The sequence below is a fragment of the Quercus lobata genome, chromosome 8 (assembly GCF_001633185.2).
Source record: "Quercus lobata isolate SW786 chromosome 8, ValleyOak3.0 Primary Assembly, whole genome shotgun sequence".
Lineage (NCBI taxonomy): Eukaryota > Viridiplantae > Streptophyta > Magnoliopsida > Fagales > Fagaceae > Quercus > Quercus lobata.
The window spans coordinates 42,389,468-42,533,646 of NC_044911.1; the positions used below are offsets into that span (position 1 = coordinate 42,389,468).

The 144,179-nt window shown below is 34.0% G+C and overlaps 11 protein-coding genes and 2 pseudogenes across 12 annotated transcripts; 2 read left to right on the forward strand and 11 right to left on the reverse strand.

The window, feature by feature from the left end:
- Positions 1–10,833: 10,833 nt before the first annotated feature.
- On the reverse strand, positions 10,834–17,636 carry LOC115958072 (GDSL esterase/lipase 1-like). Its single transcript, XM_031076435.1, has 5 exons — positions 17,381–17,636; positions 16,450–16,571; positions 11,887–12,111; positions 11,529–11,780; positions 10,834–11,076 (listed from the first exon to the last, which is right to left on the reverse strand). Exons 1-5 carry the CDS (start codon positions 17,634–17,636, stop codon positions 10,834–10,836), a joined length of 1,098 nt encoding a protein of 365 aa, XP_030932295.1.
- A 3,437-nt stretch (positions 17,637–21,073) lies between these two features.
- On the reverse strand, positions 21,074–25,765 carry LOC115954816 (GDSL esterase/lipase 1-like). Its single transcript, XM_031072762.1, has 5 exons — positions 25,362–25,765; positions 25,152–25,273; positions 23,917–24,141; positions 23,556–23,811; positions 21,074–21,431 (listed from the first exon to the last, which is right to left on the reverse strand). The coding sequence occupies exons 1-5, from the start codon at positions 25,618–25,620 to the stop codon at positions 21,193–21,195; spliced, it is 1,101 nt and encodes a 366-aa protein (XP_030928622.1). The 5' UTR covers positions 25,621–25,765; the 3' UTR covers positions 21,074–21,192.
- Positions 25,766–33,179: 7,414 nt separating this feature from the next.
- Positions 33,180–33,934, forward strand: LOC115956899 (annotated as a pseudogene).
- Positions 33,935–44,429: 10,495 nt separating this feature from the next.
- Positions 44,430–46,099, reverse strand: LOC115956900 (annotated as a pseudogene).
- Positions 46,100–52,557: 6,458 nt separating this feature from the next.
- On the reverse strand, positions 52,558–56,312 carry LOC115957694 (GDSL esterase/lipase 1-like). Its single transcript, XM_031076004.1, has 5 exons — positions 56,048–56,312; positions 55,836–55,957; positions 55,007–55,237; positions 54,647–54,902; positions 52,558–52,793 (listed from the first exon to the last, which is right to left on the reverse strand). The coding sequence occupies exons 1-5, from the start codon at positions 56,310–56,312 to the stop codon at positions 52,558–52,560; spliced, it is 1,110 nt and encodes a 369-aa protein (XP_030931864.1).
- A 5,868-nt stretch (positions 56,313–62,180) lies between these two features.
- LOC115957695 (GDSL esterase/lipase 1-like) lies at positions 62,181–65,991 on the reverse strand. The gene is made up of 5 exons (XM_031076005.1): positions 65,718–65,991; positions 65,509–65,630; positions 64,723–64,953; positions 64,075–64,330; positions 62,181–62,416 (listed from the first exon to the last, which is right to left on the reverse strand). The coding sequence occupies exons 1-5, from the start codon at positions 65,974–65,976 to the stop codon at positions 62,181–62,183; spliced, it is 1,104 nt and encodes a 367-aa protein (XP_030931865.1). The 5' UTR covers positions 65,977–65,991.
- Positions 65,992–67,943: 1,952 nt separating this feature from the next.
- On the reverse strand, positions 67,944–69,857 carry LOC115958051 (GDSL esterase/lipase 1-like). The gene is made up of 5 exons (XM_031076413.1): positions 69,596–69,857; positions 69,380–69,501; positions 68,718–68,948; positions 68,334–68,589; positions 67,944–68,226 (listed from the first exon to the last, which is right to left on the reverse strand). The coding sequence occupies exons 1-5, from the start codon at positions 69,855–69,857 to the stop codon at positions 67,988–67,990; spliced, it is 1,110 nt and encodes a 369-aa protein (XP_030932273.1). The 3' UTR covers positions 67,944–67,987.
- A 4,709-nt stretch (positions 69,858–74,566) lies between these two features.
- On the reverse strand, positions 74,567–76,932 carry LOC115958233 (GDSL esterase/lipase 1-like). The gene is made up of 5 exons (XM_031076629.1): positions 76,656–76,932; positions 76,395–76,516; positions 75,263–75,493; positions 74,887–75,142; positions 74,567–74,802 (listed from the first exon to the last, which is right to left on the reverse strand). Exons 1-5 carry the CDS (start codon positions 76,915–76,917, stop codon positions 74,567–74,569), a joined length of 1,107 nt encoding a protein of 368 aa, XP_030932489.1. The 5' UTR covers positions 76,918–76,932.
- Positions 76,933–92,772: 15,840 nt separating this feature from the next.
- On the reverse strand, positions 92,773–94,919 carry LOC115957783 (GDSL esterase/lipase 1-like). The gene is made up of 5 exons (XM_031076105.1): positions 94,652–94,919; positions 94,444–94,565; positions 93,769–93,999; positions 93,404–93,659; positions 92,773–93,293 (listed from the first exon to the last, which is right to left on the reverse strand). The coding sequence occupies exons 1-5, from the start codon at positions 94,911–94,913 to the stop codon at positions 93,049–93,051; spliced, it is 1,116 nt and encodes a 371-aa protein (XP_030931965.1). The 5' UTR covers positions 94,914–94,919; the 3' UTR covers positions 92,773–93,048.
- Positions 94,920–114,592: 19,673 nt separating this feature from the next.
- LOC115958470 (pentatricopeptide repeat-containing protein At2g41080) lies at positions 114,593–116,889 on the reverse strand. The gene has a single exon (XM_031076882.1). The coding sequence runs from the start codon at positions 116,703–116,705 to the stop codon at positions 114,693–114,695; it is 2,013 nt and encodes a 670-aa protein (XP_030932742.1). The 5' UTR covers positions 116,706–116,889; the 3' UTR covers positions 114,593–114,692.
- Positions 116,890–117,921: 1,032 nt separating this feature from the next.
- Positions 117,922–123,564, reverse strand: LOC115958469 (ATP-dependent zinc metalloprotease FTSH 2, chloroplastic). Of its 2 annotated transcripts, none has more exons than XM_031076880.1 (5): positions 123,317–123,564; positions 120,097–121,286; positions 119,711–120,024; positions 118,804–119,044; positions 117,922–118,545 (listed from the first exon to the last, which is right to left on the reverse strand). In XM_031076880.1, the coding sequence occupies exons 2-5, from the start codon at positions 121,282–121,284 to the stop codon at positions 118,204–118,206; spliced, it is 2,085 nt and encodes a 694-aa protein (XP_030932740.1). In that variant the 5' UTR covers positions 121,285–121,286; positions 123,317–123,564; the 3' UTR covers positions 117,922–118,203. The 2 variants fall into 2 exon arrangements, with proteins under 2 accessions (XP_030932740.1, XP_030932741.1); XM_031076881.1 differs by having other exon boundaries at positions 118,035–118,545; positions 120,097–121,307; positions 123,317–123,452.
- Positions 123,565–132,245: 8,681 nt separating this feature from the next.
- LOC115957652 (E3 ubiquitin-protein ligase RNF6) lies at positions 132,246–134,967 on the reverse strand. The gene is made up of 3 exons (XM_031075948.1): positions 134,701–134,967; positions 134,465–134,541; positions 132,246–133,432 (listed from the first exon to the last, which is right to left on the reverse strand). The coding sequence occupies exons 1-3, from the start codon at positions 134,842–134,844 to the stop codon at positions 132,856–132,858; spliced, it is 798 nt and encodes a 265-aa protein (XP_030931808.1). The 5' UTR covers positions 134,845–134,967; the 3' UTR covers positions 132,246–132,855.
- Positions 134,968–137,218: 2,251 nt separating this feature from the next.
- Positions 137,219–141,759, forward strand: LOC115955970 (pheophytinase, chloroplastic). The gene is made up of 6 exons (XM_031074398.1): positions 137,219–137,670; positions 140,359–140,470; positions 140,651–140,744; positions 140,866–141,043; positions 141,121–141,190; positions 141,275–141,759. The coding sequence occupies exons 1-6, from the start codon at positions 137,258–137,260 to the stop codon at positions 141,584–141,586; spliced, it is 1,179 nt and encodes a 392-aa protein (XP_030930258.1). The 5' UTR covers positions 137,219–137,257; the 3' UTR covers positions 141,587–141,759.
- The last annotated feature ends 2,420 nt before the right edge of the window (positions 141,760–144,179 follow it).

Below are 144,179 nucleotides of genomic sequence, written 5' to 3' on the forward strand. Positions count from 1 at the left end.
CAAACACAATAGTTCATAAAAAAAAAAAAAAAAAATGCAGAGGGCAGAGGGCTAATCGACTAAAAAAAAAAAAAAAACAAAAAAACAAAAATATGAACTTGAGAGAGGAGAGAAATTTCTTAGATTTACCAAACTCGTGTGTGACTATGATCAAGGATTTAAGGAGGAGTAGCAGCAGCAGCAACACCAAATCCGATTGGAGGAAAAGAGCAGCAGCATCAGTAGCAACACCCAAATCTGATCTGAGGAAAAGAACAACAGCAGTAGTGATGGAGGCGTTGATGAGGTTGAGTGGAGGAAGAGTGAGGTTAGGGTAAAAATTTAAGAATTGTAATTTAGGTTTAGTCCATATTTATTTTTTAATTTGTCAGTTATTATTATTATTATTATTTTGGATGAGTTAGTCGGTTATTTTTTCATATTGCATTTGTATACCAGTTTTTTTTTTGGGAGGGAAGGGGGGGGGGGGGGGCTATTAGGACGAAAATAAAAAATTTCAACACACACACACACACACACACACACATATTGTAGGTCCATCCCTGCGGTCAAGTATGACCGAATACAACCAGGAATATAATTCCTAGTAATTGCCGACCTATAACATATATATATATTAGGTTTGTGATAAACGACATATAATAGAGAATTTGAGAATTCTATTAATCTCGTAAGTGCAGCCGCATAAGAGAAAAAAAAAAAAAAAAAAAGAGATAGTCAGCTTCTATTCTTATTATTTCTGTGAGAGAGTGTTAGGGTGTAATTGAGATTTGGGTTTCTTGAGAGTGTTCTTGTACACTATTGTATCTCCCTATTTTATAGTGAAATTTTTCCATCGTCACCGTGGAGGTAGGCAGTTTGCCGAACCATATAAATTCTTGTGTTCTTTATGTATGCTTGTTATTTAATTTCCGCTTATTTACTGTTATAGATTTGAGTCTTGGGATGCTATCTACACAACAAGTGGTATTAGAGCTAGGTTAGGATTCAATCTTTTAATTGAATACAGTAAAGATGTCAAGCACAAAGTATGATGTAGAGAAGTTTTGTGGTAAGGGAAATTTTTCACTTTGGCAAAGGTGGATGAAGGATCTCCTAATTCAACAAGGAGTTCATAAAGCCTTACTTGGGATGGAGAAGAAACCGGAAATGATGAAGGATGTAGAATGGGTAGAGATGGATGAGGAAATGATGAAGGATGTAGAATGGGTAGAGATGGATGAGGAAGTAACTAGCACTATTCGTCTCAACCTAGGTGATGAGGTCATTCATAACATCCTAGGAGCAAAGACCGCAAAGGAGGTTTGGGAAAAACTAGAAGGTCTTTATATGAGAAAGAATCTGACGAACAAGTTGTACGTGAAGAAGCAATTGTATAGTTTGCATATGAAGGAAGGTTTAGATCTGTTGGAGCATCTTAACACATTTAACATGTTGAATACCCAATTGTCAAGTTTTGGGATGAATTATGAGGACGAAGATAAAGCGTTACTCTTATTAGCATCGCTTCCTACGTCTTTTGATCATTTAGTGACTACGTTGATGTATGGGAAAGAGACTATAGTACTCGAGGAGGTAACTAGTGCTCTCTTGTCACATATAAAGATGAAGCAAGATGGTGATGGTTCTCAGGTTGATGGACTTATTGTAAAGTTTGAGTCAAGTAATAGGAGTTGAAGTAGATCAAGAGGATGGATCTCCAATGGGAACAGATCACAGTTTAAGTCACGTGCAAAGAAAGATGTAGAGTGCTTTTATTGTCACAAGAATGGGCGCTACAAGAATCAGTGTAAAGAGTTGAAAGAGCATTTAGAGGAGAAGAAGAATGGAAAGAAGCCCTAAGAACAAGCTAGTGTTGCTGAAGAAACATTAGATGATGGTGAAGTTGGTGTGGATTTACTTTCAGTTTCATCAGGTAACAGTGTTCTATTGGAATCTTGGGTTTTAGATTCAGCATGCTCATATCATACGACTCCAAAGAAAGATTGGTTTGACATGTATAAGCCTTACAACGGTGGTTTGCTTGGCTTGGTCTCGTCGCCTCGAGTCCTCGCCTCGACGTGTTGCTGTGGCGCAGCCCCTCAGGCCTCAAGGTATTTCAGTTCTTTACTTCTCTCTCTTTTTCTCTATCTCTCATCTTACATCTTTGGCTTCGCTGTCCTCTGAGAGTGAGAGCAGAGCTCTCTCTCTCTTTCTCTTTGAATTGAAATGAGATTCTCTCTCTGTTTCTTTGTTTCTCTATGTCTAATTGCCTTTACTTTATAACTTTATTTGACATTTTGACTTTATTGGTTTGTGAGTTTGTTGTTTTGTGTATTGTAAATTTTGTGTGTTGTGAATGTTTTACATGTTTAATGTTTTGTGGAATGTTGATTGGCTCTTGTGACTCTTGTCTGTTGAGTGGGGGGTGGATGGGGGCCATGGGGTTGTGGGGTGGGATATTTGAATTGGGGAAGTGGACAAGTAGAGGCAATAAAGGCTAACTGACCAATACATTATAAAAGACAAAAAAAATTAAATTATGTTAGGCATTAGGCAATGGGTTGAGCTGTGGATAATGCACATGGGGTGTGTGCCACTGCACAGTGGGGTGTGTGCTAGATTGCTAGTAGTCAGTAAAGAAAAATAATGAAGCAACTAAACAACAATTATTAATAATTTAATTAACCAATACACTATAAAAGACAAACAAATTAAATTATGTTAGGCAGTGGGTTGAGCTGTGGATAATGCACAGTAGGATGTGTGTTAGATTGTTATTAGTCAGTAAAGAAAAATAATGAAACAACTAAACAATAATAATTAATAATTTTATTAATATTTCAAATGAACTTATAGTTTATTTTTTATTCTTTTGCTAGAATTATGGATAAATATTTGATAAGAAAACCATGTACCCAAGATTCATCTCCTGTGCAAGATTCATTTCCAGTGCAAGATTTATCTTTATCTTCTAAGTGAATTTGTGTTGACTTTAACTTAGAAAATCTTCCTTAAGATCATGGACTACGAGAAAAGATATCATCTTATCATCCTAATAATCATGATGAAATAAGAAGATTTTATTTACAAAAAGGCCCATATCAACCTGTTCTCCAAAACCATGATTATCCTCTAACAGATTTTTTTTGGAAATCCCCGATCAATTTAGATCCGAATGGTATGTAACTAGAAACTGGTTGGAATATAGTATAGACAAAGATGCAGTATTTTGTTTATATTGCTACCTATTTGGGCAAGATGTTGGTAAGCAGGGAGGAGGAGAGATTTTTGTAACGAATGGATTCAAACTTTGGAATCAAAAAGAGAAGTTATTATCCCATGTTGGAGGAGTTAATAGTGCTCATAACCAAGCTATCAAGAAGAGTGAAGATCTAATAAAGGAAAAGCAACACATTCAAAGTGTTTTGGTTAAGCAATCGAATCAAGATAAAATTGAATATTAGGTTTAATTAAATGCAATAGTTGATTGCATAAGATTCCTTTTATGTTGGGGATTAGCTTTTCGTGGCCATGATGAATCTCAAGTGATAAAGAAAATTTCCTTGAGCTTCTATAATTTCTAGTGGATCGCAATGAATCTATCAATGAAGTGTTGCAAAAAACTTCGAAAAATTGCAAGCTTACCCACCATGAAATTCAAAAAGACATTGTGAATGCAATTGCACGTGAAACATCCAAAGCCATAATCAAGGATCTTGACAATGGTTTCTTTTCAATATTAGTTGATGAGTCACGTGATATCTTTGTTAAAGAGAAAATGGCCCTCGTTCTTTGTTATGTGAACGAAAAAGGAATTATTAAAGAGCGGTTCCTTGGTATTGTACATGTAGCAAGTACAACCGCTTTGTCACTTAAATATGCTATTGAATGTTTACTTTGTAAACATAATTTGAGTTTATCAAAACTACGTGGGCAAGGTTATGACGGGACTAATCATATGCAATGTGATATCAATGGTTTCAACACTTCAATTTTGAAAGAGAATAAGTTAGCATTTTATGTTCATTGTTTTGCTCATCAATTTCAATTGACTCTTGTTGCCGTTGCTAAAAATCACATTAACATTGCTGATTTTTTTTTTTTATATAGTTAGTAATTTATTAACTGTTTTTGGAGGCTCTTGTAAGAGACAAGATGCTCTTTGAGATGCACAATTTACCAAAATTAAAGAAGAATTAGAGAATGGTGTACATAGAAGTGGGCAAGGTTTGAATCAAGAGACAAATGTTAAACGTCCTGGTGATACACGTTGGGGATTATATTATGGGACTATTCTCAACTTGATTTTGATGTTTTTTACTGTTGTTGATGTACTGAGATTATTGAAGAAGATGGCCTCTCCCACCAAAAAGTTGAGGCTCAATCTATTATGAGGTCAATTCTATCTTTTGAATTTGTCTTTACTCTACACTTGATGAAAAACATTTTAGGGATCACAAATGAGTCGTCAATAGCATTGCAAAAAAAAAAAAAAAAAAAAAAAAAAAGATAGAGTAAATGCTATAGATCTTGTTAAAGTGCCTAAGCAACAATTGTAAGTGATGAGAGATGATGAATAGATATCTTTATTGACTGAAGTGTCTTCATTTTGTATCACACATGATATTCTTATTTCGAATATGGATGAAATATTTCTAATTAGTGGGAGGCCGTGATGCAACACCCAACAAAATACAAATTTACATCATTATCGTGTTGAGCTATTCTACACAGTCATAGATTGCAACTTCAAGAGCTTAACAACCGTTTTTCAGAGGCGAATATCGATTTGTTACTTTGTATTTCGTTTTTCCGCAATGAAATATATAAAGAATGAACTACACAATCGAATGGGAGATCAGTGGATGAATGATTACTTGGTTGTGTACATTGAAAGAGATGTAACTTGTACCATTGATAATGAGACTATTATGCAACGATTTCAAAATATGAAAACTCGTAGAAGACAATTGTAAACTTTATATATTTGCGTGTTTTTTTTATTGTTGTTGTTGTCAATATATGAATTTTTATTTTTATTAGATTGTGTCATTTATGCTTCTTAAGGAACACCCTGAGAAAAATTCTTAGAACTGCCATTGATTATCTCGTTAGTTTGTAAGTTTTTATTTTTTTTTAGAGTTTCAACTTATGGTGTCTGTTTCTGATGATAACTCTTTATCATCAAACTAAAACACTAATATGTTTTTGGTGTAGACGGAGATTGAACCCCAGATCTCTTATTTAACTATCAGAGATTTTATTAGTTGAGCTATCTGTAACCCACTAATTTATAAGTTTTATATAGGAGAAACGTTAATGGATGCCATAATAAACTTTCAAAAAATAGTTTATTAATAATTGCCTCAAGAGCACTTATTAATAAGAATCTTTATTTAGTAAAATTCTTTAATTGCATGCCCTTCCTAAATGTGAATCCCAGTAATCATCGCAAACACAAATGGAAAGTTTTTTTTTTTTTTTTTTTTTTTTTTTTTTTTTTTCTCAAAAACCTTTAGGCTTCACCTGGGAGAAGGGAATGGAATGGAATGGAAAGAAATGAAAAGAATCATTTTAGAATATTCCTCCCTTCCCTTGTTTGGGAGTTTTAATGGAGGGAATGGAAAGTCCATTCCCTTGTTTGGGAGTTTAAGTAGGAGGGAATGAAATGGGCAGAAGGGAATACTCATTCCTCTCTATTCCCTTAAAACCTCAAATTTTCATTCCCCCTAAAATTGGGAGGAATTGGAGGGAATGGAATTAGATTTAATGATTTTTTTACTAAAACTCCCAAAATACCCCTATATATTCATCTCTTTATTTTAAAATAGGGGTCAAATAGTAATATTATCATAAAATGATTCTGTTCCATTCCCTCCATGTTGTTCCCACACAAGATTACTTACATTCCATTCATTTTCATTCATTTCCATTCCTTTATTTTAAAACATCCAATCAAGGTTACTTAATTCTATTCCATTCCATTCTTTTCCATTACTTTCCCTTACTTAAATACATTCCATTCCACTTCATTCCTTTCCATTCCCTTATTATTATTATTTCATTCCCTTCCCTGATGAACTCTCAAGCGAAGCCTTAAATTCTTTGGAAAATGCATTGGTACGTATTCTTGATGACACCAGCAATGAGGTGATGTTAAGGCAATATTGATTGCCACAAGAGTGACTTTCCGGTTCGCATTTCTTCTAGCACGTGGGAAATGAGAACAAATGAAGTCAACGAATGTTCATAAAGTTTGAGGAGATATTTAGGTATTATTGACTACTACAAGAGTGACTTTCCAATTCCCATTTCTCATAGCAAGTGGGAAGTGGGAACACATGAAGTCAATGAATGTTCATAAAGTTTCAGGACCAACTTACTGAATGAAGGTTGAAAAACTTACATACATAGAAGTATAGAACCCCCATGTGACTCCACATTTTGTGAAATAAAAATGGTTGGTATTTGGTACCACCAATATTTGTTTTGGGTGAAATGGACATACGCTGTCACGCATACACATACACACATGATAAAACTTAGATACAATTTCTTAAGTTTGGTTGTGAGTTATATCATTAGAATAAAACTTTAGGATTGAAAGTTCAAAAACGTGTAAAAACACCTTTGAACGTTTAGACCCCCAAATTACAACTTAACCAATTCAAGCAATATGTCAAACAACTAGTGTGCGGAAACTTAACATATGCAATAATATGAAATTGGTTAAAAACTATCTAAGCCATAACAAAATAAAATCCACAGTAGATAATAAAAAGAGAGGAAGGAAGATGCAAACACAAAGACAACACGCGATGTGTTATCGAAGAGGAAACCGAAGCCCTCGGCGTAAAACCTCTCCGCCGCCCTCCAAGCGGTAAACAATCCACTAGAAAATACAGTTGGGATACAAGGACAGCAATAGACCCTCCAAGCCTAATCTACCCAGTGCACCTAAGCCCTCCAAGCTTCTTGCTCCAACGAGGTTGCGTCGAACCTTTTTCTTTTCTAGATTCCCGGATTCCGCTACTAGACCGTAGCATCAACCAATGAAGATTGGTTCCTTCCTAACTGCTTCCCAGAAATCCAAACAACTGTCTCACAGTGATGATGATGGTGAGAACCAGGTTTGGTATAATGCCTCTCAAGGATTTGACAATGGAGAGGAAGAGAGTTGAGGAATTGAAGAGACTCTAAGGTATAGATTGTGGGTGAATCAATCTTGTTTTTCTTTAGGATTTCTCTCTCAAAATTCTCTCTGGAAGCTCTCTTTCAATCGTGGGTAAAAGGGGTATTTATACTGGAGTGGGAGAGGAATGTGAAACGTCATGTTTTACAAAACAGGGGTGGCTCGCGGCTTGACCTCGCGGCTTGACCAAGTCGCGAGATCCAGTCGCGAGTTAACCGTATGGCCAGTTGTCCTGTTTTGTCCTGTAGTGCTCTAGCTAGCATGACTGTTCATCTTCCAGCATGCTTGGCACGTGTGCTGCGTCTGGCGGCTTGCAGCCGCGAGTCACCCGCGAGTCCCAGCCACGAGTCTCTGTTTTCTTGCACACTCTTGAGCAATCTTCACTCTATCTCACTCACTACCCTTACATCAAACTCACCTAAATACAGGGTTACTAAATGCTGAATTACAAGAAAATTTGGTACGGAATAAAGCCAATTAGATGGTTGAATAAATTCAACCTTACAAGGATATAATTTAGAAAATATCGTACTTATACAATTATATTTCCTTAAAAACAATATTTTTGAAAGAAATTAAATTCAATAAAGATGTAGTGTAAAACCTAAGTTTTACCCCTCCAATCCTAACATGCCATATCATCATATTACATATTAAAGAATAAGCACAACCACATTCAATCAATTTTAATCTCCATTTGAAAATCCAACTTAACTATGAGTTTATTGAGATGTTATTATATGTGGTAGGATGTATTGAGTTTTAAGTAAAAAGCTAATGTGACAACCTTTTATTAGATATTATAAAACATAAATTTAAAATCCCGTCCTTACCAAATTCAGACTCTTTTTGAAATTTGAAAGAGAAAGATTAGTTATTTTGATGAATTTTCATTCTCATAATTGTTATGTACTTATAAAAAGTTTGTTTATTTAGAAATATATCAATTTTAGAAATTATTATACATACTAAGAAATAACTATTACGTACAACCATTCTTAAAATTTGTAATTATTCTTTATTTTAAAGAATAGCTATTCATAAGTAATGACTATCTATTGTAATAAAAATATAACTAAACTACTTAATAGATAAACCATGGTAATAACTATTACATTACATTGTCTATTATGGTCTACCAAATATACTCTTATGTGAAACTAGTGAATACTTTTATATCCAAGCAATCGAATACTGAACATATTTGAATCAAGAAAAGCAAGTGCATTGAATCAATAGTTTTGCCAATACTTTCAATGCAGGAATTGTATTATATAAATACCCAAAAAAAAAAAATGCAAAGAATCATGTCTTTGTGGGGTTCATTTGCATGTTTTCTCATGGTGTGGGGGAGTGAAGCAAAGATCACCTAGGATTTCCTTGTTGGATCTATCTATACTATTAATAAGAGAATTTTTTGCTTGGGTTTTAATATTTTGTGCACTAAAATACCCTCACACAAATTCTTAAACTCTCTAAAATAACCTTATCTTTTAGTTAAATAATTTTAAATTTGAAAACACAAATCTGTTAAAAGTGTAATTTATTATTTTTAAAAAAGTTCATAAGTTTTAGGCTTTTAAACTTTTATCAACTCTCACGAACAAAAATATCCTAAAAATTAGGACACTATCTCTATCTCACTTTTAAACATTATTTCGCTAAATTCAAAAAAAAATATAATAAAAAAGAGCCTCATCTCATTTTTAAACATTATTTCATCAAACCCAAAATAAAAAATAAAAAAAGCCTCATTGCACTTGTAAAATGCGTGTGATGAGTCTAGTACAGTTATAATGTTCTTACCAATGAATTAAAATTAAATTGATATTTTTCATGACTATAATGTCATATTGCCATCCAAATTCTGTACACATCAAGGGAAGGAAAAAAAAAATATTAGGGAAAAAAAACTTAATTCATAATTTATTTAATGACTTGTTAAAGGTGTAAGGTATGATTAAACATCAATTTTTTTTGGAAATTCTACTCTAACCTAATTATAGTGTATTAAAACATCATTTTGATATGGGTGCATCCCTAATACTGCTTTTATTGTGTATTAATTAAAAAGGAAATGTTAACAGATTCCCCAAGGGCAATGGTTTAGAAGCTATTTTTAGAAACATTTTATAGGAATTTATAAAATAATTAATTGTTTTGATAGTTTTTTTTTTTATATTTTTCATGAAAATGATGTCAATTTTTTTTTAATATGGTTTATTAACCATTGCCCTAAGGACACTCATTAACAAGACCCTAATTATAATAAGTCATGTCAACAATTGTGAAAAAAAAAAGAGAAAGAAAAAATTGTGTCCAAACTTATTGGAAAAAAGATAAAAATGAGTCAAAATTCCGAAGTAACTTTATGTTTCTTTCTCATTGCAAGATATATCGATGGAATTAATAACAACAAAATAGCCTTTTGCTTATTGTACATGTGGGGGCCTGAGGACCGAAGAAGGGATCGTTGAGCTGTTATCATTATTATTAAGGTATTATGAGCTCGAGGAGGGAATCCACCCGAGGAGAAGAGGAGAAGAGATAAGAGACTTCTGGGAGATCCAATTGGGTAGGACTGGGTGTGGAGAGAGAATCGTAGAGGGTAGGGGAAGTTTCCAGGGAGAAGTAGCATACTACCTCTGCATTAAATGTCTGACAATAACTTTATCAGCTGCATTGATGAGGAAATGACCTGAACAGTGGAGTTCACAGTTAAGCAGCTCCTTCTACTATCTTTAGCAGAAGTTTAAGGAGACAGGCGTCATGATGAGAATTTGGGTAGGTGGAGATGAGGGGCCAGGATGTGAAGTGCTAAGAAATATATAAGGGAAGGGAACATCTTGATGAGGGGGATCTAGAAAAATGGTATAAAAAAGATGGGGATTAGAACAAGAAAATTGAGAGAAGAACGTGAACAGTGTATAATTTTATGTCTCACTAGCCTCCTCGGGCAAGCTTGTAATAAGCCATATATATACATAATCTATGATCCTTAGTCTTTTTCCCTTGTTTTTGTCCTCAAGCTAAGCCCTCCTTTTTGTTTGATCCACTTTTTTACAAATATATATTGATTTGGGCCTAGTTGAACTGCACAAACCTCACTATTCTAAGTGGGTTTAGGCTGTTTGTTTTTTGAGTCTTTACAGTACATATTGATTTTGTAAAAGAAATAAATTTTGATAACATCTCCATGGATGTTCTGCCAATAGCCTTTATGTTTTCACTTGATGTTGCACTTATTCATATTGATTTAATTAAAAAAAAACTTTGATGGAACATCTAGGTTAGTTAAAATATTTTGCTGAGGACATTTGCCATAAATGACAATAGCTAAGAGGATTCATAATGGTTTATCCATGATTGATAAGAAGATTGAAAATTGCTCAGGCGCAAACTTATGATTATGAGAAAATTACTAGTTTATAAAATGTGGACATATTTAACATATTAAATATGAAGACAATTATATGATATATGGTCAAGCATTAGAAAATGAAATACCAACACATTTCCCCTATTTTTGGCTCTGCAATAGAAATGCAAATATTATTAAAAAGGTATGGTTTACATCTACAAGTGACGGTGTCAACTCCAAAAACATAACAAGAAAGCTAGACATGCATATGATAATTAACTGGTCATAAGAGATCCAATTACGCTTGTTCAAATAGTTGATTCACATTGTAAGGGCCTGTGACATTTGGTTCTCCACTCCATATCAGCTCAGCTAATTGCCTGTTCGCTGCTTCAGTAGTATGGCCACCATCAAACCACACATATGCACCAGGATCACTGCATACCTTAAATGGTTCTTTTCCATTTCTCCCTCCTCCACAATTCATTGCCCTATATGGTCCACTGCCACAACATGCATCCTTACCATTCTCGAAGCCATAAAAACATAGGAAAAGAGTTACAACAAAGATAGAGGTAAGAGCAATGGTAGGGAGTAGGGACAACTTTGTTCACCATTTTTTTTTCCTTCTTAAAAGTTTTGATTGAAGCAATATCACTTTCACATAGCACCATTTTTACTATGTACTAACTACAACAAACTATTATGAACAGTTGTGAAAATTATTATGACAATAAATCTAAGAACACAACAATTTTCATAATTTTGTCACAACTGCTATAGTGGTATGTGTTATGCTTGGTGCTAATAAGAGTGATCTTAGTAGTGGGTTCATATGAAAGTAATATTGCTGGAATTACAATTTACCATGTCAATAATTGTAAAAAAGATAGTGAAAATTGTTGTGTTCCTGTCATTAATGTATTGTTATTGTAAAGGTAAATCCAACTTGTTTGAAGCATAATATGCAGATTGTGGTCACAGCCTACCATATTTTGGAGCGTTGTTCACTTTGTCTAGAAGCGCATTGTAATAGTCGAAGATTGAATACTTGAAACCTGGTAACTTGCTCTCTAACTTTTTAAGGGCGTTGGCTAGAGCTCTGTTGTGTAGTCTTGCAAGAGCTGAGGGTTCTTTAGCACACTTGCCACCAAGTTGGGGATTCATTGCTTTCATGGCTGGTAGGCAACCCAAAGGCCCTGCATTCTGAAATGCAATTTTCCTTTCTCCTAAACCATATAAGTCCTGAAAAAAAAAAGATTTTGAAATAAAAAATAGACGAACTTATTGAACACTGTCTTTGTACTAAAATTGTTCCTCAAATTAATTTTTTTCAAAGTGATTAACTTACTTTCAGCACACTAGTCAAGTTGGCTATGACAATCTCCACGTATTTTATTCTTTCAGACTGAGAAGCATTGGGGTACTGTGAGGAAAAGCTGAAGTAATCGTTGCCTCCAATGCTAAACAAGTACACAGCTTTCTTCACCACCTTCTTGGCTTTTACATCACCTAATTTCTGCCTTAGTGACTTCACTACAGCCTTAAAATAGCTTAGCTGCGCTGGGAGATTTATCTGGAGAGAAAAGGAAAATTAAGCTAATTAAGAGTAAAATGTCCTTGCATTACTATATTTTATCATTGATTCTTAAGCATGACTACCCACTTCCAAGAGCGCTTTTATTTCCGTGATTTTCAGTTGTAGCACAAAGTTTCCATCCAGCAAGTAGGCCAACCGCCAAATATATATATATATATATAAATATATATATATATATATATATAGAGAGAGAGAGAGAGAGAGAGAGAGAGAGAGAGAGAGAGAGAGAGATGTTATGTCCACAACATTTTCACAAAATTTTCACAACAAATCTTAAGTGACAGGTTATTATTGGATATTACCAGTAAAAAATAATTTAAGTAATTAAAACTAGTAATAACTTACTATATAAGATTTTATTGTTAAAGTGTTGTAGAAGTAACACTTTTCATATATATAAAAGAATAAAACATACATTTTAGAGACATATGTCAACTTATCAAGGCAAGGTAAAGATGAATTAAAAAATAGGAAAAGATGCACTAATGCCTTGTTGTTTCCCCTAAAACACCAAACCCCCTTGAGATTTTGAGTGTTATGCAGGACCACATATGATGTTGGTTTATGTGAAGATGCAGCTCTAAATACAGATATATGTTATCACATGAACAATTCATCGTTTATTTTAATGGATATTCAATAGTTTACAAATAAAACAAGTGTTTTAACAAGGGGTTTTGTGTACTTAAAAAGTACTTTTTTCTATTTAATTTTATGTTATTGATGTGACATCAATTACATTCATTATCATATTTATAAGCAGTTTATAGTACAATTAATAATGACTTTATTGAATAAGTATAATTGAACCTAAACTCATAGGCTTAACCTTTATAGTTAAGTAGTGTCCTAAATTAATTCTGTTAGGATCATATTATATTAGCATATTTTATGACAAAACACACTTTACTTGTAATTTGGTAGATCAAAGTGGGTTCAAGATTATCATTACAAGTAGTTTCATTGAAGACATGAAGATTACTCAAGAAAAGTTAAATCTGCAGGTCCTAATACCTATCTTGATACTTGTCGATCTATTGAGATTTAATGAAGCTCGATACCTATCTCGATACCTCTTGATCTATCGAGTTTATGGGATTTTTAATATAGCTTGCAATGTTTGAATTCTATTGGCTATTTGTTTATGGGTTTGTGTAAACCTAATACGTTTAGGAGAGAAAACCTTATTGGAATAGGAGAGCTCATTAAAATGCCCATTAAGCTCCTATATAAATAAGGAGGTAGAGAGAAAGAAAACCCTAATCCTAGAGAGCTAACCCTAGAAAGTTTCATAAGGTTTTCATTTTGAAACCCTAGCCTCCTCCTACAAAAGAAAGAGATCTTGTTGCGTTTCCTATGCGTCTTTGGGTTCTATAACCAAGCAAAGTCTCTAGCACTTAAAATTGAAGATTTTATTGGTGTTTCTATGTAAAGTTGTTGCAAATCAATTACAACAATCAAAGGGTTGTTGTACATGAGGAGTTAGTCATGTACTTGGAATCAAGCAAAGGAGTTAGTCACGTATTGGGATCCATGTAAAGGGAATAAGTCATTACAAGATCAAGTCCAATTGGGGATTAAAGTGAAGGTTCAATTGTAGGTTGGTACTTTAGTCCAAGTTAGTTGTAAGATTCATTGTATTTGTAACCGCTTGATTCTTGATTAGTGATTAATGGGAGTGGTGACTTGAAAATTACTTGGTGAGGTTTTGCCTTGTGAGAGATTTCCTCATTAGTCAACAAATTACCATGTCAAGTTATTTTCTGTTGCACTCTAGTTTATTTGGTTATTTGTTTGTGTCTTCACGATTTGCATGTAATTTAACTTAATTAATCAACTTGGATAATTGAATTAATTAACCGGGGTCAATTTATAACCCAGCAAATTCCTCCATTATAATTTCCCAAACAAACTTTGGGCATGTTTGATATATTGAATGATGATTGCAGTAGGAATTATAATCTTTATTACTGAAAATAAATAGTGTTGTAATGTATAACTAAACATTTTTTTGTTATGGCAACTAAACTTATTCATATATTTGGTTGTAAGTTGTAATATTAAGATAAGGCTAAATTACAACTACATTCTTAAAGTTTGGGGGTATTCGGATTTTACATTTTGAAATTTTAGAATTTGGATTTTATACCATGAAGTTCTATTTCGTTTGCATTAGTAACCCATACATCCATATTTTCTATTAAGTACCATATAAGTTTGTCATGTGTGTTTAGTTCATCTAATAAAATGATGCCAAGTTATTTTATTATGTCATGTCATTTTTAATTATTTCATTATTTAATTATTTCATTATTTAATTTTTTTTAGGCTACAAAAATGATGGGGCATCATTTTATTGGAAAAACTAAACACGCATGGCAAGTTTATGTGGCACTTAATGGAAAATATGGATGGAGGGGCTATTGATGCAAAAGGAATAAAATTTTATGGGATGAAATCCAAACTCTGAAAGACTGAAATTTTAGGGTGTAAAATCCAAACACCCTCAAACTTTTGGGGTATAGTTTGCACTTTACAATTAAGATAAAGTTTAAACTATCTTATTTATATAATTATCTTTCCTAAAAAAAGAATATTTATAATTTTTTTTAATAAAAAAAAGTATAAATGTTTTGTTTGTATGAAAAGTTTGTATATTTGGAAATATATTAAGAGTTGTGCTAGGACCACCAAATATTGCACAACTTTGTGCCACAACTCGCCATGTGGCGAGTTGTGACTGGTGAATGAGTGTTTGTAGGCCATGTGGGGATACATCTTCACTAGTCACAAATATTAACCTACTAAATAATAGTTATTATAACACTTTTAAAGAGGAATAATTATACTTAAGAATAAATGTTTATAAATAATGACTATTCCATGTAATAAAAACATTACCAAACTATAAAATAGCTAAACCATAGAAATAAAAATAACTATTATTACAATCCTTTTTTTTTAATATAAAAAAATATTAGGTTCTATACTTATGTAGTTTTGTTGGCTAACACGTGAACACAAACTTGTCTAAATATAGCTCATAAAGTCTATAGGATTGATTAGACAATGCTCAATATATTGGTATTTAGTGTGCAAGGACAGGAAAATAGTTGATTCAAGGAACCAGATTTTTAACAGTTTCGATTAATCGAAACTGAAGTTCGACCAATCGAAATTCGTGAATTAGATTAGTTTGCATATTTTAAAGCCTAGCTCATTGTCTAATCTACTAGGGTTTCATGCCATTTATTCTACACTATAAAAGAGACTCTATAGGACGAAATAAATAGAGAGAGAGAGAGAGAGAGAGAGAGAGAGGTGCTTCTTATGCCTCCTATTTTGTATATTGGGTTTCTGTACCAAAAACTCTTTCATATCTTATACCAGTGATATTCTTTGAATGAAATCAAGATCCAGTGTTGTGAAAGTTGTTGCCTCATTCTTATAATCAAAGGTGCTAAATGGGATTTTGAAGTGCGTGGATTGGAGGTTCACATTATTGCAGTTCATTGTAAAGGAAGTTTGTGGGATTCAGATCTCAATTTGGTAACTAAAGTTAGATTTACTATGAATAAGATTATTCTTGATTGTAAATCTCCATTTTATAGTGAAACTGTTACCTTGGGATTGATTAGATAAACTCCCCCAAGGTTTTTCCTTTGGAACAGTTTATTTCTTAAGGTTTTCTGGGTCAAATAAATTTTCTATTGTGCATAATATTGATGCTTGTTTGTTTAACCTAAAACTTTCATAATAAATCTAATTAACAACCTGGCCTTGAAATTGGTTAAACACAGTGTTTGATAGGGGTCTAAGTCTTTAAAAAAAAAAAAAAAAATTATTATGTTACAATGCCTTTTACAGTTTGTCAAACATGCCCTTTGGCATTTTTCAAAACAGAAGGAAAGTTACCTACATGGGTAAATACCATTTAATGCCATTTCCCCACTTATATGAAGTGGCATCATCATACATTCTTTGAATGTGAGTAATTATAGAATACTTTCGGAGTATCATAAATGCATATTCTCTCATTTTACATAATTGTGAATTCTACTAATTAAATTCATGATAAAATCCACAATTCTTTTGAGAATGAGGAGTGTATTTATGGTACTTTCAGAGTATTCCAATAATTCTCCTTTGAACATGCCCTTATTCTATTATAATATCTTTTACTTCCAATAATAAACATTACTATTCCTAATGTACCAAATGTGCCGTAAGTTCCATTGTTTTTTCTTGAACAAAAAAATGGGTGATGCTGACTCCACCCATGACTAATTCTTAAATGGAAAATGATCTACATACCGTTCCAGGGTGAGTTTGAACAAGAACACCTGCTCCAGCTGAAGCAAAGTTAGCCCCATAAGTGAAACGATGTGCAATTGGTTGTAGGTATGGTGGAAGTATAGGCAACATGGCAATCTGGGCTGCAACCATTGTAAGAGAAAAGTGTTAACAATTAAGTACAAAAACTAATCTGCATCATGTTATAGTAACATATATGATGTGTTGCTTACTGTAGGGACACGATAATTTAACGACCCAAGAATGACATTGGGCTCGTATGTAAAGGGCCCTAACAATATGATTTGTAGAGAAGTGGGCTTGAAGGGCAGGACCTTGGTCACCGGTCAGCAGTTTAGTCGTGATTTTTATGGGAGCTTTTACATGGGTGGACTTGGCTTGACTGGCTAAGCATTCCATTGGTATGGGTTGTAGGATTTAGGTCCTCGGATTACGTCCGAGGAGCATAGTATCCTTCCCTTTCTCCCTTTTGTAGGATTTTTATCCTTCTTCCGGGACCCCTTTTCCCTTGGCTCTCTCTCCCTTTTATACTAATGTTCACTTCCCTTTCAGTGTCCACGTGTAAGTTTCGCTTTCTGGGGTGCAGATAAGTTTCGCTTTCTGGGGTGCAGACCTGTCCTATCAATCCATACCTGGAGTGGTTGGAGGTGGTTGGAAAAGTTAAATAGCATGGTTTGGAGAATGGGCCTGTCAGATGCAGGGTTCTGTACTACAATGTTGGCAGCTTTCTCCCTTGTCCTGCCCCTGTACTGAGTTTGTCATTTTCTTCAGGCGTTTTGTGAGGTACTGAGCATAAGGTCGTCCTCGGCCGTATCCTTGGGCCTTTTTTGGGCTTTCATTATGCATCCTCGGCAATAGCTCTCCTCGGCTTAGACCTTGGGCCCTAATGTAGAGTGGGCCTGGGCCACGAATTCTCTGGCCCCACACTTACCAATAAAGTCTGGGACTAAACGGCCATCAGAGAGTCTCCCAGTGGAATGGTTGAAGTAGGTTTCTCCATATGGCCAAGAAATTGATCCACCTTCCACACTACTACCATTGAGGTACTGATTGTTGCCTGGATCAAAGAGTGAGTCCCCAAATACGAACAAGGTCTTATGTTCTCCATTTGGCTTGGACTGAACATGGCAGCTGATTAGGTTGAGAAGGCTCACAAACACACAAAAAAAGTAGCTTAGACTCGCCATTAGCTAATATGTCTCAGCTTTTATGCAAAGCCTCACTGTGTGGTGGATTCCTCTTAACACTCCCACCTTTTATATATCCAAAATTCTAGCACGGCGACAATGACTTCAATGCAGATTCTTTTTTTTCTTATTCTTTTTTGGGTAACCATTCACAATTAATGACATAATTTATTATGATTATAGCAACATTATTTTTACTTGAATACGTTATTAACATCACTTTTATTACATGACTATTTATAGTTTTTATTTCACAATTATTATTATTTATTTTTTTGGAGAAATTTTCACGATTAATTAATGGCATGATTTATCATGAACATTATCTTCATTTTTTTTTTTTGAGTAAAACATTATCTTCATTTGAATTCACTAATATATAACATAACTTTTATTATATGACCATTTATAGGTTTTTTTTTTTTCATAATTAATTAATGACATGATTTATTGTGAATATTATTTTCACTTGAATTTGCTATTAGCATCACTTTAGAACTATTAGTAGGCAACATGAAAACGAGTTTAACCTTAGGTGGATTTATTATAACTACCCATTTGTTTTTTTATAATTGTATACAATTTTTTTTAATAATAAAAATAAGCTTAATAATGACTTCAAGTGAAAACAAAATATTGCTATAATCCCAATAAAAGAGGTATGATAAAAATAATGTTAATAGTGAATTTAAGTAAAATAATGTTAATAGCAAATTTGTTATTAATATTATTCTGTCCACTTGAGATCACTTCCGTTATACTTCAGCAACACACTTCATCGTTTCTACCGGCAAAAGCACAAAAAATATAGCAAAAACAGATCAATAAAGATCTAAAAGTATATTTGTAAAAATTACGAAGTTATGGTTCAAGAATACTCTTCCTCTTCGTAAGAATGTTCTTGAGCTAATCAAATCCAGACAAAATTGTCATATTCACACATATCCCGAGAAAGAAGGAAAAGAGACTTGACCACCACCAGTCCAAACATGGAGAACGCTCTTCAAACACGTATTCAGTGGATAAGACAAATAAAAAATTATACTGAACATATTTGAATGTAGTTTACTGCTATTTCATTGGCTTACTAAAGAAATTAATACTGAACATATTTGAGTCAAGAAAAGTATGCGCATAAAATTCATAGTTTTTCCAATAATTTTAATGCATAATTTTTTTATATAAATATAAATTTATGCAAGGGAAATTTTAATGCATAATTTTTTTTTTTTTTTTTTTTTTTTTTATATATGAATATAAAAATATGCGAAGAATTATGTCTATACAGTTATGATGTGCTTACCAATTAAATTAAAATAAAATTATTCAGCAAAAATTTTTTTTTTTTGATATTCTTCATGACTATTATGTCATATTACCACCCAAATTCTTTACACATCAAGAGAAGGAAACAAAAATAGAGCACTAATTTTTGATAATGAAGCAATATTAAGGACAAAACTTTATTCGTGATTATTTTATATCTTGTTAAAGGTGGTAAGTTATAATTAAAATAACATCATTTTTATATGGATCCATCACTTGTACTACTTTTATTATCTATCAATTATAACATGTCATATCAACAGTCAGGATGCACGAACACTTCATTTAGGATACCGTACTCGTGTTATATTTGTCTCGTACACTAGTGTCATATTGGTGTCATACTTGCCATTTTATGTTATAATTTTTCAAAATTACTCGTGTCACTGTGTTGTAACTGTGTTTGTGTTCGTGCATCCTAGATCAGTAGTCGTGAAAAAATTTGTGTCTAAACTTTTTGGAAAAAAGAAGAAGACGAGTCTAAATATCAATGTAACTTTATGCTGCTTTCTCATTGCAGGACATTTCCCTGGAATTTATAGGAATAAAATAACCTTTTTCCTATTGTACATATTGATTCTGTAATAAAAAAAAAAAAAAAAAAAAAAAAATTGATAACATTTCCATAGATGTTCTGCCAATAGCCTTTATGTTTCACTTGATGTAGTACATGTTGATTATGTAAAAAAGGAAAAAGAAAAACTTTGATGGAACATCCAGCTTAGTTACAACATTTTATTGAGGACATTTGCTACAAATGACAATTGCCAAGGGGATTCATGATGGTTTGTCCATGATTTACAAGAAGATTGAAAATTGCTCAGGCATATAATTATGATTTTTAGAAAATCACTTGTTATTAAATGAAGATAAAGAAATTTATGTATATATGGTCAAGCATAAGAAAATGAAATACCAACAAATTCCTCCTTTTTTTTTTGCTCAGCAATAGAAATGCCTGTATTATTAAAAGGGAGCGATTTACATCTACAAGTGACCATGTTTCCTCCAAAAGGCCAAAACATCTCAAGAAAGATAGATATGATATTAATTGTTCATAAGAGTTATATTCAGCAAAATTATGCATGTCCAAATAGTTGTTGCACATTGTAATTTTTGGGACACGTATTTTTTTTTTTTTTGAGTGAGTTTTAACTTATGGCGTCCGCTTCTACTAGAGTTTCAACTTTTGGGACATGTATTAATTTATAACTAATTGATAAATAGTCAGTTGTATGGTCTCCCTTTATTTTTTTGTGTTGGACTTGGCTTAAGCTATCTAGTGTCTACTGTCACGCCTAATTGAGCTTTTTGTTTTTGGAATTCAATTAGTTCTAGCATCCATTTGGATTGATATTGGTTTAATTCACTTTATTTAGATGTTTTTAAAGAAGGGAACAAGGAAATGATTTGAGATTCACTTGACAAATCGAGATTCACTTGAGATTGATTGCAATCTTGACATCATTCGATTGATCGAGTCTCAAAATTTTTAAATTCTAGATTCAGGCACATGATCGACTTAAGCATTGGCATTTGTGCCATACATTTCTAAAGTATATAAGGGAACTCTAAGTGTGAAATGTGAATTAATTAAGCTTTTGAGGGAGAGAGTTGCATTAGATATGCACTTCGGTCTCAGGGTTTTTTGTCAAGTGAATATCTCCATCACCAACAACATTGAAGAATTAGAAGATTGGTGAAAGATTGAAGTTGCTACAACATATACAAATATATACATATACACATGAGAAATTTCAAGTAGGTACTTGAAATCACGGACTAGATTGTTCGTGTGAAGAGATCCATTGTGGAAGAGTTCTAGTGGAGGTAGCAAATTGGAATTAGGGTTAATTCTACTAGTACAACTTTGATTTCACTAGTGCATTCTTTCATTGAGAGTAGACTTTGAACCCTCAAGTGTTCTCCCTGTCAGAATTTCCCTCTGTAACCATATTGTTATTTTATTTGATTTTCAACACCTCAATTACTGCAATTTGCTATAAAATGTCAACATATTTATCATGTTAAAATAAAAAAAAGTTAAGTGAAATATGGTCAAGCATAAGAAATTGAAATACTAACAAATTTCTCCTTTTTTTTGGCTCTGCAATAGAAATGAGTATATTATTCAAATGGAGTGGTTTACATCTACAAGTGACGGTGTTACCTCCAAAAACATAACAAGAAAGCTAGATATGATTTTAACTGGTCACAAATAGATATACTATTATGCATGTCCAAATAGTTGTTGCACATTGTAAGGGCCTGTGACATTTGGTGCTCCACTCCAAATCAGCTCAGCTAACTGGCGGTTGGCTGTTTCAGTAGTATGGCCACCATCAAACCACACATACTCACTAGGATTACTGCATAAATCATATGGTTCTGTTCCATTTCTTCCTCCTCCACAATTCATTCCCCTATATGCCCCACTGCCACAGCATGCAGCTTTACCATTCTTGAAGCCTAAAAAGGCAAAGGAAAAAAGTTACAACAAAGATAAAGGTAGGAGCAATGTAAGGGACAACTTTTTTCCCAATTGTTTTCCCCCTTAACTTGTTAAGGTGCATATGATGATTGGAGCAACATCACTTTCACATTGTAGCATTTTTATTAAGTACCAATCACAATACACTATTTTGAATGGTTATGAAATTTTTTGTGTCCTTAGATTTATTATAATAAGAATAAGTTTAGGAACAATGATTTCACAATTTTTTCAGAACTGCTATAGTGGAATGTTATGATTGGTGTTAATAAAAATGATGTCCATAGTGAGTTCATATGAAAGTGATAGTTTGAATTACAATTTGCCACATCAATGATTGTAAAAAAGTGCTAGCAATATGGATCAGAGTAATATTGAAGATAAAGTTCCAAGTGAAGATAAAGATAAATCTCCAAGTAACAATAGATAGCAGATGGTTTAGTTTCAAATATGTTTGCCTTGGCTATATAGATATGGATAAGTTGTAAGTAGATAAGCTTGTTCTGTTTTCTATATAGCCTATAGTGTCAATCAACTATGTCAATTCCTTCATGCTCCAACTACAGTGCATCTAATAGCCAAGCGTGTCCTACACTATCTAAAGGGAACTGTTGATTATGGATTGCACTATACTAAGGCTCACTAAAATTGAATGGTTGTTGTGACTCAGATTGGGCTGGTAGTCCTGATGACAGAAAATCTACTACTGGTTATGCCATTTATGTTGGTCCTTGTCTTATATCTTGGACAGCTAAAAAGCAACCAGTTGTTGCACGTTCAAGGACTGAGGCTGAGTATGGTTCAATGGCATTTGCCATTGCTAAAATATATTGGATTAGAATGCTATTTAAGGAACTAAGAATTCCTATTTTTACAATGCCATGCTTATGGGTGGACAGCATTGGGGCACTGTCTCTATCCTCTAATCTTGTGTTCCATGCTAGAGCGAAGCACATTGAAGTGGATTATCATTTCATCAGAGAAAAAGTTTTTAATAAGGATATTGCTGCCCATTATATTTCTTCATATAACCAGCCAGCAGATATTTTTACCAAGGGCTTATCTTCTTCTCGATTTTTATCTTTGAGGATCAAGCTGATGGTTCATTCCCTCCCCATCAGCTTGCGGGGGACTGTTTGCAATATGGATCAGAGTAAAACAAATTCTATTGAAGATAAAGTTCCAAGTGAAGATAAAGATAAAGCTCCAAGTAACAATAGATAGCAGATGGTTTAGTTTCAAATATGATTGCCTTAGCTATATAGATATGGATAAGTTGTATAGTAGATAAGCTTGTTCTGTTTTCTATCGTGATCTCCTTTGCAAATATCTTGCTTGTAATTATATATAAATGAAATACACATAGAAAGTCTGGCTGTTGATTTGAGCCAGCTTCCGTTCACTCTATGTTAAACATCAAGCACCGTCTCTCTCTCTTTCTCTGGAAATCCCTAGATATCACTTTGTAGAGCCACAATTTGACTAGTGTTCTAGAAGTTGATTTGGACAAGAAATAAATAAGCTAGAGCGTATAAGATTGTAGAACTGAAGCTAAAGAGACAAAGAAAAAAGGATACTCTAGAAGCTGTCATGGGTTAGAAATTAAAAAATTAAAAAGCTATGGCCTAGGAACTACTAGAACTCTAGTGGCAGAAATTAAATGAAGCAAGAAGCTTCAATGTCAGTTACTTAACCGACCTCCAACTTATATAAATAGGGACTTTGGTTTCCACTTGTGATAAGTGAAGTGGTATGAGGTGAAGTGAGATGATGTGAAGCTAGTGAGGTGAAGTGTGTCAACACTGTAAAGTAAAGAAGTAGTTGTGTCATTGTGTTAGTAGCTAGGTGTATCGAAGTAAGGTGTAAGGTCAAGTGTGTGTGAATGTAAAAGTGCTGTGTGTGCACTGGTGCAATAATAGTGCTTGTAAAAAGTGTTGTAATTAAAGATAAAAGTGTATTTGTTCACGTATTTTACTCAACACACTACTCTTTCAAACTAAAAGATGGTGAAAATTTGTTGTCCCTAGCACTAATGCATGGTTGCTCTAAAGGTAAATCTAACAAGGCAGAAGCATGATATGCAGGTTGTGGTCACAGCCTACCATATTTTGAAGGGTTGTTCACTCTGTCTCCAAGCGCGTTGTAGTAATCAAAGATTGAATATTTGAATCCTGGTAACTTGCTCTCTAATTTTTTAAGCACATTGGCTAGAGCTCTGTTGTGTAGTCTTGCCAAAGCTGAGGGTTCTTCAGCACACCCACTACCAAGTTGGGGACTCCTTGCTTTCATGGCTGGTAGGCAACCCAAAGGCCCTGCATTCTGAAATGCAATTTTCCTTCCTCCTAAATCATATATTTCCTGAAAAAGAAAAATGTTAAAAATAAAAAACAGACCAACTTATTGAATACTGTCTTTGAAGTAAAATACTTCCAAAATATAATTTATTCACAGTGATTTTCTTACTTTGAGCACACCAGTCAAGTTGCCTATGACCATCCCCACGTATTGTCTTTGGTAGGACTGAGAAGCATTGGGGTTCTCCGAGTAAAAGCTGAAGTAATCGTTTCCTCCAATGCTAAACAAGTACACAGCTCTCATCAGCACCTTCTTGGCTTCTACATCGCCTAGTTTCTGCTTTAGTGACTTCACTACAGCCTTAAAATAGCTTAGCTGCGCTGGGAGATTTATCTGGAGAGAAAAGGACAATTATGCTATTAAGAGTAACATTTCCTTGCATTACTAACTATGTTTATCAGTGATTTTTCAGTAAAACTGCCCACTTCAAAGAGTGCTTTTATTTCCATGATTTTCAGATGTAGCACAAAGTTTCCATCCAGCTAGTAGGCCAAACCATCAAAGACAATAGGCTTTCCTTCAATTTTTTGATGTAAGAACAAAGCATACATTTTACAGACTAATGTGTCAACTTATCAACTACAACAAAAATGTAATTTAAAAATTGAGAAAAATAGACAAAATCCCCTGTTGTTTTCTCAATAACAAGGAGCCTCCTTGAGGTTTTGTGTGTAATACATAATCTCCAACGCTATTGTTTTATGTAAAAATGCAACTCTAAATTTAGACATGCCATCAAATGAGGAACTCATTGTTCATTTGAATGGATGTTTAACGGGTTTACAGATAAAAGAGGTGTTTTATTGATAAACCACATAGGAGGTTTTGTGTTCTTTTTCCTACATTATATTATGTTATTGATGAGGCACTAATTCTTTAGGATGTGCGGACACTTCATTTGAGATGCTGTACCTGTGTCGTAACAATGTCCTAATTGCTGTATCATGTTATAATTTTTCAAAAATTTCTCATGTAGTTGTATCGTACTCATACTCGTGCATCCTACATAATTGTATTCATTGTCATAATTGTAAGCCTTTTATACTAAAATTAGTAATGAATTTGTTGGTTATAACATAAATTGGACCCAAATTCATAAGTTAAGCTTTTGGATTATGTGCTATCCTATATTAATTCCTCCCATGGAATCTCACAAACAAACTTCAGCATTTTTCAAAACAGGAAAAAGGTCACAAACCCATTTAATGTCATTTCCCCACTTATCTTTAGCAGCATCATCAGACATGCTTTGAGCTTAGTTCTACTTTTTTTTTCTTGAACAAAAAAGGTGGGAAGCTGAATCCACCCATAACTAAGTCTTAAATAGAAAATGATCTACATACCGTTCCAGGGTGAGTTTGAACAAGAACACCTCCTCCAGCCGAAGCAAAGTTAGTCCCATCAGTGAAATGATGTGCAATTGGTTGTAAGTATGGAGGAAGTATAGGCAATTCGGCAAACTGGGCTGCAGCCATTGAAAGAAAAAAGTGTCACAATTTAAGTACACAAACCAATCTACATGTTATAGTGAGGCAATATGAAGTGTTAGTTACCAACAAAGTCAGGGACTATACGGCCATCAGAGAGTCTCCCAGTGGAATGGTTGAAGAAAGTTTCCCCATATGGCCATGAAATTGATCCACCTTCCACACTAGAATTGAGGTACTTGTTGTTGCCTGGATCAAAGAGTGAGTCCCCAAATACAAACAAGGTCTTATGTTCTCCCTCTGGCTTGGACTGAACATGGCAGCTGACTGGGTCATCATCAAGAAGGCTCACAAACACACAGAACAAGTAGCTTAGACTCACCATGAGCTAATATGTATCAGCTTTATGCGAAGCCTCACTGTTGGTCCTCCTGTATTGCTGGGTTCCCCTAAATCACTCCCACTTTTTATATATCCAAAATTCTAGTACTGCGACATTGACCTGAAAAAGATTCTTTTTTCTCTGTTCTTTTCTTTTCTCGGTAAGGGTGTATATGATGTTATGTTTTATATTATATTTATTAGTGTTTTTATAGTATAATACAAGGCTTTGAGTAATACAAAGCAACAATTACGGTATTCATTAAAAAAAAAAAAAAAAGTTAGAGGTAAAAGATATTTTATAAATTTTTTTACAAATTATTAATATGATAAATAATTATTAGTAAATAAAAAAATAATATTAATGATGAGTCTAAATAGAAATTAATATGAAATTAATTATATTAATATTTTGTAAAAAATATTACAAAATAGTTTGTATATATAATATTGTTTATAATTTTTTTATTTTGTGGAGCATTTTTTTTTGTTATGATTTATTCTAATGGTAGCTTTTTTATTTTTTATATAAAAAAATTCAGCATGCAATTATAAAGATTTTTTGTGTTTTCAAATTTATGAAATAAAATAATCGTTGCTTTGCACTTTGCAGTCATCCGCCCAATGTGATTGGTGGTCAGAAAGCATGTGAATAAATGGGGAGATTTATTGTTGTGGTCGCCATTGTAAGTAAAAGCTTAAAGTGCTCATTTGGTTCGGCTCTATTTGGGCCCAAAAACTACGTTCCCTAGCCCAAAATGTGATCAGTGGACCCGTTTCCCTTTTTTTTTTTGTTGGGGGGGGGGGGGGGGGGGGTTTGATTTTCTATTAGTAGTTGGTGCTGCTCATTTCTTCACATGTGTGGATTTTTGAAACAATAAAGAGATGAAAATAATTAGGGCAGTGGCGGGATGATCATGGAAACATTTGGCCATGGCTAGGGGCTTCGGTAAGTGAACAAGAAGGAAGTAAAACAAGAGAGATAACCTGTTGGGAATTGGGAAGAGATAAAAAGTTGAAAAAAGTGGAGAGTTATAAGAGCACTCACAGTAGTGGTGCTAAAAAGTTATATTGGTATATTTTAGCTCCTCACACACAAAAGACAAGCTCCAGCAGTGGAGCTATAGTTATAGTTTTTTAGTTGATTTGCTACAGTGCACATCTATAAATAGATGTGCACTGTAGCTGAGAGCTAAAAAAAAAAAAAAATTCTACCATTGATTAAAATAATAAAAAGACTTTCTCTCTCTTAGACTCTTAGTCACTCTGTGCCTCTCTCTCTCTCTCTCTCTCTCTCTCTCAACGTCTCCTACCCACGCTCCGCCAACCTCAACGTCATCGGCCCAAGCCACCGATCACCAACGTCACTGACCCAGACGAGATCTGTGGGTTTCTAGTGGTCGTGGGCGATGCGATGGTGGTGGCGTGGGGATTGTGGGTCGGATGGGCTGTGAGTTTTGGTGGATCTTGGTAGGCATGAGATGGGCTGTGGGTTGGTGTTTAGGTGGCCGAATTGGTGTTGGTATGGTGATTGGGTGGTCGGATTAGTGGTTTTGGTGTTTGGTGGGCATGGGATGATCTGTGGATTGCTGGTTTGTTGGTGGTTTCTACAATTGGTGGTTTCAGCAATTGGTGGTTACGACAATCGATATTTGTTGGTGGTTTCTCCTATTGGTGTTGTGCTTGGTTTGGTGTTTGTTGGTGATCGGTGGTTTTTTTATTTTTTTATGTTTTGTTGGTGGTTTCTGCCTTGGTGGGGTGTGTGTGATGGTGGGGTGGTGGTGGTTGCTACCTTGCTGCGGTGTGTGGTAGTGGTGGTTGCTACCTTGCTGGGTATGTGTGGTTGTGGCTGTGGCAGATGGTAGAGATGATTGTGGATTTTTTTTGGATAGTGGGATATATTATTTTATTGTAGTGGTTATATTATTTTATTGTGATGTTTATATTATTTTATTGTGTTGAAAGCTAAAATAGATCCACCGCTGCAGCATGTGTGTAGGTAAAATAGATAAAGTAAGTTTTGGTAGTGCTAAATAGCTAAAATTATAGATCCACTGTTGTGGATGCTCTGAAGCATGAAACTTAATTGTTTGGAGTGAAGTGTCACCTGCCTATTGGTGGAGTAGATTTTTCTGAATAAAATTTGTGAGTTTAATCTTATAAAAATTTTTGAATAAAAATATTATGGACATATCATTATTCTAATTAGAATAATGATATGTCCATAATATTTTTATAATAACAAATTCTAGGTGGCAAAATGTTATTGGTTATCATTTGAACTATGCCACTTTTTACTTACCATAAATAACTTGTTATCTAAAATTTATTGTGAAAATATTATATATGTAACATTATTTAATTTTATTTTTAAATCTAATTTTATTAGATTTTATCAACTACTAAAGCTGATGAAATATAAATGCACTATGAACTGAATTAGTATGTATTTTATCATATTTGCACTATCATTTTTGAATTTGTGCTCATGAAAAATTAAGGAATTAACTACTATTGATAAAAATTCATTGATAGTAATAAAAAATAATTATGAAATTAAAAAAAATAACTAAAGCAAAAAAAAAAATTTAAGTAGGTGAATCCATAAAAATAAATGAAATTCTCTTTATATATATATATATATATATATATATATATGTATGTATGTATGTATATTTGTCATTTTTGGTAATTTACACTTCAAACCAAAATTTTGATAAGTGCTAGCCAAAGTGCCCAACACTTAGGCTCCGTTTGGGAGTTCATAAAGAAATGGAATGGAATGTATGTATATTTGTCATTTTTGGTAATTTACACTTCAAACCAAAATTTTGATAAGTGCTAGCCAAAGTGCCCAACACTTAGGCTCCGTTTGCGAGTTCATAAAGAAATGGAATGGAATGAAATGATCATAAGGGAATGAAAATGAATGGAATGGAATAGAATGTATTTAAGTAAATGAAATGAATGGAAAATAATGAAATGGAATGGAATTAAGTAATCTTGATTGGATGTTTTAAAATAAAGGAATGGAAATGAATGAAAATGAATGGAATGTAAATAATCTTGTTTGGAAACAACATGGAAGGAATGGAATGAAATCATTTTATGACAATATTCCTATTAGACCCCTATTTTTAAATAAAGTGTTGACTATATAGGGGTATTTTGAGAGTTTTAGTAAAAAAATCATTAAACCTAATTCCATTCCCTCCAATTCCTCCAAATTTTGAGGGGAATGAAAATTTGAGGTTTTAAGGGAATAGAGAGGAATGAGTGTTCCCTCCTACCCATTACATTCCCTCTCACTTAAACTCCCAAACAAGAGAATGAGCTTTATATTCCCTCTATTAAAACTCCCACATAAGGGAAGGGAATAATATTCTAAAATTATTCTTTTCATTCCATTCCATTCCCTTCTCCCAAATGAGGATTTAGTTTTTTTCAAAAAGCACCTTTTGATAGCTTTTATCAAACATTCAAGTATTCAACTATTTCAAAAATCATATCTTCATATTGGCACTTTTTAAAATCACCACTTTTTCAAAAATCACAATTTCAAAAAGCCGAACCAAACTCACAAAAAACTGAGGCATGGTAAATAGATCTGCTTTCCTTCAAATACTTAGGTCACATTTGGTACTTTTACATAAAGTATTTATAATTATTTTTGAGTAATTTGTAGTTAAATTTGATGTTAAAACTTAAACTTAACATAGTTACTTTTAGCTCCCTTGGCCCAAAGAGATCTAAAAAATTGGAAATGACCAACCAAATATGGCTTCTCCTAAAGTTGAAAAAATAAAAAGAAGAAGAAGAAGAAGAAAGAATAACTTTTTAATTAATAAATACCTAAACTCAACTATTGCAATCGTGAGGGTTAGAGGATTTTAATGCTAGATGTCTCATGTAGAAATATCATAATGTGTCAGTTCAACTACATGACTCTTGAGGGTGCTATCATATTAACAATTATATTTTCTTAACAAGAAAATGCTTAAACTTTGAGATTGAAAAATATATAATTAAATTTTTTACCAATTTAAAGACTAATTTCAGTTATAAAAAAATTACAGAAATTGGAGGTTAATTATGTTATGTTGGGTGCTATAATAACTAAGAGAACTAGGAAAAAATATGTTCTGAAAATAATCTTTTATTTATTATTTTTATAGTTTTGGTGAGTAAAATATAATATTTAGTAATTTTGATAAAGTTGAATGTAAAGCATTATATGTGTCAAATTATTTATGATTCTTTCATTTTTTTTAAAGGTTTATATATATATATATATATATATATAACCGAAGCCTCTAACCTCTCCACAATTTTCCACATCAGCATTACTTAAATAAATAGAACAAAAATTCTGATTTTATTATAAAACCGGTTTTAATTTTCCACATCAACATTACTTAAATAAATAAATAAATAACAAAAATTCATGAGATGTTGATGGTTAATACATATATATTTCAGGAACCAAGAGTAATATTCTTTTTTAGTATTTGAAGCATTCACTCTAACTGGTAAGGCTTTGTTAATGTCACTTTGTCTTGAATCTTCAAGGTGGCTGTGTGTAAAACTCTATGTAATTTTTATTTTTTGTGGTCTTATATATATGAATTTTTATTTTATTTTTTGTTCAGGCCGGTTGATAAAGCAAGACTTGGAGGAGTGGATCATCTTCATCAATAAGACAAATTACAAGGAGGGTGGAAAGTCATGTTCATGTTTAAACATTCAAGGTTCAATTTGATGATGGATTTTCAATTTTAGGATTATTGCATGTGTTGCAAATCTATATTTAAAGTGAGAAAATTTTACATAGAAAGATGTTTAGAATGATGATTAATTTTCTATGGTTAAAATGAATCTTTGTATATAGAAGTTTGATAAATTATTTTGTTTTAATGGCTACTTAAAATGGTTTAATTGATCTGTTACGTGGTTGACCATTGCTACAAAGTACAAATATATACAAAATAAACCGTTTTAGATCTAAAATTATTTGCTAACCAGTAATGTTGGCCTGTTATAGTTTATTATTTGCATATGTGTAGAGTTTAAATATAGTAATTGTCATTGTATATTTAAAGCTTTTATGATTGACCTCTTATAGTATGGTTTTCATGTCAAATTATTTATGAACCCAGTACAAACAATCATAATGTTCATCAACATGTCTCTTATATTTTAGCTTCTTTGTGCTCATGTAGAATATAAGTATCATCTAATATTCTAGATTACAGAGTATAAGAAATATATATATTAAATAAAAAATAATATATTTGCCTATCAGGTTTTGAATAGAGGAAGCATTCATTTATTGCAATTTTTTTTTTCATCTACATATTTTGCAGTAATTGTATACAATTGTTTAATTTTCCTTTAATGTTTGATTAAATTTCAAATGTAATTATACTTTTGTAGCATGCTTAAAGTAAATATATATAATTTTTGAAAAACTATCCCGTGCATCGCACGGGTTAGCGACTAGTTTTATATATATATATATATATATATAATTTATTTTCCTTATCATCATAGTGATCAGTTCATCAAATTTTTTGTTCTTAAAATTAGGTGGTAGATAAGATATGAAAACGTAATTTTGTTTTTATAAGAAAATTTAAAGTATGTATTGTCTAACTCTAAAGTTGGTAAAAAAATTTAGTGCAAAATTAGTCATATTTAATTATTGAGATTTAAAAGAATGTCAAGTTACATTTTGATACATAATTAAGTTGAAATATATTTTTAAAATAATATTGTCTTTATTTATATTTAGTTCAATTTTTTATTTTTTTTAATACAAGATAGAATTTATACTCTTATCTTCAATACCTCACAAACACTTATATTTGTAAAGTAATCACTGCACCGGTGCGCGAAGGTTTTATATTTAGTTAACAATGAATAAAGGCTAGTTTTATTTTCATGTATTTAATTAGTCTTAAAACTTCGAATAACTCTCATTTGTAATTAAATGGTAATTGTTTTTTTTTTTTTTTTCTTTTCATCTTGATTAGACCTTTCCCCCGTTATCTACAAATTAGGAGTGGCATATCTCTCTCTCTCTCTCTCTCACACACACACACACATATATATATATATATATAGAGAGAGAGAGAGAGAGAGAGAGAGAGAGAGAGAATCTCTCACAGGGACATATCATTAATATAACTTGTTTTCTTTGGTCGAGGAATAAACGTTTTGGGCTATATATAGATGCTTCATGTACTGCATATACATTCTATTGCAATAGTATTTATCTCTTACCAATAAAAGCTTAGATTATTATATATATATATCCTGGGAATTCAGCTCCTCCGTATTGTTATTTGTTAGGAAGATTTTTCTTAAAGCAGTATGCCATTGCGAAAACAATAATTCCATAGTCTTTCCATATTTGTCGAGGACTCAAAGTGGTAAATTGTTAATGGTAAGTTAGAAAATGACGTGAATAATAGGTTTGGATAAGAACAATTACAAACTTGTCACTCCATTTTTATTTCATCTTTATTTCGTTCAGAGTAATGCTATAGATACAAACTATTTTATAATATTTTTATAAATTACTAATGTGGTTTTAGCATTTTTCAAATAGTTATTGTAAGTAAAAATATGATGTTAGTGATGGGCCTATATTAGAACTAGTAAGAATTTGCCACATCAGCAGTTTATAAAAATATTGTAAAATAGTTTGTGCATATAGTATTACTATTTCATTAATGTCAAAATCACCAAATTAGAAAAAAAAAATATATATATATATATATATATATTTATATATATACATTCAACCAGTCTTTTAGTCTTGAAGAGGAGAATGGGAATGATTCAAGGCATTCCTAACCCAACCCACTCGTCCCATTGCCATATATCCCTACTCATTTGGACCCATTACGGATATTATTATTTTTTATTTACTACTAACAACTTGCTATATATTATTATTATCTTAAACTAAAAATTTTTGGAGGAACTAAATTCCCAAGATTAAGAGTCTGTTTAGATTGAACTTATTTTTGCTGAAATTAAAAACTGAAAATATTGTAGCAAAATAATTTTTAAATGTGTGAATAGTATTGTGGGACCCATTTTTAATATTTTTAAGTGCATGCACAATGCGTGAACAATGCATGTATTGTTCATAAACAGTAAATTTTGTCTCTAGAGTCAATCTAAGCGGCTTAAAAAAATAAAAAAAATAAAAAAATAAAAGAAGAGAAAAATGCGGAATGGAAATGCAAAAAACGTGAAATCCAAACCGCACCTAAACGTAAGTTTTTATTGATAGAAAAGAGAAGAAAACATGCATCGTACACCTTCATATCAAAAGAAGCTATTGAATAGACCTTTCAACATGAGTTATTTTTTATGATTTTTATTTTTATTTTTATAATTATTTAGTGCATATAAAAAATTTATTTATTTAAAAATATATTAATTTAAAAAATTATTCCAATGAATAAATATTACAACAATGAATATTTATATAAAATAATTATTACAGTCTACCACATATATCTACTATCTCTCTTTCTCTCTCACACAGTTATGACAAAACTTCCAAACTCACAACCCAAACTTCTCCCAATTCTCATCTTCCTGTCCTTGTTCTCACTCCACCATTCCTCCGCCACCACATTGTCCATCGGCGTCAACTTTGGAACAGCAGCCAACAACCTCCTACCACTTTCCAAAGTCGCCCACTTCGTCGAAACCCAAACCATCATCGACTGCATCAAGATCTTGGACGCCAACCCTGACATCCGCAAAGCCTTTGCTAACACCAACATCTCCGTCACCTTCACCGTCGTAAACAGCGACGTTCCAGCCATAGTTGAACTCCCTGCTGCCAAGTCCTGGGTAGCCAATAACATCCTCCCATTTCACCCACAAACCAAAATCGATCTCATTGCCGTCGGTCACGAAATCCTCGCCACAGAAAATGACACCTTGATCGATCACCTTTTGCCCGCCATGAAAGCTTTGAAGTCAGCCTTGGACTCAGCAAATGTGACTGATATTCATGTCTCCACGCCACACTCACTTGGGATTTTAGCAAAGTCAGAGCCACCGAGTTCCACAGGAAAACCAAGTCACCCTTCATGATCAACTCGTACTCGTTCTTTGAATACACAGATAAAACTCTGGACTACGCGTTGTTCAAAGCAAACGACGACGTTCTGGATAGAGTCACGGGCTTGACCTACACCAACATGTTCGATGTGCAGCTCGACGCTGTTCACTCGGCGATGGAAGAGATCGGATACAGCGACGTGGACACAGGGCCGGCTCAACAACTTTAAGGGCCTTAAGAAAAAATTTTAAGCAGGCTTTTTTATATTTAAATATTAATCAAATAATATATATTGAATTTTTTTATTTAATGAGAAAATATTTATAGATAAATAAAACAAAATTTATAATTAAAAATAATAATTTAACTAAAAATAAAATTTAAAGGATAGAACAATAGAACCTGGTTATTGAATTTTTTTAAAGCCGTGACCACTTTAAAGTTTAAATCTACACAAATAAAAATTAATTTAATATATGGTTCAATAAATTAGTGTCACTATAATACAAATGAGTTGATATGATACATATCAAATTATTAAGTGAGAACAGAATCTATGGACTCAAGAACAATAACAATGAGTGGTGCACTTCAGATAGCCAAGTTGAGGAGATAGTAGTTAGGTTCTATGAGTCTTTATTTACTTCCTCGCAACCTTCAGATATGCATGTAGTATTGGAGACAATTGAACCCAAGGTGTCAGCAGACATGAATTAGGAGCTCATTAAAGACTTCACTAGGGAGGAGGTTGAAGTTGCCTTAAAACATATGGAACCATTGAAGGCACCGGGCCCGGATGGTATGCCTCCAATCTTTTTCCAATCCTTTTGGTCTGTGGTGGGTGATGATGTCTCTTATGATGTGCTTGACTGTCTTAATAATTGCTATATCCCACATGATCTTAATCATACTTATGTTACTCTCATCCCTAAAGTTAAAAGCCCTGAATTTATCTCTGAATTTAGACTGATTAGTTTGTGTAATGTTATCTACAAATTGATGTCTAAAGTTCTAGCTAATTGCTTGAAAAAGGTGCTACCTTATCTTGTTTCTGAAAATCAAAGTGCTTTCCAAGCAGGAAAGGTTATTACGGATAATATTTTGATGGCTTTTGAAACTCTCTATTATATGAAACATCACCAATCAGGCAAAACAGGTTTTATGGCTTTGAAACTCGACATGAGCAAGGCTTATGACCGAGTGGAGTGGGGTTTCTTAGAAGGGCTATTACAGAAGATGGGATTTCATGAGAAATGGGTTGCTCTGATGATGATGTGCATTACAACTGTTTCTTACTCAATTTTAATCTATGGTGAGCCTACAGGTACCATCTATCCTAGCAGAGGTATAAGACAAGGTAACCCTCTCTCACCTTATCTTTTTCTCCTTTGCACCGAAGGACTCCATGGCTTGATCAATCGAGCTGTAACAGCAGGGCAGATAAGGGGTATCTCCATTTGCAGGAATGGTCCAAGACTTACCCATTTATTTTTTGCAGACGACAGTCTATTGTTTTGCAGGGCCACTAGCCAAGAGTGCTAACATGTTCTGAACATCCTTATGGCATATGAGAGAGCTTCCGGTAAGCAGCTTAATAGAGATAAAACAACTCTATTCTTTAGCAAGGCGGTTTCCCAAGAGATGCAAGACACAATTATTTCTATGATAGGTGTGCCTGAAATCAAGCAATATGAGAAGTATTTGGGTCTCCCTTCCTTTGTGGGTCGAAGCAAAAAAGCTAGCCTTCTCTATATAAAAGAACGTGTGTGGTCTAAAATTAGGGGATGGAAGGAGAAGCTCCTATCTCAAGTTGGTAAGGAAATTCTTTTGAAGGCGGTGGTACAAGCCATTCCCGCATATTCTATGAGTTGCTTTAAGCTTCCAACCTCATTATGTAATGAGATTGAATCCATGACTCAGAGATTTTGGTAGGGACAAAGAGGTAATAGAAGGAAGGTTCATTGGGTGAAATGGTCCAAACTTTGTAAGCCTAAGAGTGAAGGTGGCATGGGCTTTCGTGAGTTGGAAAATTTTAATGAGGCTTTGTTGGCCAAGCAAATTTGGAGATTGGCATCTAACCAAGACTCCCTATTTTATAGGTTTTTTAAAGCAAAATTTTTTCCTAATGGATCAATATTTGATGCTAAGGAAAAAAATGGTTCCTATGCTTGGCGAAGTATACTCAAAGGGCAGGAAGTCATTATGAGGGGTATGAGATGGAGGATTGGAGACGGTTCTACAGTCAGGATATATCATGATAGATGGCTACCAGGTGTTGATAGTGGTAGGGTCATTTCTCCCTTTTCGGACTCCAACTCAGAAGCTTTGGTGTCCACTTTGATTGATCATGAATTGTTCAGTTGGAAAGAGGCAGAGGTTAATAGAATATTTTTGCCCATGGAAGCTTCAACTATTAAAGCTATTCCCTTGAGTTTCTCTAACAGATGTGATAAAATTATCTGGCCGAGGAACCATGATGGGGTCTATTCCGTCAAGTCCGAATACAAGCTGCTCATGGAGATGGAGTGTGAAAATGGTGCTGATGCTAGTTCGTCTACTATGGGTACAATGAAGAGCATTTGGAACGGAATCTGGAAGTTGGAGGTCCCAAACCGTATTCGACTGCTATTATGGCGTGTTGGGAATGACTCATTACCTACAAGAGTCAATCTGGCCCGCCGTAAACTGTTAACAGAGACCACATGCTCACTGTGTAAGCTGGAACCTGAAGATACATTACATGCCCTATGGAAGTGTCTACTTCTCTCAACGGTTTGGCAAGTGTCTTTTGCTGACTTGGTGGTTGGAACTAATGTTGTCTCAAATTTTTTGGATGTGATTCAGCTTGCCCAGCAGGACAGATTACGTTTTGCTCTGTTTGCTTAGACGACTTCTCTTATCTGGATGTGTAGAAACAAGCTTCGGGCAGAAGAGGTGACTTTCCCATTGGCTAAGATTAGCTCCTTGGCTAGCGAAGGCCTACAGGAATATCAACAGCTACGTCCTATTCACACAAAGATCCCACACACGGCGAGGTCTGTGAGACGGCGCCCTCCACCAACAGGTTTACTCAAAGTTAATTTTGATGGAGCTTACTTTGCAGAAGACAACAAGGCTGGCCTTGGCATTATAATTCGTAACGATGTCGGATTAGTTATGGCTGCTTTGACACAGCAGATTCCATTACTTGCTTCGGCGGAGATGGTGGAAGTGTTAGCAGCGCACCGAGCTTTCTGGTTTGCTATGGAGTTGGGATTTAACAGATTGGTAGTTAAAGGTGATTCCGAAGTGATTATTAATTCAATCAAGGATGGCAATATGTCTCATTCTGCGTTTGGGCATATTTTGCAAGACATTACTTCTCTTTGTTCTTTATTTAGTTATGTATCTTTTCAGCATATTAAGAGACAAGGTAATTGCGTAGCTCATGAACTTGCTAGACGAGCTATTACAAATCCCTTGGACGTTTGGATGGAGTTTGTTCCTCCAGACACGAACGATGCTTACAATTTTGATCTTCATTTTATTAATCAATAACAATCCCCATTGTTAGGGGCTTCTCAAAAAAAAAAGAAAAAAAAAGTGAGAAACTGTGTTAAAAAAAAAGGGTGAGAAACTGTGTTGTATAACTATGGGTTGCATTGCACAATTGCGCACTGTGCAACCTTTGCTGCTGTGCACCTGTGCAGCAGTGTAGATCAACAGATGTCCAGCATCCAGCCTGGACTCTATCATCCTATGGCTAAGTTTTAAAGGAAAAATCATGCCCTATCATAGCAGAAAAAGGCCCATCTAAGAGAGGGGCAGAAAAGGGTCCTATCATAGCAAAAAACGTGTCTCATGATGGGACTTCCACCAAATTGTGCAGTGAAATAAACTAAAAATATATATAACTTAAGTTAAATAAATAGAAGAGTCATCATCTTCATTTTCGGAAAGGCAGAGAGGAGAAGAAGATTACCTCTGGTAGCTCTGAATTGAAGGGAATCAACAAAGAAAAATTTTAAGCTAGACTGACTAAGTGAGTTTATGAAAAAAAGATCAAGAATCAAGATGAAGATGGAGAAAAGAAAGGTAAGAAGATGGATAGAGAGGCAGAGAGATAGAGAGATGAGAGATTTTTTTTTTTTTTTTTGAAATTTATAATCTCTATTTTAGCATATTTCAAGACAATTACGTTGTATTATTAATGAATTTGTCTAGTATTAATTTTGATTTTAGCATATTTCAAGAATGAGTTAATAAATTTGTCTCATAAAATTTAAATTTGTTAGCTAAAATTTGACTATTTTTGTTTTTTTCTTTTTTAATCTTTTGCATTTTAGGAAACAATGGGGCATTTTTAATGCATTTTATTGACCAATAAAAGTGCTTAAAATTTTTTTAATTAAAATATATAGATAAATAGATTATATATATAATTTCTTTTACAAGCGGGGACCTTCTTTTATTTGGGGGTCTTAGGCGATTGCATCAATTGCATCACCTATTGAGTCGGCCCTACGGGGCAAGGAACTCTGTTGATGCCAAACAGGACCTTTCCGACTTACATTTACGGTTTGTTTAATGAGAACCTTAAACCAAACACCTCAGAGTAGAATTTCGGGCTGTTCAACCCGGACTTGACTTCAGTTTACAATGCAAGCATTTTACAAAACAAGCTGGTAATTTCTTTTTAATTATTAAATAATTAATATTCTTCGGAAATCTTGCGATTCATTAGTATATTTTTAATAAGGGCATGCATTAACCATTTATTTTTGAAAACTATTTTATGGAGATTTGAAAAAGTTGTCACAAAGTTAATAACTTTTACATTTTTTTATAAAAAGTTTCCTTAAATGGTTTCCTAATATATGGAAAATTATTAGGTACTCCCAGAGTATAATTAATGCGTACTCCATCCTCTCACATAAATAGTAGGTCCTACCATGAATTTAATTAGTGGGACCTACCATTCATGTGAGAGGAGGGAGTACGAATTTATGGTACTCCGGGAGTACATAATAATTTCTCCTAATATATACCCTAAGCGCATAGGTTAGTAAAATCCTTTTTTTTTTTTTTAATAAAAAAAATCCATTGTTATTGCACTTTAAATTTCTTTAAAGGCTTGCCCTCTACCATTTTCGGTAAGCTGGTGAGTCTGTTTTGTATAAGAGTGGCAAAATTTGACATGACCTGTGAATCTGACACAACTAATCTATTTATAAAGTATAAACAAGTCATAGGTTAAGATTAAATGGGTTCGAGTCATATTTAGCTTGATACAGCTAACCCATTCAATAAGTGAGTCGTGTTTGTATTCAACATACGAACCTGTCTAATCCGTTTTGTAAGGGTAAAATTCTCAAGTCAAACAATGGGCCTTGGGCCCTATACGGAGTACAACTACGACCAAAGGGAGAAATGGGCCGCCAAAACAAGTGCTAGCCCAACTCTACTAAGTCCAAACTTATTTAAAGGAGACGTCCGAGGAGGAGTGTCTCCTCGGACACGCCAAATACAAGCCCAGCGTGCACCCTATCCATAATAAGGAGTCATTCCAAACAAATATTGGTAATAAGGATAAGTCCCAAAAAGCAGGAAGGAGGAAGAAAAGATAAGACGTCCAGGGGGCAGCCATAACTGCCGCATTAAATGCAAGGAAACTACTTTTCCAGCCACATTAATGTGGAGAAGACAGGCGAACAGTGTTACATTGGCCAATGCAACTCACAGAAAGATAAGGTGAATGTCCGATGGGACAGGCACTCAAGTAAGGGTCCAGATGGTTAACAAGTGTAAGGTTCTTATCAATCTAAGGAGGCTATATAAGAGAAGGAAATCCCCATGAAAAAGGGATCGAAAGATTTAGAGGGAAAAAAGAGAGAGAGAGATTAAAGAATTCTGTAGTCTTTAATCAGAGCAAGAGGTGCACTCATACGTCTCCTCGGATTGGTATCCTATGGACATAAATGAAATATTTTTACGTTCAGATTGTTGCATGGCATACAACTAATTAACGTTCACTTCGTCCAGCCCTAGTTCTGTAACCCGCTCTCTACAAATTCATTGTCTAGGGTCTTTTGGGCCAGAACTACTTACTTGCTGGGCCTGGGCCCCAAAAACCGCACCTACACGTTTAGCTTATAAAGTTATTAGTTATTTTGATATTATTGCTTAATTTATAATTTTTTTAATATGTTTATTACTATATTTATAGTTATAATTGTATTTTAATTTTAGATATATGAGAATTGATAAAAATTATATTGGTTAGGTATGATCTATTCATCAAATAGATTATTAAACGGGTCATTTCTATTGACCTTTACAAGACTTGTTAATTAAGCAAGTTAAATGTGTCAGGTTAGGTCGACTTGTTTAATAAATATGTCGTATTTGATTCTCAAAGAAAAAGAAAAAAAAAGTCGTATTTGGGTTTGTTGAAGGCCAAAATTTCACAAGAATGCCCATTCCATGAAAAGAAGGCCCAATTCAAGCAGCAAGAAGAATCAACATTAAGGCCCTATTTATGTTCAGATTTTCAGCAAAAAGGTCATTAAAAAGTCCAGCAAAATTCAGTAAAAGAACTGGGCCGGGATACCCAGAGGCTGCCAGACGCCCGGGATCCTCAGGTAATGCAGGACAGCTACTGTAGGATTGAGACAACTCAAGAAAGGTACCACGAAATACAAGAAATGAAGAACGGAGATGTCCTTCTCAAGTACCCACTGGTGCAGCAAAGAATCAGAAAGTATAAAGCAAACATCCATGAACAAAGGAGCTGTACCACAAGGAACCAAGAATGAGAAAATCATACGTAGAAGCAACTGGAAGAGAACTTTCAACCCAGCAGTAAAAGATTCCAACTATTTGGGAATAATGACAAGAAGGAAATAACACCGACAGCCAATTCTGAAAAATGAGAAACCTTGAAAGAAGAAAGATTGAAGGCTAATTGCTGAGGACGCCCCGGAATGGAAAGTCAGCAAATGATTTTTAGAGAAACAGCAATGAAAGATGAAAACCATGAGAAAAAAGGGAAGAGACCAGCCCCTAAGAAAATGACACAGCACGAGCTCTGAGGGGCAAAAGAGAGAAATCACTAGTACCATGGAGCCCTAGAAAACACACTATAAAAGGAAGAGAAAACCCATGTTGAAGGAGAGGATTTTCAGTAGGAAGAATATCATAACAGAGTCATTAGAACTCTGTAAAATTTAAGAAAAACAGAGGAATGTCTCTCGGTATCCCAGAAACAGCCACTATAGCACATACTTGGATTCAAAAGGATTCAAACTTTGCAAGTCTTAGAGGCTTGAATAGCCATCAAAGTCTGTAATTTTTGAGCTTATTTGAACCTTGTATCACGTCTTAGTGAGCACATTTGTAATCCACAATCAAGAAAAATAATGAAATATCTCATATTGATTTGAGAATTTCTAACGATTACTTTGCATATTTCTTTACTACTTCTTGTTGCTCAATACATATATATTCTTGCTTGTAAAGCTGAGTCCCTGCCCAAGCAAAGCCACTCGGACTTGAGTTCCAAATCCCACAAGTCTTGTGCAAAAGCATAAGTCTGTGAGAATTGGGGCCAAGATCCTCGTGGCTGAATCATTCTCATAAAATTCACTTACATATATGTATGTGTATTAATATATATATATATATATATATATATATCCTAATAGTGCAGAGAACCAGAGATTCTGAGTTCTTACAGGCCTAATACGCCTCGGGATCCCACGACAGTACGCCCGGGGTACCAAGTGAAGGAATTCTTTAAAATGTTTATACGATAAAAGATAAGTCTTAAATATTCTATTTCAATCTTTTTCTCATTGTGAATATCATGAACATCTTTTACTTGTTTTGTAAGAGTAAATGATCCTTTTATGATACTAAAACACTTATAATGGTATTTTATTGTTTAGGAGGAATCGCATTTTTGCCTTGAGGAGATTTATGTGACTTGCGCACAACTTGGTTCGTAATCAGCCCATATTTAGCTACGGTGAACCAAGCCCAGTCCACCAAAAATACAACTATTTGGCCCAGGATCCTTGGGCCTGTGTGCTAAAGAAAAAAGCACTCTCACAGGGTTGAAGATTCCTGACATGTTTACTAAACATGTTAAGTTCAAGTTAATCCATACAGCCGAATACTCATATCTTGACACAACACAAATTTGACCCACGAACATGAATTACAACTTCTAGTTTTGTAAAGCATCAAAGGAGGGCAACTTTGATATTTTGAACAATATGGGCATGTTTATTGAATACTAGCTGTTTTATCTATAAAGACGGTATAGTACCTTCTTCATCTTCTTTTCTTTTCTTTTCTTTTTAAAATTTTCTTTTCTATATTTATTTTTTATTTTTTTAATTTGATAAAGCTAACTTTAAGCTAATCACATTGTGCCATATGGCCAAACTCATATTGTGTCACTTGGAAACAACTTATCTAATTTTTTGCTGAAATGTTTTTATTAAAAGTATGTTAAAGTAATTTTTTTTTTTTTTAAAAAAAAAAGCTATATATAAAAATTAAAAAGCTAAAAATTGAACTTATGAGTTGATATAAATTAAACATGCATTTAAAAAAAAAATTATTATTCTTAGCTTCCTGTTGGCTTTTACGTAAATGCATAGACATCTTTTGTGGAAAACATGATGTACTCAGCTTTACATTCCAGCTATTGACCAAACTAGCAGTAAATTGTTGCATATTTTAAATCTTTACCATGCTAAAATGTGATATTTTTGAAGGGGTATTTCGGTCATAGAAAATGTTTTTGACACCCCCTAGAATAATCAAATCATATAGTACGAATAATTCTTAGACACTTTCGGAGTACGGAAAATGATATTCTTTAGCTCCTTTCACATTCATGGTGAGGTCCACTCATTAAATTCATGGTGGGGTCCTATGAATGTGAAAGGAGGGGGCAAAATTTATTTGTGCTTCAAAAGTATCTAAGAATTTTTTGTATAGTATACAATATACATGATGCTATCATAATTTAATGCTATTACATCTTCATCTTTGAACTAAATATAGTAATTTAATCATGATCATCAATTGGTCATTGTGTACAGGCATTGCGTCCCCCTCCTCCACCTGGTATTGCAGATGGGAATGCTACATCTACAGGGTGTGTGCCAAATCAGACGCGAGCGATGAGGTGCTCCAAGCAAACATAGACTACATGTGCAGCACAGGAGTGGATTGTAAGCCAATACAAGATGATGGTCCTGCTTTAATTCTAACATTGTGAGAATAAAATGTGTTGTAATGGAATAACTAAATTTATTTAACTTTTTTTTTTCCTTCTTATTAATCTATTGTTACACTTTCTCCTAGGGTGTGCATGGGTCGAGTTGGGTCAGGTTAAGGAGATTTTTTTACCCAACCCACCATGGTGGGTCAAAAAAAATTCAATCCAACCCAACCCAACCCACATAAGTCGAGTTGAACCCATGGGTTTGACAAATTTTTTATTATTATTATTATTAAATTGAGTAGAAAAAAATATAAATATTAATATATTAAAAAAACCTGAAGATTAGTATTAATGTAACTCCTTAAAAGCAAACAACACTAATGACTAAACAACAATAGTAATTTATTAGGGTTTGTGTGAACTAATTGACTTTTATATAGGATAGGAAGAACTGATTATTTTAAAAAATTTATTAATTATATATATATATAAAATTAGTATTAGTAGGAGGAACCGAGAAAGTGTTGCTCTACAGCTGTTTTTTTTTTTTTTAATTATTAAATATATAATATATATTTAAATATATATAAGTGCCCTATAGGCTACAGTTGATTTAAAAAAAAATTATTAAATATATAATATATTTTAAATATATATTAAATATGGGTGGGTTGGGTCAGGTTTGACGGTTTTGTAATTTTATGACCCAAACCCAATCCGATCCGTTATAAATTTTTTTTTTTGTAACCCAACCCAACAGGTTGGGTTGGGTCGGGTCAGGTTTGATGGGTTGGTGGGTTTTCTGCACACCCCTACTTTCTCTAATCCTTCCCCATCCCTTTTACATTTTCATCTCCCACTACTAACTACCTTAATATCAATCTTCCTTTATTATCTTATTTTCCTTTATTTTTGGTTCTTCTTATTCCCATCCTTTTACTATAATTTTCCAATTCTCTCTCTTATTCTATGCATAGTTTTCACACACACACACAAATGTTATTTCTCTCTCTTTCTCTCAATTTTTTTTTTTCCATTTTTGGTGGATTTTTTTTTTCTTGTATCTTAACTTTAGATTTATGATTTTTTTTGTTCTTTAGATATCTACTTTAGATTGATGTGATTTAGTTATATACAAGTTGAATACATAGCTTTAAACACTAAGTTGGGGGTATTACTGTCACTTAAAGAAAACAAAACTTTCCCAAGTATTGGAATGTGGATACCCACCTTTTGAGAAGGAAATCGACATTCCCTCAAAAGTAAGGTGTAGTAGGAATTTAGACGCCTAAAGGCATATGGACTCCTTTGAATTATTTGCAACCAAATATAAGAATGTTCAAAATCATAATGAATTCTAGGGATCCAAAAAGAGTATTTGGGACCAAATGACTAGTAAGTGATGAGAGTATGATCAAACAAATTTAAATACTGAATATATTTATTAATTTTGGTATGAAAATAACATTTTTATTTAGATTTTAATAATAACAGACCATGATTCACATTCACATTTTTATTCAAATCTACATTCACTTATTTTCAAAAAATTCTTTAAGACTGTAAGGTCCTGTGATATTGGGAGTTCCATTCCACATTAGCTCAACAAATTGTTGGGAGGCCTTTTCAGATGGATGAATAGAGTCAAAGAACACATATTCACTAACGTTTTCACATAATTTATATTCTTTGGTAGATCTCTTTCCTGCGCAACTAAACATTCCTCTATATGGACCAGTTCCACAACATGCAATCCTACTTTCCTTGAAACCTATGCAATATAACCCAAAAAAAAAAAAAAAAGCTATTAGTTTGTGATAAAAATAAAATACCAGATAATTACAATAATAGAATATAGTTTACATCATGAAAATTGCCATGACATACCATATTTTGAAGGGTTACGTATAATTTCACTTAGATAAGTGTAGGAATTGACTACGGAATATTTGAATCCGTTGAATTCACCCTCTAGCTCTTGTAGGACTTTAGAAAGTGCTTCATTGTGCAGTTTTACTATTGGATTAACTTCCTGCAAGCATGCACCTGTATTTTCCAAGGCCCTATTTAGTGCTCTTGCGAATGGCAGGCAACCAAATGGCCCCAAGTTCGGAATCACAAATTTTCTTCCTCCTTTTTTATATATTTCCTAGCACATCAAGATATGATTATAAAGTAAAGCAAACTTTACAAAAGGATAAACAAAGAGAATTAAGTAGAATAACAATTTATTTTGAATATTCAATTTAAATTTTTATTACTTTGATCACACTTGTCAAGTTGCCAATCACCATATCTACGTATTCTTCTTGAGGGTAGCTTTGAAGTGCGCTGGAATTTGTAGTGAAAAGGAGTACTCCATAATCATCAAATCCAATGTTAATTAAGTAAACTGCTCTTGCCAATAATGTCTTGGTGTCGGCATCTCCTAGTTTTTCCCTCAACAACTTTTCCAGTTTCTTGAAATATTGTAGTTGAGTTTTTAGGTCTATCACCTACCGAGACAATAAAAAGAAAAGAAAATATGACCTCAATATGTTGCAAGAATACTATTTAGACAAAAATCATTGCTATTTGTATGATAAGAAAGTGAAATCACAATTGGAATATTGTTCGTGTGTGAAATACTGAAATATGCATTAATATTTTACTTATTTAATGTTAAAGATACATACCAATCCTTGGTGAGTTTCAACCAGAGCACCAGCTCCCGCAGATGCAAAGTTTGCCCATCAGTATACTGATGATAGCCAGGATATAGATATGGAGTAATGAAAGGCAAGTTTGCAAACTCAGCTGTGTAATAAAGCATCCGCAATCAATTTAATTAGCAAGAATTTAGATCCTAAAGAAAGTAAGAGATATTAACATTTAATTACCAATAAAATCTGGAACTATACGTCCATTAGAAAATCTTCCAGTGGGGTACTTAAAGAAGGTCTCCCCATACGGTCCATAATTTGCTTGGGCCTCAGTGGTGGTGTTGATATAGTTGTTGTTTCCAGCATCAACTAATGAATCCCCGAAGATGAATAGAGCAACATGTTGTTTTGGCAGGCATGGGTGACCAAGACAATGGGTTGGGGTAATTAGAAAGACTACAAACAAAACCAAAAAACATAAATGGAACCACAAACTCATTATGTTGTAAACCTCGTTCACTTGTTGTGTTCTCATTAGTTGCAATTCCAATTTATAGAGAACTTAATTTGCGTTTACTTTTTTCATTTATTGTTATTTAGATTTTAGAATCAAGTTTTCGTTTACGTGAGCAAAAAGAAACATCACATTGCTTTGTTTAACTTAAGGAGGTGGTAAAGCTTCCTCATTCCAAGGTCAAAATTTTGAAGACATATATATATATATATATATATATATATAAAATGAGAGACTCAGTCTTTAATAATTATTGGCTGAATCAGGAAGTACAAGGAAGGAACTAAGAAGGCATACAAGGAATTTCTCGACTCCAATAAATGACAATTCTGATATATATTTATAGGCACTCTTTTTCCTAGAGATAAGAACAACATTTTTTTTTTAATGCTAGAACAGATATAAGTCAAAGATTAGTATTATTAATCTTTATCCTTTATATTAAATATTCAATAACTTATAAATTTTTTTATTTTATTATTATTATTTTTTATTTTTTGGAGATAATGTAAAATTTTATCTTGATTCTTGAATATTGTTGAAGGGTTCTTTAAGACATTCTTTAGTGTTTATTTTGACCTGCCTATTTGCATTTTCTACTTTCACTACTACAAAAAAAAAAAAGGACTATCCCAATATTTTTAAAGCGCTGGGATAGTCTAGAAAAGCGTTGATATAGACCAAAAAGGCCTATCACAGCTTCTCTCTCTCTCTCTCTCTCTCTCTCTCTTTCTCTCTCTTTTTTTTTTTTTTTTCAGCACTTTGTAGCACTGCGCAGCAAGTGTGGAAATAGGTCTGCCTGACCTACACTAGCGCTTTTAAAAGCATCGGTATAAGTGTTGATGGTTTCAAAACCCTATCTCGGCACTTTTAAACTGCCGCTATAGCCTACCCTATAGTAGCAGTTTAAAAAGCGCTGAAATAGGTCTTTTTTTAAATATAGCCTATAGCAGCATTTTTAAAAGCTCGCTATACACCTTTTTAAATACAGGCTTAAAAGGCCTATAGTGACACTTTTGAAACCGTCAGTATATGTCTTTTTTAAATGAAGGCTAAAAAGGCCTATAGCGGCAGTTTCAAAAGTGCCGCTATAGGTCCTTCTTAAAAAAAAAAAATTTGGGCAAAAATATTTTCCTCCCATTTTGTTTTCCCGACTTGTTTATAGCTAAAAAAAATTTAATATAAAATAAATGACTAGATCTAGTTGACACATGCCAATATAGACCCCACAATAATCAAACATATTCAAACTATCAAATTAATATATAATCTTTGGAATTTTGTACTCTTTACTTTGAGCTGCCCATTTTCATTTTCTACCCTTGGATGATAGATTATATTATGTTGAATCTTTGGAAACAGGTGGTTACCATGGACATTATGTATATACTAGCCTATAACTCATGATGTATTGTCTTTCATTTTTTATTTTTATTGGAAAGAATCTAATTCTATGATCACATTTGTGTATATAGGCACTAAAATCTCAATTCTATACATTTTATAATAACATAATTTGAACTTAATAAAAAAAATATAATGGTCAAGTTTTAGAGGTTGAAAAATTCCATGACTTGTAATCTTGTTTGAGTTTGAAAGCTCGAAAATGTGTGACAACACAAGAGCTATTTAGACCCCCAAATTAAAAATTACGACTCAGTTGATTTTACTCTAACTTAAACTAAGTGCGGAATAGAGTAAATGCGAGCGGATAAACAATATAACTATTCTAAGCCATATTCAACAAATCACAGTAGTAAAATGAAAGCTAATAAAGTAGGGAAGAAGAATGCAAATACAAGATAACATGTCGATGTGTTATCGAAGAGGAAACCAAAGAACTCGACGAAATACCTCTCCGCCGTCCTCCAAGCGGTAAAATCGATCCACTAGAGAATAAGTTGGAGTATACGAATAACAAAAGACTTTTCACACTTCAGTCATGTGCTGAGCACATGCTTCACTTTGTGGGAAGGCTACTCATGAGCTACCTGCAGAAACTTGTTTGGTCTTCAATTGCCTTGAGTCTTCACACACTCTCTCACACAACCTTTAAAATAAAATCTCTCATAAAATACAGGGTACAAAAGATTAAATATAATTACAATTAAATTTGGCACGAAATTAAAGCCAATACAAAATAATTGTAAATTACAACTTTACAAAGTTGTATTGTTTAATCATAAGATCAATATCAACTGTCCAAAATCTCACTTAAAAAAAAAGTAGATTCTATAATTTTGATTGCCCTTTGATCGATTGAAGCAAGTCTTTTGACACAATCTCAATTAACGCTCGATTGATTAAGACAGGTGAATCCAATTCTTTAACGTGTTCAGTTTTTATTTTTATTTTATCTAAGATATCTAAGTGTATATGTGTGTGAAGCTCCCACCTGAAGACTTGAACACCGACCCTTGCCTTTCACGTTCCGCAAGCATTTATACTTGTAGAGTGTTTAGTTAAGTTGGATACTAACTTGATAACTCCCTATGGCATCATAGTGGATTCATTTTTTCCAACTCCTATTTATATAATGAACATGGTAAGCAGTAAGCACCTGCTTCCAAAGATTGAACATAATTTTTTTTTTTTTTTTTGAGAAAAAGATTTAACATAATCTATATCCATATATTTTTGATAAAATCTATATCTATATATAATATATAATAATTGAAGACGTTTGATTTTTTTTTTTTTTTGGCTCTTCCATATTATACCACATAAGTTTTTGGTAGCCTCACAATTTTTCATATAATTTTTAATTTTATATTTATTTGACAAATATTTTTTTTTATCCTTTTCAATTCTTTATTTATTTGACAAAAACTAATCAAATTTCAACCATTCTTTTTAATATCCAATACATAGCTTGTATTTAGACTCCTATTAGGAATTGTTTTTCTTAGAGTGGCGTGCAAGTCTTTGACTTGCTTCCAAAGCATGTTTGTATGCAACACAAATTCCTTCACAATAAAGGACGCGTGACCGACTTACTCTCCTAAAAATCAAATACAATTAAAATAACTAGACTAAGCTCGACCCATACATCTATATAAGAAGCAAGAACTCTCATAAAAAAAATTAAACAACATTGAAGTTGAAGTTGTAGTTTCAACTTTCATGCCATGGGAAAACCTCCGTGGAAACATCAACAAGACATATAGAAGAAAAAACACACCATGACCAAGTATAGGAAAGTCATCCAATCTTCACATGCTAAATATGCTTAGAGCCCATGCAATCAAACCAGAAATTCAACTACAATAACAACTGTGTGCACCCTTTTTATGATACCAAATACATCGAAATTCAGTTTGACAAGGTGCCAAATATTGAATGTCTTATATTATTTTGAATGCATGAATTGCATATTTAAATAAGAATTAATAAACATAACTTAATATCATATATATATATATATATATATATATATATATTCTACATCTATATTTGCTTCCCCACTTTGAAGGCTTCACAACATCATTATTTTGTTCATTTGATTTTTAAACCGGATTTTACCGCTACAAATTTGTTTCTCTTGTATTTCAGTTGTGTACTTCAGTCCACTTTGGTTATGTTCAGTCCACGTTGGTCATATTCTGTCCACATTGGTCATATTCAATCCAATTCAGTCCATTCTACCAACTTCGGTCTATTCAATCCAAGTTGGTCCTATTCAGTCCACTTTGGTTCTATTTGGTCCATTCTATCCATTTTGGCACCGTTCTGTGCATTCGGTCTTATTTACTATTAATTCCACTATAAAATCAACCAAAGGGGTCTAAAGGTACTTTGCAATTGGTATCAAAACAAGGTTAACTTAGTTTAAGATTTATTTCCTAAGTGTGACCTTTGACTCCATTAATCTTTCCTTGACAACATGGGTGGCGCTAGCCATGTTCCTGGGGGTTCAAATGAACCCCCTAACTTGGCAAGAAAGAATATATAAAATATAAAATATAAAATATAAAATATTTATTTTGTTTTGACCCTCTAAAATAAAAATCGGAACACTTTGACCCTAATTTTTTTTAATCACAACTAAAATAACCTTAAATATAATCCTCTTACTAATATTTTGGCATTTTTAAATAAAAAAAAAAGTCCAACAACAAGCTAATATAATCTAAAACCCTGAAAATAAAAATTAGTTACTGAATCTGAAGTGCTTTTAATTTGTTATTTGTTGAGTAGGGATTAGGGGCGTGGGATAGGCCAAGAGTGATTGAATAAAGACAAAAGCAAATGTTAACACTACAAAAAATTTTCTTAGCATCTATTTGGGAACAGTTTATCTAACTTTTTGCTTAAAGTATAAAATAAGTAGGAAATCACATAAGACCTGCAAATAATAGAAAAAAGGTTGAAGTAATAAGTTAGCTTATAATCAAGATCAAACACACAATACAATTACAAAGAACAATAGTTGTCAAAGTTGAGTTGAATTGTTAAATACAAGAATTGTAAAGAGTTAAAACAAACTAATAGATAGAAGTATTTTGAGCAATGATAATTAAAGTTTACTTAGCAATAACGATTAATAATTTTATTTTATTTCAAAACTATGGATGATTTTCAAGATTTCATCTAAGCAATAATAATTACTATGTTCATTGTCTTATGAAACTATATGCCAAATGAACTAATAGTTTATATTTTATTTTCTTGCTAGTACTATGGAGAAATTTGTAATAAAGAAATATTGTAGACCACAATATTCATTTTCTATCTAAGATTTATCTTCTTATTGATCCTCCTAGAAAAAAATCATGGAGCCGCCGCTGCTTGACAATCTTGTTGCTCTTTGATAGCTGCAATAATGCCTACTCTACAATGTGCTTTCCTCAAATCCATTGATGATAAATTTTGGCTCTTTGTCAACAAAGGCAAAACTAGTACTACTCCTAGTGATCAGTGGTCCATTGAGTAACTAATTGCAACTAACATAAATAGCAAAGGTCTTAATACAATATTCATTGCTATCTCTCAAGAGGAGATTAGGAGAACCTCTAGTGTGGAGAGGGCGAGTAAAGCTTGGAACATACTGGATACAATGGAGAAAATGGGCATTTGCCCCTTTCACCAAAATTTATCAGCAAAATGCCCCATATTTGAAACTATCTAGGGAAATGCCCCTGTTTTGAAATTCAATTTTCTAAAAATTGAGTTTCAATTTAAAACTCAATTTTTAGACAATCGAATTATAGCGAATTGAAAATTAAAAAATAAAAAAAAAATTCTGGAACTCAAGTTCATGGAACTCGAGTTCCATTTGAAGTACTCGAGTTCATGGAAATCGATTTCCTTGAAAAAATTCAAGTGGAACTCGAGTTCCAAAAAAAAAAAAAAAAAATTTCTAAGTCCATGTTCGCTATAACTCGATGTTACAAAAATCGAGTTTTACATTTAAAACTCAATTTTGAGAAAACTGAGTTTCAAAATAGGAGCATTTCTCTAATTAGTTTCAGACATGGGGTACTTTGCTGGAAAGCTTGTGAGAAAGAGGTAAAAGCCCATTTTGGCCTAGATACAACAGATGAAGGTGCTAAAACAGTCAAAAACTCAAAATATCAAATGGCATTGAGAATTCTAGGTTTGAAGAGATTAGAATGGCTGAGGATGAAACTTTCAATGAATTCTATACAAACTAAATGATATTGAGAATTCAAGTTTCAACTTAGGAGATAAAATCGTTGAACCTAAGATTGCAGGGAAGACTATGAGATCCTTAAACAAGAGGTTTCGTCCTTAGGTAATGACCATAGAAGTGAGTAAGGACCTAGATTCTATAAAGGTTGAGGAATTATTACAAACATATGAGCTTACAAACCTCAGACAAGTAAAACAAGTCGATGGCCTTAAAAATTGTCAAAGAAGAGGATATTGATTCCTCTAGGGATGATCGTATGAGCAACAAATAACCTTCCTTGCTAAACAATTTAGGAGATTTATGAAGAATTCTAGGAATAGAGGCAAGAGAAAACTTCTAAAAAATTTGAACCTTCTAAGAATGAATCAAAATAGAAGTTAAATGCTAAAAAGGATAAGAATGTTCAATCTTTTGTTTCATGATATCAGGAGTTCCACTCCATAATAGCTTAGCAAATTATTGACACACATATTAGCTCAGCAAGTCCACTTAAAGAAAACAGAATTACCAAGTAATGGGAATATGGATACCCACATTTTGAGAAGGATGTCCACATAACCTAAAAATAAGGTTTAGTGAGAATCTCTATGCCCTTAAGTATAAGGATTCCTTTGAGTTATTTACAACAAAATACCTAAGTGGATTCCTAAAATCCAAAAAGACTATCCTGAAACTTGTAAGTGGAGTATGATCATACAACTTGAAATATTGAATATATTTATTACTTCGGCATAAAAATACAATTCTTATTTGGATTTTAATGATAATATAACATGATTCACTTATTTTTATTTTTTTAATAAAAAAAAAATCAAATTTACATTCATTAGTTTTCAAACAATGCTTTAAGATTGTAAGGTCCTGTGATATTAGGAGTTCCATTCCACATTAGCTCAGCAAATTGTTGGTTGGCCTTTTCGGAGGGATGAATGGAGTCAAAGAACACATATTCGCTAACATTATGACATAATTTGTATTCTTTGACAGATCTCTTGCCTCCACAACTAAGAATTCCTCTATATGGACCGGTTCCACAACATGCAATCTTGCTTATCTTGAAACCTTCACCAAAAAAATAAAAATAAAACAGAGATACTTTTAGTTTATAGAACTAAAATGCCAAACTATAAGAGCACTCATATCAGTGTGTGTATAATAGAAAAAGATGTGAAATCTACACAATTTTGTTCAAAAACTCCCCACATCAGTTCTTCCATAACACTATTGATTTACATTTTTGCTACTGTAATCGTGCAAATATGCACGGCTACTGTAGCTTTGTATCTGAATATTTTATCAATTCCTCATTTCATCTCTCTCCCTCTCTATTCTTCGCTTTACTGTCTCTCTCACATAAATGCATCCTCCACCACAACCCACCACCAACTAGCCCCCACCATCACCACAACTCACAACCCATTACAAAATTTGATCTTATCGCAAAATCAGATCTACCCATCAACTAGAAAACCCAAATCATCAAATCCAATGGCAGCTCAAACCCATCAACCCAAACCTAAAATCAAATCCAATTGGTAGCACAAAAAACCATACAATGGAAGAAGCAGCAGCGGTGGAAGAAAGAATAAGAAGAATAAGAAGCAGCAACAATGGAAGAAGAAGAAGAAGAAGCAGTAGCAGCAGCGCTGGAAGAAGAAGAAGAAGCATGGGTAGATGAAGAGGAAGAAGCGACAGAAGAGGAAGAAGTAGGGGTGGCAAGTGTTTGGGAAGAAGAAGTGGTGGCAAATGTTTGGGAAGAAGAAGAAGAAGAAGAAGAAGCAGCTACAATGGATTTGGGTTTGGGACGAGAGAGATCTGATGGAGGTGAGAGGTGAGACCCAAAGGATTCATTTGGTTGGACGGATGGAAAAGTGGGTAGATAAAAAATATTTTGATTTCCCTCCTTTTTGTTGGTTGGGAGTGGAAAAGTGAGAGTATGGAAAAAGTGAGTTTATATAAATTTACTCATATACCATTGATAAAAAATGACGCCCAAAAAGTGACAAGCAAAAAAAAGGAATTAACCAAATTTATTAAAAAATAAAAATCATGTCATGAAAATAAAAATCATGCCCAGTTAAACCAAAAAAAAAAAAAGAAGAAGAGAAGAAGAAGACAAACAAAACAAAGCACCACGCCACAGCCCAGAAAAAAAAAAAAGAAAAAAGAAAAAGAAGGCAATGTCCCAGGAAAGTTATTTAAAAAAAAAAAAAAAATTAGGGTGAAACCCATGTGCACTGCTTAGGTAAAGCAAAAGCTATTAAAAAGAAAAAAAGAAAAAAGAAAAAAGAAAAAGAAATGGGCAATGGGATGGCCATTTCGTCATTTAATCTCAAATTTCTCCCTACCTTGTAATCTCCCAATTTTGTGGAGAAAACTTTTTGGTAGGCCTAGGAAGAAAATACCCAAGCCATACCATTTTTTTCTCCCCCCCCCCCCCCCCAACCAAACAAACTTCAAAAAGTTTTCCCTCCTCATTTTCTCTCTCTAATCTCCCAATTTTGTGGAGAAAACTTTTTGGTAGGCCTAGGGAGAAAATACCCGAGCCATACCATTTTTTTTCCCCCCCCCCCCCCCTCTCCCAAACAAATTTCAAAAAGTTTTCCCTCCTCATTTTCTCTCTCTCTCTCTCTCTCTCTCTCTCCCTAAAATCCACTTTACCAAACACACCCAAAGAGTAGAAAGAGAGAGAAACAAGTTATTATAAATGAAAATAATAATAATAATAAATGATTATTTAAATAAAATATGGTGTATAATAAACAGTTTGATGTGGGTGTTTTGCAAGGTGATTGTGGAAAATAGAAAAAGTAGGCTCTTATGCTAAAATAAACAAGAAGGAAATTTTAGCTAGACTAATGCTAATGCTCAACAATAATAAAACACATTATGCACTATAAAAATGATTGACATACCATATTTTGAAGGGTTATTTATACTTTCACTTAGAGAAGTGTATGTATCCGCTATTGAATATTTGAATCCATTGAGCTGATTTTCTAGCTCCTGCAAGGATTTAGAAAGTGCTTCATTGTGCAATTTTGCTAGTGTTGAAAGTTCCTCAACGCATGCACCTGTGTTATTCGGACTTAGTGCTCTTGCAATTGGCAAACAGCCCAATGGTGCCAAGTTTGGAATCGCAATTTTCCTTCCACCTTTCTTATATATTCCCTAGCACATCAAGATATGGTTATTTAGTATAACAAATTTTTGCGAATGTAAATAACAAGAATTAAATAGAATGACAATTTATTTTGAATATTGAATGTTATTACTTTTATCACACTTGTTAAGTTGCCGATCACTATATCTACGTATTCTTCCGGAGAGTAGGTTTGAAGAGCACTAGAATTTGAGGTGGAAAGGGCAAAATAATCATTGCTACCAATGCTAATTAAGTAAACTGCTGTCGCCAATAATGTCCTGGCTTCTTCATGTCCTAGTCTTGTCCTCAACAGCTTCACCAATTTCTTATAATAATGTAGTTGAGATTTTAGGTCAATCATCTGCCCCAAATTAAAAGAAAAGGAGATTAGGAATATATATATATATATATATATATATATGGCCTATTCAGGCATTTGAAATTTGGGTAATATGTTATTGCAAGCACACTATTTCAACATGAGTTATTGCTAGAGATGCAGTCTCCATCCAACACACGAGCATTGGACAAGAGCCAACATATCACCATTTTAAAATATGTATCATGTTGTAGTCACCTACAATTTACCAAAGTACTAGAGGGAAGCCAAAATCCTCTAGTTCGCTACCATATGATTTGCATACCTTACTGTCAATTAATTAGATAATTTAGATAAGGCTCTATTGGCAATGTAAATTTCAAGCCTATCTATCATTTATATATTTATTTCTTTATTGAGCACGACATGATCAATTTCACTAAACATTTAATTAAGCCTTCCAAATTTCTTCTAAAAAAGAAAAAGCTGCCTAATTAATACTGATAGTCATTGGACAAAATGAGATCTTCCCTTGTCCTATTAATTATTAAAGATTGGAGAGTGAAATTTCAATATTGTCAGTATTGTACATGTGTGTGTGTGTATGTATATACACACACTTGATGTAAAAGATACATACTAATCCTTGGTTAGTTTCGACAAGAGCCCCGGCTCCGGCAGAAGCAAAGTTTGTTCCGTCAGTATATTGATGATAACCGGGATATAGAAGTGGCGTAATGAATGGCAACTTTGCAAACTCAGCTGTAATAAAATTTCAACAATCAATTTACTAACATTTCAAATTCTTAAAAAGAAAAATAAAAAGAAAAAGAAAGATTAATAGCATTTGACCAATAAAATCTGGGATTAGGCGTCCATTAGAAAATCTTCCAGTGGGGTAGTTGAAGAAGGTCTCCCCATACGGTCCATAATTTGCTAGGTTATCAGTGGTGGTGTTGATATAGTCATTGTTTCCAGCATCGAATAATGAATCCCCAAAGATGAATAGGGCAACATGTTGTTGTTTTGGCAGGCATATGTGACCAAGACTATGGGTTGGGGTAAGAAAGACTACAAACAAAACCAAAAAACAGAAATGGAACCTAAAACTCACCATGTTATAAACCTAGCTCGTTCACTTTTGTTCTCATTAGTTAGTTGCACTTGCCATTTATAGAGAACTTTGCGTTATTACTTGGTCAAAAAGAAAAAGAAAAGAAAAGAAAGCAGAATGCTTTGTTTATCATAAGGAAAAGGAAGAGATGAAGCTTCCTCGTTCCATGGTACGTAGTCGTCGGTGGCACGTTGTTGCTTTCACAGTTTCGCCATGGTCAAAAACTTTTAAGCTGTAAGAATTGAAGGACAGTGTCGGTCTTAAATAATTACTATATATATATATATATATATATATCAAATAATTAAGGCATAGGAGAAATGGAGCAGGTATAACCACTATATACTTTTCTCTGCTAAAACAAACGTTTAATGACAATTTATATATGTATTATATATAGGCACTTAGGCTTTCCTAGAGATAAGTAGGACATATATTTTTCTATATGCTAGAATAGAAATGTAAGACAAAGATTAGTATTAGTAGTCATTATCATATACATTAAGCATTCAACAACTCGTGTGTTATTGTGTTTTATACTTTATGCTTTCGTTTCCGCATCCATATTAGCATATTCAACATGGTGTATCAATGCTAATATTTAACATGGTATCAGAGCCACCTTCTTGTGGTCATGGTTTTCTGTCCTTACGGTATATTTAAGAGCAATCTTTGTCTTCCTCGGTGTTTTTCTTCGCTGCGTTCATCTTCTTTGGCTTCCTACTACTGCCGTCAAAACTCTTCGGTATAATCAAGCCACTGTTAGAAGTCGCATCAACACTGCAAGACCATTGCCTTCCTCAAACTACCGTCATAGAACCAAACTTCATTCAAGGGATCTTCTCAACCTTATCAAATCTCAAAATTTCATCAAGCTTCCATCTTGAATTTGAGAGGGGGTGTTAGAGATATATTAGCCCATTAGCATAGGTCCAAGCCTAATTCTACTTTGTGTGCAAGTCAAATCTCCTACTTGTACTAGAAGTCTATTAGTCTAGGGTTTAGTCTACTATATATACACATGATATAATTCATTGTAACACAGGATTTGTACTACACTCTAATATATTATTTATATAGCCCTTAGGGTTTCCTCCGTGGATGTAGGCCGTTAGGCTGAACCACGTAAACCTCGTGTGTTATTGTGTTTTATAGTTTATGCTTTCGCTTCTGTATCCATATTAGCATATTCAACATGGTGTATCAATGCTAATATTTAACATGTTGCACGGGCAATCTAGTTTAATGATCAAATTTGTATATACTATCATTAAACTGCAGAATTAATATATTTTATAATAATGCAAATCTGTATGTCTGTTTTGTGATGGTCCAAGTGCCAATAATTCATCTAGCTAGCGAAGAAGCTCCACCGCTTTGTACATAAAATTGTTGATGAGTGAGATATTTTTCTTAAGAAAATTGGGACCGCAAATAATCTAGCTGGCGTGATAACTATGTTAGTTCCTTTGCACAAGTTAAAGCACTGTTTGGACTTGATTGATGATGTTTGCATTTTGAGATAGCATTTATGGGTTTTTGTGAAGGCATTTGACGAGGATTAATCCAATTCAAGCTAATTAGGTGAAGATCGATTTATAACGTAGCTTGAATATAAATTCCATTTGGGATGGTTAGTGTTTATATTTGTTTTGTTGAGTTTAAATCGAACTTGAGTTCTCGTTTTGACCTGGCCGACTTTGACAAAGCAAATATATATGGGCTGCGGCTTGGTTAAATTGCTTTCCTTTGACAATTTCACTGAGAGAAAATATAAGTTTCTTCTTCTTTTTGTTATTTGTGAGAGAGAGCAGTTTTGGGTGTATTTTACTTTCGTATTGTTTTGTTAGTGAATTTTTTTTTCTTGTAGTACTTTGCCTATGAACATAGGCCTAAAATCAAATTACGTAAATATATACTTGATTTTTTCTTTTTCTTTTTTGTTTTTGGGATTGGTTGTAACTTTTTTTTTTCTTTTTTTCCTTCTATTTGCATGTGTGGAAGTGCGTCTAGAGGCTCTTTTGCTTCCCCACTTTGAAGGCTTCACAACATCATTATTTTGTTCATTTGATTTTGAAACCAAATTTTACCACCACAAATGTGTTTCTCTTATATTTCAATTGTGTACTTCGGCCCACTTTGGTATTGTTCGGTCCACTTTGGTACTATCCTGTCCACATTGGTCATATTCAGTCCATTCTATCCACTTCAGTCTATTCAGTCCAAGTTGGTCATATTCAGTCCACTTTGGTTCTATTCGGTCCATTTTATCCACTTTGGTCCCATTCGGTGCATTCAATCTTATCTATACTACTATTTACGGGGCTTCCCCTATTTGGACCAGATTTTTTTTTGTTCCAAAATACTCCTATAGTCTACGTTTAAGTATGGACAAAATTTGGTAAAAAAAGTTTCTTTAACTCCCATGTAATACACTATCTATAAAATAGGAACATACTCCCAATAGCTTGCCTTCACCACCCACAATCCCAAATTTTTTGAAACCCACGTATAATTCATAGCACACAACCAACTGATTTCCCAATCTAAATCTTAAACTCCCTCTCAAAAATGTTACTCACAATCAAATGGTTTCTAGAAATGTTTACACCCAGGAAACAACTCTTGCCCAGATCACCACCGTTTGATGCAACTTTACGGGTTCCTCTAAAATTGTATGGTTTGTTTTTTTTTTTTTGGGTTGGATTTGATTACTATGTCTGATTTTTTGGAATTGAAACTACAAATCCAGGGCACAGAAAAAGAGAGAGAGAGACTGAGAGAGAGAGTTCGTTTTCCACAATAGAGAGTATTATCAATATTATTCAATAAAGATGGCTGGACAAAATTGGGGAAGGTAGAAGAGAATTATGAAGGTATCGTGTGGGTTTGGATCCACATTCACATTCACGTTTCCTTGTGTTTGTGCTTTTTTTTTTTTTTTTTTAAAGACCAACGCTCGGTGCACTGTTCATGGGACATGAATAGTGCACCAAGGCATATGAACAGAAAAAAAAAAAAAAAAAAAAAAAAAAAAAAAAGAGTGAACAGTAATTTTTCACCTATTTAAAAATTATTTTGTTACAGTGTTTTCAGTTTTTAATAAAATAAGTTGTATCCAAACAGAACCATCACATTCCAACTGCATCGTTGCCAAGGTTTTGTCTCACCCTTTTGAATTAATGCTATTTAAGAATTATTAATTACTCTGCTTATTTTTTGAATTTCCTTTTCTTTCTTTTTTTTTCTTTTTTTACATTGCTAGGTTTTGAAATTATGCCTTTTTCTAATGTGTTCTGTTTTGTTATGTGTAAGCGGGATTGAAATTGTGGGGTTTCTAATCTTTGCTTAATCTATTTTTTATTATTATTATTTTTTTTCCTTTTTGTGTGCTGCATGGTTATTACAGAGGGTTATCGTTCTTAGAAATGATAAAATGTTAGTTGTAACTTTTGGTAGAAGTTATTTCATGACTTCAAGTCAAAAAATTAGAACTGAGCAATGTTATCTATTGAATCATTTTATTTTTTAGGATGGCAATTCCTTTGACTCTCTTCAATCTTCATCATGCCAACTTTCTTTTCTCACTTCTCATTCTCCCTTCTCTATTCTATCTACAATCTAAACCAATGCAATTTAATTTTGCTGGTGAGGATTGATATTTGTGACTTTGTCTGTTTGAAGTTCTAAACCAATGCAAAAACAATGACGCTATGGAGCAGGGGACATTTGCCCGTGGCCTGTGCAGAAAGTTGTTGAGGGCTCTTTGCAAAGCCTTAGCTGTTTTAAGGCGTGGTCTGCTTCTCATGTGCGCAGGTGTGGAAATGAAGCAGCTCATTTGATGGCTAAGATGGCCAAAACTCTTTCGACGTGTAAGATTTGGGTGGAAGACATTCCACCCATTATTGTAGACCAAGCGCTCAAAGATGTAACAAATATGTTCTCTGTTTCGGTCAATTGAAAAGTTATCCAAGTTGCTTATAAAAAAAAAAAAAAAACCATATTGGACCTTTTGGAATGTTAAAAAGGGTTGTTGGGAAAGGAAAGAGTACTGTTGATGAGCTACAGTCCTAATGTGTTAAATGTGGAGCATTTGGAATGAGGGAAAGGGCTGATCTCTTAAAGGGATTAAGCTGTCCCTCCTGTAGCTTAAGATTGTATATGTTAGATTTTTTTTTTTTTTTTTTTTTTTTTTTTTTTTTTTTTTTTTTTTCAGCGATATTCGATTCTCCTATATATTTCCATAGTTTCCTTAGATCTATATTTGATTTAGGTACTTGATGACAACTTGGATTTTTTTTTTTTTTCCCCAAAGAAAACCATGTGTGATATTGAACATTAGCAAACCAAGTACTACATTGCAGATTTTTAGTTAAAAATAATTATCAACAACTAGCCTCTAAGCACGCGTGCTTAGAGGCTCTTCTATTTTTTGGGTAAGGATTAATAATTTGTATAAATTATAATTTGGGATTCATATATTTTTCAATCACAAAAAAATCTAAGGGTATAATGAGTGTTAAGCATTTGTGATGAGTTTACTATTAATTCCACTATAAAATCAACCAAAGGAGTCTAAAGGTACTTTGCAATTGGTATCAAAACAAGGTTAACTTAGTTTAGGATTTATTTCCTGAGTGTGACCATTGACTCCATTGATCTTTCCTTGACAATCTTGTTGCTCTACGATGGCTGCAATAGTGCCTACTGAACAATGTGCATGAGAGCTTTCTTCAAATCCATTGATGATAAATTTTGGCTCTTTGTCAACAAATGCTAAACCGCTACAGCTCCTAGTGATCAGTGGTCCACTGAGTAACTAATTGCAACTAACCTAAATAGCAAAGGTCTTAATACAATATTCATTGCTATCTCTCAAGAAGAGATTAGGAGAACCTTTAGTGTAGAGAGGGCGAATAAAGCAAAAACTCAAAACTTCAGATGAAATTGAGAATTCTAGGTTTGAAGAGATTAGAATGGCTGATGATGAAACTTTCAACGAATTCTATGCAAACTAAATGATATTGAGAATTCAAGTTTCAACTTAGGAGATAAAATCGTTGAACCTAAGATTGCAGGGAAGATTATGAGATCTTTAAACAAGAGGTTTCATCCTCAGGTATGACCATAGAAGAGAGTAAGGACCTAGATTCTATAAAGGTTGAGGAATTATTACAAACATATGAGCCTACCAACCTCAGACAAGTAAAACAAGTCGATGGCCTTAAAAGAGGATACTGATTCTTCTAGGGATGATCGTATGAGCAACAAATAACCTTCCTTGCTAAACAATTTAGGAGATTTATGAAGAATTCTAGGAATAGAGGCAAGAGAAAACTTCTAAAAAATATGAACCTTCTAAGAATGAATCCAAAGAGAAGTTAAATGCTAAAAAGGATAAGAATGTTCAATCTTTTGTTCCATGATATCAGGAGTTCCAATAGCTTAGCAAATTATCGACACACGCATTAGCTCAGCAAGTCCACTTAAAGAAATCAGAATTACTAAGTAATTCGAATATCCGAATATAGAAACCCACATTTTGAGAAGGAAATCCACATAACCTAAAAATAAGGTTTAGTGGGAATCTCTATGCCCTTAAGTATAAGGATTCCTTTGAGTTATTTACAACAAAATACGGGAATATTTTATATCCTAAGTGGATTCCTAAAATCCAAAAAGACTATCCCGAAACGAAATAATTTGTAAGTGGAGTATGATCATACAACTTGAAATATTAAATATATTTATTACTTTGGTATGAAAATACAATTCTTATTTAGATTTTAATGATAATATAACATGATTCACTTATTTTTTTATATATATAAAAATAAAAAAAATAAAAAATAAAAATCAAATTTACATTCATTAGTTTTCAAGCAACGCTTTAAGATTGTAGGGTCCTGTGATATTTGGAGTTCCATTCCACATTAGCTCAGCAAATTGTTGGTTGGCCTTTTCGGAGGGATGAATGGAGTCAAAGAACACATATTCACTAACATTATGACATAATTTGTATTCTTTGACAGATCTCTTCCCTCCACAACTAAAAATTCCTCTATATGGACCGGTTCCAAAACATGCAATCTTGCTTATCTTGAAACCTTCACCAAAAAAAAAAAAAAAATAGAGAATGTTTTAGTTTATAGAGCTAAGATGACAAACTATAAGAGTACTCATATCAGTGTATGTATAATAGAAAAAGTTATGAAATTTACATAATTTTGTTCAAAAACTCCCCACGTTAGTTCTTCCATAACACTGTTGATTTACATTTTTGCTATAGTAACTAAGCAAATATGCACGGTTACTGTAGCTTTGTATCTCAATATTTTATCAATTTCTCATTTCATCTCTCTCCCTCTCTATTCTTTGCTTCTTTGTCTCTCTTGCATAAATGCAGTCTCCACGGCAACCCACCACCAACCAGCCCCCACCACCACCACAACTCACAACCCCTTACAAAATTTGATATTATCACAAAACCAAATCAACCCATCAACTAGAAAACCCAAATCATCAAATCCAATGGCAGCTCAAACCCATCAACCCAAACCTAAAATCAAATCCCATGTAGCACAAAAAACTATACAATGGAAGAAGCAGCAACAATGGAAGAAAGAATAAGAAGAATAAGAAGCAGCAGCAGTGGAAGAAGAAGAAGAAGCAGGGGCAGAAGAAGAGGAAAAAGTGGCAAAAGAGAAAGAAGCGGCAGGTGTTTTGGAAGAAGAAGCGGTGGCTGAATTTTGGGAAGAAGAAGATGAAGCAGCAACAATAGATCTAGGTTTGGGACGAGAGAGATTTGATGGAGGTGAGAGGCGATACCCAATGGATTTGTTTGATTGAAGGGATGGAAAAGTAAGATGACAGAAAATGATGGGAGAATAGAAAAGTAGGAGGATTGAAAATATTTTGATTTCTGTCCTTTTTGTTGGTTAGGAGTGGAAAAGTGGAGGTGTGAAAAAAAGTGAGTTTATATCAATTTACTCATATACCATTGATAGAAAATGATACCCAAAAAGTGACAAGCAAAAAACAAAAAAAGAAATGGAATCATCTAAATTTATTAAAAAGTAAAAATCATGTCCTGAAAATAAAATGTCTAGTTAAAAAAAAAAAAAGAAAAGAAAAAAAGACAAAGTAAACAAAGTACCACACCACAGCTCAGTAAATCAAAAGAAGAAGAAAAAAGGAAAAAATAAAATAAAAAGAAGGCAACGTCCCAAGAAAGTTAAAATGATAATAATAATAATAAATTCGGGTGAAACCCATGTGCACTGCTCAGGTAAAGCAACTAAGAGAAAAAAAGGGCAAATAATTGGTAATTTCGTCATTTATTCTCAAATTTCTCTCTACCCAATTTTTTATCCATTTTGGGATGAAAACTTTATGGGGCCCGGGATTCTCTCCTCCCCTTCCAACCAAACATATTCCAAAAAGTTTTTCATCCTCATTTTCTCTCTCTCTCTCTCTCTTTTTTAATTTTTTTCCTTCCTCCCTAAAATCCATTCTACCAAACATACACAAAGAGTGGAGAGAGAGAAACGTGTTATTATAAATGAAAATAATAATAATAAATTATTATTTAAATAAAATAGGTTGTATAATAAACAATCTGATGTGGATGTTTTTACAAAGTAATTGTGTAAAATAGAAAAAGTATGCTCTTATGCTAAATTAAACATGAAATTTTAGCTAGATTGATGCTAATGCTCTAACAATAATAAAATACATTACACACTAAATAAAATTATTGACATACCATATTTTGAAGGGTTATTTAGAGTTTCACTTAGAGAAGTGTAGGTATCCGCTATTGAATATTTGAATCCATCGAGCTGATTTTCTACCTTCCGCAAGGATTTCGAAAGTGCTTCATTGTGCAATTTTGCTAGTGTTGAAAGTTCCTGAATGCATGCACCTGTGTTATTCGGACTTTGTGCTCTTGCAATTGGCAAACAGCCCAATGGTGCCAAGTTTGGAATCGCAAATTTCCTTCCACCTTTCTTATATATTTCCTAACACATCAAGATATGGTTATTTAGTATAACAAATTTTTGCGAATATAAAAAACAAGAATTAAATAGAATGACAATTTATTTTGAATGTTGAATGTTATTACTTTTGTGGGGGATTTTCCTCCGCAAGGAGTTTGTCCTCTTTGGGGAGCTAGGCCCGCAAGGTTTTGTTCTCGTCCATGTGCTGAGTAGTGGTACACTCATGGTCGCTCCAGAAGCTTATAAACCATGAGTGGGGCGCATCTCTAACCGATGTGGGACTCATGCGGTTGGTACGCGAGGACAAAGTCCTTGGCTGCCCCCTAGCCCTACACTCGGGGATGAGAACAAAACCTTGCGGGCCTGGCTCCCCAAAGAGGACAAACAGCTTGCGGGGGAAAATCCCCCACAACTTTTATCACACTTGTTAAGTTGCTGATCACTATATCTACGTATCCTTCCGGAGAGTAGGTTTGAAGAGCACTGGAATTTGAGGTGGCAAGAACAAAATAATCATTGCTGCCAATGCTAATTAAGTAAACTGCTCTCGCCAATAATTTTTTGGTTTCTTCATGTCCTAGTTTTGTCCTCAACGGCTTCGCCAATTTCTTGAAATAATGTAGTTGAGTTTTTAGGTCAATCACCTGCCCCAAAAATTAAAGGAAAAGAAGATTAGGAAAATATGGCCTACTCGAGCATTTGAAATTTGGATAATATGTTATTGCAAGCACACTATTGCAACATGAGTTATTGCTAGAGGTGCGGTCTTCATCCAATACACGAGCATTGGACAAGAGCCGACATGTATCATGTCATCGTCACCTACAATTTACCAAAGTATTAGAGGGAAGCCAAAAACCTCTAGTTCGCAGCCATATGATTTGCATACCTCACTATTAATCAATCAGATAATTTAGATAAAGCTCTATTGCCAATGCAAATTTCAAGCCTATCTATCATTTATATATTTATTTCTTTATTAAGCATGACATGATCAATTTCACGAAACATTTAATTAAGCTTCCAATTTTCATCTAAAAAAAAAAAAAAAGCTGCATAATTAACAATACTGATAGTCATTGGACAAAATGAGATCTCCTTGTCCTATTAATAAGGATTAGAGACTGAAATTTCAATATTGTCAGTATTGTACATGTGTGTGTGTATATATACACACATTTGATGTAAAAGATACATACAAATCCTTGGTTAGTTTCGGCAAGAGCCCCAACTCCATCAGAAGCAAAGTTTGTCCCATCAGTATATTGATGATAACCGGGATATAGAAGTGGCGTAATGAATGGCAACTTTGCAAACTCAGCTGTAATAAAATTTCAACAATTAATGTACTAACAATTCAAATTCTTAAGAAAGAAGAAGAAAGAAAGTAAGATTAATAGCATTTTACCAATAAAATCTGGGATTAGACGTCCATTAGAAAATCTTCCAGTGGGGTAGTTGAAGAAGGTCTCCCCATACGGTCCATAATTTGCTAGGTTATCAGTGGTGGTGTTGATATAGTCATTGTTTCCAGCATCGAATAATGAATCCCCAAAGATGAATAGGGCAACATGTTTTGGCAGGCATATGTGACCAAGACCATTGGTTGGGGTAAGACAGGCTACAAACAAAACCAAAAAACAGAAATGGAACCTGAAACTCGCCATGTTACAAACCTCGTTCACTTTTGTTCTCGTTAGTTTGTTGAACTTGCCATTTATAGAGAACTTTGCTTTATTACTTGGTCAAAAAGAAAAAAAGAAAAAGAAAGTATAATGCATTGTTTATCATAAGGAAGAGATGAAGCTTCCTCATTCCTTTGTACGTTGTCGTCGGTGGCATGTTGTTGCTTAAACGTTAAACAGTCAACAACTTGCCAAAATAAGCGAACCTTGGATGCTAATCTTGGACATTAGATTACGTTATACGTTGTACCATGGACTTTATTATTACCAGACTGAAATCCATGTGTTGCACGGACTTTATTATATACAGTCAACAATTTTGTATATACTATCATTGAACTGCAGAATTAATATATTTTATAATAATGCAAATCTGTATGTATATTTTGTGATGGTCGAAGTGCCCAATAATTCATCATGCCAGCGAAGAAGCTCCACCACTCTCAAACTAGGCATTTAAATATTCGCTTCCACTTTGTACATAAAATTGTTGATGAGTGGGATATTTTTCTTTAGAAAATCGGGACTGCAAATAATCTAGCTGGCGTGATAACTATGTTAGTTCCTTTGCATTCTGATAATTTTTGCATTCTACGATAGCATTTATGGGTTTTTGTGAAGGCATTTGACGAGGATTAGTCTAATTCAAGCTAATTCGGTGAAGATCGATTTATATCGTAGCTTGAATATAAATTCCTTTGACAAAGCAAATATATATGGGCTGCGGCTTGGTCAAATTGCTTTCCTTTGACAATTTCACTGAGAGAAAATATAAGTTTTTTCTTCTTTTTGTTATTTGTGAAAGAGAGCAGTTTTGGGTGTATTTTACTTTCGATTTGTTTTGTTAGTGAAATTTTTTTCTTGAAGTACTTAGCCTATGAACGTAGGCCTAAAGTTGAATTACATAAATATATACTTGATTTTTTCTTATTCTTATTCTTTTTTGTTTTTGGGGTGTGGTTAATTGGTTGTAACTCTTTTTTTTTTTTTTTTTTTTTAATTTTTTTTCTTCGTTCCTTCTATTTGCATGTGTGGGAGTGTATCTAGAGGCTCTTTTGATTGCAAATAATCTCCTAATATTTAGAATATCTCCAATATTTAGGATAACAAAAGTCTCGGGTACGTCTTGCATGTCCCTAAGGATGATGAAGTCCTTAGATAATTGAATTATGTTAAAGTTATCAAGCCCAATAATTATCAAAGCCCAAGCCCAATCCTTAATGTGCAAGCCGAAAATAATATATGTACTACAAGTTGTTAATCATGGTTTTTTTGTATTGTTAATTTAGGGTTTAGGGTTTAACTTCTTATAAATATCCCATATTTGGTTCATTGTAAAAAAATTTTTAAAAAAAAAAAAATTGAGATTATAGTGAAGATGTAACCATCAAAAACTTCCTTAGTAAACGCAGGCTGTTAAGACGAATCACGTAACGTTGCGTTCTCTCTCCTCTCCATATTCTCTCAATTTAGATTTTCATAAATATAACATGGTATCAAAGCCACAACATTGATCTTCTATTGTTTCAGTGCAACAACAATGCATGTTATGCGTGAACTTTTTTTTTTTTTCTTTTCATTCTGTTACCAGCAAGAATCTAGTTGGATGATCAAATATATATATATATATATATATAATTGTTAGGTTTTTAGACCCAAGTTTTAGAATTACAAGTGTATTAATAAAGTTGATTAATTAGGCCAATATTTAATTCAAGTGCAAATAATTAAAGCTTATATGACATGCATGTAGAATAATGTGTTACCAATTGCACAAGATCAATTACAGTGGAAACGGCGATATAGTGACAAAGATCCATGCTTAATTACTTTTTATTATTTAAATTTTAATAATAACATTTATGACGAAAATCCATGCTTAATGACTTTTTTTATATATATATTTAAATTCTAATAATAACTTGATTTTCAAAAAAAAAAAAAAATTCAATAATAACATTTATGAGTCACTCAATGCTTATGAAATCTACATTTATTTGTGTTCAAACAATGCTTTGAGATTATAAGGTCCTGTAACATTGGGAGTTCCACTCCACATTAGCTCTGCGAATTGCTGGTTGGCTTTTTCTGAGGGATGAACAGTGTCAAAGAACACATATTCACTAGCATTCTCACATAATTCGTACTCTTTAACTGATCTCTTTCCTCCACAACTATTAATTCCTTTGTACGGTCCAATTCCACAACATGCAATATACCCTTCCTTAAAACCTTCATCACAACATATTTACAACCAAAATGTTGGTATCAGATTATGATAGAAATAACAATAATTAAGTAAATTCTACACTATGAAAATGATCATGACATTGACATACCATATTTCAAAGGATTATTTATTCTTTCACTCAGAATGGTGTAGGTATCGGCTATTGAATATCTGAATCCATTGAGATCGTTCTCTAGATTGTGGAGAACTTCGGTAAGTGCTTTATTATGCAGTTTTGCTAGGGCTGTCAGTTCATGCTTGCATTCATTTGTCTTTCCTGAATTTAGTGCTCTTCCCAATGGAAGACAACCCAATGGCGCCAAGTTTAGAAACCCAAATTTTCTTCCTCCTTCCTTATATATTTCCTAGCAAATCAAAATATAGTTACGGGTATAAGCAACAGTCCGAAAAAGAAGGTAAGGAGATCGAGGGGGGAATATACAATAAGTATGTAGAATGAATTTGTGATGAATACATTGTTAATTTTTATTACCTTGATCACAAATGTCAAATTGCCGATCACCATGTCTACATATTCTTTTTGAGAATAGGATTGAAAGATGCTGGAATTCCTCGTGAAAGGGACTACATAATCATTAGCTCCAATGTTAATTAAGTATACAGCTCTGGACAATAATGTCTTAGCTTCTGCATCATCAAGTTTTTCGCTCAACAGCCTCTCGAAGTTCTTGAAATAACTTAATTGAGTTTTTAGGTCGATCACCTATAAATAAATAAAAATGCATTAAAATATTTGCTTCATGGAAGCGCACACATGCAATAAATACACTATCTTTTTAAGGAAAAGGTATATCCAATTATGGGTATATGTATCTTCTCATGACTCACAACAGATAAATCTCATTCATCAGATCAACCCATTTGTTTTGAGAGAGAAGATATATATACATACCTGAAAACAATATATATTTTTCCCTGTTTAAGACAATAAAAAATACTAAAAATATTACAAATTTTACTAAATAATTATAAATAATTATTTATAATTTGATGTGAATAAGTATGAATAGTGCATTTCTACTAGATGATATCATGATTGCAATCCTATAAATGTGTGTGAAGTTTATATTACCTTAACATATATATATATATATATATATATATAACGCCTACTTAATATTAAAGATTACATACCATTCCTTGGCGAGTTTCAGCAAGAGCACCGGCTCCAGCGGATGCGAAGTTTGCCCCATCAGTATATTGATGGTAACCAGGATGTAGATATGGTGTAATGAATGACAACTTTGCAAACTCAGCTGAAATAAAACAAACAATTAATACATATAATAAAAAAATAAAAAACTGAGATTTTATAGAAAACAAGACAGTACATATGTAGCAATATATTACCAATAAAATCTGGAATTATACGGCCATCGGAATATCTCCCAGAAGAGTACTTGAAAAAGTTCTCCCCATATGGCTCATAATTTGCTTGGTAATCAGTAGTGGTGTTGATATAATTATTATTTCCAGCATCAAATAATGAATCTCCAAAGATGAATAAGGCAACATGTTCTTCTGGCAGGCAAAGGTGACCAAGGCTGTGGGTTGAGATGAAAAGGGTTGTAAACAAAACCAAGAAACACAAGTAGAACCTTAAGCCCATCATGTTCAATCTTTACAACTTTTTTTTTTTAACTTCTATTTATTAGTTGCAATTTTCTTTTATAGGCTGCTTGATTTGTGCTTTACAAGAGGAAAAAGGAAGTTTTGCTTCAGTTGATCTTTCATAGAAGGTTGATTGGTTCATTGTCTTCATATTGACTACGTTCATGATTTGTGTACTCTGACCTTGTGCAGTTACCTTGGAATTTTTATATGCGACAAAGAGTATTCTTTGAAAAATCCAAGTTCAAAGTCATAATGCTCTAGTTTCAAATGATAAAACTCAACCATCTTTTTCTCTCAATTTCAGATTGCGTTAACAAAGATTAACCCGTACTCCGGTCCATTGATCATTATCAAGAGTTTTGTTACACACACCCAACTACTAAGAAAATTCAAAGATATTTATGTTGTGGGTCCGGCCCACTTTAGCGGCAAGAGAGCCCCATGATGAACAAGTCCTTTTAGAAATAGGGGCACATGAACCATCTCATTCCACCAACAAGTCTCCATAGTTGGTCACCCACATCTATTGGACTCTCAATTATGCTTAATTTTTTTTTTTTTTTTTTTTTTTGCCTCTTTTAATATAATCAGCCATTACGTTCCCCTCCTTGTAAAACAAAAAACAAATTCTAAGTCAAAGTCACCACTACCACAATAACAAAGCCTTAGTCTCAAAATTATAAGGTCAACTATAGATCCTCAACATATTAATTAGGGCCGGCTACAACAAATAACCATAAAAGCTCAATATATATATATATATATAGGAATTGCTCGATATTACTTCACAACCTATGGAAAAAAATCCAATATATTTGAAGAAAAGGAAAAAATGATGTGGACCAAAACTATGTATAACAACAAGAAACCAAAATAACAACAACAATAATAATAAGAATACAGAGAAATAAAACCTCTAACATATCCCTCAGTTCCTTCTTTGAGTGGACAACAGCTTTGGGAAAAATTCTTACACTTTGAGAACCTTCTCAAGAGGGGTATTTTATTTTGAGTTGTTACTGTATGTGCCGAAATAGTGGGGACACAATTAAAGAGTAAAAAACTTAAAAACCTCAACTTACAAGGCTCAATTCTAAGATGTAATATATATGCAAGAAACAATCAGCAATCAACACAATATTTCCCATCAAAAGTAGAAAGAAAAGTGATATACACTGGTAATAAAGGTGAAAATCAAAGAAAAATCTGTACCACCTATATATCTATATATATATATATATATATATATATATATACAAGAAAAAATTGCATCAACATAAAAGACTTTTCTCCTTAGGACCCCTCAAATTGATCAGTTTCAACCTTTGCCATACTGTTTTCCACAACCTTATCAAATATGAGTTTATTAAGACAATCATCATTGACGTTTCAATGAGATATTGAGTAAAGTACCATCACACATTCAATGCCAGACATGAGACTCCTGATATGAACTGTTGGGGTACAAAATACCATGTAAATAAAATATTAACGTTTGACATATAACGACATTTTAAAAACTCCGTTATAGACCTTTTTTTTTTTTTTTTTTTTTGATGGACTGTTATAGACCTTTCAGTATAAAAAAAAAAAAAAAAAAAAGACAAAATTTAGTTACAAAATTTGTTGTAACCTAAGGTTATAACCTTACTTAATATATTTTCATTAGAAGTGAATTTTGACAGATCCACAATCGGATTACATTTTTTTCTTATATCTTCCATACTTACGAAATTTCTAAAAAATTAAAGATCAATAACTATGTCATTAATAAATTGTTTAAATTACAAGTTTTTGTAATTTAAAATTATGCATAAAATATAAGCTTATAAATCATATAGTAAATAATATCTGATTGACGCAAAATTTGACATGTGTATTAAGAGTATACAAAACATGCTATTCAACTATTAAATTTTCAAATTATGTAGTAATATTTATTTTATTGAGTAAGGTTATAGCCTAATAGTACAAACAATTTTGTAATTAAATTTTGTCCAAAAAAAAAAAAAAACACATTCGCACAACAGCAAAAATAACCAAGCCAAAATTTAAGAGTAACAACAGCAAAACCCAATCCAAAATCCAAACTTTAAGCATAACCACAGCAAAATAACACATTAGCTTTATTTTTTTTAAAAAAAAATATGAAATTGAAACTATAAAACACAAAAAATAAATAAACTTAGCTAGTGAAAGGGAGAAATACCTTGAAGTGAGGCAACGAATGGAGGACGGGCTTCATCGGCGGCAGCACACTGAGGTAGGGGTGTGCATGGGTCGGGTTGGATCGGGTTGAGGGAATTTTTGACCCAACCCACCATGGTGGGTCAAAAAAAATTCAACCCAACCCAACCCATCACATAAATTCAACCCAACCCAACCCAACCCACGTGGGTCGGGTTGAACCCATGGGTTTGACAATTTTTTATTTATTATTAAATTGAGTAGAAAAAAAAATATAAATATTAATATATTAAAAAAACCTAAAGATTAATATCAATGTAACTCCTTGAAAGCTCAACACTAATGACTAAACAACAATAGTAATTTATTAGAATTTGTGTGAACTAATTGGCTTTTATATAGGATAGGAAAAATTGGTTATTTAAAAAAATTTATTAATTATATAATATTATATTTATATATATATATATTAAATTAGTATTAGTAGAAGGAATTGAGGAAATGAAAATTATTAAATATATAATATATATTTAAATATATATGTATATATATATATATATAAGTGCCCTACAATTGATTTTTTTTTTAATTATTAAATATAAAATATATTTTAAATATATATTAAATATGGGTGGGTCGGGTCGGGTTTGGCGGGTTTGTAATTTTATGACCCAAACCCAACCCGACCCACTATAATAATTTTTTTGGTAACCCAACCCAACCCACCAAGCCTTAAAAACCGACCCAACCCGGTGGGTCGGGTCGGGTTTGGCAGGTTGGTGGGTTTTCTGCACACCCCTACACTGAGGTGTCTCGACGGCGGCACGTTGAAGAGGATTGGCAATGCCACAGTGAGGAGGATTGGCTAGTAAGAGAGAGAGAGAGTGAGAGAAGAACTTATCGAGGCTGCAGAACACTGAGGCAATTGGAGGCCGGTTAGCTCAACGGCGGCACATTGAGATGGTAGGGGGCAACATGTTGAAGATGGAGAGAGAGAGAGAGAGAGAGAGAGAGAGAGAGAGAGATGGGTTAGAGAGAGTGATATGATCAAACGACTTAGAGAGAGATCTGATTTGGGTTTAAAATTTTAACCCTAATTTTTTTTTTTTTTTTTTTTTAAATTTAAGGGCCCTATTGTGGCTCTTTCAAGCGCCGTAATAGGTAGTGTCACTTTTTATTTATTTAATCAGGAATGACCTATTGCGGCACTTTCTAAGTGCCGTAATAGGTGAGGTCTATAATCGTGTTTGTTAAAAAAACAACTTTAGGTTGGCTATGGTCAGGTTTTATAAATGTGGGTATAGCCGTATAGGTCTTATTTTTAAAAAAATAAAAAATTATTCAGTTGGACCTATAACTACGCTTTTTGAACGCAACAGTTGACCCTATCCAAAAAAATGTGGCTAAAAATACATAGAAATGCGGTTATAGACTTAACCTATAACTGCGTTTTAAAAACGCAACTATAGGTTAGTAGTTTAAGCTTCGTTTTTTGAAAATGCAGCTAAAAAGTGTGGCTATAGCTCGCGTATTTAGTAGTGTATGTTGTTTTGGTCATGAGCCTGAAAAAGAAGACAGGAGAGAGAGAGAGAGAGAGAAAAAAAAAATTGTTGCCACCTTCGAAATAAATAATTAGTGTATGTGAGAGTAAAAAAAATAAGAAGATATTTTATAATCGTGAGACATACACAAGAGGACTTATTATTGTATTTGGTGAATCTCAAGTTAGGCATAAACTTGAGAATTATTGAAATTTATTTAATAATAGTGAATTTATTCAAAGTTTGTCTTGTGGTTTTTCTCTTCAATGAGAAATGGTTTTTTCAACTAAATATTTGTGTTATTATATGTGATTATTATTTTGAATTGATAATATTGGTGATAATATTATTTAGGACCCAACAGTTTACCATTGGACCTTTACATTTCACAATGATATTCTTTGAAAAGTCCAACTCCAGTTGCCTTTAGTTTTGAACACATGCTAATAATATGCTTCTTTTTGTGGTCATGATACTCTGGTATCTAATGAGAAAATTAAGGGTAAAATATTATTTTAATCCCTAAACTTTCATCAAAGTTCGTTTTTTGTCCCCAAACATTCAAATGTTTGATTTTAGTCCCTAAACTTTCTAAAATGTTATATTGTTCATCCTTTTGTTTAAATCTATTAGTTTTTGTCCTATATGGCCTAATGAAGTGCTGATATGGTATCTAACTTGGATTGAATCATTTTACTTCCTAAAAGAAAAATAGACATATGACTCACAATGATTTGTGCACATGAAAATTATTTTTTAAATAGACAAAATTACCCCTCACTCCCTCTGTTGACGCACACTTGATAGAAATTACATAGCTGATTAATTAGTAAAACTCTTGTAAGTATTGAGAGTATGATCATACAACTTGAAATATTGAATATATTTATTAATTCGGTATGAAAATACAATTCTTATTTAGATTTTAATTATAACAAAACCTATTTCACTTTTTTTTAAAAAAACAAATCTACATTTCTTAGTTTTCAAACAATGCTGCAAGATTGTAAGGTCCAGTGATATTAGGAGTTCCACTCCACATTAGCTCAGCGATTTGTTGGTTGGCCTTTTCGGTGGCATGAATACTGTCAAAGAACACATATTCACTAACATTCTCACATAATTCGTATTCTTTGACAGATCTCTTCCCCCCACAACTAAAAGTTCCTCTATATGGACCAGTTCCACAACATGCAATCTTGCTTTCCTTCAAACCTTCACAATAAAATAGAAACAGAGACACTTTTAGTTTGTGATCGAACTAAAATACATTATGCACTATGAAAATGATTGACATACCATATTTTGAAGGGTTATTTATGGTTTCACTTAGAGAAGTGTATTTATCGGTTATTGAATATTTGAATCGATCGAGTTTATTTTCTAGCTCCTGCAAGGATTTAGAAAGTGCTTCATTGTGCAATTTCGCTAGTGCTGAAAGTCCCTCAATGCATGCACCTGTGTTATTTGTATTTAGTGCTCTTGTAATTGGCGAACAGCCCAACGGTGCCAAGTTTGGAATCGCAACTTTCCTTCCACCTTTCTTATATATTCCCTAGCACATCAAGATATGGCTATTTAGTATTACAAATTTTTACGAATGTTAAAAAAAAAAAAAAAAAAAAACAAGAATTAAATAGATTGACCATTTATTTTGAATATTGAATGTTATTACTTTTATCACACTTGTTAAGTTGCCGATCACTATATCTACGTATTCTTCCGGAGAGTAGGTTTGAAGAGCACTGGAATTTGAGGTAAAAAGGGCAAAATAATCATTGCTGCCAATGCTAATTAAGTAAACTGCTCTCGCCAATAATTTCTTGGCTTCTTCATGTCCTAGATTTTTCCTCAACTGATTCGCCAATTTCTCAAAATAATGTAGTTGAGATTTTAGGTCTATCACCTGCCCCAAAAATTAAAGGAAAAGAAGATTAGGAAAATATGGTCTACTCAGGCATTTGAAATTTGGGTAATATATTATTGCAAGCACATTATTTTAACATGAATTATTGCTAGAGGTGCAGTCTCTATCCAATATACAAGAGCATTGGAAAGGAGCCAACATGTGACAATTTTAAGACACATGTCATGTCAGTGTCATCTAATGTTTTGAACTTTATTTGAGAGAGTGTTCCGGATTTGCTATTGGAATAGAAGATTTCAATTCCAGTATGTATTGGTGTACCATTCCGGAATTACGCACCAAATACATATATTTCATAATAAATATAAATAATACTATAAATAAATAAATTTTATATAGTGTATTTTTAAAAATTCCTAATAAAATGAATCAGATTAGCCACTTCTTATTTAGGCTCTGAACCCACTTCTTCTTCTTCTTGATTTCACTCCGACTCTTTCTTGCTAAATTTTCTTCATCATTTTTTTTTTCACATCCATTTTTCATATGCCAGTCCAGAGATAAGTGGGTAGAACTTAAAGATTTCTAGAAGGAAGCCAAAAACCTCTAGTTCGCTACCATATGATTTGCATATCTCACCGTTAATCAATCAGATAATTTAGTTAAAGCTCTATTGGCAATGCAAATTTCAAGCCTATCTATCATTTATATATTTATTTATTTTATTCAGCATGATATGATCAATTACACTGAAAATTTAATTAAGCTGCCTAATTTCTTCTTAAAAAAAAAAAAAAAATGCTGCCTACTTAATACTATTAGTCATTGAACAAAAGGAGAACTCCTTGTCCTATCAATAAGGATTGGAGAGTGAAATTTCAATGTCAGTATTGTACATGTGTGAATATATATACACACACTTAATGTAAAAGATACATACCAATCCTTTGTTAGTTTCGACAAGAGCCCCAGCTCCGCCAGAAGCAAAGTTTGACCCGTCAGTATATTGATGATAACCGGGATATAGAAGTGGCGTAATGAATGGCAACTTTGCAAACTCAGCTGTAATAAAATTTCAACAATCAATGTACTAACAATTCAAATTCTTAAAAAAAAATAATAATAATAATAATAATAATAATAGAAGAAGAAGAAGAAGAAGAAGAAAAAAAGAAAGAAAGTAAGATTAATTGCATTTTACCAATAAAATCTGGGATTAGACGTCCATTAGAAAATCTTCCAGTGGGGTAGTTGAAGAAGGTCTCCCCATATGGTCCATAATTTGCTAGGTTATCAGTGGTGGTGTTGATATAGTCATTGTTTCCAGCATCGAATATTGAATCCCCAAAGATGAATAGGGCAACATGTTGTTTTGGCAGGCATATATGGCCATGACTATGGGTTGGGGTAAGAAAGACTACAAACAAAACCAAAAAACAGAAATGGAACCTAAAACTCACCATGTTATAAACCTCGTTCACTTTTTCTGATAACTCATTACTTAGTTGCACTTGTCATTTATAGAGAACTTTGCATTGTTACAATATTACTTAGTTAAAAAGAAAAAAAAGCAGAATGCTTTGTTTATCATAAGGAAGAGATGACGCTTCCTTATTTCAGGGTAGTCGTCGGTGACAAATTTTTTTTTATATGCTAGAATAGATGTGAGACAATTATTAGTAGTAGACTAGTAGTAGTCGTCTTTATCATATACATTAAACATTCAACAACTTTTAAAATTTTATTTTGTGAAGGTTTCTTTCATACTATTCTTTAGCGTTTACTTTGAGGTGCTCACATTTGCAATTTCCACTTTTAATATAACTAGTGAAAGTCTTCTGCGATGCACAGATTTAGTCGTGAATTATATAAATATATATATATATATATATGTGTGTGTGTATATGGGTTTCAGGTTATATCTGGTGTAACTCTAAAGAGTTGCATATTTTTTAAATAATTGGATTTAAGTAGATCTAATGATAAAAACAAAACCCTCATTAATGCTAATATTCTAATTGATTTTATTTATTATCCCTTATTTAATACATTCCATACTTGTCTCTAAACCCAAAAAAAACTATATGTTCTCTCTCTCTCTTGATTTGCACGGCTCTTGGTTCAGGGTATGAATAATTTTTTATTTTTTATTTTTGAGTTGATGAACTATTTTATTCTATTGCATGTGATTGCAATGGTTTCTAGACTATTTTGTTCTCTATCTCCACATCTCTATCTCCAGTTTCTATACTATTGATAAAACTACAATCTATTGACTTCAATGAGATATAGTTGTAGATATAGACTTCAGTGACGTTCATATAGGAGTTGATTACTCTTTTTTTTTTTTTAATGATTAATCAACTCCTAGACATTCATATAGTTGTAGATATAGACTTCAGTGACGTTCAAAAAAAAAAAAACAGCACACAACCAGGGGCAACTTAATATATTTGGGGGCCTAAGGCAAAAACTGAAATTGAGGCCTTTTATATATTTAAATATGATTTTTTAAAAATTTAAATTCAATTATCTTATTTTAGATGCAAAATTACTACTAATTAACATGAACTATGTAGATTTCTTTTTTGAAAGTCTATAAACAAAAAATTTGACAAAACTTTTCACACCGATTGACGTGGTAGATTGATAATTTGATAATAGTAAGTAAAAGAGTGATGTTAGTAGTGGACTTAGATAAAAATTAGTAAAAGTTTGTTAACTCAACTTGTGAAAAATGTTGTGATTTTTTTTTTGGTATTGCTCTTCTTTTTTTTTAGAAGTGTTATGTGGGGACACGATTTTCGTTAACCCGGTCCTGGACGATCAGGCCCCAGCCCAAGAGGTCCCACACCATGAAGTTTGTAGAGCATGGGTTAAAGAACTCGGCTTCAGTTGGCTCAAACGGTGCGTCTCATATTCTAGATAGATATAGAAACGTAAATCAAGAAAACGTAACTGAAAGTTCAAGTTCTATTCATGGATCTGATCTCATATAATGACTTCTTCCTTTTCTCTCCTCTCTCCTCTCCCCTCTTTTCGTCCCTCTTTTTGGGGGACTCTTACATATGATATAGGTCCTCTCTTATCATCTGGGCCCTACACTTGTTGATCATCTAAACCCCCACTTGAGCACTTGTCCCATCAAACGCCCATACCAGTTCTTTGTGAGTTGCAGTGACCAAGGTAACACTATTCAAGGGTCTTCTCCTCATTAATGCGGCCAGGAGAGTAGTTGTGGTGCATTTAATGTGGTGGTGACAGCCTTTTTTGGGATATTTCGAGCCTTCTTTCTTTTTATGCGTTTGGAGTGAGAGCTACAGTAGCTGGGATGCATCATTGATCCTAGACTTCGGGATTTCCGAGGAGGAATTACTCCTCGGACATGTTTTCTTTGCCCAATTAACTTGGGCAAGGATTACGGACTGCGGCGTCTCCTCGAAAGGGATTGTCCTCGGATGGGCCCAAGGCCCAGCCAACTTGTTATTCTGGGCCGGTCCCCACATGTTATATTCATAATATTTTCATAACAAATCTTAGGTGTTAATTTGTTATTGGTTCTAATTTGAACTCATCACTGAAATTAATATTTTATCATCAATAATACCTTGTAATAACCTATCTCTTATGATTTATTTTGAAAGTATTGTGAAAAAAGTTGTGGATGTAACATTTTTTTTTTTTTTTCATTTGATAAAAAAATATTATTTTATTCATTGGCTAATATTTGGACTTAATTAATACTATTATAATATTTTAAAAAACCCCTATATATTGATTAAAATTTGGGGGCTTTTTTTCTACTTGGGACCTTAAGCGACTGCATCAGTTGCTTTATATATAGAGCCGGCACTACACACAACCTATTGATAACCAAGGACCAGAGACATTGAAATAGAATACAACACTTATGTTGTATGGAATGTGTTATTCAACAACACGGCAAAGAGAAAGAGAGAGATTATAGTTTTTTTTTTTTTTTTTTTAGTTTAAAAACAAGTATTGAATATATTTGTGGGGCCCAAATAATTTATGGGCCAGGCCTATTTACCCGTAGGGAGTCCAAAGGCCCAAGTCGAGGAGGGCTATGGCCCAAGTTTGATAATATAAAACTCAAAATGGCCTCGGGTTACAGCCGAGGATAGTTCAGTCCTAGGCGGATCCAAAGTCCCACCGGTAAGAGAGGCAAAAACAGTATAAAACTAAACTTGAAAGAAAATCTAAAATATCCAGAGAAAGCTGCCCTTACTGCCATTCAATACTCTGCACCTGACATAGCCGTATTCTTCAGCTTTTACAATCACCCCCAACGACTTTGGGTATGGGCTGATGGGACAAGTATCAATCTTGGAAAGGTTGACCCTACACGTGGACGAAGGACAGTGAACGCAGGCGAGTATAAAAGGAAAAAGGAGTAATCTAGAACAGGGGCTGGGAAAAATGGCCAAAAACCAGAGCCTCCCAGCCCGCCTCCAAGAGAAAGACTTCTAAGGCGAAAACGACCTAACCATGTATGCATATCACATAAAACCCACCGTTTGGCGACCAAAGCCTAGCCTTTCAAACCCACGCTCTACAAATGATGTTGTTTGGGCCTTTTTACGTGCGAACCCAACATTGTTATGGTCCGCCACGAATCGTGTCCTTACAATTGGCGCCGTCTGTGGGAAGGCTTGTGTCTTGGCACTAGTGGTGGGTAGATACCACCCTTCACATCATTTTCAGTAGTGGGATATAGTGTTTTAGAGTAAAGTCCCACTAGGGGCTACGTTTCTTCACTAGGGGCTGCGCTTTGTAGCGTCGATAGCATGGCTGGTCCCTTTAAACCAAGATCCTACGCCATAGCCAAGGGGATAATTCCTCCAACTACTTATCGAAACTAAGTTTTGGACAGAATCAAGGCATTGCATGGTCCTCGGACTCAAGCATATGAGGAAACCAACTACTTGGATGAGAAAACTAGGTTTTGGACAGAACCAAGGCATTGCATGGTCCTCGGACTCAAGCCTATGGGGAAACCAACTACCTGGATGAGAAAACTAGGTTTTGGACAGAACCAAGGCATTGCATGGTCCTCAGACTCAAGCCTATGGGGAAACCAACTACTTGGATGAGAAAACTGGGTTTTGGACAGAATCAAGGTATTGCATGGTCCTCGGACTCAAGCCTATGGGAAAACCAACTACTTGGATGAGAAAACTGGGTTTTGGACAGAACCAAGGCATTGCATGGTCCTCGGACTCAAGCCTATGGGGAAACCAACTACTTGGATGAGAAAACTGGGTTGGACAGAACCAAGGCATTGCATGGTCCTCAGACTCAAGCCTATGGGGAAACCAACTACTTGGATGAGAAAACTGAGTTTGGACAGAACCAAGGCATTGCATGGTCCTCGGACTCAAGCCTATGGGGAAACCAACTACTTGGATGAGAAAACTGGGTTTTGGACAGAACCAAGGCATTGCATGGTCCTCGGACTCAAGCCTATGGGGAAACCAACTACTTGGATGAGAAAAAGATTGAGCTTTGTAAGGTTGGCTACTTAATAACAATTCTAAGTTACTCAATTCTCGGCTCAAATACTGTAAAAGGTTAATGCCAATAGGAGTGTTAAGAAGATGGAGAAACACCCCACTATTCAGTAGCATAAGGGGAAAGTTCATTTTGCGGGTGATATGTCCTCGGATGGTTACTTCCTACACTGCACCGGGCATTGAGCTATCATCTCGGATAGTTTTGGGGTAAGTATCGTTTTTCACAGGTCGGCATTGTTGTGCCAAACAACTCTATTAAGGTTATGGTGATATCTTTTTTAGCAAGCATTTTGGCCCTAAGTGTCATTGATTCAAATGCTATATTACTGTGTCGAACAACACTTGCAAATTCATAATAGTGCCTTTCTCTTTGATAAAGGATTAGGGCCCTCAAGTATTGCACTCTAAGGTCGGCGGTATTGTGCTAGACCGACCCAATAAGCTCATCATAATGTCCTTTCTTTTCCTGTCTAATGGGAGTTTCAGCCCTAAGTATCATTTGTTCGATTCAGTATTATTATTAAGCCGGATTATTTTTATAAACACAGAGCAAGATCTTTTTATTAACTGGGACTTTGGTCCTAGACGTCGGCTACGGTTTAAGAATAAAAAGAATTCACAAGATTGTATGTCTATGCATTGCGCTATCATCTCGAAAATATAGAGAAAGAACATGTGAAGTAAAGTGATAACAATTTTTATTAATATAAAGATGTATTACAACGTACAAAGAGGGGCTTAAACAAGCCTATACAAAAATTAGATTGCCAAAACAATTAAAAAAAAAAAAAAAAAAAAAAAAAAAAAGCAACACATTAAGTGAACAGTCAGATCTCTTTTTAAACTCGTCTCCGAAGTCCTTCCAAACTCTGTCTCGGTAGCGCCCATATCGAGAGAAGGACCTTCTTCTCGGTAGCGCCCATATTGAGAGAAGGACCTTCTTCGGAAGAAGATGGAGGAGATGAATGAAAAGAAAGAAAAAGGAGCAAAAGAGGGAGAAGGAAAAGCACCAGGATGGACTTGGTGGTGGAAAGAAGAAGAAAGAGAGGCAAAAGGAGGCACCAGTGAACGAAGAGAGGAAGAAGCAGGGGCACTTGGCCCCTGCCTCAGTCCTGACTCCTAACACACTGGTGCCATGTTAGGTATGCTCGTGAGAGAGCGGTTGATACTGATGATGAGTGTTCTCGACTTAGTCACGCCAAAAGTTGGACGTGACGAGTCCCTGCTTCGGATTTTGGCTGAAAGGATGGTGAGATAGATTTTGAGTTTTCGCCATCCCTGCCCTGACCGAGCCATTACGAGCTTTATTGGAATGTGGTGTTTACCAGGGGGGAGGTTATGGCTCCTTCATTACTCGTTGTTATGGTGAACGTATTATGACTTAGTGTATAACTAGTGGGTAAAGTAAACGCTAAAGGAGGCTAAGGATTTCAGATCTCAGAAAGGTAAAAAGAGTCTTTGTACTAGAGCGATAGCCTCCTACTTGCCTTCTTATAGGAAGGGCAAAACGGAAGGTATTAAATTCGTCCAGGTTTCCAGAAGAACCTGTAAACAAAGATGTCTCTGTTCCACTTCCCCACCTCATCAAACAAACCGTCGAATTTAAATAGTCTCGTAAATAGAAGTCATTAAAAGCGCGTCTTGGATAACCAAACGGCGAAAACGCGTCAGGAGTAAAATCAAAAGAATGTCTCGTAGACCGGTACATCTCCTGGGTAGATGGAGAACCGCCAGCATTAGTGAAAGGTTGAATTGGATGGGCCATAATAAAGGCTCGGTATTACCAAAACCCCCCTTTCCAACCAAGAGGTTGGACAGCAGGGTTTTGAGGGGCTATTGTGGGACCCAAATAATTTATGGGTCAGGCCCATTTACCCGTAGGGAGTCCAAAGGCCCAAGCCGAGGAGGGCTATGGCCCAAGTTTGATAATATAAAGCTCAAAATGGCCTCAGGTTACAGTCGAGGACAGTTCAGTCCTCGACGGATCCAAAGTCCCACCGATAAGAGGGGCAAAAACGGTATAGAACTAAACTTGAAAGAAAATCTAAAATATCCAGGGAAAGCTGCCCTTACTGCCATTCAATACTCTGCACCTGACAGAACCGTATTCTTCAGCTTTTACAACCACCCCCAACGACTTTGGGTATGGGCTAATGGGACAAGTATCAATCTTGGAAAGGTTGACCCTACACGTGGATGAAGGACAGTGAATGCAGGCAAGTATAAAAGGAAAAAGGAGTAATCTAGAACAGGGGCTGGGAAAAATGGCCAAAAACCAGAGTCTCCCAGCCCACCTCCAGGAGAAAGACTCCTAAGGCGAAAACGACCTAACTATGTATGCATATCACGTAAAACCCACCGTTTGGCGACCAAAGCCTAGCCTTTCAAACCCACGCTCTACAAATGATGTTGTTTGGGCCTTTTTACGTGCGAACCCAACACTGCTACGGTCCGCCACGAATCGTGTCCTTACAATATTAAATAAGAGATAATAAATGAAATCAATTAGAATATTAGTATTAATAAAGGTCTTTTTTTAACTATTGGATTTACTTAAATCTAATGGTTTAAAAAATATGTAACTTGAACCCATCTCATATATATGTTTTGAAATTTGGATAATAGATTTTTAGTTGGAGTGGGATTTAAATTTTTGAAACTTAGATGATAAAATTTTAGCTAATTTAAATTATAATTAAATATTATCCCTTGATTCGACGATATATATCCTAACAATTAATAATGTTTCTAAATAATTAATAAAAACGTAAGATGTAACTTGAGGGGGGAAAAGCATGGGGTGCTGTATGGGATTTCTAATTTCAGTTTAGAATTTATTTATTTGTTATTATATATTTCTAGGGAAGGATGTTAAAAAGAATTTCCAATAGACTTTTATTTTGAAAAGAATTTAAATTTTTTTAAATTTAAATGATAAAGTTTTACGTAAATTAAACTATAGTTATTTTATCCCTTAATTTAAGGAAATATAACTTAACTATTAATAAAAATTAATTTAATAATTAATGAGAGTAGTTTTTTATTATGAAAAAATTGAGAGAGAGAGAGAGAGAGAGAGAGAGAGAGAGACAATATCATATAAATTTATCAACTCCTATGAATCAATATAACATGTATATCCTTCTAATACAAATACATATGTGTATGTTTCAACTTGAAAAAAAACAAAAACAAAAAAAACAAAAACAAACAAACAAACAAACAAAAACAAAGGGTGCCAAAGAGATTCTATGAAAAGAACATTGGTGAATATATATATATATATATATATATATCTTAAAATTTTGAAAATATATTTTTAGTTGGAAATAGAATTTAAATTTTTGAAATTTAGATGCTTGTTGCATGATTAATTTAAAAAACTTATTGTTACTTTAACTAAATAAATTGATAATAACAAATAAGTTATTTTCTTTATCAAGCAAAAGTTAGATGCATTTTAACATTGCCTGTTTTGTTAAAATACTTATTTTACTTTATTTCAAGAAAATGATAAGAACAATTTGTTATCTCTTTCAATTGAAACATAGATGCATGCTGCACGTTTTGTTAAAAAACATATTGTAATTTTATCTAAATTGCATGCTGCATGTTTCGTTAAAATACTTATTGTTACTTTATTTAAAGAAATTGATAAGAACAAATAACTTGTAGGCTCCCTAAACTAAAACTTAGATGCATGTTGCATGCTTTGTTAAAAAACACTTATTGTTATTTTATCTAAAGTAATTGATAAAAACAAATAAGTTGTTGTATCTATCTAAGATAGTATTTTTATTCAAATATTGTTGTAATTTGGTGAAATCACTTACCACAACCACGATTTCTAAATTCAACGCTTATTGCGTAGCATTTGTTGATATGATATAACTTAACCATATTTTTGTCTCAATTTCAAATTGCAGGTTAACCCTTACTCCGGGTCTCTTTTGGGTAAAAATTGCAAAATTTAAAGTTAATTTGCATTATACCTACTGTTCGAAGTTAATTGGGGAAGTGAGGAGAGAGACTGAATTTCGGTAATGGCGTTGCCGAAATTCAGCCAAAAAAGCAGGAGAGAGAATACTGTTACCGAAATTCAACCAGGAAGCAGGAGAGAGGAGAGAGAATCCACAATTTCGGCAATGGCATTGCCGAAATTGTGGGGGAAAAAAAAAAAATTTTCCCCAACAATTTCGGCAATGCCATTGCCGAAATTGTGGGGAAAAATAAAATTTTTTTCCCAAACAATTTCGGCAATGCCATTGCCGAAATTGTTTGGGAAAATTTTTTTTTTTTTCCACATTTTCGGCAATCCCATTGCTGTTTTCTCTTATTTATTTATTTATTTACATTTACGGCAACGTTATTGCCGAAATAGGGGAAAATTATTTAATTTTTTCTCAATTTTGGCAATCCCATTGCTGTTTTCTCTTTTTATTTATTTATTTACATTTACGGCAACGCTATTGCCGAAATAGAGGAAATTATTTTTTCAGATTTTTCCCCAATTTTTATTTATTTATTTATTTACATTTACGGTAACGCTATTGCCGAAATAGATATTTCCTCCTATTACGGCAATGGGATTGCCGTAATCCTTTTCTCTTTTTCTTTTTTTTTTAATTTTTTTAATTTTTAATTTTTATTTACATTTACGGAAACAGGGGAAATTTTTTTTTCCTATTTCGGCAATTCCGTTGCCGTAAATGTAAATAAATAAATAAAAAGAGAAAACAGCAATGGGATTGCCGAAATTGAGAAAAAATTAAATAATTTTCCCCTATTTCGGCAATAATGTTGCCGTAAATGTAAATAAATAAATAAAAAAGAGAAAACAGCAATGGGATTGCCGAAAATGTGGAAAAAAAAAAAAAAATTTCCCAAACAATTTCGGCAATGGCATTGCCGAAATTGTTTGGGAAAAAAATTTTATTTTTCCCCACAATTTCGGCAATGGCATTGCCGAAATTGTTGGGGAAAATTTTTTTTTTTCCCCCCACAATTTCGGCAATGCCATTGCCGAAATTGTGGATTCTCTCTCCTCTCTCCTGCTTCCTGGTTGAATTTCGGTAACAGTATTCTCTCTCCTGCTTTTTTGGCTGAATTTCGGCAACGCCATTGCCGAAATTCAGTCTCTCTCCTCACTTCCCCAATTAACTTCGAACAGTAGGTATAATGCAAATTAACTTTAAATTTTGCAATTTTTACCCAAAAGACTCCTTACTCCGGTCCATTGCTCATTATCAAGAGTTTTGTTACACACACTCAACTAGTAAGACAATTCAAAGTTGTTTATGTTGTGGGTCCAGCCCACTTTAGTGGCAAGAGAGCCACGTGATGAGCAACTTCTGTTAGAAAATAGAAATAGGAAAACACGTTTATATCAGAAGTGTGCTTGACAGCCAAGTATGAAGAATCCTATTTTCAACTTGAAATAGGAGAAGGAGAAGGCTTGGGGGGTTGTGTCTTATATAGAAAGACAATTATATGTTGTTTTGGTTGTATGCCAGAAAAAGAAGACAGTCAAGAAATAGGGTTGCGCATAGAGAAGAAAATAGAGAGGAGAGAGTAAATTGTTACTACATTCAAGATAAATAATTAGTGTATATGAGAGTAAATAAAATAAGAAGTTTTTCTTTAATCATGAGACATACATAAGAGGATTTATTATTGTATTTGGTGAATCTCAAGTTAGGTACAAACTTAAAAATTATTGTAATTAATTTGATAATAGTGAATTGATTCGAAGTTTGTTCCGTGATTTTTCTCTTCAAAGAGAAAGATTTTTCATGTAAATATTTGTATTATTGTGTATAATTACTATTTTGGATTGATAATATTGATGATAATATTATTTGGGACCCAACAGTTTACCCTTGGGCCTTTTGAAAAATCCTTGCCTTTAGTTTTGAACACATACTGATAAGATTCCTCTTTTTGTGGTCATGATGCCCTACTATCTATTGATAAAATCAATGGTAAAATATAATTTTTGTCTCTAAAATTTTTACAAAAACTAGTTTTTTATCCCTAAACTTTCAAATGTTTGTTTTTAATCCCTAAACTTTGTAAAATGTTATACTTTTCGTCGTTCCATTTATGTTCGTTACTTTATGACCTATGTGTAAAATGTTATACTTTTTGTCATTCCATTTATGTTTGTTACTTTATTACCTATGTTGCCTATTGAAGTGCAGTCATGGTATTTGACTTGGACTAGACAATTTTACTTTCTTAAAAAATAGACACATGGCTCACGATGATTCACACACATGAAATCATTTTTTAAAGGACAAAATTACCCCTCACTACCTCCATTTACACACTCGTTAGAAATTCTATATCCAAACCTGAAATTCGAAGCCCAACTTTCAAATCTCACCAGCGACCCAATTTCACCACGTACCACTCTCCACAACCAAACCACTTCTCCAACCAGCCAAACCTTCCACCAGAGACAAATACAACAAACCCTTGTGCGACCCCAACCAATCCAAGATAAAAACACAATTAAAACAAATATTAATGTATATAAATATGAATATTTCATCACTTCTTTAAAAAAAATATATGTATATAAATATTAATGTATGCAATAATACATTACGTCTTTCTCATTCTCAAAAATAACTATAACTTATCAATCATGATATGACCATCACTTTTACTACGTACAATGACTTCACATATTCTTGAACCTAAATATAACTTATAATAGAAAATACATGTAATACAAACATCTGGGGTGGAAACACCTTAATTTATAGTTTATACTCACTTGAAAAAAATCTCATACCACCATTGTATTCATATTCGTATGATAATGTATATAGCATTCAAGGTCAGTTTGGAGGGTTCAGTTCTTCTACTTAGATAACTATATGTCATTTTCATCAACTTCAAATGATAGAGATAATAAAGCTCTTAAAAAATGGTTTTTTTTTTTTTTCCTACTCCTTTTTGTATAAAATATTACATGCAAGTGGTTTTCTTGAATTTTTATTATTATTATTATTATTATTATTATTTTTTTGGTGGTGTACCAACTTTCTCTACATGGTACCAAATTTAACTTGAATAAAATCTTCAACAGGCACATAGAATCATAGATGCATGCATAATAATTTATTAAAAATATTAGTGTGATAATAAATCTGAGTGATATTACTTCTGAAATACATTACTTATCATAAATTATGATATATATTACATCCCTTTACCTTTATAATTATTATTAAATTTTTTATTTATATTTAATAATTATGGTTTGGAATTCAATCCACTTCTATCTAATTCAGTCCAATTCCTTCCACTTTGGTCCACTATAGTCCATCTTGGTCTTGTTTGATCCAATTTGGTCCATTATGGTCCATTTGGTCCACTTTGGTCCATTCGGTTCATTTTGGTTCACTTCATGTACTTACTTGGGAATGAGAAAAGAAAGGTTTGTATTGAGTGTTTTTTCAATTATTTGAGTAATTTCAAATGCAATTATATGATAAGTTTTGATTATCATGATAATCTCCTTAAGAGAATGAGAAATTTGAAACTTAAAAATTTTAGTTCTACCAAAAGAAATTAGGAAAATATAATGCATAATAATTAAAATTGTTTGAAGAATATGGACCACTTCAAAAAATAATAATATCAATAAAAAAATGATAAATTATATATTTGTAAAAATAAAGAAATTGAAATTACTTTTAAAAATTATTTAATTTTTAGAGAGAAAAAATTATCTACAATAAAATTTAGAGAATAAATTATATGTTATATCACATCTCAAAATAATTATATATTTTCATGCATCACATAGATTTGCGATTAGTTGCTATAGATTTCAATAACCATAGTTTTCTAGAATATCATGGACTACTACAGTTTATGTGTGTGAGAGAGTTCTTTATATGTCTAGAATTTGGGTTTTTTTTAGAGTGACACTTTATTAATTTGTATTCTTTACATTTGTTACTGAAATATTTTTTTATTGTTATCATTTATGGCCGTCAGCCTAAGATCAAATCACATAAGTACTTATAGTTCTTTTGTGTGTGATTATGACTAATTTTTTTCATGTCCTCTTTTTTTCCTTTCCTCTTATTATTTGTTTGTGAAATATTTTTTAACCCTATTATCTATATATACTATAAAACCAAAGTCTCTAACTAATATTTGACTTTTTTTTTTAGAGTTCCCATGTTTCTACACACTAGCATTGTTATAAAAAATTAAAAATTAAAAAAAAAAAAAAAAAAAAAAAAAAAAAAAAAAACCCATTCTAATCCAAAAATTTCAGCTATAAAAAAAATAAATAAAAAAAGCTAAAACCTAAAACACAATTCTGAAAATCAAACCTGATAACCTCCCAACTTTGAAAATCTTCTTTAACCTTCTCCTTCCCCCAAAACCTAACTCTGAAAATTAATTCCAATAACTATTTCTCCCCCTCCTCTCTCTTCTCTAGCCTTCTCCTTCCCCCAAACGTCAGCCTTCTCACATCTCTCATGCTACAATCTCCTCCCCCCGAAACCCAAAAATCAGATCATTTAACATCTGACTACCATATTAGCAATATTATCTGCACACACACACACACACACACGCACACACACACAACAACAAAAAAAAAAAAAAAAAAAAAAAAAAAAAAAAAAAAAACCCGCCCAGCTGCAAATCTGCCATTTACTAATCTTCCATAGTGAGAAATTTTTGGAGAAAAATGGAAGTCGATACAATACAAAAAAAAAAAAAAAAAAAAAAAAAAAAGAAAAAAAAAAAAGAAGTAAGGTTGAATTTAATCAACCATCTTGTTGACTTTATTTCGTGCTAAATTTGCTTGTAATTTAGCAATTAGTAACCTTATGTTTAGGTGGGAATCATGTAAGGGTAGTGTGTGAGAGAGTGTAAAAAAATGCTCAAAACTATGCAGTGAAGCAGGGACTCGCGGCTGGATCTCGTAGGTGGCTCACGGCTTGCAAGCCGCAAGAAGATGCACACGAGTGAAGCATGCAAAGAAGCTGAACTATCATGCCAGCTGTAGCACTACAGGACAAAAAGTCCAGACTCGCCATTCAATTTGCTCTCAGCTTGGACTAGCAACTTAGTCAAGTCGTGAGGCCAAGTCGCCAGTCCACTCTGTTATGGAAAAACTGACTCTTCGCATTCCTTTCTCACTCTAGTATAAATACCCTTTATACCCACGAAATATAAAGAGCTTCCAGAGAGAATTTTAAGAGAGAAACCCTAGAGAAAAACAAGATTGAATCATCCATAATCTTCACATAGTGACTCTTCAAATTCCTCAACTCTCACCATCTCCATTGTTACATCCTTGAGAGGTTCTTTAGCCAAATCCTTTTCTCACCTTACTCATATCTGTGAGAAGACTTTTTGGTGCTTTGGGAAGTAGTTCGAAACGATCCAATTCATATTGGTTGATGCTACGGGTTATAGCGAAATCCAGTAAGTTAAAGAAGAAATAGGGTTGGTGTAACCTCGTTGGAGTAGGAGCTTGGAGGGCTTAGGTACACTAGGTAAATTAGGCTTGAAGGGTCTTCTGCTGTTCATGTATCACAATTACATTCTTTAGTGGATTATTTACCGCTTGAAGGGCGGTGGGGAGATTTTACACCGAGGGTTTCGGTTTCCTCTTCAATAACACATCGTTGTGTTGTCCTTGTATTTGTGTCTCTCTTCCCTTAATCTTTACCATTTAATTTCTGCTGTGGATGTGATTTTATTTGGTTTAGACTGTTTATCAATTCTGTTATATGCTTATGTTCATATTCTGCACATTAATTGTTTGATAATAAGTTTGAATTGATAATTTGGAAATTGGGGGTCTAAACATTTATAGTGTTTTATACACATATTGAACATACAAAAAAAAAAAAAAAAAAAAAGAGGAAAAAATCAGCGTCATAAACTAAAACTAGATAGCTGTTGTCACCTCCATGTAGGTTGCCAGCCCCAACCTTGTGTCGACGTTCCCCCCTTCTTCTTCATCTTCTTTGCTAAGACTCCTTTCTTACTTTTTTGCTTAGAGAAATCACACCAGTCAGTGCAAAATAGAAAAAGTTGCAAATTTTACACATTTTGCTCAAAATCTACCTACATCAATCTGTCTAAAACTGTTTATATGCACAATTGCTACAGTAACCATGCATATATGCACGATTACTGTAGCTTTCTATATGATTATTTTATTTTTTCTCTCCTCTCCTTTTCCTTGTCAAAATCTCTCTCACCCACTCTTCAATGCCAAGAAGAAGAAGAAGAAGAAGCTAACCACCAACATCCATCCACCATCACAACTAACCAACCACCACCACCACCACCACAACCAACCCATTACAACATCAATTTAATCCAAACATAATCAACCCAAAATTAATGAAAATCATCACAAACCCAACTTAAAATCAACTCAAAGCAAAAACAACTTAAAATAAAACACAATAGAAAACCCATTTGGCAAAATACAAATCAACCCAAAACCCAAGCTTGATGCCACCATGAGAGAGAGAGAGAGTGTGAGTGTATTAAGACATGGAGGCTTGGTAGAGAGATTTTTTTTTTCAGATTTGAAAAGAGCACCAATTTGATAGAGAAAGAGAGGCGGAGAAAGAGAAATAATTTATTTTTTAGAAATGAAAAAGAAGAAGAAGAAAGAAAGAAAGAATAACAAAAGAAGAAGAAGAAAGAAAGAAAGAATAGCAAAAGAAAAAGAAGAAAGAAAGAAGATGTTGAAGAAGAAAAATCATAGAAGAAGAAAGAAGGAGAAGAAGAAAGAAGAAAGTGGAAAGAAGAAGGAGAAAAGAAAGAAAGAGAGTGTTCAGAGAAGTGGTGTTTGATAAGGTGATGGGGCCATGTATGGGGTAAGGGAAATAATAATAAAAAATGTGAAAAAATATTATTTTAATAAAAGATGGTGTATTAAAGATAATCTGATGTAGATGCTTTTGAAATTGATTGTATAAAATAGAAAAAATAGATTTTTAGTATAAAAGATAAAGAAACTTTTACACTTACTGATGGGGTTGCTCTTAGACTCCTCTCTTTTTGCTTTGTTTCTTTTTCCTTTTGTTCTTTTGTCTTCTCAACCTTATTTTTGTTTTGTGTGCCTTTGCCTAACCAAGCCTATGAAGTTTTCATATTCAAGTTTATATGCCTCTGCCACGTCTATCAAGTATTAACTTTGTGGTTTACAGGCTTGCATTGTTTATTTTATTATTTATATTATTTTATATTTAGTGTTGATAACAGTGCTCTATCTCTTTTGATAGTAGTGACTTTAAATAGCCATGTATATGTTTTGTGGTTTACAACTATCACTATTAATGTTTTATAATTTTAATTTACATTTAGTTTTTTGTTTTGTTTCTCTCATTGTATTAATATGAGACCTTTTTTTTCATCTGTTGTTAGATGGTTTAACATATTTGCTATTATTGTAGTTCATCTTGATTAATCTGTTCTTTAAATGTATCTTTCATACAGTTATTGAATAATTGAGAATGTTACAATTATACCCAATAGCTTTCTTGTACGTCATGCAAGTTAGTGACTAATATATAGTATTATTAATAGCTTTCATAACCAACACTATGTGGGACAATGGGAGTGCTTCTAATACCCTTTTAATAACATATAATCTCCTAATATTTAAGATATTTCAAGATAACCAAAATAGTGAAATACTCTTGACAAAAGATAATCTTCAAATATTAAAGATATCTCAAAATAGCCAAAAATACTTAAATGCGTCTTGCATGCATGTCCTTAAAGATTGAAATCCTTAGATAATTGAATTATAAAATGTTTATTTACAAGCCAAAAAAAAAAAAAAATGTACATAATACTGCTACACTATAGTCACCACGATGAACTAGCTAGATCATCCTTACAAAAATAAAAATAAATTGAATTGTCTACACAATATGACGATTTGAACTCTTGAACCTATTTATTAAATTTAGTTTGAAAATAAGATCCATACTTACTTTTTTATTTAAATTCTAATAGTAACATCTATGGTTCACTTAATGCTTATCAAATCTACACCCATTTGTCTTCAAACAATTCTTTAAGATTGTAAGGTCCTGTGACATTGAGAGTTCCACTCCACATTTGCTCTGCGAATTGCTGGTTGGCCTTTTCGGAAGGATGACCAGTGTCAAAGAACACATATTCACTAGCATTCTCACATAATTCGTACTCTTTAACTGATCTCTTCCCTCCACAACTATTAATTCCTTTGTATGGACCAATTCCACAACATGCAATATTCCCTTCCTTGAAACCTTCACAACATGGTTATAATGCTATCAGTTAATGACATAATATAACTAAAACACAAAGTTTAACAATATATAATTAAGTATTCTATACCATGAAAATGGTCATGACATACCATATTTCAAAGGGCTATTTATTCTTTCACTAAGAATAGTGTAGGTATCGGTTATTGAATATTTGAATCCATTGAGCTCATTATCTAGCTTCTGGAGGACTTCAGAGAGTGCTTTATTGTGCAATATTGCTAGGGCTGTAAGTTCCTGCTTGCATGCACCTGTGTTTCCAGGAATTAGTGCTCTTGCCAATGGTAAACAACCCAATGGCGACAAGTTTGGAAACCCAAATTTCCTTCCTCCTTTCTTATATATTTCCTAGCAAATCAATATGTAACTATGAGTATAAACAATCTATAAGGTAAAGGAACACGATTAGTAAAATGAACTTGCTTCAATTATTAAATAAATTGTTAATTTTTCTTACTTCGATCACAAATGTTAAATTGCTGATCACCATGTCTACGTATTCTTCTGGAGTGTAGGATTGAAAAATGCTAGAATTCCTAGTGAAAGGGACTGCATAATCATTACTTCCCACGCTAATTATGTACACAGCTCTGAACAATAATTTTTTTGCTTCTGCATCACCGAGTTCTTTGCTCAACAGACTCTCCAAGTTCTTGAAATTATTCAGTTGAGATTTTAGATCTATCACCTGTGGATAAACAAAAAGGTATTAAACCATTTCCTTCAAGAAAGCTTATGCCATAAAAACACGAGTAAAATTTAAGTACAATAATATACATTAGGTTACTTAATTAAATTCCAACACAAGGTTGTATTGACCAAGAAAGAACAAACAATAATATATTCTCTAAGAAAAATTAAATTGAATAGAACTATTTATATTGAATTTAATTGAAGAACTTAATATACTATATCTTTCTTTTACCCAAAATATAATGCTCTAAATTTTTTTTTTTTTTTTTAAAGAAACACATAATACTCTATTTAAGAGAATATGGTGGGACATATTAGGATTTAGGACACACAATTGCCAATACCAATAGTAGGAGTTAGAGAGTAAGATCAAGATGTCAATCCTATTAATGTATTTAAATTAAGACTCCTACTTAAAAATAATGATTAAAAAAAATACCATTCCTTGGTGAGTTTCAGCAAGAGCACCAGCTCCTGCAGATGCGAAGTTTGCCCCATCAGTATATCGATGATAACCAGGATGTAGATATGGTGTAATGAACGGCAAATTTGCAAACTCAGCTGAAATAAATCAAAAATTGTTAATATATAGAGCAAAATTTCAGATTCTATAGTAAAGAAGACACACACATAGCAGCATTTTTTACCAATAAAATCTGGAATTATACGGCCATCAGAAAATCTCCCTGTAGAGTACTTGAAAAAGTTCTCCCCATATGGCTCATAATTTGCTTGGTAATCAGTAATGGTGTTGATATAGTTGTTATTTCCAGCATCGAATAATGAATCTCCAAAGATGAATAAAGCAACATGTTCCTCTGGCAGGCAAAGGGGCCCAAGGCCGTGGATTGAGATTAAAAAAGTTGAAAACAAAGCCAAGAAACATAAGTGAAGCCTTAAACCCATCATGTTAAATCTTTGATACTTTTTTTTATTCATAACACATTAGTTGCAATTTTCATTTATAGGCGGCTTGATTTGTGCTTTACGTGAGGAAAAAGGAAGAGTTGCTTCATTTGAAATTTTCATAGGATAGGAGGTCAATTGCCATTTGGTTATCTGTTTCAAATTGGCTACATTCACAATTTGACTACTCTAACCTGCAAATATCTTGGACTTTTAAATGTGACAAATGATATTTTTAAAGGGAAAAGTTAATAGATAACTTAAGGCATTGGTTTAAAAAATATTTTTTTGTAAATTTTTTATAAGAAAAAAAAATTTTGACAACTTTTTATATTTTTTATTAAAGTGATATTAAAATTTTTCTAAAATAGTCAATTAATAAATGTTCTAAGAGCACCAATTAACCGGACCGCTCTTTAAAAAGTCTAAGTTCAAAGTCTTAATACTCTAATATCTAATGATATAATTCAACCATCTTTTTGTCTCAATTTCATATTCCGTTAACAAAGCTTACCACGTAATATTATCAAGAAATTTGTTTCACATACTGTTTAACTAGTAAGAGTATAAGACAATTCAAAGATGTTACGTTTATCTTGGAAGTTTTATGTTTCACAATGACATGCTTTGAAAAATTCAACTTCATTTTTGCTTTATTTTTTAATACCTGCTTTTAAGATGCCTCTTTTTGTGGCCATGAGGCATGATGCCCTGATATCTAATGATAAATTAAGCTTGTTTTAATTTCATACATCATTTTTTTTTTTTTTTTTAAGGTGCAAACCATACATCTCACTTGTCATCAAGAATTGAACACTCACGCACACGCCATAAACACATAGTATAACTAGTAAGATATTCAAAGCAGGTCGAAGTAAATGTTTCAACTTATCAATATTCAATTTTCTCTCCCTTCCAGAATACTACTACTATTGGATTTTTTTTCTTTTCTTTTTTCCTTCAAATTCCTATTTTCACTTGATTATATATATATATATATATATATATATATGTGTGTGTGTGTGTGTGTTCTAGAACATATATGAAGATATTATATATATCATGATATATATTGCTACAAATACCATCCATCATGGTTTTCTAGGTTTTTATTTTTTTTTTATTTTATAATCTAATATGGAACTTAATAAAAAATTTTGAGGATTAAGAAGTGTCTTAATAAATATTTCTATAAGTACCATCCATCATGGCTTCACTTGAGACACTTATTAATCCTCAATTTGAAGCCGAAGACTTCGCTTGGTTCAAACCCTTAGTGCACAGACATTGCAGTAAGTTCTCTTCATAGAGTGTTCTTTTTATGTTTATGATGACCTAATATGACTTTAAATACACCTTGTAACCCTTAAGCATAGATCCCTAGTCCTCTAAATCATCATGGTCTACAAATTGAGAAATCGATTTACTCGGGTTTCAACTGATTGACTAGAGTCGAGCCAAGAGTTAAGAATTAATGAATCTCAATCGTTCAACCTGTAGTCAAGGCAACAGTCAAGGAAATAGAATATTTAGCTTCTAAGCAATTTCTCGTGGTTTTAAAGGAACGGAACCATAATTCAAACTTAGGAGGGCCAAAGTTCTTTGTTTAAAAATTTTAAAAAGTTGGAATATTAATACTAGAGGTTGACAATGATGCATTATTAGCATTAATTTTTTTTTAAATCAATAATATATATTTATAATCAAGAGTTTTGTAAGTCAATTGACACATCTTGATATTTTTAAGATCTGACTGAGATTAGACCAATGCTTTATTCTATTTGCATTATAAATTTCTTTTTAGAAATCTATTTATTCTTTTCACATAATTCTATACCTAGGAACTTCACAGTGCTATATATAAAATATTCTTAAAAAAAAAATACAAAAACTGTAGTTAAAGTTAAAAGTTCAAGTCCATGTTTAGTATTACAATAATAAAACAACTAAAATAATGGTTAATCAACATCATGCACTAAGCGAAAAAAAGGCTGAGAAAATTATTGGTGTCTTGGTTAAGAATTTTTTTTTATACTTGGTTAAGGTTGAGGTAGTATAAAGATGTGAGATCTTTTCCTTTAAAAATTTGTCATTTTGAAAAAGTAGTAAAAAAGAAAAGAAAAAGAGATCTGTTAAACAATCATGTGATAATAAACGGTAACTTTGAGTATTCAACTATATAAATAATATAGTTATTCCCATCACTATATTAATTTAGCTAAGGCACAAAGTTTATTACCAATAGACTAATCACACACATGCTCTAGTGGCAGTTTAGGTAAAGCATAAAACAATAGATTGTTGTTGTTTTACATGTGTATTACATTTATGCATACATGCCAAGTGTGTCCCAAAGTTAAAAAAAACATTAAAAATTAATAAAATTCTATCATTCAAAAAGAATAAAAAAATTTCCACAGGTTGTGTTAAAAGAGTAGCAGCTCTTTAAAAAAATAAATTTTTTTTCATGGATTGAGTTAAAGACACCAACTAATCCAAGTTGCTAGTGACACTAATTGGTGTGTGGATGGAGTGATTAGCAGCATAAGAGTTGTCTCTATGATTATGGGGTGGAGTTATTTGAGAGGGACAAAAAGCTCTCAAATAAGAGGTAGAAATTGGGTAAAGATTATTAGGTTTTTATGATTTGTTTTGCTAGGATTTATAATTTTTTATAATTTTTTTTTTTTTTTTTTATACTTAGACTGTGTCCAAAGGTTTATTTTTTATTATCTGAATATGTGAATTGTTTTGTAGATTTTCCTTGTTATCCGGATTTGTAAATTGTCCAAATGTTTAGCTAAAAGTTTTTCTTGATATTCTTAGGACAACAAGACAATGGATGATTTGATAATTTTTTTCATTTTTTGTTTCATGGGTCAGCTTGTAAATTGTTTGGGAGAGGGGGAGCCAAGTATATTAATTTTAGAATCAAAAGTACATTTTTTATAATAATATATATACTAGGAAATTTTTTTTCAAAGGCTACGGGGTCCATGGCCCCCCTCAGCCCCAAGGTAGTTCCATCCCTGGTTTTAAAGTAGATCTTCAACCATTATTCTACAAGGTTTTGGAATGACTTTGCCAACACAAAACACATTTGACCCTGGCTATTATATATAAATTATCACAACAAATCAACGATTCAAAATAATCAAAATTTAAAAACACAACTTTATCTAATTAATATGACCCTTCAAGTTGAATACCCCCTTCCCATAATTACATCCACTTCTTTTCTTTTGGGGCATCTCTTTCACGTTGTTCATAAAAATTGTACACACTAATATACTATTTAAGTTCCATTTAACATTTATGTACACGTATAAATAGATATTTTCCCTAAACATCATAGAATCCCAAACCCTTCTCTCTTGTTGGGATCTATCCACATATTACCTGTCTCTCAACCATTTGTAACCTTGCCTTTCAACCTATAGCAATGAATACTGCTTCTCCAAGTCTTGAAAATTAAATGCTGGACTTTTCACTCTTGCATGTGGATGTCTCAAGTTTTGGGCTAATAAGATAGTCGAGGTGGCAAAGAAGATTAAGAAACTGGAACAAGATGATCCAAGGGAGAATTATCCATTCGCTAAAAGTAGGACTGGCTCTCACATTGGTTTCCTTATTCTACTACTTTCAACCACTGTATGATCGTTTCGGCGAAAAAAATGCAGTGTGGGCTATCTTTACAGTTATTATTGTCTTTGAGTTTTCTGTTGGTAAGCTTATTGCAACTTATATATATATATATATATATATATATATATATAAACCAATTTATGGTATAACAGCTTCAGAATTGAAACTAAAAATTCCATTTGCAACGTTTTTCTTTTTTCTTTTTTATTTTTTCCCCGATAGGATAAACTCTGGGAAGAGGCTTAAACAGGATGCTAGCAACGTTGTCAGCTGGTGCTCTTGGTGTAGGAGTTCATCACATAGCAACTCTCTTTGGTGAGCAAAGAGAGACCATATATGGTACTTGGATTCTTCCTCTTTATTATTGGTACAAAACATGTTACATACAAATTTTGATAATTTACCACCGTACACTCTTGGTACCATAGTCACTTCTCAAGTAAGTGCTTGTGAGGTGTGGGAGGTAAGGACTGAAGTTCAAGTCTTTAAGAGATAGTTTCACACATATATATACACTTAAATTAGGCTAAAGTAGAATTTCTACTTTATATATAATAAAAAAAAAATTTGATAATTTAATGTTTTAGTTTCAAAATTTTAAAACTTATTGTTTCATGGTTGAGATGTGTGTGTGATTAATGCATGCAGCTCAACTACAACAGTAACATTTGTGAGATTCTTTCCCGCAATGAAGGCGAGGTATGATTATGGGCTTATGATATTCATATTGACCTTCTCTTTAGTATCTGTTTCAAGTTACCGAGAAGATAAGGAAGTTTTTGCCCATGAGATCGAGGGCAATCATAATCATCATTTGTAGCTTTATCGCCACTGTTACATGTAAGGACAGAGCCAGGACTTAGAGTTAGGGGGGGCGATTCTCTGCTAGCTGTGTGCGGCAGCTCCGGCCTTTGAGTCTGCTGCTTTATTATTAAGGATTTTTGTTTAAAATCTTTTAAATGGCCAAATTGTTTGTTCCGGGTAAAATAGATTGATTGGACTTAATTTTTTTAGTTTTATTATTGGTAATTTTTGTCATTGGGCTAATTTTTGTGGGCTTGTAGACTTTATTTTAGATTTAATCTATTAATTTTTTATGTCCTTCAAAAAGTGAAAAATGCTAAAACTACAAAAAAAATTTCAAATTGCTAATGTGGTAAGTGGTTATTAATAAGTAAAAAGTTATGCAAGTATACGAACCAATAAGAATTTGCTACCTTAATAGTTTGTATAAATGTTGTAAAAATGTTTGTGGCTATAACATTACTCTCAAAAGAATTGATGACATTATTAAAGAGGGCAAAGTGTAATTTTATTGAATAAAATTGCTAAAATTAGTACCTATTAATATAATAATATTTTTTTAAAAAAAAAATTAGGGGGGACCATTGCCCCCCCTAGTCCAATAACAGCTCCGTCCATGTTTACATGCGTATGTATACGTCCCGTTTGGATTCAAGAAGAACTTCAAAATTTGGTAGCTAACAACATGGAAAAGCCTGGGAATTTCTTACAAGGTCTACTTTCACACACTAGCGGAGCCACATTAAGACCAATTTTTTTTTTTTTTTTTTCGGCTGAAAAAAAACAAAAACAAAAATAAAAACTTTATTGATGAAGCAAAATCAAAGAAACAACCAACTAAGCCAGGAGCCATCTTTATCCAAATTAATTAGATATTCATCAACTTATGATAAACACATAATTATTTTGACAATGATCTAAGAAATAAACTGTAAGGACACAATTCTCTGGTGGCCCAATAAGGATGTTGGACTCGCGCATGAAAGATCCCTCACAATATGATTTGTAGAGAGTGGGTTTGAAAAGCTAGCCGCTGGTCACGGGACGATGTCCGATCCTGGTTTTAGAGGAATTCAGGTAGAAAAAAGGAGTTGGGCCTGAACATTTAAGCCCTAAGACGTCGCACCCTATGGGATGGGACTCCTCGGAGTTGATTCGAGGACCATTGGGGCCTAACCCCGGTTATCCAACGACGGACTTTCTTCAGTGAAATCCGATGTTGTTGAGATGTTCTCCCCCATGTGATCCTCCTTTTTCGGAGGTGGGGATGGGATCCCCTTTAGATTTACTTGCTTTCTTCTTTTATACTCGTCTGTGTTAATTGTCCTTCGTCTACGTGTAGGGTCAATCTTTACAAGACTGATATTTGTCCCATCAGTCTAATCCCAGAATTGTTGGGTATGGTTGATAAGGCTGCAGAGTACGGCTCTGTCATGTGTTGGGTCTTATCTGGAAGGGTAATAAGGATAATTTCCCAAAGATATTTTGGATCTCCTTACAAATTCGTCCCTATACCAGTTTTACCCCTTTATTTCGGTGGGATTCAGGATCTGCCGAGGACCAAAATGTCCTCGGCTGCCTTCCAAAATTGTTTTGTGCTCTGTACGGTAGAGCTTGGGCCACAGCTCTCCTCGGACTGGGCTTTCGGATTTTCCAGGAGCAATTGGGCTTGGTCCTTAAATCATTGGGCCCCACAATAGCCCCTCAAAACCCTTCTATCCGACTTCCGGGTTGGAAGGGAGGGTTTTGGCAAACCCGGGCCCTTAATATGGTTTGTTTAGTTCAACCCCGCATTTATGTGAGCGGTTTTCCACCTGTCCAAGAGGTTAGCCGGTTTTCTAGGGATTCCGTTTAATCTGCTCGTGATCTACTCCTGCCGCTTGGCTGTCCCAGACGCGCCCTTAATGAATCCCCTTTACGAGGCTCATTTATGTCCGGCGACTCATCTGATAAGGTGGAAAATGGAACGGACGCCTCTTTTTTCTTCAGATTCCTTTGGGAAACTTGAATGCATTTAATACCCTCCGTTCTGCCCTTCCTATAAGAAGGCAAGCAGGAGGCCATCACTTTCGTGCAGACTCCTCTCCTTCCCTCTGAGATCTGAAACCCGTAGCCTCCTTTAGCGCCTGCTTAGCCCGTTTGTTATACGTCATATCAGTACACGCCTACCATAACGAACGATGAAGGAACCATGCCCCTCCTCAAAACACCATGTTCCGATAAAGCTTGAAATGGCTCGATCGGGGCAAGGGTGGCACAGACTTAAGATCTGTCCCGCCTCTCTTTCAGCCAAAATCCGAAGCAGGGGCTCGTCATGTCGAACTCTTGGCGTGACTGAGTCGAGAACACCCAATATCAGCTCCACTCGGCTCCTCCCGAGCGTACCTAACATGGCACCGGTGTGTTAGGAGTCAGGGTTGAGGCAGGGGCGAAATGCTTCTGCTTCTCCCTTTCCTTGCTCACTGGTGCCTTCCTCCGTCTTCCTCTTATAGTCTTCCCAGCACCAGTTCCGCCTTGGTGCTGTCCTTCTCCCTCTTTTGCTCCTCTCTTTGTCTTTTCATTTCTCCCACTCTTCTTCTCCTCCTTCTCTTACTCATGTCCTCCATCTTCTTCATTGATTTCTTCCTTACTATTTCCTTCTTCTTCGTTCTTTTTTTTTCTTTGAAGTGAGTTCTTCTTTTAGTATGAGCAACACTGAGGCAGAGATTGGAGAGACTTTGAAGACAAGTTCAAAAGGCGCTTGATCGTTTGCTTATCTGTACTGTGGATGTTAGTACTGCTTCGGCAACCCCTCTTTTGTATAGGCTTGTTGAAGCCTCTTTTTGTACATTGTAATAATTTTTCATATTAATAAAAGTTGTTTCTATTTCACTTTGCATGTTCTGTCTCTTTGTTTTTATAAATTTGCAAGTGCTGCTCGGCTCAATAATACCGCATCTAAATCAATGACGACTAAGACCAAAATACTTAATAATAAAAAGAGGTTGCCAAAATCTTAATAGAAGTGCTTGGCACAATAAGGCAGACCAATAAAAAGTAGTACTTACCACCTTGGCTTGGGTCCGAGGACCATGCAAGGCCTTGGTTATGTCCAGAACTTGTAATAATAATAATTTTTTGTACTTGGTTTCCCCATAGGCTTGAGTCCGAGGACCATACAAGGCCTTGGTTCTGTCCAAAACTTGTAATAATAATAATTTTTGTACTTGGTTTCCCCATAGGCTTGAGTCCGAGAACCATACAAGGCCTTGGTTCTGTCCAAAACTTGTAATAATAATAACTTTTTGTACTTGGTTTCCCCATAGGCTTGAGTCTGAGGACCATACAAGGCCTTAGTTCTGTCCAAAACTTGTAATAATAATAATTTTTGTACTTGGTTTCCCCATAGGCTTGAGTCCGAGGACCATACAAGGCCTTGGTTCTGTCCAAAACTTGTAATAATAATAATTTTTGTACTTGGTTTCCCCATAGGCTTGAGTACAAGGCCTTGGTTCTGTCCAAAACTTGTACTTAATCCGAGGACCATACAAGCCTTGGTTCTGTCCAAACTTGTAATAATAATAATTTTGTACTTGGTTTCCCCATAGGCTTGAGTCCGAGGACCATACAAGGCCTTGGTTCTGTCCAAAACCTAATTTGAGTGACCATACAAGGCCTTGGTTCTGTCCAAAACTTGTAATAATTTTTGTACTTGGTTTCCCCATAGGCTTGAGTCCGAAGACCATACAAGGCCTTGGTTCTGTCCAAAACTTGTAATAATAATAATTTTTTGTACTTGATTTCCCCATAGGCTTGAGTCCGAGGACCATACAAGGCCTTGGTTCTGTCCAAAACTTGTAATAATAATAATTTTTTGTACTTGATTTCCCCATAGGCTTGAGTCCGAGGACCATACATGGCCTTGGTTCTGTCCAAAACTTTATGCTCTTTCCTCAGGTGTCTCATAGTCTGCCGAGCAGGTAGTTGTCCTCGGCAATGGTTATTCCTTGGTGTGGGCCATAGTCCGTGGGCTTCCCTACAGAACGGGCTTGGGCCGCGAATTTATTGGGCCCACAGATTTAGAGGCATTTCCGTAGTCTTTGGTCACGCGGTATTTTTTGGCGTCCCAGTATTCGAGGTGCGCCTTTACGAGGCTCCTTTAATCTCAGGGTTGCAGACGGCATTGGAAATCGAGCCGGAGACATTTTGTCTGTAGCGTTCCTTGGGACGCTGCGTGAATTCAATGCCATCACCTCATCTTTTAAATAAATAGGAGAGAAAGTTGCTTTACCTTCGCACGAATTCTTCAGTCTCCTCTCTTAGTACATCATGTTTGAGGCGAGGATTGGGGCAAAGAAGCTCTCTCCGCCACGAAAGCGCCGTGTCCTCCTGAGACTCCAGATAGTGAGGTACGGGTCAAGGAGGCGTAGACTCAAGAGAATATTTCAGTTCGAGAGAGGGGAAAGGATGTTTCTCCCTCTTTTAGTCAAAATCCGAAGCAGGTTCTGGTCATGCCAGATTTTTGGTATGTCCGAAGAAGGAATTTCCGCCATCAGCGCCGTCTGCCTTGTAGCAAGCAAATTTCTGCGGGGGCTTCCCAACTTCTGGCTCCCTGCATCTTTTCTGTAGATGGTGTTAGCCTGAGGTCAGGTTCTTTGGCTGCCTGAGTTATGGGCATGTATAAGCGTCGAGGAATAGTTTCCTTAGACGACATCTTGGAACAGTAGCCAACCTCTCCTCTGAGATATCTCCTCGGCATCATCCTCACTCTTTTGTACTTTTCTTTTGCTTACGCAGTTAACTCTAACGTAAGCTTGTTTCAGCTTTTATTGTACACTGTACTGTTCTTTTATCTTAATAAAAGATGCGTTTGTTTCTTTATACATACTTTTTTTTTGCAACGACCACTTTGGGTCTGAATATTAAGTCTAAGCCTGCCCTTAACAGTATTCTGGGCAGAAGAACACTTTAGCACAAACCCTTATTAGTTTAAACTCGCAAATATTATCAAGTATAACAATGGTAATCTTCAATAGATTAAATTCATGGAACTAACCGAGATAGCTGTTGAGTGCCGCGCGATGCACGCTAGACTAATTCCCGAGAATGATAAACTCTAAACAATTCGTCTGAGATGATAGTCGAGTAGCGAAGGACTTTGTGCTTTCGGGTAATATGCTGTACCGTAGCGCATCATTCCCTTTGGTACGGGGGATCCGAGGGTAGACCGGGGAACCCGTGCAATTAAGGGATTGACCCAACCGTTAACGAGAAGTTCTCTTCGGATGGATCTTGAGGTTTACGTGCCATAGTACTTGGTTTCCCCATAGGCTTGAGTCCGTGGACCATGCAAGGCCTTGGTTCTGTCCAAAACTTATGATCTTTTATGTACTTGGTTTCCCCATAGGCTTGAGTCCGAGGACCATGCAAGGCCTTGGTTCTGTCCAAAACTTATGATCTTTTTATGTACTTGGTTTCCCCATAGGCTTGAGTCCGTGGACCATGCAAGGCCTTGGTTCTGTCCAAAACTTATGATCTTTTTATGTACTTGGTTTCCCCATAGGCTTGAGTCCGAGGACCATGCAAGGCCTTGGTTCTGTCCAAAACTTATGATCTTTTTATGTACTTGGTTTCCCCATAGGCTTGAGTCCGAGGACCATGCAAGGCCTTGGTTCTGTCCAAAACTTATGATCTTTTTATGTACTTGGTTTCCCCATAGGCTTGAGTCCGAGGACCATGCAAGGCCTTGGTTCTGTCCAAAACTTATGATCCTTTTATGTACTTGGTTTCCCCATAGGCTTGAGTCCGAGGACCATGCAAGGCCTTGGTTCTGTCCAAAACTTATGATCTTTCTTATGTACTTGGTTTCCCCATAGGCTTGAGTCCGAGGACCATGCAAGGCCTTGGTTCTGTCCAAAACTTATGATCTTTTATGTACTTGGTTTCCCCATAGGCTTGATGTACTTGGTTCTGTCCAAAACTTATGTATGTACCCCATAGGCTTGAGTCCGAGGACCATACAAGGCCTTGGTTCTGTCCAAAACTTATGATCCTTTTATGTACTTGGTTTCCCCATAGGCTTGAGTCCGAGGACCATGCAAGGCCTTGGTTCTGTCCAAAACTTAGATCTTTTTATGTACTTGGTTTCCCCATAGGCTTGAGTCCGAGGACCATGCAAGGCCTTGGTTCTGTCCAAAACTTATGAGCTTTCTTTTTTGTACTTGGTTTCCCCATAGGCTGGAGTCCGAGGACCATGCAAGGCCTTGGTTCTGTCCAAAACTTGTGAGCTTTCTCTTTTGTACTTGGGTTCCCCATAGGCTTGAGTCCGAGGACCATGCAAGGCCTTGGTTCTGTCCAAAACTTATGAGCTTTCTTTTTTGTACTTGGTTTCCCCATAGGCTGGAGTCCGAGGACCATACATGGCCTGGTTCGTCCAAAACTTGAATAATAATAATTTTTTTTGTACTTGTTTCCCTATAGGCTGTAATAATAATAATTTTTTGTACTTGGTTCCCATAGGCTTAGTCGAGGACCATACAAGGCCTTGGTTCTGTCCAAAACTTATGATCTTTTTATGTACTTGGTTTCCCCATAGGCTTGAGTCCGAGGACCATGCAAGGCCTTGGTTCTGTCCAAAACTTATGATCTTTTATGTACTTGGTTTCCCATAGGCTTGAGTCCGTGGACCATGCAAGGCCTTGGTTCTGTCCAAAACTTATGATCTTTTATGTACTTGGTTTCCCCATAGGCTTGAGTCCGAGGACCATGCAAGGCCTTGGTTCTGTCCAAAACTTATGAGTTTTTTATGTACTTGGTTTCCCCATAGGCTTGAGTCCGAGGACCATGCAAGGCCTTGGTTCTGTCCAAAACTTTATCTTTTCTTTTATGTACTTGGTTTCCCCATAGGCTTGAGTCCGAGGACCATGCAAGGCCTTGGTTCTGTCCAAAACTTATGATCTTTTATGTACTTGGTTTCCCCATAGGCTTGAGTCCGAGGACCATGCAAGGCCTTGGTTCTGTCCAAAACTTATGATCTTTTATGTACTTGGTTTCCCCATAGGCTTGAGTCCGAGGACCATGCAAGGCCTTGGTTCTGTCCAAAACTTATGATCTTTTAATGTACTTGGTTTCCCCATAGGCTTGAGTCCGAGGACCATGCAAGGCCTTGGTTCTGTCCAAAACTTATAAGATTTTTTTTTACTTGATTTATTTTTTCAACCATGAGCCCCTACACCAGGGCGGGGAGAGTTGGCTCGAGGCTGGAGGCCCCTAGAGATGCCCGCGCCCTTAGTACTGCGAGGCGTAGCCCCTAGCAGAAGTTTTCGTCGGAGCGACAACTATATGTCGCCGGAGACGGAGGAGATCCCAGAAATTTCTGCTTGCCAATGAGTTGATTCCACCGCCACCTGCGCTAACGCGCAAGCTTTCCCACATACGGCGCCAATTGTAAGGACACAATTCTCTGGCGGCCCAATAAGGATGTTGGGCTCGCGTACAAAAGATCCCTCACAATATGATTTGTAGAGAGTGGGCTTGAAAAGCTAGCCGATGGTCACGGGGCGATGTCCGATCCTGGCTTTAGAGGAATTCAGGTAGAAAAAAGGGATTGGGCTTGAACATTTAAGCCCTTAGACGTCGCACCCTATGGGATGGGACTCCTCGGAGTAGATCCGAGGACCATTGAGGCCTTACCCCGGTTATCCAACGACGGACTTTCTTCTGTGAAGTCCGGTGTTGTTGAGATGTTCTCCCCCCACGTGACATTTCTTTTTTGGAGGTGGAATGGGCTCCTCTTTCGATTTACTTACTTTCTTCTTTTATACTCGTCTGCATTCGTTATCCTTCGTCCACGTGTAGGGTCAGTCTTTACAAACACTGACATTTGTCCCATCAGTCCAATCCCGGAATTGTTGGGGATGGTTGGATAAAGCTGCAGAGTGCGGCTCTGTCAGGCGTTGGGTCTTATCTGGAGGGGTAGTAAGGATAACCTCCCCAAGGTATCTTGGATCTCCTTACGAATTCGTCCCTATACCAGTTTCACCCCTTTGTTCTGGTGGGACTATGGATCTGCCGAGGACTACACTGTCCTCGGCTGCCTCCCAAAATTCTTTTGTGCTCTGCGTTGTAGAGCTTGGGCCACAGCTCTCCTCGGATTGGGCCTTCGGACTCTCTAAGGGCAAATGGGCCTAGTCCACGAATTGTTGGGCCCCACAAAGCTGTTGTGTTATTTTTATCCTTGCTCTTGGTTCTGTTGTATTGTAAAAGATTTTTGTTACCATAATTTTAATTCTCTTTTTTTCTTTGGTTGTAGTTCAGATTTTTATGTGATATATTGGGCTAAATGTTTCTCAAAATTATATAAAATAGTTATCATCTATCTTAGCATTAATCAAGAGATTGTGTTTGTGTAATGTTTAATGTGTAGTGGGCATTGATTTTATTTATGTCATTCTTTTTCTTTTTCTTTTTTGGTTCTCAAATGTGAGGCTTCGGAGTGCAATTTGTAGGGTCTAAATTTGCTGAATTAGTTTATTAGTTGCAATTAATGTCATTCGAGCTTGCGATTCTTTTTGCAGATAAGTTTTGTTTTTGTAAAAATTCTTCTATTTATGGATGCTTATTTACCTATCATGATTTCAATAGGGGATGACGTTGACAACCTGTTACTTGCTAATTTGAAGAGTTAAGAGAACAATCCTATCTGGTAAGTATCTTTTGTTTCTAGTAAGTTTAATCTTTTTAGAATATTTGCATGGATATTTAGGAAAATGAGCCAAATGCTAAAATCTTAAAATTGGGTTGCTTGTATTCCTCTTTTTGCTTTTCAGTGTATTATTATTATTATATTAGCCTATTTTTCCCTTCCATTACAATGTTCGTATCAATCTTTTCTTGATTTCTATTTAAATTTGCTCTTGAGAATATATTCAATACTTGAGAATTTCATTTCTCATGTTGTTTACCATCATTACATAGTTTCTCCATTGTCTAGATTGACATAAAATATTATCAGTACTTGACAATTTCATTTCTCATGTTGTACTTGAGAACTTCATATTTTTCAATCGTTGCATGCATTAAAATTCAAAAGTAATTTGCCTATTAATTTGTAGGTCTTTGAGGTTGATATTCTATTTCTTTTCCATCGGATGATAATTGGTCTCCAATTCTTTTGCAGCCCAACAAGAATTTCCGTTATTTTGATGTTCTCTTTGCGCAAAACACTGATTTTAGTCCCACGTTTTGATTTTTTTTTTTTTTTTTTTTCTTTTTATCAGGCTGGTGAGTTAGATTGCTTTCATTTTATGCAAATATGATTTTTACTTGAAATCACTACCTGAAAATTCTCTCACTCAAAATTGTTGGATTCATATTTTTGGACTTAAGTGTAAAGGTGCCATTGGCGCGCGATTGGAGTAGTGATACAATGATGGATTTACTAATTTGTACTGCAAAAAAATTATAATTTGTGCATACCTATGTTAAAATTTGGATGACTTTTTGTTAGTGTGTGATGACTTTCAGTTATGACTTTCAGTTATGACTTTTTTTCTTCATTCATCCTATCTATATACAAATCATTGGATTGAGCATGCATGAAAAATGCAATTAGAATACATATAATGGTGGATTTGATTATTTATGCTAAAAAATTTGGTTGGACATGTGTTTATGTTAGAATTTTTTTGTTGTGTATTTGTTATTTAAAACGATGTATAGTTTTTATTTATTTATTTGAAACAACATTATTTTAACTTTTAAGTACTCTTTAATCGACACCATTCAGGAAAAAAAAATCCACATCAAAGCTACTTTTTATTAAAAAGTAAAAGAAAAATTTTAAAAAAAGATTAATAAAATTAGTTTTTTTTTTTTAATTTCTTTAATTTTTTTTCTCTTCTATTTTGCATTTTTCCTTTTTCTTTTTCTCCTTGACCCCACTATTAGCCATAGTCTAAAGGAGAATTGAGGCTACCCATTCATTCCTTCTAGCAATATCATAAACCTCAAAGCAAGGTTTGCTTCGTTGTTGCTAGGGATTTTGTTGGGTTCTCAGGCTCAGTAATGGTGTTTCTTGGTGGCTAGAATCATTTCAATGCGCTCCATGCCATGCCAAAAACTTGCCCTCAAGATGACAATGGCAATCTCCAATGGGCCATTTAGGATGCATATGAAGAAATTTTACGAGACCAAGTTAAGTTACTATGTTCTTAACCTAAATTATATATAATTTTCTTCAAATTATTCTTAGAAAGATGCTAAATTTTTTTCCGAACTATGAGGGTAGAATTTGAACAAACTCACCAAAACTTTTTTTTAATATATAAAATTGACAATATTTACAACAATAACAATAACAATAATCATATCAATAACAATAATAACAACTAGATTCATGCATAATGAAATACAAGTTAAGGTAAAATATAGAATGAAGTTTGAGGCATAGATGCTTTTATGAGCAATCACTGATTGAACATACAACATAATGATTAATACGGATTATCTATCCATTTCAAGAATTGGGTTCATCAAGTAAGTTCTTCTTATACATCATGTTTTTTTTATTTATTTATTTATTTATTTATTTATTTTTTAATAGGTATAATTGTAATTGGCATATAGAAATCAATACTCAACTCCAACCATTATTGGAGATAAAACACTTGATCAATTAATAATTGAGTATCCATTTAAAACCTAATAAACATTAATGTTAATTGGTTTTAATTGGGTTAATACCCATTTAACCCAATTAACAATTAGGTAGGTTTGGGTGGGCAAATGAATTTGGGTTGATTTTCCCACCCCTAGTGTTATTCAAGTAATCAAGGGGTTTTTCACCTTGATTAGGCTAGAATAGAAATTCTATATTGTATATATATATAATCTCTATAGGTGAACTATCCTAGTGCTTCAAAAAGCGCTGGGACAGGTCTCTCCATAAAGGAATGGAGTAATACTATCCCAGCGCTTTTCAAAGCACTGGAATAGGTGAACCCTATGGGATAGGTCTTTCCCATAAGGGAAATCAGTAACCCTATTCCAGCGTAATAGGGCTTCCTATACCAATGTTTTTGATAACCGCTGCTACAGGCCTCCTATTGCAGTGATTTGTAAAACGTCAGTTTTGAGTCGTCATAATAGGGTTTCCTATACCAGCGGTTTCAAAAAGCGCTGGTATAGGCTTATTTATTACGGTGATTTTAAAAGCGCCGGGAAAAAAACGTTGGGACAGGAAAATTTTTTTGTAGTGTGAGTTGTTCTAAAAAAATTGTCTATCTTTATCATACTCCATTGAATAAATAAAGACTGTTGTGGCACAACAGGTAATTGATGATATTATTTATGCATAGTTTTTTAATGTTTCTTTGATTTCAATAGCAATAAAATGAGGCAATCATAGGGCATAGTTAAGATAGGGTTTCTCTTTGAATGATTTCTTTTATTAAAGGTACGTTTGGTACATTGAACGTGGATTACGACAAGAATTGTAATTTTTATTGTTAGGAATAAAATGTGTTGTAATGTAATAACTAAACTTATTCATTAATTTGGTTGTGAGTTATAACATTAAAATGAAACTTAACATTTATTTTAGGAAATTTTTTACTTAGACAATTATATCTCCTTAAAAATTGTTATTTTTAAATTTAAGAGAGACATGTGATATTTTTTATATTTTTTATTTCTATAATTGTTAGATGTATATGGAAAGTTTGTTTATTTAGAAATATATTAAGTTTTGAAATTATTGTATTTACTAAGGAATAGCTAATACAACCTTTTAAAGAGGAATAATTATTTCTCATTTTGAAGAATAACTATTCATAAGGAATGATTATTCCTTATAATAAAAACATAACCAAACTAAAGAATAACTACATCATAGGAATAACTATTACATTACAGCGTCTATTACAGTCTACCAAACATGCTCTAAAAATTATATGCAACCAAAGAAAATTTTGAGAGTTTTTAACTGTTATTAATAAATAAAAAATAAATAAATAATTATGGAGAGAGAAAAAAAACTATAAAAAAAGTAATGGAACTATTATTATCATTTTTAAAGACAAGTTAATTAGGAAGGAAATATCTTTTCGAAAAATTTTCGAGGCAAACCCAACTAAAATCCGACTTATTTAAGATAGATTAACCAAAATAATTATGGAATTATAGATTTTAAAATAAAAATAAAAATGACCTCACCTTCTTCTATAACCATTAACCAGTGAGGTGTTTTTGATAAACATTTGTACTTGGATTTTGGGAGAGATACAAACAATATAGACAAAACTATACTATTGGTTCTTAAAATTTACCCTGTGAGCGCAATTAGTCTCTCAAATTTCAAGCAAGCGCTATTAGTCCCTCAAGTTTTAAAAATGAGTGATACTAGTTCTTTGGTTAACTTCAGTTAAAAGTATTGCTTACGTGGTTAATGGAATACTGAGTTGTCATTTATTTTAATGATGTGACATTTTTAATAAAAAATTACAAAATTATTTACAACTGGTACATCTTTTACCGTTTATTACAAGTGCTTTTACAAACTAATGAATGGCATATGAGTCATTATTTTTTTTAATTTGCTAAAAAATTCTTAGACTCTCCAATATCTTCCTGTGACCCAAGCACTCCATCTTCCTTCCCTGCCATTCTCCCAACCATGGTGGTTGCAACTGCCGCTCTTCCTTTGCCGTAGCGACTCCTCCAAATGGCCTTCGTTGCCACTGCAGCAACCAACACAAGCACTGTCCTTCGCCATTCTCCATGAATGTCCATCGACTGCTTATCTCCTAAAGATCTTTATGTTTCTTTGTTTAGATTTGTTTCCAAAGGATTCATAAATAGCAAGAAAAAATGTTTAAATTTGTTTCATTATAAATCTTCAAATGTTTGAAGTATTATATTCAAGTTTTATTTTCCTTAAAAAAAATTGGTCCTTTTTCTTTCTCTTCCATGAACCAATGGTAGTCACTGTGGGAATCTTTGTTGCCTATCACTTTTGTTGTTCTCAAAATATTTGTTGGTTTCTTACTCTTGACACTAGACTACTCTCGTTAAAAAGAGAGGATTTATGGCCAATCAATTTAGATTAGAAAGAGAGTTACGTAAAAGACTTATCCTCAAAGGTGGTTCTCTTCAACTCATATCTGGATTTTTGTTAAGAGAGTTTCCAATAAATTATTGTTGGCTTTGAGGTGGTCCGGCCACTTGATTAGAAAACTGGAAAACAGTGAAGCGAAGAAAGGGAAAATAGGGGAGGAGAGAGTGAGGGGCTGAAGCCAATCCTTTTTTTTTTTGGCATAAGAATAAATAAAATCCAATTAAAGATTACATGACAACTTTATAATTAAATAACCGATATGGTATAGGACACTTAAGTTGCCACGTCATTTTATAAGTGCCTGCAGTAAAATTATAAATGCCACGTCACTTTTCTATTAGCCACGTCATTTTTTTTTAAAATTTTTTTTAAAAGAAGAATGTTATATCTTTTTTAAGGTAGACTTTTTTTTTTTTTTGGATGGATTTAAGGTAGTCTTATTATTATTATTATTATTATTATACAATTTGGACTAATTTAATGAAAAGTAATGCATTTCATAATCATATTTATCCCAACATAATTTTTTTTAAAATTATTGTAGAATTTTTTTATTCAATTTTTCAAACCTTAATTCAAAATGATAGTGGCTAATTAGTTTTATCATTTTTTTTTCATGATCTCATTTGTAACATTTCTTATCATTATCATATATTTATAGGCTAATGATTTGCGTAAGAGAGATATTAAATATTGAGAAACAAAAGATTTTTGGTATGAATAAGGCACACCCAAAAGAGTCCATTATGGAAAGGTACTTCATAGACTAATGTCTAACATTTTGCTCACGGTGTCCAAATAGGATTGAAATATTTAATCGACCTAAGTGAAATGATGACCGACAATTATCCATATTCTCCAAGAGAGGCCGTCCTTCCAAGAAGAGTGTAGTACAAAAGATAAACAATGCAGATTATTATGTAGCATCACTTTATGTCCTACAAAATTGTGATGAGATTGAGTAGTTTGTTTAGTAAGACTTACATCTTGTACATCAATACTATCATACTCTTGTATAAACTTTTAAGATTGACTATAGTGAATCACGGATAACTTACATGTAAAGAACATAAGAACATCCTTGTAGACTTATGGGCTAATGTTGATGAGATACATAGACATGTTTATTCTTTGGTTCAAAGAAAGGGTATGATAGCATGAGGGCATCCATTTCTTATAAATTTAATCACTCAAAACGCATATAATTATATAGATTATGGATACAGCTTATAGCTCTAGTGCTCCAGTGCACTGGAGCTGACACAATATAAACTTGTGGCAAAAATTAGACGCATGTCTGTATCGTGTCAGTTCTAGTGCACTAGAGTTAAGCTGTGTATATATCTATAAAATTAAATACTTATTTTGATTCATTACTTTTTTCCCCTTTGCAAAATGTAAGGACATTTGATTTACCCCGGATTTAACCCTGCAATCGTACTAGATTACTTCTAAGTGGCGACTTGCGACAACTTGAAAAGCTGACTTTTAATGGCACAATTAAGCAATAGTGGTGTTCATTATTGTCAATCGATTTGTTATGTTAATCAACGCTTTTCATTGATAGTTACAACATAAATTTGATGAAATCCTTCCATTTCCACTGCTTTGTTACCTATTGAATCTCATTTCTCATGTTCCTGTATTTTTTGGTGGGGGGAGGGGTAGAATGAATGAGCAAACTGTATTAAGCTCACTGATACAATAATCAGTTCAATAAAAGGGAACTGCAAAAACAAACAAAAACCAACAAGGAATACACCACGATATTCAATCCTTGCTGCCTCCCATTAAAACTGAAAAGGAATTGCCCCATAGATTACGTCAAGTAAAAGTCTCTCTGACAATGACTCACCGATTTTTCTACACCCTTCCTCTTGTTTTTGTGTTGTGGTGGTCCAGTCGAGTACTTTTTCAAATGCATGTGAGTAAGATGTGAAAGGATTTGTGAAAATTTTGGTGTCCCTAGCAGAACTGTTACACACAATTATGTTCAGCAAGGGATTCTTAAAGTTTCTGCAATAGACCATCCCATTTGATGCAAAATTATCAATTTATAAATGATAAAAGCAAGAACGGCATGTCAAAGCCGGTAGATACGAATTTTCTTGTCAAGGTCCATATAAAACAAAGTCATCTCTTCCACTAATGAATGGTGCATATAAGATAAATAGTTTGGATTAAAATCATATATAAAATAAACTAATCCTATCAACTTGTGAGGCATCTTTATCTCCTCTTTACCAGTAATCTCCACAAGAACATCTCCCATTTTTAAAATGGTGAAATCTACTAGCATCTCGTACAATAATTTCTCGGTTCTTGATTTCAGATATGTACTTTATGGCAACATGGCAATCACTACATACACGCAAGTTCTTCATGATCCTTATTGGCACACCTGAAGGAGTGTTCATTAGACCAAAAGCAATTGCCAACTTTTCACTGTGGTGTGTCAAGTTGTATTCTTTCTCCTCATTATCCATGTCATGCAAAACTGCTGCAGTATCAGGCACATAACCTCGTAACTTCATTTCTGATGTTAGCTCTTTCAAATACAAATCAATCTCCATTGATTTTGGATGGGATTTATCACCTATACAGAACTGGTAAACTTGATTCTTCACTTCCAGCCAACTTATACCTGGTTCCTTCTTTATCTTCCTTTCTCTCATGGCTTTCCTCACTTCAGAAACATCCTGCCACCTTTTAGCAGAAGCATGAATGTTTGAAAGTAAAACATAAGGAGCTGATTCTTGAGGATAAAGCCTAATCACTTCATCTGCAACCCTTTTTGCCATGTCCGCATTCTTGTGGATTTTGCAGGCAGATAGCAAAGTTTTCCAGATGATAGCATCTGCTTTTATAGGCATTGACCTTATCATAGCCTCTGCTTCCTCCAAACAGCCAGACCGACCAAGCAGGTCAACTACACATGTATAGTGTTCTAGTTTAGGCTTCAGTCCATATTTGTTAAGCATCAAGTCAAAGAATTCCATTCCTTTCTCTTTCAAACCACAATGACTACAAGCATATAACAAGCTCAAAAATGTAACATCATTTGCCTCTAACTCTTCCTGTTCCATGCTTTCAAAAAGCTTGATGGCCTTGTCTCCTCGCCCGTGAAACCCATAAGCAGTAATCATTGCACTCCACAACACAAGATCCTCTTGTTCACATTCCAAGAAAGCTTTTATAGAATCTTCCAGACACCCACATTTTGAATACATGCTAATTAATGAACTGATGACAGCAACTACCGAACTAGCCCCAGCTTTGATTGCTTCAGCATGAATCTGCTGACCCTGTCCAAGTGTTGCCAATTCCGAACATGAACTAATTACACTCACAAATGTAATCTTATCAGGTCTAAAACCAGACATTTTCATCATATTATACTGATCCAACACTACCTCAGAATACCCATTTTGAGCTTTTCCAGCAATAAGCGTATTCCAAGCAACCACATTGCGAATTGGCATTGACTTAATCACTTTCTCTCCTTCTTCCAAACTTCCAGACTTCATATACATATGAGACAAGGAGCTCCCAACAACCAGATTGAACTCTAACCCACATTTCATCACATAAGCATGAACCTGACGCCCTGCGTGTAAGGATCTCAACCCTGCACACCCTCTGAGCACACTTCCCAGAGTGAACTCATCAGGCAAAAAATTCAACTCATGCATTTCTGAAAACAAACCCAAACCCTGTTCATTAAACTCAAATTGGATCAGACTTGCAACCATTGCATTCCACGTCGCAACATTTCTCTCAGGCATTTCATCAAACACCTTCTGGGCACTCTCCAAATCACCACTTTGAACATACCCATTAATCAGAATGTTACAAGACATTATGTTTCTTATAGGCATATGATCAAACAGTGTCAACGCTGTTTGTAATTCTCCAATTTTGGAGTACATGTTAAGGAGGTGATTTGAAACAAATTTGTCTGAGGAACACCCAGATGTAATTATCAGAGAATGGAGCTGTTTTCCCAATGAAAGAGACTTTTGGGGTATGCATGATTTGATGAGATTGGAGAATAGAGGTGGGTCTGAAAATATCTCAGATTTGAACCTCTCAAAGGCTTCTTTTATGTGGCCTTTAGAGCAGAGGTTGGTAAATTCTTCACTAACTTTAGATGCAATTTTGGAAGTGACTGTGCAGAAAAAGTATTTGGCTAGGGTGTGACGGGTGTTGAGTTTGGAAGAGAAGCCGAGTATACAGAGACAAGACCTGTCCATACATTTGGTTTGTCTCTGTCTCTTAACTCTTTGGCAGGCTGTGTAAATGAATGTAACCCTTACCCCTCAAAAAAAGTCTGGGAAGTTTTTAAAATAAATGACTCATAGAAAAAAATTAATTATATTTAGGCCCTGTATGCTAAGTCCTTGGCATTGCCCTCCAGCCAGGTCAGAAGAGATGGTGATTTTTCAAGCAGGGCATTCACAAGTCGGTTTCTCTAATGCTGATTCTGTTTTCCTAGATTCCCTCTAAAGTCAAGATTTTTTTTTTTTTTTTTTGCTTGGAATGAGGACTAGGTTAAGCATGATACGGTCGATATGGTTGGTTGTTTACATGTGTATTTTTATCAGGAGTCATATTGAGAGCCATGAGCGTTTATTCGTTAAGTGTTCACTCATACAACAACAAAGTTTTAGTTTCAAATTTCTTGGAATCGGTTATGGATCCTCAATAAGATTAGTTATGGTTAGCCACATGCATTTTTTGAGTGTTCAATCATAGAATCTAGATTTATCTTATCCATTTGTGTGAAATAAATTGAATTGTCTCTTCTTAAGATGTGGTGCTTTGATGGTGTATTGCGGTCTCTCAAAGGAAGAGTTTCAAATATTTTTGTAGGGTGGTTTGGGCTGCATGTATTTAACATATCTAGCTTTAGAGGAACTCAAGGTTGTGCAATTGAAGGGTTTTGTTGGGAATAAAGTTTGGCTCTTAACTTGTTTAGAATTATCTTTTCAATCCATTATATGGTAATTTATAAAACTATTTACATGTATTATTTAAACAATTTACATGACTCATTAAAAAATGTTTTGTGGATAAAACTACACATAAATAGTCTCTTTCATTAACATAACATGGGTAGAAGTAAAACAATTCCAAACATATTTGGAGCCAAATTTTTTTCCTTTTATTGGAGGAGGCTTTGTTGGAGGAGGCTTTGCTGCAGCTGATTAATAAGGATATAAGAAAAGCTGATTAAGAAGGATATAGGAAATAGGCTGGGATTTTGTAGGAATGTTCATAGTTCATTGTGTAATAGGATTATTTGTGACATATGGCCCATTGATTTTGTTGTTTTCTGTTCGTGTTTTTTGTATTTGTTATGTCTACTGTGATATACGTTCTTCTGTGTTTTGTATTTGTGTTATCAACAATACAAACAAACAAACAACTGCTAACCACTGCCACTGGTATTACAAAGCAACCCGAAGATAAAGAATAGAGCCTACGAAATTTTATACCCCTAAGATTTTCTCATCAAGCCTGCCAATAAAATTATAAGGTCTGTTGGGAAAAAAAGGGATGGGGAAAGGGAGAGTGGGATGGGTGGAGAACATTTGTGAATCACAAATTCAAATTAGATTACAATCAAAGACTACAGAGAATAAACTTTGCTTTCACCTTTTACAATAGATTACAGATATGATACATTTAACTAATTCAAGATGTATGATCATGTGTCAATAACAATGACAGTTGAAGTATGATTTATGCTTAAACGGCGACTGGCGAGGGTGATGAAGTAGGGACCCGATTTTCAACTGGGATTTCAACAAACTCTGAGAGAATTGCCCGGAATTCATCCCCACTCATTGTTTCTTTCTCAAGGAGGACTTCCACTATCTTGTCAATGGCCTCCCGGTTGTTCCTTATGTGGCTCAATGCAATTTGGTACGCATTATCTGATAGTGTCTTGATGGCAGAATCAATATCTTCAGCAAGCTTTTCTGACATTGAGTTCCTTGCCATCATTCTCATGAAGATATCAGCACTCTGGGCTGATGAGTCCATAAGTGACCATGGGCCAATATTTGACATTCCGAATGTAACCACCATCTGCCAACAGATCATTGAAATCCCACCATTAACTTTTTCAGTGGAGGAGAAAAAAAAAAGCAGTTTAAGAGCTATTAATTACAAAAGCAAAGTAGGAATGCCATAGATATGCCTAGATATAGGGGAAGACGAATAACTTAACTGAGAACCAAGCAGAATTATGTAATTTTAAGCATCAACTACTAGAAACAAAAAACCAAAACCGATGGTAAATTTTGCAATACATTGCTTGGGCAAATAAGGAAAATGTTAAATTACCTGTTTTGCCAAACCAGTAATCTGCTGCAAATCACCAGCTGCACCTGTTGTCACCTCTGGCTCACCAAAGATCACTTCTTCTGCAGCTCTGCCACCAAGTCCACCAACAATTCTCGCAAAGAGCTGCTGCTTAGAGATAAGGGTAGGATCATCGGTAGGAATAAACCAGGTAAGACCCCGTGCCTGACCACGTGGAACGAGGGTCACTTTTTGAACAGGATCATGCCCTGGAGTCAAAGTACTGCACAGAAGAAAAACATAGAATCATATCATAAATTATTTTGGGCTCTATCAAATGATGACTGTTTGAAAAAGAAAGGTCAATCCAAAAATGTTCAGGAAGGCCATAGACAGGAGGAAGAGAAGAGAGAAACAGTTATGATGGTGAGAGAAAGCGATAGCATATAATAAAATACATGAGATTGATGGAGCTCCACAAACTAGGGAGGCTTATGAGAGGCACAGGGGGCAGAGAAGAGACAAGTAGTTATTAGTGGCTAGGAAGCATGATTGTGAAATTTATATCTTAGAGTAACAGTAACCTTAAATCCATGGTCACCTGCACCATACATTAGCATTCAAAGTTTGGGAATTTGGCCAAAGCTTCCACAAAAAAATGTATTTTTGAGCATTGCCAGACTTATGATAAAGAAACAGATGGTCTTTTGTGTTACTAGAGAAAATTTTTGTATGGTAGTGGTTATTTCAGTAACCATCACAGAAATTGATGATGCCTCTCAATATAAAAGAAATCTTTATCATATTAAATGGTTGTAATGTTGGGTAAAGATTGTATAAAAGCACGCAGTGTACATAAAAGTACTTTATGGCTGAAAATGGCCTTATAATATTTATTATATGGATAATATCTAAAATAACCAAAACCAAAAGCTATTATCATACTTACCCACAAATGGCATGCCCAACTTCATGATATGCTACCAGACTTTTGCTTTTCCCATCTGTCATTACTGTTCCTTCCATTCCAGCCACAATCCTATCAATTGAATCATCGATCTCTTTAGATGAAATTGCTGTCTTCCCACGCCTACCAGCCAATATAGCTGCCTCATTTAAGAGGTTTGCAAGATCTGCTCCACTGAAACCAGGTGTTCTCATGGCTATCACATCAAGAGAAACATCTGTATCAAACTTTTTGTTGCTACCATGAACCTTTAATATCTCTGTTCTCCCCCGTATATCTGGAACATCAACAGTTACCTGCAATACAGCACAAATTTTAGTATTCACTCAATCAATAAAATCAATAGTCATTTGTTTGCAAATCCATACCTGTCTGTCAAAACGTCCAGGCCTCAGTAAGGCAGAGTCCAGAATGTCAGCCCTGTTGGTTGCTGCAATCACAATGATGCCAGTGTTACCTTCAAAACCATCCATTTCTGTCAAAAGCTGGTTAAGGGTCTGTTCTCTTTCATCATTCCCTCCACCAATTCCAGTTCCTCTTTGCCGTCCAACGGCATCAATTTCATCAACAAATACAATGCAAGGAGCATTCTCCTTTGCCTTCTTGAAAAGATCACGGACTCGAGAGGCACCAACACCGACAAACATCTCAACAAACTCTGAACCTGAGATAGAGAAAAATGGAACACCAGCTTCACCAGCAATTGCCTTGGCTAGCAGAGTCTTCCCAGTTCCAGGAGGACCGATAAGAAGAACCCCTTTTGGAATGCGAGCCCCAATTGCAGTGAACCTTTCAGGCTTCTTCAGAAACTCCACTACCTCCATGAAATCCTGCTTGGCTTCATCTACTCCAGCAACATCATCAAAAGTCACACCAGTGCTTGGTTCCATTTGGAACTTAGCTTTAGATTGACCAAAAGCAAGGGGGAACCCAGGTCCACCTGGACCACCCATGCCTCCAGATGAACGCCTTGAGAGTAGGAATAGACCTCCAATTAAGATTAAAGGGAAAGCCAAATTCCCAATCAAGTTGAACAAAAGAGAACCTGAGTCTTCTTGAGCATTATGTGCTGCAAAGTCAATGCTCTTTTCCCTGAACTTCTGAAGGAGCTCTTGGCTGAGTCCTGGAAGTTGCACACGAACTCGCTGCACCCGGTTACCAAGTTCAGGAGAAACAGCCTCTACAATAGCTATGGTTCCATTCTCAAACAAATCTACTTTTTTCACCCTATCCTTGTCCAAATACTCCAAAAACCTAGAATAAGACATCCTGGAGGAAGAAACCCCTTGGTCATCAGCCTTAGCATTCCCACTTCCCAGTAAAGCAGGCACACCAACTCCAACATTTCCAAGCAACAACTTTACAAAGTCTCTTCTTCCTTCATGGTGCTTCTGGTCCAAAGATGCCCTTGCAAAAACTGCTTTTGCTGCCTTAACAGATGATGGAAGGCGTGAAGAAGGAAAGAGTTGCCTCCCATATAAGTCCTTGCTCAAACTTGGTTTTGCACTTTGGGTGGATAAACCATTCCCCACAAGGCATGCAGATGATGCTGCCATTGCTGGAACCAGGGAAAAAGGCACTGATATCATTAATATGTAAGTCATATATATAGTCACAAAATACTAAGTGATAACCTAATGAAAATAAGTAGTCTAGTAAATATGCATGAGAACAAACGTTGAATTTGAATCCATGAAGATTTAGGTTATATTAGTACCTCACAAAAACATGAGCAGCTTATGGAAATTAACCAACAGGTGCTCAATATCTTTAAGAAAGGACAAATATCTTTTACATTAAAAAAGAAAAATCAACATAAATTATCATCGCAAGTGTGAAAAAAGAAAATTCAAGATTCATTCAGAATAGAATAAGGGGAAATAAAGTCTTTTAACTACATTTTAGTAATTGAGGCAAATTCGAATCAATGATGCGAAAAATAAAGGACCACAAGAAAAAGATCCTTTATACAAGCAAGTTTTTACACAAGGCCATCCCAAGAGTATCAACATAATTTTGACCCCTATGATACCTCGAACCTATCCCTTATTTTTCTTTTCAGCATCATAAAAGTTTAGTTTTGTTGTCCTTACTACAATAAGTAACTTATAAAATAGGCAAATAAAAAGAAGCATCTAGAAAGTGTAAATGAGCTGGTTGATTTTTTTACAAATTAATATAGACTAAAATAAAACAATACATGTTGATTAGTACTCATCTCTTTCCATCAACCAAACTGGCTGTTCACAATGACATCATAGCTCACTAATCCCATTCGTTTATTCTTTTTTTGAATTTCTCACTATCATATATATATATATATATATATATTTTTGGAGGGGGGTGGGGTTGGGTGGTCGGGATTGTTATTTTATTACAATTGACATTTCTGTAAATGAATGACCCTATATTCCAAAAAAAGTTCATTCTGCAGCAAACAATATTGTCAATGTAAATCCATACTGCCATTTCTTTTTCATGTTCCTTTGCCTTGAAAGTGCTAATTATTAGTGCCCCTATTATTTTCCTTGAAAGAGTAAATGCATGAAACCCAAAATTACTTCAGAAACAAAAGGAGTCAATAAAATATGTGTGACTGGAGATGGCAGTCCTTTTGTCTTATCTCTTTCCAGTGAGCATTGCTTTTTTCTTATCACCAACATATAGCACAAAAGTAAAACAGGTCAGGATTAAAATTGTCTGCAAGATTTTAAATTTCCTTACTTCTCCTCTACCTTCAGAATCTCAGCCACCATACATAGCTTCAAAAAATCAACTTTAGCAAGGAATCTGTATTCAATCCCCCCCCCCCCCTTTTTTTCATAAGATTTTCCTTAGATGCATATATTTCTTATACACTGTGTAATTTCTTTCATTCTTTAAACCACTAATATACTCAAATCCATTATCCATACAGGTAAGTTTGCCACCACAAAAGCTTGAGACTTGAAATATGCAGTGTTGGACGAGAACACACAGACACACACAACCAGACACATTCTGAACTGAAACATAAAGATGGCCTTAACTGTAGTTCTCAATTTAGCACTAACATGTATTCACGAAAATGACATTTAACGACAACTCCAGTAAAATTGAACCAATCTATAAAGCAAATTTGCCTCCAAATTGAAATTAGAAGAATCGGGTAAAAAAAAAACACACTTAAAACTTACACCACAACCAAACACATATTGAACTACACAAACATGGCTATAGCTCTACTTCTCAAATACCCACTAATATTGAACCAATCTATAGAGCAAATTTGCCTACAAATTGAAAATTTGAAGAATTGGGTAAAAAAAAAAAAAAAACTTAAAACTTACACCACAACCACACACATATTGAACTGAATCACAAACATGGCTATAGCTCTACTTCTCAAATACCCACTAATATTTACTCCCCAATATTACATTTTACCATAATCATTATAAAATTGAACTAATAACTAACTCATACCAACTAACCTCCTTTTCTTTTTGGGTTCCAGAAACAGAAAATGAAACAACTTGATTACACATCCTAGTTTTCAACAAAGTATAAACACAGAAAATAATAAGAATAAGAAGAAAAAGGGTGTACCTTAATTTAATCAGAAGGATTGTATCTGTTTGTGTATTTTGCGTTAGATAATATAAGCTCTGGGCCTCTTTGGCGCACAGAGAGAGAGAGAGAGAGAGAGAGAGAGAGAGAGAGAGTAGTGTTAGTGAGATGAAAGTAGAGGGAGAGGGGTGGTGTTTATAGAAGGAGTGGATGTGGTTTGGGGAAGGCGTACGTGGCGCCTTTAAAATGGCTGGCTTCCCTGTTTTGCTTGGTGAGATTTTTTCCTCGTGTTCTTTCAACATTCATGTTTGTAAAGTCAGTACCTTTGTTAAGAAAATCTACACCTCATTTATGCTTTTTGTGATAATTGTAAAGTCAGTACCATGGTTTTAAAAACCGGTACGATGAAAGAACCGAAAAAGAGACTGATTACCGGTTTTTTGGTTGGACCGGGGTCCGATCGATGGTCGAACCGGTGACGTCATAAATAATTTAATTAATAATTATAAAAATAAATAAATAATTTTATAACTAATCATTTTAACTAAAAAAATTAAACAATAGTAAAACATTAAACTTTGGCTTATCAACTTTTAAACACCATTGAACACAATTCAACCAAAAAAAAAAAAAAAAAAAACATATACAAACACTCATAGCCTACAAGTCTACTATAAAATATTTTAGTTATTTTTTAATCTTTCAAATAACAAAAAGTAAGTGCACCATGAGTAATAATATCATTGCCCATTTGATATTTTTTCCCCTCCACACATTCTTGATTCTACATATCCCAAGATTCCCAACAACCACACATTTTGAAATTACATCCACACGTTTTGGTACAACAAACAACAATAGTACCCACCTCACTTTTTGCTTTTTGCTTTTCATCTCTTTCTTCAATACTCTCTCTTCCTCTCTGGCGTGAATAAGTGCAGTGCAAGATGCAAGAGCAGCAAAAAATAAGCCTCAGCTGAAGCAGACAGGCAAGATGCAAGAGCAGCAAAAAATAAGCCTCAACTGAAGCAGCCAGATCATCACAAATCTGCTTATCTTTGGGCTTCTTTGATTCTTTCTCAACATAATATAATAAATCTGATTTTTTTTATTTTCTTTTGAGCAAAAGGTAAGTAAAGTAAATATGATATTTTTGGTTTACTGTAAGTGTTTTAGGCTTCACCACTTCATACTTGAGAGAGCATTTTCAAAATCAAAATCTCTCTTCTTAAATCTGAAATAACATCTCTCTTTTTAATTTTAAATTTTTTTTTTTTGGGTTAACAGCTGAAGTATTTAGGTAGAAATGCTAAAACCGGTTTAACTGCACCGGTTTCCGGTTATACCGGTTGAACCGGCGGTTTTCACTGTTTATCCGGTTTTTCTTTCATTTCCGGTTTTAACTAGTAACCGGACCGGATTAAGGTCCGGTTCCCGGTTGAACCGGCCGGTCCGGTTCGGTTTTTAAAACATAGGTCAGTACTTGTCATTTGACTCATTTTAGTTGTTTACGTGATAATTTAAAGGGGTTACTTTTTGTTTATGTTTTATGTTTTTTTTTTTTTTTAATAAATAAATTTGAATAAGGAAAGTAATAGATGAACTTCAATAATAAATTGTTAATAATAATAATCTGGAAGATGTTTTCCTTTTATTAAAAATTTATTTCTTTTTAATAATTTAATAGTAATGATGGGAGGAGGGATTTGAATTATGGAGATTTTCATTAGGAAGACCAGATGTGCCAATAAGTTAAGTTATAAAATTTTTGACAATTTAAAAAATGCTTAATTATTTGTTCACTAAAAAAATTTCTTTTGATAATTGATAAAATACTTTAAAGGTCATGTTATCACAAATGATAAATCTCATCTTCTTGTCTCTAATTGTAAGGAATTAATCATTTCATTAAGCGAATAAATTTGCAAAAAAATACTTCATCGGTCTTAGTTTGTTTGTTCTTTATTCTATTTTGGCATGTCCCAAAATATTGTCCTGTTTCTAAAAATACAAATTATTAATTCACTAATGTTCTTATTATACCCATACTTTATTTTCAAAATTATTTGAAAAGAAAACTAACAAATATTAAAAAAATCAATCTAATTGGAGTATCTTTTTAGTTGCTTCATTAAGAATAACTCTTAAAAAAAACTGATAAATTTATTTAATGGTAGTTTTATAAATTTATACATTTTTATAAGGTAGATAAGACAATAAATGATGTTCACTTAAAAAATTTAACTTTTTAAATATGACAAACAAATTGGGACAGAGGAAGTATATGTTTATCCCTCCATTGTAAGGTATAAATTTGTAATTTTTTATTGCAAAAAAATGTAATAATAATAAGAGAAATACTATGTTCACAATATTTTTACAATAAATCTTAAGTGACGGAATTATTATTGGTTGCTTTAGGTGGGCAAAAAAATAATTTAAATTGTAGAGTCAAATTAGAACCAAGAACATCTTACCACCTACAATTTATTGTGAAAGTGAAAGTGTTATGAAAATGATGTAAACGTAACACTTCTCTGATAATAATTGTCAAGAATTTTTTAATTTAGTTAGGATGGAACTAAGGTTTGATCTTATCTTTGTTGTTATTGTTATTACACTTCAAGAAGAGACCAATCCAATCGTAAAGTTAATTTAGTTAGGATGGAACTAAGGTTTGTTCTTATTGTCGTTGTTATTGTTATTACACTTCGAGAAGAGACCAATCCAATCGTAAAGCAATAAATTTTATAGTATTTTTCTTTGCATACACATTACATACTAATCAACAATTATAATTTGGAAGTAACAATGTAAAAACGGTTTGCAAGCAAGTTAAGAGAGAAGTATATTGCCACACAAGAGGGAGGGAGAGAGAAGTATATTGGATATGTTTGCCCCACCCCATAAATTACAATTTATAATACAAAATGTAGTCAATTTAGTACATTAAACAAGCTTTTATGGGTGGATTGTAGTTAGTTCAACTGGTAAAGTTTTTTATGGTTGAATAATAGATCTGTAGTTCAATCTCCGCCTACATCAAAAATCAATTGGTGTTTTGGTCTGATAAAAAAATATATGTTTATTGAGTGAATATCATAGATTAAAACTCTAAAAAAAAAAAAAAAAAGCTTTTATGAATTTTTTTTTTTTTAGAAGAAGCTTTTATGGTTTAACCATAGTTTAGAAACAATTTTTTTTTTTTTTTTAAAAGAAACAAACACACACACAAGAGAGAGGGAAATAGATTTTAACACAAAAACACATCACAATTCCACTCAAAAGTCATGGTAACTTTAACATAGTTTATAATTTAATTCTCCAATAAGTTTGAAGGCACCCAAAAAAAAAAAATTGATCGAGCTTTCAACCAAATTAGCTTTATAGTTGTGGACAATGGAATTAGATGAGTTAAAAATGTGAATGATTTTTAAAAATATGTGACGTTTAGCAAAAATTTATATTTTATATAGTTCTCACTATCTCACAACATAGCAAAAGGGTCCAAAATTAATTGATGCATGAAATATTACATATGGGCAAATGGAGATGAGCTTACAAGAATTCATATAGTTCTCACTATCTCACCCCATAAAAGAATTTCAATCATAATGAATGAGCTTACAAGATGAGTTTCCCCGCTATTCCAAGTAACAATTTTCATAGATAAAAGTTATAAAACATAAATACACAAGTTAATGATGCATTTTAGTGACCCATGGGCCATCATAAGTTTATGCCAGTTCATCTATTCTATTATCCCAATACATATACACTAGTTGCTCTTGGAGCTGGAGGACTTTTGTTGAACACCTAGCTAGCAATAGCAAATATTGCAAAATATATTGAAATATAACTTGGTTGATTTACAGGCGCTGATATAGAGAGAAGCATAAATTTCGAGTGCCTAAAAAATTTAAGAATAATGTAATTTAGAAATTAGAAACAATTTTGCATATTCCGTACTCACAACAAAAGAATTAGGCATCAAAATAACCTTATTGCAACCTGAGCCCTTATGTCGTTTATTTGGATCATTATAAGAGAGTTCATTAGAACAATTAAACCAAGATTTTTTGCATGGGTATAAAAAATTAAACCATTTATCACAGCACCTTTGCATTATCTCAAAAACTTAAATATAAGAAGAACTCGCCTGAGTCTTAATTTGAGTCACAGTTGCATCACTAAGTGAAGGAAAATTGCCCAGCTCAGCCTAAACCTCCTCCTCTAACTCTTCATGTCCACCGAGAGGCTCACCCACTCTAATGCCATCTTAGATTAGAATTTCGTGGCAGTGGTTTCACTTTCTCACAACTAATGGACCACGGACAGGGATTGTATCTACATGAGCAATTGGAGTGAGCGACTTCAGACCAATTTTTAGAGGAAGGTGTTGTATAGCACTGAGGAGAAGATGAGAGAAGGAGTGACAGACGAAGATGGCTTTACTCCTTCGACCATAAGACCATTAGAGAGACATAGATTGAGAAAAAGTATCAGGGAAGAACGAGTACTGAAAATAAGTATAAAAAATTTAATAAAATAATTAGCTGACGTGGAAAATTGTGAGAGCTTTAGAGCTGATGTGGCAAACACTCATGAAGTAAAAAAAAAAAAGTCAAATGCTTCGGTTAGATGTATGAGAAATAAGTTTTTACCTATTGCAACATGTTTTCTAACAATAAAGGGGGTTTTGCAAATTGCAATTATATATTTTGATGTGATGTTGATAATTAATTCTACATTATCCAATTTTGTTGCAACATATTATATAAATAGTTTATTGCATCCATAAATTATTGATGTAATAAAATATCACTTTTTAAGTAACTATTGCAATGAAAAAAAAAACCACTGTAAATTTTTTTTCATTAAAATAGCACTTGTTGCAAAAATATAATTTGGTGTAGAGTAGTGAAATGTAAAAAAGAATTACATTTAATCAACAATTTATTGTAGTTTATACCAATTAATCTTCTACCAAAAGTCAACCAAAGAAACAAGCCTATGACAAATATACTAGAAAAATCATACAATAGATCTCTGAAAGTATTCTTCATTGAAATTTATTTCCAATAAACAATAACCATTCACTTTAATATGACATATCAAATTTACACAAGAAACCAAATTTAACAGTAATTGAAAACTTGGAAAATAGTTCAACAATAAGGGGAGGGTGGGGAAGAGTACTCATAGAACCAAAAACAAAAATATCTAGAGCCTATCAAAGCTTTCGAAGATTTGCAAAATTGTTCACCTCTTCAAAAAAGACTTCTCTATGTTTGTGAAATCAAATCTTCCCAACTGATATAGCAATTTTATTAGACAAAGAATCAAAAAATTAATATGTGAAAAGTGATAACAAGTTTAGTACTTGTTTGAAATCAGATTATGATTTCAAAAAATCACCAAAGGACTGTTTTATTCTGTTTCATCAAAGTTTCTATATTTGTAGAATAATAACCGATCCAAAATTCGAAGTTCTAACACATTGGTTATGGATGAGGATCATAACAATAACAATAACAATAACAACAAAGACTTAATCCCATATTTTTTGGGTTGGCTCTGAATGAAGAATTTGCTTTTAAAAATTCACACAACTTATATTTGCAGTATAATGTAATTTTTCAATGACCTAATATATGGGCATCATAACATTATCAAAAAAAGCCATGCTATCTCTAGCACCAGGTAATTTTTTTATTTTCTCTAAGCAATATTCAATTGAGGTCATGAACCATCTACATGTAAGATTCTATAAGTAACCCAGCTAATGTAATATACTATATATATATATATATATATATATATATATTTTTTTTTTAAAGCTAATAAAAAATCATGCCATACTCATATTGTGAAACAATAGTAGAGGAACTCAAGTTTAAACATAAAAACCCCAAGGGGTTGGCTAAGTGGTTCGTAAAGTCTCATGATATCCATTAGATTTTGGGTTCGAAACCTCTTGCTAGAATCTTGGAGTCATCCGATGGGATTCTTCCTTGTTATACCTAGTGTGTGTGGGACAAAGGGATTGCATACACTTGAGAGAATATTCAGATACTCGAAGAGGTCTGGATACCCTTGTTTGTCAAAAACACACACACACATAGAGGATTTGCTACCTCTCCCCAAATTAAAAGGTATATGCCAAATATGAAATCTTTATCTTTAATTCTCTCTCAATTTGATTCAACCTATCAAAATTCAATAAAGATGTTAGTTGTAACATTATTTTTCCCTTGTTTTTTTTTTTTTTTTAAATTTTATTTTATTTAGAATTTTCATCAAACACATAGTTTCTTTCTTCACTTTTTTCCCCTATAAGCCAAAATTAGAACAAATGTGAAAAAAAAAATTTGTTTAAAGGGATCAAATTTCTCAAATCACCTTAAATTTGATTCATGACTTAAGAAGTGGCACAACTGCATATAGCTGACCACAACTTAGTAAAAAAAAAAACCCACGACTTGCACCAAGCTACAGCCAAATAATGCACATGCTTAAAGTTGAGATAAGTATTGAGATTCAAATAATGCGGTTAAAGTTGTCTCATCTCACTGCCTTGAAGGAAGTCTTTGAAAATGATTTTCCTTCTTGGTTTGTGTATGATGTGGTAAATAGATTTAAGGTGAGGTACTAAGGATGATTGTCGCTTAGCTTTACCATTTGTACATTTGGGCGCCAGTATAATTGGGTCAATGACTAAATTAGTGTGTTTATGACAAGACTAAGGTGAGAAAGTAAGGATTAAACATTATTGGTTTTTAGACCTCTGTTAAACAATTATTAATCAGTTTTAAGGCCGAGTTTTTAATTATATTTTATGCATCATTTTGCTAATGCAATAAACATAAATATGAAATACAACAAAATTTAAATACAACACCCATATATGATGATCTAGAAAAAACAAGTGAAATAGAAATGTAAAAACTTTGGAGGGACTTTACCTAATCAATGCCAAGGAACAAATCCATTATCAATTATAAGTATACAAATTGAATAAGCATTTTCTGTGTGAACTTAACTAAAGTTACCAAACTCAACTTCAAGATCCACATACTTCTTTGATATTGAGTTGTTCCAATGCGAATCTCCAATCCACAACTTTAAGACTCCACTTAAAGGATTAGATCCAGTACATGAGACAATTGATATGCAACAACTTCAATAACCACCGGTTTAGATTGCATGTAGAATGATCTCTAAAAGTACTAAGATAGTTTTATTTATGTGTTTGCCAACCTAAAATCTCAAAACCTAACAAACACACATGAGCACAATATTTTACATGGAAAACACCATGAGGCCTGGGGCAAAAAACCGCGGTTGGAGCAAAGAGAATGCTCTGCTCTAGGTAGAATGCATTTGTTGAAAGAACAAAAAATACAAAATGTTTGCTTTTCCCTCCTTTACTATCCTTAGTGGAATCACCCTTTTCTTGCTCTCTCTCTAATGGAGACTAGCCCATCTTTTACTAGTCCTTGCATAGATGTTAAATTCCTATTGGTTGTTATGACATTACAAAATTGGGTACAACATTCTTTGGCTTTCAATGCTTCGCCAATGGCTAGTTAGGTCCTTGAGGTTCAAGTGGCAAAGATACAAAAATCTCATTATTCTCTTGTCTGTATTGAAGTCTTGTGACCAACAGGATTTCATCATAGTGCTCCAGCCCTGGTGGGTCGGGTTGAGCGGGTCTATGGATACCCTATAAGGATGGGTGCAAAATTCCTCTTATGCCCCTGCCCCACCCCTAGTTTTGTACTACTAGTCAGGGAGAAAATAGGTAACTAGCACTAAAAAACTAACTATTTAGTTAGTAGTTAAGGTTTCAAAACTAATTTGTTTTCTAGCATCTCGAGTCTTTTAAACTCGATTTTGGCCAATAAATCGACCATCAAACGCTCGATTTCTATGCTCTTATTACTGTCGACGTGGCAAGTTTGCCACGTGGGAACACAGAAATCGAGTCTCTAAGACTCGATTTCTAAGCAACTCACTGAGGAACCACAACGTCAGGGAAGAAAGCAGAGGAAGAAAAAAAAAAAAAAAAACCAGAAATAGAGAGAGAGATCGGCGAGACCCAGGCGCCGCGCGCGGCCTGGGTCTCGCGAGCTCAGGCGAGACCCAGGCAGCGCGCGGCCTGGGTCTCGCGAAAGAGAGATCGGCGAGACCCAGCGCGCTGCCTGGGTCTCACCTGGGCTCGCGAGACCCAGGCGCGCGCGGCCTGGGTCTGCCTGGGCTCGGACCCAGGCCGCGCGCGGCGCCTGGGTCTCGCCGATCTCTCTCTCTATTTCTGGTTTTTTTTTTTTTTTTCTTCCTCTGCTTTCTTCCCTGACGTTGTGGTTCCTCAGTGAGTTGCTTAGAAATCGAGTCTTAGAGACTCGATTTCTGTGTTCCCACGTGGCAAACTTGCCACGTCGACAGTAATAAGAGCATAGAAATCGAGCGTTTGATGGTCGATTTATTGACCAAAATCGAGTTTAAAAGACTCGAGATGCTAGAAAACAAATTAGTTTTGAAATCTTAACAACTAACTAAATAGTTAGTTTTTTAGTGCTAGTTAACTATTTTCTCCATTAGTCAGTGTGTGAGTTTCCTATTTATCCTCAGCGTATGGTACGGTACCCTATATTCGTTTGAATGGGTCCAAAATTCACGAAATACAAGATGGGGATGGGGAACTTATGCACAGTTTATCGTGAACGTATTTGGTGAGGAATCCTCTTATTGCAAAATTCCTCTCTCTCTTTTTTTTTAATTATTCTTTTTCCTTTTATTATTATTATTATTATTTTGTATGGCAAGAATTGAATCTGTAAGTAAACTCCCCGCACAGATTGAAACAATAATGTGCTCTCTCCTCATATAAAAAAAAAAAAAAAAAAAAAATTAAAGAAAAGAAAAAAGAAAAGGTCCGTGTCATATACAACCAATTTGTATATAACTTGCAAGCTACAACAATGTGCTAAAACACAAGAAGGATAGCGGCAGGCTATTACTTACAAGTTACAACTACAAGTCCGTGGCATACATGAACAATTTGTTATGAGCACTCATGGAAACCTTTCACCAATGAAGAAATCAAATAAATGAGATTTTCCTCCAAAGTTGGTTGAATTGTAGACTTTGTGGCTAATTTTAATCTTCAGTATTTTGCTTAAATTTGGTTCAGGAAATTCGCTTTCAATTTAAAATTGTAGATGGGGTAACCATAATCCTGTTCACATCTGGGTTCTTTGCTTGCTTTCTATGTATTGCTTTGCTGTGAAATCATTCAAATCATACTTTAATCTTCCCACAAAATGTTTTACTAGTTGCTCGGCTGCAACCGTTTTCAACTTCTTTGCAGCTCATAAGTACATGAATGGAATTATGGATCATCAAGAACTATTATAACCACACAATATTTATTATCGTGTGGATTGCTATGTAAGTTCTTCATCATACACAAACTTGGAACTTGGTTTATAGGCTCTCTTCCAAACTTTCCTTGGCTCAAAAATGAAAAAAGAAAAAAGAAGAAATATATTTGTTGCTAAGGTTTCAGAGTTGGCATCTTAGCGGGGACCACTGCCCCATAGAAAAGCTTCCTCCATTGCCCTGGCTATTGAAAGAAGCTCTCTTGTAATAAGATCACTTGCAATGTTATTGTTGTTAAAGTCTGATGAATGCTCTCTCGTTTGCTCGCCAAATTCATAGCGACAAACGGGGCACTGACTATGGCTCTTCATCCATGGTGTGATGCAGTCCTCATGGAACATGTGGTTGCAGGGGGTTAGCATTACCTCTTGTCCTGCATCAAAATCATCCAAGCAAATAGCACACCTTTTACCTTCTTCATCTACCTCTTTTTCCACCTTATCCAAAGAATCTTTGGCCAGTCTGTCTCTGTAATACAAGCTCACTCTCCTTGATAATCTCTTTGGACCAGGATTATAGATTTCTCTCTTGAGCTTGTTCTCATTTTGGGTTACTCTAGAGTCCTCTTGCACTCTAGGGACCTGCATATTCCGCTGGCTTGTGAATGCTGGAGGGGATTCTGTCATGACTTGTCTGGGCCTGGGGTACGCTTCCCTTGCTGTGTTATTGTCTAGGACTAAAATTTGCAATGAAGAGAGATTTGTTCCTGGAACACTGCAAAATTTCCATGGTTAGTGATACTAGAAGTAGAAAAGATGGAAAATGTGATATAAGCCATAACGTATATGGTTTTTGAAATTAAGTTGGAGCTAGTTATAGGAACATTTTTTGACTATTAGTTTTTCCAAATGTTAAGCCATCTCAAAGAAATAGAACATTGAACACGAATAGCCCCAAAAAATTGGAATAACATTAATGGAAAACTAGATCGCCTAATTGTAGACTCTGAAAACAGAGAAGAATACTTCTAATTTTTTGTCCAACATAACCAATGGACTTTTCCCACAGGAAATCCAGAATGTAATTTAAAAAACAAAAAATTCTTTCAGAAGGTTATGAGTGAATGCTACTGTACTTGTAACACAGATTCACTGTACTTGTTTTCTGACTGGTTATGAAGAAAATTTTGCAGGAAGTTCATTATTCAGAAAAGTAGAATGAAAATCATATGCAAGTTACTTTCTTTTATGCCTTTCTTGGAGAGTAAAGTTTAGTAAGTAAATTGTCTGATCACTCTAGTGACACATTGTCTGGTAATAGTGTAAAGATTAGATTACTTATTGCAGGTACAATTGATGATACCTTTTCCTGACAAGGAAAAATGGTTTTATTTCCTGCTTCATGTTAAGCAAACTGAAGCAATTAACCAGAAGCGATGTTCAAATTGTTAATAACAACTTTTCTTTCATCATAGTAAAAATATGGAACAAAGATTCCCAAAAAAAAAAAAAAAAAAACCACGAATCATATTCAACTGCTATAGGAACCAAGACGAAATTATTATTCTTATTTTCCTTTGGATTTAAAAGGCAGTTCCAAATAGGCAATACTACATCTCTCTGCATTTGAACCAGCTAATTTTGTTTTCCACAGTAACATAGATCAAACAAAATTCATGTTTAAACTAGTATAGTAATATGCACTCAATCCATATAGGAAGCAACTTTTAATGAATCTTATTCTTCCAAAAATTTCTATCTGGGTTAAAGATGCTCTTTTAAAAGATGGAACTAGAATTATGATTACCTCGCTAAGCCATAGGGACCTGTTATACTTCTTTCCACAAATGATGGTCTTCGATCTAGCATGCCTGCTCCTACTTCCTGGTCACATACATCAAAGCAACTGATGTTATTAGCATGCACAACAAACTATTATAATTTCAGCTTTTATGATCCTCAATGATGTTATGGTAATTGTACTTGTAACACAACGCAATTAAAAGGTTCGTTTTATTTGGGATGAATTCATATTATACTTACAGGAGTAACTCGTATGGAACGGGACCTAGAAAACATGGGGTTGACACGGTTCAGTTCATCATGGTTAGAAGTATAGGCACCATAGTCCCTTCCAGTCTCCCAATTCCCTGAAGTGGCTCTGAAATTGTTGCTTCTACTGCTCATGTTTTCTTTGTCCTCTGATTGCCTGATTTAGTTCCTTAGCATAGCAGTTTTGGTCATTCACCTACCCAGTGAATATATACTTCGTTTTCTGCTGTTGCTTTGCTGCTCTTTATTATTCTATATTTCTTTTCTAATGCAAAGCAGGATTCTTTGCCCATTTAGAGATGCTGTGGTTGGTACTCTCAGGAATGCAAAACATGTACCGTAAATCAAGAAAGGAATCTAGTTCTTTCAATCTACTTGCATATGTCACTTATTTTTGTCAATGAACATCACATCAACTCCATGGGATGCCATTCTAAAAGTTTGAGTTACTTTAAATTTCTGAACCGTAATGTTTAACTCTTTTTCCCACTTTTTATTTATTTATTATTAATTCTTGACATAGACATTTTCACTTGGATCTGCAACAGTGATCATTGAACTTTCATTTTAGTAAACATGACACTTTCCTGGTGGGTAGAAGTTATATGAACTGTAGTTGCACCCTGGGTAGAGATTCAGTTAATTTTTCTGTCCTAAAATTTCAGTTCCTTTATATTTACTTTAAACTGATCTATTTGCATTTGTTCGATCATAATCTCTATTCAGGGTAGCTTTGAAATTTCACATTTTTGGAGGCATAAACTTTCACAAAGGCATCTCACATTATTCCTTAATTAGAGGTGAATGCATTAGTTCAAGTTTGAGGCGGTTAAGTTTCATCTTCTAAAGAATAATTATGGCATCAAGTTACTTTTTATCTCCATTAGGAATTAGGAGCCTTTATTTTGCTTTTGCTTTTAGTTTATTTCCCCCCGACAATTCAAGAATTGCTATTATATACTATATATATATATATATATATATATATATTTTTTTTTTTAGAAGGGTATACTATATAAATTTAAATGTAATTAGTGAGGTTGAAAGTAAAAGCATATTATTAAATCATAATAAAATCAATAAGTCTAGAGATACAATATAATTCACTACAAATTTAACAACGATTAAGTTGACAGTTTATTAACTTGCTAAGTTACAGTTGTAAATTTTGTTGTGCCAAGGACATTGCTTAAGGTTGTAGAGAAGGCTTTATATAAGCATAGTCTAGGGTTAGTAGTACAACATGTACAATAGTACAATGCATACAATATGAAGTATGATAGGCCCAACTAGGCTTGGACCTAAGGTGAGCATGCTTGGATTGAGATTTAGGGTATTACACCTAATGTAATTGTTATACAAAAAACAATTTTACATCTCAACCATTGAATTAAAAAAAAAATTAAAAAGAGTTAAAAAGTAAAAATAAAAAGATATATATAGTTAAAAATTATTGTGAGAGAAAGGGGGGTTAATTGCATAGTTGTAATTGCACCGAAGCTCAATCCAAGCATGCCCTAACGGCTCTCTACAAACTCAAGGCCGGTTACATGAAACCAACTTAAATTTGTAGGCAAAATTATTTTGAGTCTGTTACTGGGTAAAGACAAAATTATTTTGTTTAAAATTTTTTAAAAGGCTAGGCTGTTTGTTTTGGGTAAAATTAGTTGATTTTGATTAATTTTTTTTAACTTTACTATTGATAATTTTTATTATTGGGCTAATTTTTTTTTGTTTGTATATTTTGTTTTAGATTTTAGATCTATATATTTTTTATGGTCTTTAAAAAGAGGACAATGCTAGGGCTAATTTTTTTTTTTTACAAATTGTTGATGTGTTGAGTGATTATTGGTAAGTAAAAAAATAGTGTAAGTGGTGAACTAAGATGCAAATCAATTCTCATAAAAAAAAAAAAAGATACAAATCAATAAGATTTTACTACCTAAACAGTTTGTAAAAATGTTATAAAAAAATTTGTGAATATAACATTACTTTAAAAAAAAATTAATGATATTCTTAAGATGGGACAAAAGTGTAATTTTAGTGTCTATCTGGCATAATTAATTTTGCCAACTTATTTTACTATTTAGCTTATTTTTACTACTATTCATGGGCCCTACTGCCCTTTTTAGTACTATTCATGAGTCCTACCGTACTATTTCAGCTAATTTTTACTTTTATTTACAGTATTTTTAATAAAAAATTTTCAATTTCAGCAAAATAAATAGATCCCAAACAAATCTTTATACAACAAAATAATTAAAATTTTAAACTATGTATATACTAATATTTTTTTTTTAAAAAAAAATTTGGGGGCAATGTCGAAGACCGGCCCCATCCATGGCTATACCCACACGCCAAGGTCGACCCATCCACAGCCCATACGATCTTGGTTTGGGCTTTCAGTATCATTATCTGCTAAACCAATTCGAGCAGTCCAAAGAGAGCCCAGAAAAGAAAAAATGGAAAAAGTGGAAACTCGTCTGTATATAAATTGAACCCTCATCTGCTAGGAATGGGAAAAGCGAATTAGAGAAAGAAAGAAAGAATGGGAGTTGGAGTAACGGCTCCCCTTTCCCATTCAGTTGGGCTAGTTCGTTTGCAATTTCAGCACACAACTCCAAAAAAGAGAAGCTTGGCAAGGGTCTTCCTTGGTCACAAATATCATAATCATCATCATAATAATAAAAGTATTAGCATAATCTCCAACTGTACTACTAGCAGCAATACTACAAGTACTACAACAGCAACAACAACAACCACAACCACAACCACAGCTACTTCTGGTGGTGGACTTTTGGAGGTGAACGAGTTAAAAGAGAGGTGCAAAAAGTGGGAATGGAAGGGCCAGTATTCCATCACTTACTTTGTTTCTCAATCCTCAATTTCTAATAGTAATAATAATAAGCCTCCTCTTCTTCTTGTTCATGGCTTTGGTGCTTCCATTCCACACTGGCGCAGGTTAGTCTTTTTAACTTCATTCAACTCCACTTCCACATTAGCATTCAACTCCTAGATATTGTTATTGATTTGGGTCATCTTTCTTTGTGGTCAGTGTTCACTAAAACTACTGTTATTTGCCATTCAACTTCTTATCCATTTCCCTATCTATAAGTAATAAGTGTCCACCTTTTAGCCACACATGCTATCATGCATACAACAACCACAAAAAAAATAAAGGAAGATTGCTCAGAAGTATTGAATAAATTTTCCCTTCTTGCTGTTATACTCCTTAGATCACAGTGAATCCCATGATGGAAAGCTTTGATATTGTTTAATTCAAAAATTGAAACATTGAAAAACAAGGTTTTTATTTTATTTTATTTTTTATATTGGAAATTAGATAAATTATGTTCAAGTGAATGAGAAAGATACAACATAATTAAAATTAGATATGGTAGCTAAATGTTGTGCTACCATTGCCAATCAACCACCAGATTATAATCCCATCAACATGTCTCTTGTCTCTTTCCACTTTCTGTATGTCATTCTTTTATGCAAGTCGTTTTTTTGGGTGATAATTATAGTCTAATATATTAAATTTAAACAAATGAAAAAGGGTTGTACAGGATAAAGTATCCATGTATCAACCATATGCATAATTCTGACTCAGATACTAAACAATATGGAAAAAAAAAAAAAAAACCAATAACTCAAAAACCATTCTGCCTTTTGAGTTTTGACTTGATGTGGGTTGAGTCCAAATTTGACAACTTCTATTACAGATTAAAGCATAGCTATCAGATTCGTACCAAACATTGATGGGAAGACTGGGTTTTTTATATGGAATGATGTCATGGGACAATTAATGTTAAAGTTCGAGATAATGTTCTTACAATTAAAAGTACAGAGACGAATTAGAAACCTTAATGAATTACAAACATATTTATAAGGTAATGGCGTAATGGACAACAGGACAAGTATTAAAAGAATATGGTATTTTAACTACAATGCTCCATAGCTCAATAGCAGTGCATTTGATAATTTGAACTTAAGCTTACAACTACAAGTTCAAATCATTTTTGACAAGTCATAAAATTTCAGAAAACCAGTTCAAGCAATTAGTATTTTAATTCTTTTCTTTATTTATTTTTTGAAAAGCTAGTGCTTTAGTTAGTTTTCTCCTGTTCAAATGCTTATTTGGTTTAATAACAAAACAAAAAATAGCTGGTTTATGGGGTTCGTTAGTCATTTTCTAATAACTATGATTTAATGATGATATAAAATAGAATAGTTTTATTTGGTCAGAATTTTTATTACAACATTCTTCATTATTATACCATTTAGATCTTGGTATCAAAGCCCGGTTGTTTGTTTTTGGGATCTAATTAGTGCCAGGTCCCTCTTTCTCTATTTTGGTTAAAACAATCAGGCGTATTTGTCTCTACTTGGTTCAGGTTCTGCTTTTGTCATGTACTGTCTGAATCTCTTTACTCTAGCTTAAGATTTGGAGTCTGATCCTCTATCAGGTAGACTGCGAATTGTAAAAGTTCTCATGTGGTCCAGGCTTTGTAAAAGTTCTTGCAATCAGGAGGAAGAAAGAAGATTATACAAAGAAACTAGGTGCAATTAAAAATAGGAATAACTAAATATGCATTTATCATTCTTCTTTCTTATAGTTTACACTTCATATTTATACAAGCAATGGACAATGGTCTATGCACTAATCAACAACTAATCTGATAACAAACTCTCCAACTGAATTTAGTTGATTAACTTTTAATAAGCCAAGGCTGTGATAAGAACTCAAAACAGCAATAAGTGATAGTACACTGCAGTGATATTTGATCCTTCTTACATGATCCTCCTACAAAGTATTAATTCTTGAAGTAAAGATTCATCACGATGGAACCAATTTGCTTTCATTGGTGACATGAAGTTATCTTGTTGAATTTTTTTAGACCATCACAATCAAATTATATGGTCAATATATATTCCAAACTAGTTACAGAGGCATCCTTGAGTTACATGGAATATGGACTGTGATGGTACTAGATAAATAAGATATTTTCAATTTTATTCTTATGCTTCTCAGACCAATTTCATGAAATTTGTTTTCCTTATTAAGTAATGACCTGCCCTTTTACCAGTAAGCAAGTAATGATCTAACTTACCTCTTGATTAACACTAGTTTCTTAGCAAATCTTTGCTTAATTTTGATGTCCTATTCATAAAATGTAATTTATAGATGTGAAATTCTGGTTTTTATTGGTCAAACTCTGCAGATAATGTTGTCAGGCTAAAATGCACTACATTCTTTCTGAAATCCCTTTTAGTAAGTTCTGGCATTTCTGAAAGTTGTGTGTGATGCTCCTCTTCCATATTGTCTGCCACCCTGCACTCAAAAACGTATCACACACACACACACACATTCATTTCTAGTGGCTCTCAGATAAAACTTTTCCCTACTCTTTTAGATGCATATGCAATTTATCATGTCAGATTATCAGAATTTCTTTATTCATTTAGCGGATATGCTTAACTTGTCATGCAATCCTTTTAAAGCACAAACTAGTCATCTGATGCTCATTAGACCACAGAGGGTTATTGCATTTTTATTAATAAGTTCTTTACTCACTGTGTGGATCCATCCAGTAAAACTGTAAAGTACTTGAGATAATATTTTTCACTACTTTGAGGTTCCTTCAGGAATATTGGGACACTAGCACAGAATTTCACAGTATATGCCATTGACCTTCTCGGCTTTGGTGCTTCTGATAAACCAGCAGGATTTTCATATACCATGGAAACATGGGCTCAGGTATGCTTATTTTGAAGCTTGAACTTGGATTCTATCCTATATTTTTTTCATCAATCCTTCAGCATTGCAACTTTACCCTGCTTATTTTGAAGCTTGAACTTGGATTCTATCCTATATTTTTTTCATCAATCCTTCAGCATTGCAACTTTACCCTCTTGACCTTTAACGCACTGAAAACAGTTGATATTGGACTTCTTGGATGAAATTGTTCAGAAGCCAACTGTGCTGATAGGCAACTCTGTTGGAAGTCTTGCCTGTGTAATTGCTGCCTCAGGTAAGCCATATTTTTGTGGCAGAAGAAAGACCCCGCATTTTTAACAAAGAGAATAATTACTCCTGTTTGGCCTTTATATATCTGTGGTTTGCCTTATTTATATTTTATCTTTTCCAACCAGACTCTAGTAGAAGCCTAGTTCGAGGGCTTGTACTTCTAAATTGTGCTGGTGGTATGAACAATAAGGCAGTTGTTGATGATTGGAGAATCAAGCTATTATTACCTTTGCTTTTGTTGGTTGATTTTTTGTTAAGGCAACGGGGAATTGCTTCAGCAATCTTTGAGCGTGTTAGAAAGAGGTACCATATTTAGTTTCAGTCACGATATTTGGAAATCCAAGAGGAACGAATCCAAAAATGTTATGTCCCTCATGCAGAGATAACTTGAGGAACATTTTGTTGTCTGTTTATGGAAATAAGGAATCTGTGGATGAAGAACTAGTAGAGGTATTACTATTCTCCTCTTCATGCATTTCTGGCTCCTTAAAAATTAGTATATGCTCAGACTTCATGGTGATCTGAAAAATGCAGATCATTATGGAACCAACAAATGATGCCGGGGCACTAGATGCTTTTGTTTCTATTGTGACAGGCCCGCCAGGGCCAAACCCGGTGCAATTAATGCCTAGAATTTCCCTACCTGTGCTTCTTTTATGGGGAGATCAAGACCCATTTACTCCTCTTGATGGACCTGTTGGAAAATACTTCTCTTCACTACCTTCTGAACTAACAAATGTAAGCCTCTTTGTATTAGAAGGGGTAGGACATTGTCCCCATGATGACAGACCTGACTTAGTCCATGAAAAGCTGCTTCCCTGGTTGGCTCAACTTCCTGCTTCATGAGAGAATTGTTACTGATGATCCACTTCTATTTGTTATAATTTTTATCTGGATTTCTGACAAGCACGTCATCTCTTGTCAATTGATCGATTTTGGATATCATAATGTTCATAATGTATATGCTACATATTGTAACCAAATTTTGCATATTTTTATTTCTGATTCATTGCTTGAAACTTTCTAGAAGGTTGAAAAGGAGAAAAGTGAAAGCTCGAAAATGTGTTAAAAACACGAGCTGTTTAGACCCTCAAATAAAAGTTACGGCTCGATTGATTTTACACTAACTTAATTTTAAGTGCGGAATAGTGTAAATGCGAGTAGATAAACAAACAAGCTACTCTAACACATATTCATATAAACACAGCAGTAAAATGAAATGTAAAAAAGTAGGGAAGAAGAATGCAAACACAGATAACATGCCGATGTGTTATTGAAGAGGAAACCGAAGAACTCGGCGAAAAACCTCTCTGCCGCCCTCCAAGCGGTAATCGATCTACTGACAATCAGTTGGGATATATGGGTTAGCAAGAGACCCTCCAAGTCTAATCTATCTGTTGTACCTAAGCCCTCCAAGCTCCTACTCTAATAAGGCTTCTCGGAATTGTGTCTTGTCTAACTCTCCGGATCCTACAACAAGCTCCATGTTGCATCCTTGGCTTCTTTCAATACTTCCCAGTAGTACCAAAACCTCACTCGACACTCTAAAAGGGTGTGGGAAGTGTTTGGGCTATCAACCTCTCAATGGTATGGAAATGGAGAGGTAGAAGTTAAGGAAATCCACAAGCTTATGTGTAGAGATATATGTGTATGATAATCTCTAACTCTCAATGTTTGGCTAGGATTTTCTCTTAGAAGCACTCCTCAACATTTGTGAGTAATGTGTGTATATTTAGTGTGGGTACAGAAAGTGTGTATCAGATAGTATAGTCTGGCAGAACAAAATGTTTCGCGGGTGTCTCATGGGAAGGCCTTACCTGTGAGTTACTTGCGAAACACAGCTGTTTCTATCTGTACTGATTCTTCGCATTCCAGTCATGTGCAAGGCACATGCTTCACTTTTCGAGATGCTTAGTCGAGAGCTACCCGCGAGAAATCTTCTGGCTTCAATTGCTTGAGTCTTCATTCTCTTAATCTCTATCGCACAACCCTTACAATCAAATCCCACAATAAATACAGGGTACAAAAGATTGAATATAATTACAATCAAATTTGGCATGGAATAAAAACCAATAGAATACATATTTGTAAATCACAACTTTACAAAAAACAATTCAAAATGATTATCCTTAGCTTGGAGATGTTTTATCTTTTTCAGATGTTTGACACCAGTGCTTGCACAAATTTATCCATATTATATATAGAATGAAATTTTACCATGATGTGCACTGAATTGACATTCTTTTGGGCTATTAGTTGTCTTGGTGGCAGTTTTCTTGTAAGAAAAATTGACATAAGTTTGTGCTTTGGAGCTATAAACCTCGATGTCCTTGGTGGGAAACCTCATTACAGATTCTTGATACAGTTCATAATTTTTTATAATCACTTCTATTTGGGTGTGCAACTTATCCCCACATCTTCAATCCCAGTCAATTGCAGAAAATCAAGTTTTCAGACAGACAATAACTGTCCTGCATAGTAGGATTTCTTATTAGGGGCTTAGTTTCTAGCTCTTCTACCTAACTATTCGCAAACTATAGTACAAATCCAGCCCTTAGCATTATCTTACTTATGTATTTTTCTCCTGGCTTCCTTATTAGGCCACATGCCTGAACATGTAGCTCTACAAAGCAATGCCATAGATTTGGGATGTGTAATCATGTGAGACTAAAGCTGGAAAATGCTTCTTAACAACTTTGGGATAGGCAAGTATGCACAATTGACCATTTTCTAAAGAAAAGTAGTAACTTTTACTGCTTGAGAGGTCAAAGAATTGAAGTAATTAGATGGGTCTCCTTACTTTTTCTTCAATCGACTTGGCTGGAGAACATCCCTGATAAAGCATAGATCAATTTTCAAATCTTCCTTGGAGCCAAACTCACCCATCAAAATAGTTAAAAAGAAAAACAACTTGTGTTTTGCAATATTCGGTTTTTTTTTTTTTTTTTTGGGTTCAAAAATACATTGTGTTACTTGTTCCTGCATGATGTTTTCGGCTCCAAGCAAATTGCTATTTTTAGCTTAGACTAATATATCTCTTACTAGTTTAGAACCACATGTTGCCGTGGTTTTGAATTAAGTTATATTCTAACCAAATTTAAGTATATATGTGTGTGAAACTTCCTCCTAGAGACTTGAATTCCGACTCTTGCTCTCCACACCCTACAAACACTTATACTTGTAGAGTGACCATCACACCAAAAATGTGCAGTTGTTCGAATTAACTTACAAGTACTACAAAACGGTTAATTTTGTTCCCGCACACTATTCCTTGTTCCATGTGAATTGTTGTTTTTGGTTTAGAAATGCAGGTCGTTTCATAAGAACAACATGTTGTTTTATTGGGTCTTACTCTTACATGTCATTTACATTTTATTGCGTCCATTTAGTTGTTGGAAAATTATTGTGTACTCCCGGAGTACCATAAATATGTATTCCT

Excerpts from the sequence above, each read along its gene's own strand:
- LOC115958051 (XM_031076413.1), bottom strand. The coding sequence starts at position 69,857 with ATGATGGGCTTAAGGTTCTACTTGTGTTTCTTGGTTTTGTTTACAACC. Across the intron at positions 69,502-69,595 it reads TATAATTCCAGATTTTATTG|CTGAGTTTGCAAAGTTGTCA; the intron begins GTAATATATTGC and ends GTTTTATTTCAG. Across the intron at positions 68,227-68,333 it reads AAATAATCCTTTGAAATATG|GTTTTAAGGAAGGGTATATT; the intron begins GTATGTCAATGT and ends GTTGTGATGAAG.
- LOC115958233 (XM_031076629.1), bottom strand. The coding sequence starts at position 76,917 with ATGGTGAGTTTTAGGTTCCATTTCTGTTTTTTGGTTTTGTTTGTAGTC. Across the intron at positions 75,494-76,394 it reads TCGAAACTAACAAAGGATTG|GTGATAGACCTAAAATCTCA; the intron begins GTATGTATCTTT and ends TTTTTGGGGCAG. Across the intron at positions 74,803-74,886 it reads AAATAACCCTTCAAAATATG|GTTTGAAGGAAAGCAAGATT; the intron begins GTATGTCAATCA and ends TTTATTGTGAAG.
- LOC115957694 (XM_031076004.1), bottom strand. The coding sequence starts at position 56,312 with ATGGTGAGTTTTAGGTTCCATTTCTGTTTTTTGGTTTTGTTTGTAGTC. Across the intron at positions 55,958-56,047 it reads CCTAATCCCAGATTTTATTG|CTGAGTTTGCAAAGTTGCCA; the intron begins GTCAAATGCTAT and ends ATTTTATTACAG. Across the intron at positions 54,903-55,006 it reads ACTTAACAAGTGTGATAAAA|GGAATATATAAGAAAGGTGG; the intron begins GTAATAACATTC and ends TTGATGTGCTAG.
- LOC115958072 (XM_031076435.1), bottom strand. The coding sequence starts at position 17,636 with ATGGCGAGTCTAAGCTACTTTTTTTGTGTGTTTGTGAGCCTTCTCAAC. Across the intron at positions 12,112-16,449 it reads TTCAAACTCACCCTGGAACG|ATAAATCTCCCAGCGCAGCT; the intron begins GTATGTAGATCA and ends TTTTCTCTCCAG. Across the intron at positions 11,077-11,528 it reads AAGTGAACAACGCTCCAAAA|TATGGCTTCGAGAATGGTAA; the intron begins TATGGTAGGCTG and ends TTCCTATGTTTT.
- LOC115957695 (XM_031076005.1), bottom strand. The coding sequence starts at position 65,976 with ATGGCGAGTTTCAGGTTCCATTTCTGTTTTTTGGTTTTGTTTGTAGCC. Across the intron at positions 64,331-64,722 it reads ACTTAACAAGTGTGATAAAA|GAAATATATAAGAAAGGTGG; the intron begins GTTGTGGGGGAT and ends TTGATGTGTTAG. Across the intron at positions 62,417-64,074 it reads AAATAACCCTTCAAAATATG|GTTTCAAGATAAGCAAGATT; the intron begins GTATGTCAATAA and ends TTTTTGGTGAAG.
- LOC115954816 (XM_031072762.1), bottom strand. The coding sequence starts at position 25,620 with ATGGTGAGTCTAAGCTACTTGTTCTGTGTGTTTGTGAGCCTTCTTGAT. Across the intron at positions 25,274-25,361 it reads TATAGTCCCTGACTTTGTTG|CCCAGTTTGCCGAATTGCCT; the intron begins GTAACTAACACT and ends CAATGGCTGCAG. Across the intron at positions 21,432-23,555 it reads GAACAACCCTTCAAAATATG|GCTTCAAGAATGGTAAAGCT; the intron begins GTAGGCTGTGAC and ends TTGCCTTTTTAG.
- LOC115958469 (XM_031076880.1), bottom strand. The coding sequence starts at position 121,284 with ATGGCAGCATCATCTGCATGCCTTGTGGGGAATGGTTTATCCACCCAA. Across the intron at positions 120,025-120,096 it reads CTGGACGTTTTGACAGACAG|GTAACTGTTGATGTTCCAGA; the intron begins GTATGGATTTGC and ends GCTGTATTGCAG. Across the intron at positions 119,045-119,710 it reads GTTGGGCATGCCATTTGTGG|TACTTTGACTCCAGGGCATG; the intron begins GTAAGTATGATA and ends TCTTCTGTGCAG.
- LOC115957652 (XM_031075948.1), bottom strand. The coding sequence starts at position 134,844 with ATGAGCAGTAGAAGCAACAATTTCAGAGCCACTTCAGGGAATTGGGAG. Across the intron at positions 134,542-134,700 it reads GTTCCATACGAGTTACTCCT|GAAGTAGGAGCAGGCATGCT; the intron begins GTAAGTATAATA and ends GTATGTGACCAG. Across the intron at positions 133,433-134,464 it reads GGTCCCTATGGCTTAGCGAG|TGTTCCAGGAACAAATCTCT; the intron begins GTAATCATAATT and ends GAAATTTTGCAG.
- LOC115957783 (XM_031076105.1), bottom strand. The coding sequence starts at position 94,913 with ATGATGGGTTTAAGGCTTCACTTATGTTTCTTGGCTTTGTTTTCAACT. Across the intron at positions 93,660-93,768 it reads ATTTAACATTTGTGATCGAA|GAAATATATAAGAAAGGAGG; the intron begins GTAAGAAAAATT and ends TTGATTTGCTAG. Across the intron at positions 93,294-93,403 it reads AAATAGCCCTTTGAAATATG|GTTTCAAGGAAGGGAATATT; the intron begins GTATGTCATGAC and ends CATGTTGTGAAG.
- LOC115958470 (XM_031076882.1), bottom strand. The coding sequence starts at position 116,705 with ATGGACAGGTCTTGTCTCTGTATACTCGGCTTCTCTTCCAAACTCAAC.
- LOC115955970 (XM_031074398.1), top strand. The coding sequence starts at position 137,258 with ATGGGAGTTGGAGTAACGGCTCCCCTTTCCCATTCAGTTGGGCTAGTT. Across the intron at positions 141,044-141,120 it reads TTTGAGCGTGTTAGAAAGAG|AGATAACTTGAGGAACATTT; the intron begins GTACCATATTTA and ends TCCCTCATGCAG. Across the intron at positions 141,191-141,274 it reads TGGATGAAGAACTAGTAGAG|ATCATTATGGAACCAACAAA; the intron begins GTATTACTATTC and ends TGAAAAATGCAG.